Raw genomic sequence first — 143,853 nt, 5'->3', positions numbered from 1 at the left:
GCTGGTCCTGCCACCCCCTTACACCATCACATTCTTGATGTTGGTGAAAATGATCTGGACCACAGCAACCTCCAAAGGTCTCAGATTTCAAATGTCAAGGTTTGCAATCACGATTTCAGGTTAAAGTTCCCATTTAGGAAAGATCTGACCCATATGGAAGATTTGTATCTGTGCCGTTCTGTGCTTTATACTCTTGCAGCTTTGGGCAATGTAGGATGGCTTCTGTGTAGCCTCGTAGTCCTATGCGAAGCACTTGTACTTGCTGGGGGCTCAAGGCTCTGATCTCACAGGCCCTTGCAGTTTGGACAAAGGAGGCTTCCGTAGGGATGGCAGCCCCTGCCAGTTCACCAGATGTCAATATGCCACCTGCTCCTGCTTCTTTGCCGGGTTCTCCAGCAATCCTGCAGCAAGGAAAAGACCACTGGGACGCAAGAGTCAGCAGCTTGCTGTCAGGAGTATGGGCAGGAGTCAGGCTCTGGGGCCTGTAGTGCTTTGCAGGACTGGGGCCTGCCTCAGCTTGTGCTGGAGAAGCAAGGAGTGGCCACTCAGGTGAGGCCACTTGATACCTCACTGCACCTGGTGGCAGGAGCTGGGAGGGATAAAAGCTCAGTATTTCCCTGCAGCTCTTTGCCACAGCAACGCTATTCCTGCCTGGTTGCCTCTGGCCCCTTGCTCCTTGGACCCTTGCCTTGCTGACGCCTTGTTTCTTGGACCCTCGCCTTGCCGACGCCTTGATCCTCAACCCTTGGACCTTTGCCTTGCCAACGCCTTGCTCCTTGACTCTCAGACCTTTGCCTCTGCCTTGCTCCTTGACCCTGCGACTGCCTGCTGCTGGACCCTCAGCCCTGCACCTGCTCCTGCTTCTACACCACCATCTTGCCTCTGGTCCTGACGTCCTCAGCCAGGGCTTCAACCGCCCGCTGACCGGACCGTGACACTTGCAGTGCCTTGCCTGCCAGCAGTGAGCAAAGGTTTGTTGGATGGCAGTGGGGGAGAAGTAGAAGATGACAGGGTCCAAAGTGCTGTTGAAGGAGTTGAGGAGGAAGCCATACACTCTCCATTCAGGGCTCTGGAACTAAATGTAGCCCACGAGGTGAGAGATGTTAAAGGGCCCGCCCAAAGCAAACAGCAAAATTGAGCAGAGTGGCCACTGCCAGGCCCATGCCTGTTTCTTCCTCTGGGGTTTGATGTGGGGCAAGGAGGTCAGGATGCGAATGACAAAAGGGTGATGATGAAAGGGAGGAAGAAGAGGAAAATGCAGAGTTGTACTCGGACAGAGAGGAGGATTTTAAGCTGGCTATCGGAGAATGACTCATAACACATGGAGTTGTGAGACGTGGGTTGGGCCTCCAGGTGGTACTGGACAGTGTAGATGCTGCTACATTGGAAACAAGCCAGAAACCAGAAGAAGAGACTGGCCACTATTACATAGGTCGGTCTATGCTCCGACTTGAACTTCATGGTATCTGAAGAAGTGTGCATGCATACGAAAGCTCATACCAATGACAAACTTAGTTGGTCTCTAAGGTGCTACTGGAAGGGATTTTTAACTTTTGTTTTGATGGGGTAGGCGATGACCCCGTAAGGAAGAGGGTGCTGCTGTAAATGCTGCTGTAGAAACAGAAGTTGGTGAAGGGGCAAAGGAAGGCAGGGAGAGGCCAGGGGACATCTGAAGAGGCCTCTGCCTTCTTGAAGGGCAAAATCAGCAGAAGGATAAGATCAGAGATGGTCAAGTTGAGCAAGAAGACATCCATGGGGGTTGCCTTCTGGCGCACTATCCTCAGGAAGGCGTAGCCAGTGAGCAGGTTGGAAGGGAGGTCAGTCAGGAAGGTGACAATGTAGATGGCAAGGATAAGAGGCTTTGTGGCCATTCTTTTAAGCTGCTGTAAAAGGAAGGATATTAAAATATCAGGAAGCCTGATTCCTATCCCTCAAGGAAGTCACCAGGGGGCAGAATATGCTTGCAGCGTCTCCTGGTGTCATCCAGAGGCTGAGGTAATTTCTTTCAGCATGTTCTGAGTCAGAATAATTTCTATAGCAGCAGTCCTTAGACCGTAGCAGCACAGTGAGAAAGAGCAAAATATAAACTAGAGAACAAAATGTAGATGAACTTGCACGTAAACATCATTATTTACCATTTAAAATTCATCATTAGTAAAATTAGGATTAGTAAAATTAAAACATATGCACCTCAAAACAGCGTTATGTACACCATTTAGAAATGTTAATGATTGAACAGTATATGAATACCTCAAATAAACATAAAGTAAATAACAATAATCATTGTGGAACTTTTCATTTCTCTCCCTCCCTCGTCTCTTCTCTAGTTAGGAGAATTAGAGTGCATTAAATGTATGAGATAGATGCGACCTCTTTCTGCATCCTGTCCTCCCAGAGACATGGAGATGGCAATATATCTCTATCTTGGGTTTGTACCGACTGTAAAATTTGACTTGTATCCAGGGTTCTAGGAAGCCATCTGATCTGTTTTGGAGCACCACGGTATCTTTTAGTCCTGCCTCCTCCCCATTCACTATACAGTTATCCCTCGGCTCCCAAACTCCTTGGGAGTCAAATGTTCCGGCTCCCGAACAATAAAAAACCGGAAGTGAGTGTTCTGGTTTTCGAACGTTCTTTCAGAAGCTGAACATCCAACGGGGCTTCTGTGGCTTCAAATTGGCTGCAGGAAGTTTTTAATCCTTCTCCAAAATAATTGTGTTTAGAGGGTGCAATTCCTAGCCCTGAGATAGTGCCAAAATGGAAACCTGAGAGGATGAATCAGAAGACAAAGACCTTGAGGAGCAGGCAGAGCCCCCTGAATCCAATATCAAGGATCCCCTTGAGGGGCCCTCTAGGCTGACACTTGATGAAGAACTGGAACCTTCAGAGAAGGAGGTGAAGCTACAACCATCAGTTCACTGCAAGAGTATCCAATGTGGTGCTCTACAGAGCCTGCTGGACTGCTATATACCCAGCAACCCCAGCCAACATGGCCAGTGATCTGAACAAGATAAGATGTGGCTGCTGAATCAAGTCAGTGGACCAGCATTATATTCTGACAGTAGCCAAGAGATGATGGAATTTGTAGTCCAATGACATCCATCCATGGTATGTATTTTATGATTAATTTTAAAAGAGCTATACCCAATTCTGGTTGCATTAAAGAAAGGAAGAAAACACTTACCTGTGTTGTCACTCAGGATCCCCTCTGTATGATCGCCAAGGAAAAGATGAGGCACTTTCCAGAGATAATCCAGTGAACAGTCTGAAGCCTGCCTTGCAAAACCAAAGAGACAAGATTTTTACATTCACTGAAGCATCTGTCCAGGGGAGGAAAGAGAGTATGGTCTGTGGTATTTTGGAGGATATGGAGAATCAACCTACTCCTAAAAGTTGATAAAGAAAAAAACCTCCCTAGCAGGCAGTTTCCGGCTAGATGGTGGCCAGAGAGTTTGTTTTGAGCTCTGTGGTTTATTTTAGCTTGATTAATGTTTCTTTTTATGTGGTGCAATTTGCTCATCAGTGCTAACTGCTGTATATGGGTAATGACCATATTCGACTCATATTCTTTTTTCGCAGACTGCAAAGTTTTTACTGTATTAATTGCACAGTCGTGCAGCGTATTTTGAGTCTGTTGGATTTTGCAGTTCTGAAATCAATATAATATGAGGTCCTGAGGAGTACAATATGTCCAAGAGGGTTTTTTCATCATCATAATGACTGCTCTGGATTACCCCAAGGATGAGCAAAGCACATGGAGCCTGATTAAAAGAGGTAAGGGTTCACTCCACCAGCCACGCTTTGGAAGCTGAACATTTCAGAAGTCGAATGGACTTCTGGAACAGATTCTTTTTGACTTCTGAGGTACAACTGTAATGGGAGATCTAAAAACAGCTATAAGAGAAGAAGAAGAGTTTGGATTTGATATCCTGCTTTATCACTACCCGAAGGACTCTCAAAGCAGATAACGATCTCCTTTCCCTTCCTCCCCCACAACAAACACTCTGTGAGGTGAGTGGGGCTGAGAGACTTCAGAGAAGTGTGACTAGCCCAAGGTCACCCAGCAGCTGCATGTGGAGGAGCGGGGAAGTGAACCCGGTTCCCCAGATTACGAGTCAACCGCTCTTAACCACTACACCACACTGGCTATAACAGTTCTTTTCAAAGAAGTGAGTGGAATTTGCAGGCATGGCAGTCCTCCAGAGTGGTTCAAGCCTTTACCATGTTGGAGTGATTAAAATAGGAATCATGAAGGGCCGGATGATGGTGTTTGTGTGGGGAGTGGATCCTCAAGAAAGGTTGGAGTGGGATAAATGCCCCCCCCCCCCCGCCAGCAATGTTCCTATTTCCCCATTGATGGTGGGTGGGAATCAAGCTTCTCCCATAGATTTTTTTTGTGGGTGTGTGGAAATACAATGGAGAGCTCTCCATTGACTTGCACAGGGAAAGGCACAAACCCATGTAGAAATCAAGCACAGTTTTTAATCCTTCTCCAAAATAATTGTGCTTGGAGTGTGCCATTCCTAGCCCTGAGGTGGTGCCAAAAGCAGAAACCTGAGAGGGTGAATCAGAAAACAAGGACCTTGAGGAGCAGGCAGAGCCCACTGAATCCAGTATCAAGGATCCCCCTGAGGGGCCCTCTAGGCTGACACCCGGTGAAGAACTGGAACATTCAGAGAAGGAGGCGAAGGCATCCCTGTCTTCAAGAGCACCAATTCCAAAAGTTTTGGGTCCAGTCTAAAAAGAAATGCCACAATATGCACCAATGGGCTCAGAGTTGTCAGTCTACTTGTGAGTAAGGGGTCTACTAAGGGATAATCTATCCCTGATATTCCTTCACTGCCAGCAGCTGTGATTATTGTGTGGTGGCTGGAAACAACACATTTCTCTGGCTCCTTGTCAACCCACCTCTTTTGGTGAATCCCATGTGACATTCACCTTGGACGGTGTCTTGACTTTACTTCCAGATCATGTTTAGGACCTAGCCTGATTCTGTGTGCTTGGTCTTGGCTAGTTGAGACTACACTGCACTTAGAACCCTGTTTACTGAGATCCTAGTCCCTGAGGGTGACCACTGGAGACCAAACAGTGCCTTGAGAAAGTCTGCTCACCTTTTCTGGTGGGTGTCATTGCAGCCAGGCATCTGGGCTCTGCAGTGTCTCTTTTCGATGATTTATTTTAGCTCTGTAATTCAGCACCACCTCTGTGACAGTTCTACATTATACTGCAGCTGAATTGAAATAAATCACTGCCTTTGAAATGGAGGCGTCCAAATTCAAATGCTCTTTCAGTTCAATTTGCTCCATCCTTCTTAAATGTTTCGGGTTTAGGGACTTTTGCTAGTGAAATTATGCCACACTTATTTTGAATCCAGAGTTGGTTACAGCATATGTATTAAAACAGCAGCATAATATAATCATAAAAATGCAAACAAAGCAATTCATAACAAAATAAGGTTTTTCTAAAAAATCCATAAAATAATGCAATCTTTAAAAACAATAGCACAATAGCTCATAACAAATAACAATAACTAAAGCAGCTGCAATCCATCCATTTGCCTCATTGGGTCTCTCCTCCTACCAAAAAACCCCACCCAAAACGGTAAATCTTAACCAAACATAGCCTAAATTATAAAGAGATAATGCCAGACATAACTCAGTAGGGATACAGGCTTTCTTATTTGCATGCAGGTCTACTACAGTCAAATGTCAATGCTCTGCAAAATGCCCCTGTAGCTCTATCTTGGAACCTGTTGGGGGTGGGGGTGGGGAATCTTCCCTACGACATCTAAGCAAATACGTCACTTCCATGAGGAATATCAATTAATTCCTGTTCAGATCTATTAATGAACCAAACTTAGTATCTCTGTCTCTCTTTCTTTTACTATTTGTCTTTTTTTTTAAAAAAAAAATCAATATAAATTCCGGTAACAGTTTCAAATCTTACTTGTGTTCTTGTTGAGAAAGAACCACAGCCTTCTGCAGCAGTGGCTGGTCTGTGCTCCCACCGTATAAGCAAGTGGATGGACATGCATATAACCCCCATCTGGAAGCCTAAAATCTGCCTGGTACAGATTTATGCGTTGTTTGGGAGCAGGGGTGGTGGAAGCAGATGTATTGGGCAACTGAGTTAACCAGTAGAAAAAGGAACCAGGTTGTCTTTACAATGGAACCAACTTACGTAGGAGTCACTTGGCAGAGTGGGGTGAAATGTATTTTGACCACAGTGGAAAAGTTCTGCATTTTTTAATAGTGGCACCAGGCTCCATCTCCTTCTGAACCCCAAAAGTCTTTCATACGGACTCTCCTGGATATTAAGATTGTCAGATGTTTCAGCTAGTTATGTTGCCCTGAGAAATTTAGGGTGGTGGTGGCAACCAGAGAGAGAATATTATTCGTAGCAGCCCCTAAGCTGTGGAATTCCCACTACAAAGAGATGCATCCAACACCTTCATTGTGTCATTTTCATTGGATGCAGAAGACAGTGGTAGAGCACCTGATTTGCTTGCCCAAGTCCTTTGTTCAAACTCTGGCATCTCCAGGTAGGGTTGGGGAAAGAATCCTATCCAAAATCCAGTCAAGGTAGACAGTACTGAGCTACATGGACCAAAAGTCTAACTCCATCCATCTCTTTGCCCATGCCAGATGCTTGACTTGTCTAGTTCAGGACCTACCCTATTATAATCATTTGTTTTGTCTTGATTTTTCATTTGTTTTAACCAACTCCCATCAGGCTCAGCCAATATGGCCAATAATGAAGGATGATGGGAGTTGTAGTCAAGTGACATGCAGATGGCACTGCATTGGCTATCCCTGCCTTGGTGATGTTGGAATCAAAGAAATTCAGTAATTGGCCCTTCTTGCATGAATAAAAAGGCAGAGCAACCAAGTGCAAAAAGTGATTTTGAGTAACAACACAAACATCCCATTATGCTGAGTGAGATGCTTGGTCCATCTCACTCAGCAATATCTACACTGACTGGCAAAGCACATTCCAGGGTTTCAGACAGGGGTCTTTCCCAGTCACTGGTGAAGAAACCAGGGATTGAATTTTGCACCTTCTGCATTGACAACTTGTGTTGTCCCCCTAAGCTGAGGGACATCTCTGTGTCTGGGGCTTCAGAGGATAAACCAAGAAGCTGAAATGTGTCCTGAATTACTTAACATAGCAGATTAAAAGCAGGGGATATTTTGAGCACACTTGATAATTCACAGTCTCAAATTGCAACAAGTTGTTTTATATTTCTTATTGCCATTTTTGGTAATCATGCAATATCTCTCTCATTCCCCTTTCTTCCACTGATGACTAGTTAAGGGACATGTGATATATGACTTCAGTTCCACAAAGTCAGGTGCCCAATCAATGGAAGAGCTGTAACAGGAGAAGACCTTATGACCTGGACATTGCCACCTGCTCTGCTCCTGTCAATCCCATTTGGAGACCTGTTTGGACAACTTGCATTAACATATATGTTTAATGCAGGATTGATGGAAATGTCTTCTTGCCAATGGCAGCTAGGAATGGACTTTTGTTGCTTTTGTCCTTTTAATCACCACCACCACCATTTATTTTTCCTTTTACCTTTACAGTTGCAATTTTTTTAAAACTGGTGGTTGTGGGGAGACAAGCCAAGCACACCTGTAACTCTTTCTCCATGCCTGCAGTGTTGCTGCCATCAGAGGAGGAAGAGAGCATTTGCTTGTAGGACAAAGGAGAACTTGCAAATAAGGATGTGGCATGGAATGTATTGCCACTGAGATTCATCTGTGTTTGAAGAAAGAAGAGCATGAAAACTCAGTTATCAAAACAACGCCCCCCCCCCCGAACTGAAGAATTCAAAGGTCTTCTAGACCAACCAGTTGCTGATGTCAGAAATCCCGACTACAGCATCCCTGATAGGTGGCCATACATCCTCTGCTTAACAGCCAGAGCCCACTGCTATTAGCCAGGGGTAGCCCATTGACACCCTGAAAGAACCAGCTGTTTCCCACTTTACAAAGCTTCCCTGCCTGGTGGCTCAGAGGTGATCCTTATCCATTACTGCTGGTCAGGCAACGAGCCAGGGATCACATGGCGAACTGTGCAGCCAGTCAGTGATGCACCCGAAGAAAGCCAATTTGGGAAGCACTGCAAGGAAGCAAGAAACTGGAGTTGACTTCCCCTAAATTACTTAAGTTCTACTTTTAGGTTAGACTGAAAGAGGAAATGCCTTAAAATAGCAGACTGGATTTAACTGAGTGGCTCCAATGCATTTTGAGGAAAGTGTTTTTCCTAGTAACTCACTGTGTCCTTGTGAAGCCAGGGTTTCTCAGGCTCTGGAATTTGATATATTCCACTCCCTAGTGATGGGTCAGCAACACCCACAGGTGCCAGTGTGTCCTACAGAACCTCCCCCCCTCAGAAATCCAAATTGTGAGATGAACCAAATCTGGGTGCCCCCACCAAATGAAGTGGGGTGGGTGGTTTCATCAGAGGCAGATTTAAGGCAGTGCAACCGGTTCCTCCGCAAAGGACATAGGAGTCAAGGGAGCAGCTTCCTGCCTCCTTCCCAAAGCCTAGTAGGAGGCATGAGGGCTCTGATCGGGTCATAGAGTCCTCCTCCTCCTCCTGGCTTTTCCAGCTTTGGGAAGGAAGTGGAGGGCTCTAGGACCGTGTCAGAGCCCTCATGCCTCCTTACCAAAGACCAGTGTCTCCCTTACCCAGCTTACCAGGGCTTGGAGAGGGGTATCAAATTTTGGCCTCGCACAGGGCACTCACCATGTTACCAACGTCCACCCCTGGTTTAACAATAGTGGCTGGTGGGGCCATAAGGCAGAGAGACCAACAGTAAATGGACCCAGAGCCAATGACAGGCAGAGTCAACTCATTCTAGTTATCTAGAACCAGCTTTTTTCTTTTTTATTACAATGGGAGAGAAATAAACTATGCACAGACGTGGGTGGGTCCTCCCAACATTTCTGCAGGGAGAAGTGACAGCTACCAACGTGGATGGCCTTTAAAAAGGATGGGACAAATTAATGGAGAACACAGCTATCAACGTCTATTAACTACGAACACTGTGTTCTACCTCCACTGTGAGAGGCGCTATGGGAATCAGAGGTGGGCAGAGCGATGTCACGCTCATGTCCATCTTGCAGGCTTCCCCCATGCATCTGGTCAGCCATGCTGAGAATAGGATGCTGGGCTAGATGGGCTCTTGGGTTGATCCAGTAGGATTGTCTTAATTCCTATGATGTGCCACGGGAATGGGAAGCTTCTGGCACATCCTTGGCACAGCCCTCTCCTTCCTGTTTACTTTATGCAGAAAGGACATGTTATTCAGAGTGCTCAGTGGCATTTTGGGTGAGACTGTACATCCACAATAAAGCTCATGCTTTGTGTGCAGATGATCTGGCATCTGAAGAAATCTCAGGTAGCAGGTCTAGAAAAGACCTTTGATTGGACCTTGGAGAATGGTTGGCAGTTAGAGTAGGCAACATCGGACTAGGTGGCCCAATAGTAGGACTCTGTATACAGCAGAGAAGGGGAACTCATGGCTCTCCAGATGTTGTTGGTGCTAATGATTGAACCTGGGATCTTCTGCATGCAAGGCATATGCTCAGCTGGTGAGCTAGAGCTCCTCTTTCACTTCATTGGAAAAGGGAGCTCTGCACATGCCCAGAGGTGGCAGGGGTTTCCAGTAGGCCTCATTCATCTGTCTTAACCTGATCTCTAACAACATAATATCCAGCTGTGCTGGATCAGGCCAAAGACCTATCTAATCCAGCATCCTACTTCCCCACAAAGACCAACCAGATGTCTATGGGAAGTTCATAACTAGGACAGGAGCACAATAGTCTTCTCCCACTGTCATTCTCCAGCAACTGGAATTCACGGGCATTTGCAGCCCTTTGCTTTACTTTCCCATCTTCTCTGAAAACCATATTTGGTATCTGCACCCGACCCCAATCAATATCACTCAGTTATTTGTTTGGCCTTCCCAGGATTAAGCAGCACTTTGTAACCAGCTTCCATTAGGGGAAATGATGAAAGGATGTTTATGGTGCCTGGATCTCATTGGCGAGCACGTTGTTTGGGGAAATTGCATGGAAAGTAGAACTTTGGAGAGCAAGCACTTAGTGGCCATTAAGCCACTGTCAGGAATCTTCAGTTCCAACCACAGAGTGACTAGAAGTGATGTCATGTCGCACTTCATTCTTTACCCAGCTGTTCTTTACCAAGGAATTGGGAACTTGTGGCCCTCCAACTGTTGCTGGACTGCAGCTCTCAACCATCCCTGGCTATGGAACATATAGGCATGTGCACTTCTTTAGATATTTGGGGCGATGGGTGTCTTCTCAAACAGGAAGCTGGCCACAATGTGCAACAATTACAGAAGGAAAAGTATCAGAAGCTGCATTGGGCATCTTACCTTTTTACAGACCAAGGGGTGAACATTCGATATCAGCAGCTGTGTGACAGGAAAGTCACCCCACAACTTTATGGAATCCAGGGGTGGGACTCTGGAATCCAGGGGTGGGACTCTCTAGGTGATGACCCAAAGCCAGTTTAGGAGGCAACCATTGTTGGTGGTCTCCATTCTAGCCAACCTCTTCTGATCTATGCAGAGCTGGTTGATCTATGCGGAAGAGCATAGGACAAGTAGAGTGCAGAAGCCTTGGGCACCCGAGAGTCATGTTTTTTCAGGACTCACCCTGTTCTTGTGAGTGTGATATTTTAACAGTTTTCAGTTTCAAATTTTAAAAAAATGGCTGTAACTCACCTTGGGACCAGCTGGTGATGGATGGTTAGTACATTTCATGATAATAATAATAGAAATAATTGAATATATTCTCACACAAACAATGACAATTCATACATACAAAACACTCAAATACATAACAAACCCCTGGAGGTATCGGGGGATGAACATGGGAACTTCAGCCCACAAATAGCTTGCTCTTCCACAGAACTAGGAACCTACTCCCACCAAATACATGAGATGTTAAGTAGTTGCCTAAGTATACTGCATTTTGGTTTGTTCGTTTCACCAATGTATGCATTTTTACCCAGGCTTTCCCTAATAAGTTCATTTGTGTACACATTTGAGAACTCATTCACAGGATTTGGAGAAGTGTGAATTTCAATGGATAGTTGTGTTTTGGTTTGCATTTGGTTCAAATTAGGTAGTTTCTCATTAAAATGGAAGCAACGCTGAATCTTTTCCCCATCCCTCACTGCTGTAACAGGGCTTCCCACCCTTCCGACCTCCCCTTCCCCTTTCTGCCTATCCTTGTGTTAGAACACAGAGATGGGGAATGCATGGCCCTCTGCAAGCCGATGGAGCCCAACTCCCACCAGCACTGGCCAGTGTGGCCAATGGTCAAGGGTTTTGAGAGGTATAATCCAACTTCATCAGGTGTGCTGCGATTTCCCCATTCCTGCTGTAACACCTCTGCACCCTTTTGCTAGAGACTTCCACAGTCACTCTGGATTATAGGTGCAACCCCATAGTTGCCTTTGACTGGACTTAACTGTCTGGGGTCCTTTACCTTTACCTTTTTACCTTTTCCAAGTTAGGAGGTCTACTAAGGATGCAGTGACCAAATTTATCTGGTGGATATGCTAAAGATGTGTCTGAACTACAGATCATTTTTTTTTAATTCATAACATTTTAATACAGTTTACTAAAAAAAAATATCCCCAAGTGTTTTACATTAAAATACAATGGCAACATTCAAACAGCTTTCTGTAAAACAAGATTAAGAAATGAGATAAAAGCGAAACTAAAGATCAGAAATAAAAGTCAGTAATGCATTCGTCCCATCTTGATTAGTTCCAATTTAGTTCCAGTTTTAGTGGTTTGGGCTTTTGGGACCTGCTTCATGGTTATGACCGCATATCAGTTGCTGGCATCAATCTGTCTCAGGAGACAATGGAAGAGTGTGCCTTCAAGGGTAAAGTCAAACCATTGGAGAGTTACATCACCTGCTGTGGCTATAGAGACTGATAGGGGAGAGACATGTTTTGTTGCAGGTGGGACAGATGAAGGCTTCCAGTTTTGCTGCTGCAGGCACACCATGGCGTTTTCTCTCTGTGTGGTCCTCCGATAGGTCATTCCTCTCTGGTCACTGCATATCAGTGCTGTATATTTATATCCATTCCCATATAGTTGGAACCTAACAATCTTTCCATTTTAGAGCTCAGACTACCCTGGCTATGATGAACAAGATTTGGACAAATGCCAGTAGCTCTACAGATATTTCCTCCTCAGTCCAACTGAGAAAAATCCACACAGGGTAGGTGTCCTCTTCTGGAGCAGTTTCTTGGAAGCTGTCACCCGAGGACACATAAACATCGGTGACATATCTACTTATACTGTCGCTGTGTTGGCTGTGGCTGCTGACGCAGAAGCCAAGAATATCTCTTGGAGCAGGAGAGGCTTGCAGCTTAGCTGTCGTGGAGGTTCAATGGTGGAAAGTGAGCAACACTGAGCCCAGATGGGATGAAGCTTGAATGTAATGTGCCATTGTTGTGTGCCAATCCTCATGCATGTGAGCTAGAAGCAAGATCAGAGTCAAACTGTTGGAAGGTTGCAGTGCCTGCTGTGGCTCGAGAGGCCTATATGGGAGAGACATGTTTTGTTGCAGCTGGGACAAATGAGAGCGTCCAGTTTTGCTGCTGCAGATGCACCATGGTGTTTATTCTCTCTGTGTTCCTCCCAGTGGTCATTCCTCCTTTGGTCACTACTGTAGGTACACCAGCTGACTGTCTGTCTCCAGGCATTGTGGGGTTGATGTTGATGTTTCCAGCCTTCATGTTGCATTTTCAGACATCTTTGTAACAAAGAGTTGGTCCACTGGTGGGCCTGCTGCCTGAAACCACCTCCCCGTAGAGCACCCATCTTGACATCATGACATCCATCTTGTCATTCAGGTCTGGGGCCTCGTGACATGCTTGGAACCATTGCTGTGCCTGAAACATTCAAGTTTGCTTGTGACTTCTTTGAAAACATAAATAAACCCACAAACCACAATACATCTAACAACGGCAGATTTCTATAAGATAAACTATTTTAGTCTTTTGCATTACCCGTTTCCTTGAGGGTCTGGAAGTGTTTGGATTCATATATCATTTGCAAAAGTGTGGGTTTGATAGATTCAGCTCCAAAGGAGACCTGATTGGCATCGGTCACCCAACCCTACCTTCCACATATGTTTTGCCACCCCCTACACTCCAAGGAGTCCCTTTCCCCAAATGTGCTTAGAATCTGCCCTTAGACCCTTGCACCAAACAATGGAAGGTCAAAAGAGGGTGGGTGTTATGATGGGGGGGGCTTTAAGGACAGCCTGTTGCTCAGGTCCTTGACATCTTACATTTCCCACTCATGTGTTCAGGTCAAACACTTGTAGTGGGCTGTTTCTTCTTATATATGTGGCATGAGTTCATTTTTTAACCAGGGAAGAGAGAAAAAGCATCCATCATTTCTGTGTCTCCACTGAGACCTAGTGTGGTAGAGTGGTCAGTATTGGATTAGGACCTAAAAGACCAAGGTTCAAATCCCCACTCAGCCATCAAGCTCTCACTGGTTGGGCTTTGGCCACTTGCTGCTTCTCAGCCTAACCTACCTCATAGGGTTGTTGTGGGGATTAAATGGAGAGGGTGAAAACCATGTACGCCACTTTGAGCTCTTTGGAAGTGAAGGTGTGATATAAATGCAAGCAACAAGAAGAGCAACTTTGCATAGTTTTCACCTCAATGGTCGGGTTACAGTGCGGAGAAATAAGGCTGGACTCATTTGAATCTAGAGGCATCATTGCTTCTAAAAAGTAGATTAGGAACTCTGTGGGTGGCACCCTCTGCGTGCAGCTGAAATTGGATTCCTCCTCCGCCTCTTTTCTCCATCCAAGAGTTTGTTTCCCGGTTTTGAAACCAAGAAGTAAATCCCCTTGTGTTACTTGAAGAGACAGGTCAGTTTCCTGCTGCTGCTGCGCCTATTGGGCTCCTTCTGTCAAATGATCACGAGTGATTCTCCTGTACCAGGCAGGCTGCTTTCCTCTCTCCTTCAGGGTGTGGGAGCCGAGCAAAGCCTTTCGACTCCTGCAAGGGCAGGAGGTGGCTGGATCCACCGTGGAAGAAACCCTCGTCCATCTGTGGAGAGAGAGGCAGAGCAAAGTCTGAGCTTGTAGAGGAGGTGAGGAATAAAAACACAATTATTTATTGCTGATGGTTTCGATAGGGACTTTTGGAGAGTTCAGGGGGGCGCTTCAATATGAATCACAGTGCTAAGCAGTGAAGAAGTCTTGTGGCGCATTAAAGACAAGCAGGTTTATTGTGGCAAAATCTTTCATGGGCTAGAGTCTCTCTCCCCTACCCACGAGGCATGGAAATGTGATCCATGGCTGGCTTTCTGCCAAAGTAGATGATATGTTAACTTATCTGAATTAAAGTTCTCCGGTATTTGTTATTTAAATATCAGCCATAAAGTAATTTGTGTGTAAGAAAAACAGAACAGGGAGATGTGGAGTCAGTATCAGGACTTTTATGCACATGGAGGGTTGAGTTAAAATTAAAATCTACCCTTCTCCCACAAGCATCATTTTTCCTTAGAAAGCGAGATCAGATGCCCACAGCTGCCAAGTTATCCCTTTCTTAAAGGGATTTTCCCTTATGCTGAATAGGCTTCCTCGTGAGAAAAGGGAAAACTTGGCAGCTATGGATGCCTGAAGTTGGTATTGTATGTGCGTATGGTCTATCTATCATCTATCTATCTATCTATCTATCTATCTATCTATCTATCTATCTATCTATCATCTATCTATCTCTTATTTATAGCACAGAGCTATAAATAAAAAATGGATAGCGTGAAACAATGGTTAGAATACTTGGCTAAGACTTGGGAGACTCAGGCTGAAATCCCCATTTTGTCATGAAGACCACTGTGGTCTAGCCTCCATTCCCTCTCCTAATCTTCCTCTGAGGATTGTTGTGTGTCCAGAATGTCCTTGGAGGAAGGGTAGGGTCAAAACTCCATAAGCAAACACTGGGCTCCAAAAGTCTGTAACAAAATTTCTTGGAATTCATGGCTTCAAGACCCCACAGCTTGCATCCTAATTTATCTATGTTGATACCTGCCCACTGAAGGAAAGCCTCCGTGCATCTAACTAAATGGGTTCTAATCCACAAAGGTTCTGCTGCAAGAATTCTGTCAGCCTTTTAAGATGTGCTAAGACTCTTTGCACCGAGCTGAAATCGACACACCTCTGGAATAACTTTGCCCCTCACATCCTTCCATACAACAATCTTGTAAAGTAGGTCAATGTTCTTATACCCATGTTGCAGAAGGAAGTGCTGATCCTGGATCTATGAAAGGAGGGAACAGCTTCCCTAAGTCCACCGAATAGGGATGGTCAAATCTGTCACTCTCAGCTGAGTTTCTTATTTTTGCATTCCTAAATTCAGCTCTCCACATTTCCGCACCAGTTTGTATTTTTTTTTTAATTCTCATGAAAATTCAGCAGCATTTTAGTGTGAATTTTTCCTAATATGCACATCTTGGTCTGTAATTTTGCCTAAGACACACACTTTTGCAAAGCAATTTCCTTTGATAAGATGCAGTTTTCTATGCTATGTCCACTAATATGTACATGTTTTGTGCATATTCCTTGGCTAGAGACATGCACTGTAAAATTCAAAGAATTTCGAAGGAGGCTGTTTTGGTTTGTATAGGATTTCAAAAGTTGTGGTTTTACCTATAAATGTGAACTACATCAAATTCTCGCCACATTCTTACCATCTAGTGATTTCATGGCAGTGTCAAGATTCGAATGGTGTACTCCCCAGGTCGTTGCAACCCTTTCTTAGGAATAAACCAAATTTGAACTCAACAATACTTACTTCTAAGTAGGCATGTCTAGGATTATATTGCCAGTTACAACTGGTGCTGCACTGAAATCTGTCCCACCCCGACCATGGAACACACTTCCATTCTTCTTACTCACTTTAGAATTTCTCGACAGTGAAAATTTCAGACAGTGCTGAACTTTGAGCTTATTTTATCATTCCAAGGTGGCTACAGGCTGAGAGTGTTTTGTTCTTCCCAATAAACATTTCTCAGGAACTCTGCAGCCACCCTGACTGCTGGGGCTGCCAGATCTGAAGGGAAGGGAAGAGTTAGCTCACATGCCCCAGCCATCTTAAAACCAATCTGACAAAAAATTTGTACCCCATCCATGAGAATTGCACCAATATTTTCTTTTCCTGCTTCGTAACTTTTAAATGCATGGAGAATTGTAAGGGGAAAGAGTGAAAAATTCAGCACAGTGCTAGATATAACACTCCCCAAACCAAGGGCACGAAACAATGAAATTGTATTTATATTCCCTGGGACACAGACAGAGCGTGTGTGAAATCCATATAATTTTTGATGGCAACTTTCTTGAGTGAATAAAGATCTAAGGATTATTGGACTCAGAGGGTCAAACAGATCAGACCTCCCATTTTGTGGCTGTGCTTCCTAACTCTGAAGCAGCCACAGAAAGGGTTGTGAGGGTTTGTTTTGAATGGGGCAGCAATATTGGAGAAGAATGTATTTAGTTTAAGCTTTCCACCCAGTGCCATTTTTAAAATACATTTTAAATTGGTTTTTACAAGAACAAATAATAATGAAAAAGATTATTATTATTTTTAAAAAACATATCCATATATGAGATTCTCTGAATCTTGCGACTTCCCCCCGTCCCCTGCATGGGTCCTTAAAATAATTTTCCTAAAACTATGTATGATTACATTCTCCACAGTTTTCATCTCTCTGAATTTTCCATATTTCTTTACAAGTCATTTTAAAGTCCAGCTAACATTTTTATTTGTTTACAATGGTCTCCTAAGTAAGTTATGAATTTTCCCCATTCTTTTAAAAAGTCATTATCTTCTTGATTCCTGAGTCTCCCAGTAAGTTTTGCCATTTCAGCAAAGTCCACCCAGTGCCATCTTCGAGATCTAAACTGCTTCCCAACTCCTTCCCAAACCTGATGCAAAAATACTGGCATCCCAACAACTGTGTGGGTTATGTTTCTTGTCTGTGGCAAGGTGAATAGAGGTTTGAGTGATTCTATCAGGAAAGTGCAGGGGGACTGGAGGAAGAAACACTTATCTCCCAGCTCCTCTGCCCTGATAAAAATTATAGCCCACTCCCCTTTGTAGGGGAGGGGGAGTTGGGAAATCACCAATCTCCTGTGCAGTTTCTGTTTTGGCCCTCAAGACCAGACTTGGAGAGGCTTTGATGAAAAGATTCTGCTCTGCATCCAATGAATTGCTGAAGCAAAGCACCATGAACAGAGGCTGATCAGCTGGTTGTCAGGACTTGCAAAGGGCTGGGCCAGGGCCAGCCTACCCATGAAACAAGGGGAGGCTACCACCTCGGGTAGCAGATCTCCAAGGAATGCATCTCCTGCTGCTTCTGCCCTGGCAGTGACAGCTGTGCCATGCTCCTTGGAAGCCGAATCTGACCGCCACCACCCATGCCACCTCTACAGAGGCCTCTTGGCAAATTAGAGGCACTGTTCATCTCCTCTCTCCCTTGTTCCCAGTTTAGATCTCCACTCACCCACTCCTTCTTCCCTGGTGGCAGGCATGGAAAAGGGATGCCATTTTGTGGTTCACCTCAGGTGCCAAAATGTCTTGGGCCAGACCTGGGCTGTGCACAGGACTGATCAGCTGATTGGTGTGCCTAATCAGCTTTGTAGGCCAAGTGGGGGGTGCTTGGTGGGTCAACAACTTGGAGCTTTCCTGACCCTGCCCTCGGTACTTTCCATCACTACCCCATACATTATTTTCTGGTGCATGAAGAAGTATCATAGAATTGTAGAGTTGGAACGGGTGATGAGGGTCATCTAGTGCAACCCCCTGCAATTCAAGAATCTTTTGCCCAACGTTGGGCTTGAACCCATGGGATTAAGAGTCTCATGCTCTACCAACTGAGCTATGCAAAGCCAGACCTTTATTATTAATAATAATAACAGTTATTAAATGAGTTATGCAACTCATTAGCAAGCTTAAAATCATGGAGCCACCTGGAATGAACAAAGACATAGGATTCTTATCTCATTATACATGATCAAGCTTTCCTTAGCACCTCAGCCCTTGCTCCCCCCCCCCCGCAAGACCAATTGCAGTTATTAACAGTCGTTAACAGTCATCAGCAGTTACAGGTAGGTAGCCGTGTTGGTCTGAGTCGAAGCAAAAAAAAAAATTCCTTCAGTAGCACCTTAAAGACCAACTAAGTTTTTATTTTGGTATGAGCTTTCATGTGCATGCACACTTCTTCAGATACATGCACATGTGTGCATGCACACGGAAGCTCATACCAAAATAAAAACTTAGTTGGTCTTTAAGGTGTTACTGAAGTCATCAACAGGTTTACCACTCCTATCAGCCCATCACCCATTCCCATCACCCCCACCCCCCACCCTCTGAATATACATAAGGGTCTGACTGCTTCTGTTTCAGTGTATCTGAAGAAGTGTGCATGCACACGAAAGCTCATACCAAAATAAAAACTTAGTTGGTCTTTAAGGTGCTACTGAAGGAATTTTTTTATTTTGTTTCGACTCAGACCAACACGGCTACCTACCTGTAACAGTTATTAAAGTTTGAATTCATTATGTTCTACACATAGTTGTTCAACGACATCTGGAGGGCTACCAGATCTCCCATGGCATCAGGGCAATATCTGCTTGGTATGCCTTCCCCGCTCCCGAGGGGCTACCCTTCTTGTCCACACCCTCTGGACCCAATCATTGCTGTTGCCCAGCAGCAGTAGATAAGAAAAGGAGAAGATCTGCTGCTCCTTCAATTTGCTCTTGCCCCTGGATGGCAGGTGAACAAACAGCCACAGCAGAGAGAATTATAATGAGAAAGAATAAGGCTCTGGAGGTCAGCAGTGGGGGGGGGAGGGTTCCTGTTGCCATGTCACTCTGCATGAAGGGTGACCAGGTGATAAGAGTATAGGACCCCCCACCCTTTTCATAGTCATGTAGAAGAAGGAATTTTAGCAAATGCCTTTTGACAGGAAACTCTCCTCCCTAATTTTCTATTTGCTGGGGTATTGAATGTGCTATACCCTGTATGACACAGGGTGGACACATTTTGGCTGCTGTTGGTGGAGAGCCACTTGTGGCAGCCATAACATTTCCTAAGAGCTTGGCCTCACTCATCTCCTCGACAACAGGCTTTGCAGGAGCTCAGTGACAGAAAGAGAGGGCTTTATTGCTGTAGGATATCATTAGAGTCCAGACCTTGAGGCATGGGGTTAATCTCTCACTTCAGAAAGACTCTTGGGAGCTATGAAAGTAATATTTACTTGTGTATTTCTAAAAATATTTCTACACCGCTATTCAAGAAATAAAAAATAAGTATCAGAGCAGTTTACACCAGTGATGCATAAAACTGCATCATAAAAACCATATAAACATTTAATAACCAGAGATGACTTAAATATTGTGGGTTCTTAGTATTCTAATTTGCCTACATAAGCCTGGTGGAGAAGGCTGAAACAGAAGGTGAAGATGGTCTCAGTGGAGCGGGAATCAGAGAATTGTAGAGTTGGTAGGGACCCAAGGGTCATCTAGTCCAACCCCCTGCAATGCAGGAATCTCAGCTAAGCATCCACAACAGATGGCCATCCAACCTCTGCTTAAAACCCTCCAATAAACAAGAGACCACCACCTTCAGAGGGAGTCTGTTCCACTGTCGATTGGCTCTTGATGCCAGAAAGTTCTTCCTGGTGTTTAGTCGGAATCTCCTTTCTTGTAACTTGAATCCATTTGTTTGATTCCTAGCCTCCGGAACAGGAGAAAACTAGCTTGCTCCATCTTCCATGTGATAGCCCTTTAGATATCTGAAGATGGCTATCATATCTCCTCTCAGTTTCTTCTTCTCCAGGCTAAACAAACCCAGCTCATTCAACTGCTCCTCATAAAGCTTGGCTTCCAGACCCTTGATCATCTTGGTCGCCCTCCTTTGCGGCCATTCCAGCTTGTCAACATCCTTCTTAAATTGTAGTGCTCAGATAGAAGGGTTCAGGTGGTCCTTGAAGTACCCTGGACCAAAGTTGTTTGAGCCTGGCTTGGGAGCAGATGGGCAGTCAGTGCAGATGCTTTAATGATGGTGTCACATGTTCTTGGCCAGATGCCCCCAACAGCAGTATGTACCAGCTGGAGCTTCCAAACCAGCCCTGCATTTTGATGTTTCCAAGTGTCTCCTGAGCTCGGAGTAAAGTGAAACTCGCCTTTCCCTTCTTTGAGTTCAGTGTATGTGTTAGAGAACTTGGGGAAATGAAAAAGGACCAGGTCTGCTGGTCTCTCTTCTCCAGCATAAGCAAGGGACTCCTCATCTCCTCTGTGTGATAAATAGAGTTGAAGGAAGGGAGTCTCCCATTCCATGATGGACATCCAAGGGCAGGCTGTCCCCAGAGAGTTATGGTTGCTTCTGAGGGACCAGAGGAACTGTTAATCACTGCATAGGCCAGGGGTTGGAAATCTTTTCTGCCCAAAGGGCCACCTTCCCTTCTGGGTCACTTTCCAAGGGCAACATGCCAGTAGGGACGGTGCCAAGGCTAATGTGGATGGAGCAACAAATGCCCAATTTACCTTTGTACAGTAGGCTTGCTTCTATACGCTCATCCATCCCTCTTTATCCTCCACCCAGGAAAGGACACATTCCAGCTAGGCAAAAACACTCAAGAAGGGTGCCAAGCAGGGCAGGTGAAGGTCATGGCTAAGCACCCTGGCATAATCAGAGGTCATTGTCAAGTTTCTGTCCCTCAAGGTGGCTGGTTTGATTGCCTGGTTCGAGGGCTAATTTCTACAGGCATGTTCAGCACTTTCTGACTTCCATGGCAACTAGATTTGGAAAGGAACACCTCCTTTTTCGTCATTCCCTTTTGCAAACGCTGGATACCAAATACTTTCTGAGTGGGTGTATACTCAACAAAATACCTGATATTTAACAAGCATTTGCCATCCAATTATTTATCTGTAGCAGTCAGGGTTTGAGGCACGTAGCGATCCCCTTGTGACAGTTACACAACAGCTCACAGTAATTCTTGGGCTCACTTAACTTTTTTATTTACAGTGGAGGCTTATTCAGAAGCAAGGCCCCCTCTGTTTAATGGGGCTCCTCCCACCTACCAAAGTGAGGGTGCATAGCAAGAGTCACCAACCTTTTGGGGTCCATGGGCCCATCTGCAAACTGGAGAAATTGCCATGCCCCCACCACAAGCACCAAGTGATAAAGGCCATATCTGCACCATACATTTAAAGCATCATCATACCACTGTCATGGCGTCCCCCAAAGAATCCTAGGAAGTCTCATTTGCAAAGGGTGCTGAGAGTTGTTTGTTGTTGTTGTTTAGTCGTTTAGTCGTGTCTGACTCTTCGTGACTGATCACTAGTGGGAAAACCATAGCTTTAACTATACGGACCTTTGTCGGCAAGGTGATGTCTCTGGTTTTTAAGATGCTGTCTAGGTTTGTCATTGCTTTTCTCCCAAGAAGCAGGCGTCTTTTAATTTCATGACTGCTGTCACCATCTGCAGTGATCAAGGAGCCCAAGAAAGTAAAATCTCTCACTGCCTCAATTTCTTCCCCTTCTATTTTCCAGGAGGTTAGGAGACCCCTATTCCACTCCCAGAGCTACAATTCCCAGAGTTCCCTGGGAAGAGGGGTTGATTGTTCAAGCCCTCTAGGAATTGTAGCTAGGGGAGAGGTCTCTTAGCAACTCACCCCACCATTTAAAAATGACAGTTCCCATGGTTCTTTAGGAGAACCAAGGATTGTTTAAAGTGTCAGGATACTACTTTGAATGCGTAGTGCAGGTGGGGGCCTGGGGCATCAAGGGACGCAGCCAAATTCTCCATCTCCCTCCCATTTTTGCAGCTGTCACAGTCAGTTCTACTCTGTCCCCATGCATATTGCAGTCAACAGAGAGGTCCTTTCCCGGTAGCATTTACCCCAGGATGCTGCGAGGCTTATTTTGCATGTTCAAAACCACCATTCAACAGGTGTGTGTTGTTTTCTGCATGGAGAGGCATATCTGAAGCGAGAGAAGGTGGAAGAAGAGCTGCCACATATCCAAACTTGTCATCCAGTTCGGACCTATCATTTGCATGCTCCCCAGACAAAATATCTAAATGTACAAACCAAGTGCATGGCATTATCTCATGTGCCATTTGTATCATTTTTGCCGTGCTTCTTTTATTTATTTATTTATTTTGCTTTCCCTCATCCTGCTCTTCTGCCTTTAACAGCAGCCCAACACACATGAAATTCAACAGGTGAAGCATTTGTATTGTGCTCTCTCTCTCTCACACACACACCCCTTCATCCTGGTAAACAAGGGGCTTTATCAGAATTCAACAACGTGTTCCGGTTGTGCAAAATAATTCAAAAAGGGTATAGACCAGGGCTTGTGAGAGGTCCGCCTAAGGATATAGAAACCTCAAGGGTCTCCAGATATAGGGACCTCAAGGATCATATACAGTGGTACCTCTGTTTATGAACACAATTGGTTCCGGAAGTCTGTTCATAAACTGAAGCGTTCATAAACTGAAGCGAACGTTCCCATTGAAGGTAATGGAAAGTGGATTAATCTGTTCCAGATGGTCCGCGGAGTACTTAAACTGAAGCGTTCATAAACTGAAGCGAACTTTCCCATTGAAAGTAATGGAAAGTGGATTAATCCGTTCCAGATGGGTCCGCGGAGTACTCAACCTGAAGCGTACTTAACCCGAAGCATGGGTGTAATTGGTTCCGGAAGTCTGTTCATAAACTGAAGCGTTCATAAACTGAAGCAAACTTTCCCACTGAAAGTAATGGAAAGTGAATTAATCCGTTCCAGATGGGTCCGTGGCGTTCGTAAACTGAAAATTCGTAAACCGAGGTGTTCGTAAACTGAGGTTCCATTGTAAATTCCTCCTCCTTGCTTTAATTAAAAGCTTAGTAAGTGATAGGACGGTGCTGAGGCTCAAATCCCAAACCAAATAGGGCAGGCATCCCCAAACTGCAGCCCTCCAGATGTTTTGGCCTACAACTCCCATGATCCCTAGCTAATAGGACCAGTGGTCAGAGATTATGGGAATTGTAGTCCAGACCATCTGGAGGGCCGAAGTTTGGGGATGCCTGAAATAGGGCAATATTGGAAGGGATTTTGGGGTCAGTCAAGTTGGGCTGGGGCAGCCACAAATTGCTGCATGTCAAACTGGATAGCCCTGAGTGGTCCAGGGCTGCCCGGGGGGACACACAAGGTGGAGAAACCTGCAAAAATGCCAAGGCTTACCTGACCACTGGATGCATCTTCTTGGGAGAAGACAGGCACCTGCTACCAGCGGCCTCTCCTTCCTGCTTGATGCTCCATCCCTGAAGCAGCACCCTTCAACCTCCACACATCAGATGCTGAGCAGCGGTTTCCCTGAGTGAAAGTCGCTTGCAAAACAGCACCCTACAAAACCGACCCCCCCCAAACATGCTCTCTGTTGGGGTGGAGGTGGGGAGATGCAGCCTCTCAACCCCCACTCCCAGCTATACGTTTAATAAGGGATTTAGAAAACCTCTTATTCCACATTAGCCCCACCTCAAACTAATTTGGGACTGGATTTGAAGCAAGTGGTCTCTGGGTTGGCCCAATGGGATGGGAGATTGAGGTGAGGGAGGGAATGCAGAGTCCTACAAAATGATATGAAAAAACCATGCTGGAGACTCCACCAAAAGATGGGGGGGCACCCAGAAAGGCAGTTTCTTTTTCTTTTGAAATAATTTTTATTTATAAAATTATAACAATACACACCCACATTTAAAGATTCCTCCGAATCTCTGGACTTCCCACCTCCCCCTCGGTGGGTCCTATTGTTAACCTTTTCTACTGTATATTTTTCAATAGTCCATATTTTATATAACTCCATCTCCCTAACACTTATATATTACAAGTGCTATTGCAATCCTGCTAATGTTTTCATATGTTTGCAGTGGTCTCCAAGATAAATTATATTATATTTTTAAATTATATTTTTCCCCCATTCTTTGTTAAAGCTTTGGTCTTCTTGGTTCCTGAGTCTTCCAGTCAGTTTTGCCACTTTGGCATCATCCAACAGTTTAATTTGCCTTTCTTCTATGGTGGGGCCTTTATCTTCTTTCCATCTCTGGGCTAATAGCATCTGTGTGACTGTCATCAGGTACATAAAAACTATTTTCTGCTCTCTTGGAATATTATCACCTTCAATTCATAATAAAAAAGCCTCTGGTTGTTGTTGTTTTCAAAAAACAAAAGCTATTTTAAACATTTTTTCCAACTCATTGTATATCATTTCCCAGAATGCTTTTGTTACCTTACAATACTACCACGTATGATAATAGTTGCCTCCCCCTTTTTTTTTACATTTCCAGCAGATATTTGTACTTGTCTTATACATTTTTGCTAACTTAATAGGAGTTAGATGGCATCGGTACATCATTTCCATATAGTTTTCTTTCAGCGTACAGCACGCCAAAAATTTTAAATCAGTTTTCGACAACCTTCCGGAAAGGCAGTTTCTGTCACAAATTGTGGCTCTTTCTTCATCATCTGCATCTTGAGCAGCAGGTGAAAATGAAACAGGCTGATTGGGAAGCGAGAGGCTCTGCCAAGGTTCTCAAAACAAGCGAGGGGACGTTTTTATTCATGAACAATTTTACAAGCCGGGACTCTAGCTGGGTATTGTACAAAGGCGTTCTATTCCCGGTGTGTTTACATTCAGGCTCCTAGCTTTTCACCTTCCCCCAAGGGATTGTATTGACTTCCCGTCCCACGATTTATCTCTCCGAGACACTAATGGATAAATAATTCCCCTCACTTGGGAGGCGATCCCTCCTCCTTCACCCACACACTGTTTAGACTGGAGACAAGCAAGCTGCTGCTGTAGCAGAGAGGTGTGTTGGGAGAAGCTCGAGGGGGAGATGGGAAGCCATGTTGGCTGAGGGGACACAGACGCAGAAGGGCCAAAGGTCTAAGTTTCCACAGTCCCTCACAGGGCCAGCCAGGCCTTTTGGTGTATGTCTGCCAATTTAAAAGCTTGCACTGGCTACCCATATAATTTAAAAGCTTGCACCAGTTGCCAGACCAGTGTTTGTCCCGGCGTTTACTCCAGTTCAGGGTTTGAGCACCCACTACTGTATCAGCTTTTACTTGCCACACCCATGCCAGGCAAGGAATGTAGTTCAGGACTTTTGCAGTGCCTCAAAACAGGCTCATTAAAAGAAAATTCATGTCACCTCTCTCAGGTTTCGTCATAACAGGACACCTTTATGATGGATGCATTCCTGGGTGGTGTTTAGTGGCGACCGCAAGCTTGTTTGCAAAGCTCTTTGGCAATCCAATCTTTGCTCATATGGGGACGGTGTTCCCATTGGTGCTTTCTTCTGGGAGTACGCAGGGGCACGCATACCCCTAAACATTTTGTGAATCTAACGGGAGAAGAAACTATTTTTTTAATATAAAAATGAGTTTCTTCTCTAGCACGGTGAACCGTCAGTTCCATTGCTACCCCCAATGGCGGCCTCATTTCCTGTCATGGTGTTTCCTGAGTCTCAGACGGAAGCGAGCGTTTAATGTGTGAAGTAGCAGTTGGAATCTAGCACGGTTTCGTTGTTACCGCCTCCGATGGCAGCTTCACTTCCGTTCCCAGCGTTTTTCTTGAGTCAAAATGAGAGTACCCCAAACATTTTTTAAAAAAGAAAACAAGCACTGGTTCCCACTAAAATCAGGAATAAGATCTCCTACCTGCTTGATGCTTATAAAAAGATATTGTAAAATTGGAAAAGGTTGAGAAAAGCAGTGTAGAAGGGGGGAGAGGTGTCATGCATTGGTTGGACGCAGAGGAATAATGGGAGGAACCGGTCGTGTGGCAGGGGTGGGACCTGAGAGGGTTTCTTTTTAGGCAGGATCCTAAGTCATTTAAACTTGGCCATTTGAGGTGGCAACCCTGTGATGAACATGACTTTCAATGATTGTTTTCTCTGTTTAAGGTTCAAGCAGAGCAGCAGCAGTAGGAGCCTCACCCCTGAATGGGTTTTGGATGTGGTGTAACTTTGCCTTGCTTTACAACCATCTATTTGTGCAAAGGATTGTTCTCTTAGTCTACCAAGAAGTGTGTCTTTTGAGTTGTCTTCCTGTCCTGGAGCTCCCTGTTATTCAAACTGCGTTCTCAGCCCCTTTCCTTGCTCTCTTCCCGCTCCCTCTTCAGCCTCGCTCTATCTGAGCAGGAAGTGGAGCTAAATAAATACAGTTAAATAAATATACAGGTCAGCTAAATAAACCCTATAACATAGGGAATTCTGCTGGTGGGCAGAAGCTGAGGCAGTCAATCCGTCTCTGGACTGAGCTGGAGGCTCACACAACTGAGTGCTTCTCCGCATGAAAATAAGAATAAATCCTGAATATAGAAAGGTAGCTTGCTGGAGATAAGTAATCCTGACCCAGCAGGTTCTTCTTATATTCTTATGGCCTGCAAGGAAAGATGGGTTGGGGGGGAATTTGATTCATATTGCATTTATACGTGAACCTGTTTGATTTCAGAAGCGATATGGAAACTGAGATTCAGACATCCTTCAAAATCCATATTTCTCTGCATCTTTAAGTCTAGGGAGGAAATGCTTGAAAAACATGCATATTGGTAAAAATATGGACATTAGGCAAAATTGCATACAAATATATTTATGTCAGGTGACATTTGAACTGAAATCCTGTTGAATTTTCAGGAGGACTTTAAAAATAATAATAATTAATGTGGAAATGTGGAGACTTGAATGTGAGGTGAGGCTGGAAAAAATGAAATGGACATATATGCCTGTTGCTGATTAGTCATTTAGTCATGTCCGACTCTTTGTGACCCCATGGACCAGAGCACACCAGGCACTCCTGTCTTCCACTGCCTCCCGCAGTTCGGTCAAACTCATGTTGGTAGCTTCAAGAACACTGTCCAACCATCTCACCCTCTGTCACCCCCTTCTCCTTGTGCCCTCCATCTTTCCCAACATCAGGGTCTTTTCCAGGGAGTCTTCTCTTCTCATGAGGTGGCCTCATAGTATTGGGGCCTCAGCTTCAGGATCTGTCCTTCCAGTGAGCACTCATGGCTGATTTCCTTCAGAATGGATAGGTTTGATCTTCTTGCAGTCCATGGGACTCTCAAGGGTCTCCTCCAGAACTATACAGTGGTACCTCAGGTTAAGTACTTAATTGGTTCTGGAAGTCCGTACTTAACCTGAAGCGTACTTAACCTGAAGTGAACTTTTCCATTGAAAGTAATGGAAAGTTGATTAATCTGTTCCAGACAGGTCCGTGGAGTACTTAACTTGAAAGTACTCAACCTGAAGCATACTTAACTCGTGGTATGACTGTAATTCAAAAGCATCAATTCTTCGGTGATCAGCCTTCTTTATGGTCCAAAATTAAGAAGATGGGGGGGGGGGAGAGAGATTTCCCAGAGTTGTTGAGCTTTTTTGGGGGGAGAATTGCCCACCTGAACAATGCTTCCTATCGCATACAATGCAAAAGAACCAAACACCAGACCGGGTATCCGCTGCAACAGCCAATCAAAAAAAGCCCTGGACACAGCCAACAATCACTTCAATACTGCAATACTGCCTATGATAATCTCCAGCTCCCAGTAGCAACTAATCCCCTATCCCGCCCCCCTGCACTACCCGTGTAAAAGATGAGCCAAATTTTTCAATGTTAACGGAAAAAATCCTCGTCTTATACACTGAAAAGTTCAGTACTCTCATTTGGCTATGTGTAGTTTAGAAGCATAGACACCATCCTGGTACCTAACTGACGGATTTGCTTGTGCCTCTGTACAACTGTTGCTTGCTTAACTTCTTTTCCAGTGGATTTATTGTTTTGCATATAGATACTGTGATATGAAGACCACAAATGGCTAGTCCCACTATTCTGCTGTTTTCTTATTAGAGTTATGCAAACATTTCCCGTCTGGGGGAATAATGGAATACTTTGCTAACCTGTGAGCAATTCCCTATTTCACTTCATACCTGATGCAAATAAATTCTGAAAATATATATATATTAGATATCAGTTATGCCTGCTATATTTCCCCTCTGAGGCAGAAGGAGTTGGAGGCCATCAGTGGAGGAGATGAACTGCCCACCTCGCCCTGGTCCAGAGTGGCCTTCATTCGCTGCTCCCAGTTAAGCTGCTGTTTGCCCATCTCTCGCCAGCAGAGAGAAGCCTGAACCATCTCTGTGTGAGTGACTGACCGAGGGAGTTGGGGCTATATTGCTTCCTGGGCTGACTCAAGCTGAGGTGAACTGCCGGTGGTGAACCCAAAGGGTGAGAAGAAAGGGGCATGCACTATTGGGGAATCACCTCCTTAAACATTCGGAGGCCATTATTATTTTTATTCTTATTTTATTAGTTATTGAATATATATACCACCCTATACCCAGAGGTCTCAGGGCAGTTCAAGGATTAAAATCTGGTATTGGTATTGGTTGTGCTTGTTCGCTTTGTTTCTCCTTTCTTCTCCTACGGTGATGGTTTTAGCTTAATTATAAATTTGCAGTCAGGTTACTTAATATTGTTGAATTTCCAAGAAGGAGGGGAAGATGTGTCTGGGACAGGACCAGCCGGGGGAGTTGCAGTGGTTTATTTCTCCTCCTTTCCAAATCAGTTGGCAGTTTTTGATTTAAAAGTCCTCATTAAAATTCTGGCTATTTTTTTTTTATTACTGTATGCATTTATATGCACATTCTCCAGTAATCTATGCCTATTATACTCATTCCTTGGTTGAGGAAATGCACTGCAAAATTCAGAGATGTGCAAATTTTGGAGGATAGCTTCCTTTCAGTTCACCATTCCATGAGATCTCCATCAAATTCATCCTCCTGATGTGGCCCCCTAGATGTTGCATTTGTTATTTTATTCATTGCATTTATATCCCACCTTTCATTCCAAGGACCTCCATTGGTGAGCATGGTTCTCCCCATTCTTATTTAATCCCCTGGGATTATTTAATCCTCTGGGGGGGCCACAGGTTCTCCAGCCCTGGTTGAGAGTGAGATAAATTGAGGATAGTATCCATGCATACTTAAAGCAAAGCCTTTATTTATTTTGCAGGTACTGAAAGGATGTCGTTATACAACGCCATGGTTCTTGCTGTCTACATCTTTGCCTTCCTGGCTGGCCTCCCTGCCAACCTCCTGGCCTTCTACACATTCCAAGCCAAGGTGCGCGAGAAGGCAACCCCCATAGAAATCCTCTTGTTCAACTTGACTGTGTCTGATGTCATCCTCCTCCTCTTTCTGCCCTTCAAGATGGTGGAGGCCGCTTCGGACATGACGTGGCAACTCCCCATGTTCCTTTGCCCTCTCACCAACTTCTGTTACTACAGCAGCATCTACATCAGCACCCTCTTCCTCATGGCGATCAGCGTGGAGCGCTACCTGGGCGTTGCCTATCCTATCAGGTACAAGTTGAACCGGAGGCCAATGTATGCGGTGTTTGCCAGCATCTTGTTCTGGTTCCTCGCCTGCTCCCACTGCAGTATCGTCTACATTGTGGAAGTTGCGGTGCCAGGCCATAATAACGAGACCAACCCCAACTCTGCCAACGCCTCCAAATGTTATGAGAATTTCTCCCCCAACCAGCTCCACATCCTCCTCCCTGTCCGCCTGGAGCTCTGCATCACCCTCTTCTTCCTCCCTTTCCTCATCACCCTTTTCTGCTATGTCAACTTAGTCCGCATCCTAGCCTCCTTGCCTAACATCCACGCCCGCAGGAAGCAACGGGCTGTGGGGCTCGCTGTGGCCACTTTGCTCAACTTTGCCGTCTGCTTTGCTCCCTACAACATCTCCCACATTGTGGGCTTCATCCAGAATGAGAGCCCTTCCTGGAGGGTTTATGCTTTGCTCCTTAGCACCCTCAACGCTTCCATGGACCCAGCAATCTTCTACTTCTCCTCCACTGCCATCCAACAAAACTTTGCCAAATGTTTTTCCGGCCTGGGACGCAAATTCCATGCCATCATGCCATGGTGTTATCAGTTTTGCAGGTTCTGCTGTGACATTGAGATGGACAACAGTGGGGTTGATAAATCTTCTATTTCTAACCTGGGGGAGTTGCCTTCTGAAAGGATCATGAGTGGCAGGTAGCCTGCTTTGACCATACTTTGTGACTTGCAGTGAAAGAGGATGTCCATGTGGAGAAATGAAGGACTTTCTTTCCTGAGCCTCTCAGCAGACTTTTGCAAATTCCACAGAGTTTCAGCCTCTAATACATCTGGAAGGTCAGAATGGAGTTTCTCCACAGATTACTGAAAGGCTTATTTCAAGCTATGGTTGGCCTATGTATTGTGCTTCAGAGGACTAAATGAAGCATTTTGGCTTCCCTACGGGGTAAAGATGTGTGGTCAACACCACAGAAGGAACCTTCTGTTGGTTCATGAATCCCGCCACCTCCCAGTTTCTAGAGAAGGAGCTGAGAGAGAAACTACCTCTTCAGAACTCACCCTTTCGACAGGCGAACCTTAGTTCTGGTGGCCAATGGTGGCCCACACTGCCTCTGCCTAGCCCTTGGGACTACACAGGCCACACCCATCACTGGTCTTGCTCTACTCCCTCCTATAGCAATTTCATGTGGCTGGAATGTGTGATAATACCTTGTTTCCCTGGCTGGAGGATGGAGAAGGACTGATTTCTTTTAAACCATTGTGAATGTTGTGTTTTAAATGGTCGTGACCCACCCTGGGGGAAAGATACATAATAAATCTAATATTTAATGATAATGTGTGACTGGCCATACCCATCTTTGCCACACCTGCCACTGGCACATAGCCTCCAGAGCGCTGCCCAACAGGAAATGTGGCCCTCAGTCTGAGAAATGTGCCCATCTTTCAACCGTGAGCTTGTCTATTTGCTACAAAAGCAATATTGGCTCCCATTTCACAGCTGACATCTTGTGCTTTGGCCTTCCTCTGCTACTGCTGCTTGTGGTACTGAAGCTAAGACCTTGCACAGGCCTTCTCAAGATCTGAACTCTGGACTATAAGTGAGGTGTGTGTGTTGTGTGCACGTGTGTGCATGCGTAACTTCCCCTTCTCAGGGTAACTGCTCACATTTTGTTTTCCAAGAATGCTCTGAATGAACGAATGAACGAACGAACGAACGAACGAACGAACCTGGCACATCTCTATGGCTGTGCTTGTGAACTGTCCCTGTGCTTCAAAAGCAATTTGGCCTCCGGCATCGAGGGCTGCTTTTCAAGCAAAACACCCACAGTCGCTTTAGCCTCATGAAACTAGTCACACAATCCTTTGTATCCTGATTATAACTTCTGCCTCTAGTCCCTTTGCTCAACTTGCTGGTATCTGCAGATACAGTTGCTCATTCCATTTAGGGGGCGATCCTATGACAAGATTCACTAGAATGAGAAGCTTGGGATGTGGTGGAGCCAATTCCCAGCTTGGCTGAGCTCAGCTAGCATTAAGTCCCGAATCCCAGCTCAGCTAAAGATATACCAGCACCCCTTGCTCATCTTGACTGAGACCAAGCTTAGCTGGCTTGAGCTGAGCCTGGTGTAAGGCCCCTCAAAAGGGGGGTTTCAGTGGTGTGGCAGGGTCCGTACCAGAGGGAAGGGGTATAGGCTGGATCCTAAGCTTGGCCATGTGATGATTTTCAATGCTTGTTTTCCATGGGCCTTCTCAGTAGTGACACCTGCCCTGTGGAACGTCCTCCCATCAGATGTCAAGGAAATAAACAACTACCTGACTTTTAGAAGACATCTGAAGGCAGCCCTGTGTAGGGAAGTTATTAACCTTTTATGTTTTATTGTATTTTTAATATTCTGTTGGGAGCCGCCCAGAGTGACTGGGGAAAACCAGCCTGATGGGTGGGGTATACATAATTTATTATTATTATTATTATTATTATTATTATTATTATTATTATCATTATCATTATCATTATGGCAGAGCAGCAGCAGGAGCCACACCTCTGAATGCAGTTTGGATTTGGATCTGGTGTAACTTTGCAATGGCTTTGTGTTACACCTTCTACTTGTGCCTAGGAATGCTCCCTTAGTCTACCAAGAAGTGTGTCCTTTGATTTGTCTTTCTGTCCTGGAGCTCCCTGTTATTCAAACTGCGTTCTCAGCCCCTTTCCTCGCTCTCTTCCTGCTCCCTCTTCAGCCTCGCTCTATCTGAGCAGGAAGTGGAGCTAAATAAATACAGTTACATAAATATACAGGTCAGCTAAATAAACCCTATAACATAAGGCAGGGGTCAGCAATTTTTTTCAGCAGGGGGCCGGTTTATCCCTCAGACCTTGTGGGGGGCCAGACTATATTTTGAAAAAAAACCTATGAACAAATTCCTATGCCCCACAAATAACCCGGAGATGCATTTTAAATAAAAGGACACATTCTACTCATATAAAAACACCAGACAGGCCCCACAAATAACCCAGAGATGCATTTTAAATAAAAGGACACATTCTGCTCATATAAAAACATGCTGATTCCCGGACGTCCGCGGGCCAGATTTAGAAGGCGATTGGGCCGCATCCGGCCCCCGGGCCTTAGTTTGGGGACCCCTGACATAAGGACTTCTGCTGATGGGCAGAAGCTGAGGCAGTCAATCTGTCTCTGGACTGAGCTGGAGGCTCACACAACTGAGTGCTTCTCCGCAAGAAAATAAGAATAACTCCTGAATATAGAAAGGTAGCTTGCTGGAGATAAGTAATCCTGACCCAGCAGGTTCTTCTTATATTCTTATGGCCTGCAAGGAAATATGGGTTGGGGGGAATTCGACTCATTTTGCATTTACTGTATACATAAACCTGTTTGATTTCAGAAGTAATATGCAAATTATTATTATTATTATTTATTTATACCCTGCCCATCTGGCTGGGTTTCCCCCGCCACTCTGGGCGGCTTTCAACAAATACCAAAATACATTAAAATATCACAGATTAAAAACTTCCCTAAACAGGGCTGCCTTTAGGTGTTTTCTAAATGTCAGGTAATTGTTTATATCCTTGACCTCCGATGGAAGGGCGTTCCACAGGGCGGGCGCCACTACCGAGAAGGCCCTCTGCCTGGTTCCCTGTAGCTTTGCTTCTTGCAGTGAGGGAACCACCAGAAGGCCCTCAGCGCTGCATCTCAGTGTCTGGGCTGAACAATGGGGGTGGAGACGCTCCTTCAGGTATATAGGACCAAGGCCATTTAGGGCTTTAAAGGTCAGCACCAACACTTTGAATTGTGCTCGGAAACGCAAACTGAGACTCAGACATCCTTCAAAATCCATATCTTCTCTGAATCTTTCAATGCTATTCTCCAGCACAAGAATTTCTTTAAAAATGCATATTCTAGGGAGGAAATGCTTGAAACCATGCACGTTGGTGAAAATATCACACAGAAGTGTATTATCAGGGGAGAGCCATTTTGCAAAAGTATGGCTATTAGGCAAAATTGCATACAAATATATGTATGTCAGGTGACATTTGAACTGAAATCCTGCTCAATTTTAATGACTTTTTAAAAATAAAGTCAAAAATTAATGTGGAAATGTGGAGACTTGTATGCAATCCTGGAAAAAATAAAATGGACATATATTCCTATCCCTCCCCGTGAGTCCCAAAAGGCTGGAACTTGAACTTTAGGAACTGGAGAGATTTTTTGGTACTTCTGAGTTTGAAAAGAAATTAAAAACCTGGACTCCTGCAGAAGGTTTAGTTCCCTTTACAATTTTTAAATCAGAGTACTACTGACAATATGCGTAGTGCTCCCTCTGAAAAAGCTTTTAAAAACAACAACACCCAAATGAAATCAAACAATAATGGAGAATAAATACCGTGAAAAAACATAATGACTCTCATTTGGCTATGTGTAGTTTAGAAGCATAGCCACCACCTTTGTGCCTAAGAGAATCCAGTTCTGGAGATGTATTTGAATAGTGTTATAAGAATTTTAAGGTCTTAGATATGTAATAAATGTTCATAAATGTACCAAGCAAACCGTACATAAATATATAAACCACATGTGTGAAGCAGCTCACAGGAAGACAGTCCTGAAACCATTTTGACTCCCAAGCTGACCAAGTGTTTCTCTGCAAGGAGGGAGGAAATGAAAAAAACCTTCCCATTGTCTCAGGAATTAAGTAATTACCATCTCAAAGGAATGGCCAGACTACCAGGAAAGGCAATCAGATAAGGCATTATCCGATAACCTGGCAGACAGGAAAAAACCAACAACAACTATTCAAATTTCTGTTGTAAACAAAATCTGCCCTTGTTCCCTTATGGAGTACACAAGAGCCCTTATAGAGTCCTTTGTAGCTTCTCCATCCATAGGAGAAAATAACAGAGGCCAACCAGAGAATATTGAGAAGCAAAGCAGCTAGTAAGCCTGATCTTTATTTGAGCTGTTGCAACAGGGTGCTCCCCTCACACTCAGGAGAAAGGAGGAGGACCCAGAACAAAGGTGTGCCTGCCCTTATTTAGACATTTTGAAATTCCCTGCCCTGGAGCTCAAGACCACCCCTCCATAAATCATACATACATCACTGAAAAGGCGGTCTACAACAGAAATTTAAATGTTGTTGTTTCTCCTGCCTGCCAGGTTATCTGATAATGCCTTATGTGATTGCCTTTCCTGGTAGTCTTATAACAATTGCAGAACATGTGGCTACATGCAAATCAGGACCAAGATTACGAAAACACAAAGAGCAGCTATGCTGTCGGCAGTACACTGTAAAACATTTCTCACATCTCCCCTGAAGTTCCTGCCTTTTCCTGCTCAGATAAAGGAGGTAGGGAAGATAATGGCTTCCGTTGAACCAAAACTAATCTATCCCATACACTGTAGTATAGATAATATACAAACTTGCAACACGTGATAATACTTTACATTTTGGGGGGCTGCGTTGGGGGACAGGTGGCCCACTTGGCTGTTTCTGGATGCTGAATGCTGTTAGAAGTTGACAGGTAAAACATGCAAAACAGCCAAACAAACCGTATGCAGACATCAGTGAAAATGAGAAACAAAAATGCAATATATTAGGAAAACTCTTTTATGACAGAATCAATTTTTTGTCTCTATCACAAAATTGTGTCTCTTAGAGAAATTACCACATGAGCCTTTATGAAAAATGAATGTGATCTGGAAATCAGAGGTGGATTTAAGGGCGTGCAACAGGTCAGGTCTCACTTGGGGGGTACTGCAAGGGGAGCCACAACAAAGATGTAGAATGGAAGGTGAGAGGCAAGTGGGGGCAAATTTTGTCATTGTACAGGGTGCATTGTACAGGGTGCATTTCCTCTACTATGGAAATGTAGAGGACTGAAGATTGGGGAAAGATGAAACTGAGAGAAACCAAATTGATGGATTTGCTTGTGCCTCTGTACATCTCTTGCTTGGTCAACTTCTTTCCCAGTGGATTTATAGCTTTGCATATAGATGTTGTGATATGGAGAGAACAAATGTCGAGGCCCATTATTCTGCTGTTTCCTTATTAGAGTTATGCAAACATTTCCCCTCTGGGGGAATAATGGAACTCTTTTGCTAACCTGCAAGCAATTCCCTATTTTAGTTGATTCCTGATGCAAATAAACTCTGAATAATATATAATATTAGATATCAGGGAGGCCTGCTATCTTTTCCTTGCAGGCAGAAGGAGCTGGAGGCCATCAGTGGAGGAGATGAGCTGCCCACCTCGCCCTGGTCCAGAGTGGCCTTCATTCGCTACTTCCAGTTAAGCCAGTGTTTCCCCATCTCTGGCCAGCAGAGAGAAACCTGCACCATCCCTGTGTGAGTGACTGGCCAAGGGAGTTGGGGCTTTATTGCTTCCTGGGCTGACTCAAGCTGAGGCGAACTGCCGGTGGTGAGCACAATGGGTGAGAAGAAAAGGGCATGCACAATCGCAAGAGTCACCTTCTCAAATATTTGGAGGCTATTCTTATTTTTATTCTTATTTTATTAGTTATTGAATTTATATACTGCCCTATACCCAGAGGTCAGGGCAGTTCAATGATTAAAATCTGGTATTGGTATTGGTTGTGCTTGTTCGCTTTGTTTCTTCTTTCTTCTCCTACGGTGATGGTTTTAGCTTAATTATAAATTTGCAGTCAGGTTACTTAATATTGTTGAATTTCCAAGAAGGAGGGAAAGATGTGTCTAGGACAGGACAAGCCGAGGGAGTTTGCAGTGGTTTATTTCTCCTCCTTTCCAAATCAGTTTGCAATTTTTAATTTAAAAGTTCCCATTAAAATTCTGGCTATTTTTTACTACTACTGTATATGCATTTATATGCACATTCTCCAGTAATCTATGGCTATTGTACTCATTCCTTGGTTGAGGAAATGCACTGCAAAATTCAGAGATGTGCAAATTTTGGAGGATGGCTTCATTTCAGTTCACCATTCCATGAGATCTCCATCAAATATATCGTCCTGATGTGGCCCTCTAGATGCTGCATTTGCTATTTTATTCATTGCATTTTTATATCCCACCTTTCCTTCCAAGGAACACCATTGGTGAGCATGGTTCTCCCCATTCTTATTTAATCCCCACAACAACTCTGTGAGGTAGGTTACCCTGAGAGGCAGCAGCTGGCCGAACTCCACCCAGTGAGAGATTCATGGTAGACAGGGCCGTCTTAAGCGGGTCGTGCGCCCTGGCGCCGTGGTGCGTGGATCGCTCTGGCGCCTCCGCCCCACCCCGTTTCTTCCCGCTGCTGGTGGGCGGGCGCAGCACACAGCATGGTTTCCATGCGGCTTTGCCGTGCAGCGCCCCCTGCCAACCCGGCGCCCCGCGCCACCCAGCCTACCCCTAGAGCCGGCCCTGATGGTTGAGTGGGGAGCTCCCGTTGCTTGGTCCCAGCTCCTGCCAACCTAGCAGTTCGAAAGCACGTCAAAATGCAAGTAGATAAATAGGAACCGCTACAGCGGGAAGGTAAACGGCGTTTCCGTGTGCTGCTCTGGTTCGCCAGAAGCGGCTTTGTCATGCTGGCCACATGACCTGGAAGCTATACGCCGGCTCCCTCGGCCAATAATGCGAGATGAGCGCGCAACCCCAGAGTCGGTCACGACTGGACCTAATGGTCAGGGGTCCCCTCCTACACTCTACACCACACTGGCTGGACTATAGTTCCCACTAGTCCCAGCCAGCAGGGTTAATGGTCAAGGGTGATGGGAATTGTGTAGTTCAATGTTACATCTGGGGGGCCACAGGTTCTCCAGCCCTGGTTGAGGGTGAGATGAATTGGGGTTTCATGGAGCAGTATCCACGCATAGCTAAAGCAAATCCTTTATTTATTTTTCAGGTACTGAAAGGATGTCGTTATACAACGCCATGGTTCTTGCTGTCTACATCTTTGCCTTCCTGGCTGGCCTCCCTGCCAACCTCCTGGCCTTCTACACATTCCAAGCCAAGGTGCGCCAGAAGGCAACCCCCATAGAAATCCTCTTGTTCAACTTGACTGTGTCTGATGTCATCCTTCTCCTCTTTCTGCCCTTCAAGATGGTGGAGGCCGCTTCGGACATGACGTGGCAACTCCCCATGTTCCTTTGCCCTCTCACCAACTTCTGTTACTACAGCAGCATCTACATCAGCACCCTCTTCCTCATGGCGATCAGTGTGGAGCGCTACCTGGGCGTTGCCTATCCTATCAGGTACAAGTTGAACCGGAGGCCAATGTATGCAGTGTTTGCCAGCATCTTGTTCTGGTTCCTCGCCTGCTCCCACTGCAGCATCATCTACATTGTGGAAGTCGCGTTGCCAGGCCATAATGAGACCAACTCCAACTCTGCCAACGCCTCCAAATGTTATGAGAATTTCTCCCCCAACCAGCTCCACATCCTCCTCCCTGTCCGCCTGGAGATCTGCATCACCCACTTCTTCCTCCCTTTCCTCATCACCCTTTTCTGCTATGTCAACTTAGTCCGCATCCTAGCCTCCTTGCCTAACATCCATGCCCGCAGGAAGCAACGGGCTGTGGGGCTCGCTGTGGCCACTTTGCTCAACTTTGCCGTCTGCTTTGCTCCCTACAACATCTCCCACATTGTGGGCTTCATCCAGAATGAGAGCCCTTCCTGGAGGGTTTATGCTTTGCTCCTTAGCACCCTCAACGCTTCCATGGACCCAGCAATCTTCTGCTTCTCCTCCACTTCCATCCAACAAAACTTTGCCAAATGTTTTTCCGGTCTGGGATGCAAATTCCATGCCACCATGCCATGGTGTTATCAGTTATGTGGGTTCTGCTGTGACATCAAGATGGACAACAGTGGGGTTGATAAATCTTCTATTTCTAACCTGGGGCAGCTGCCTTCTGAAAGGATTGTGAGAGGCAGTTAGCCTGCTTTGACTTTGGGACTTGGAATGAAAGAGGATGTCCGTGTGGAGAAATGAAGGACCTTCTTTCCTGAGCCTCTCAGCAGACTTTTGCAAATTCCACAGAGTTTCAGCCTCTAATACATCTGGAAGATATTGCCAATAACGCAAGATGAACACCGCAACCCCAGAGTCGGTCACGACTGGACCTAATAGTCAGGGGTCCCTTTATCTTTACCTTTATGACTGGCCACACCCATCTTTGCCACACCTGCCACTGGCACAAAGCCTCCAGAGGGCCACACCCAACAGGAAATGTGGCCCTCAGACTGAGAAAAGTGCCCATCTCTCAACTGTGAGCTAGTCTATTTGCTGCAAAAGCAACATTGGCCCCCATTTCACAATTGACATCTTGTGCTTTGGCCTTCATCTGCTTCTGCTGGTTGTGGTACTGAAGTTATGCACAGGCCTTCTCAAGATCTGAGTTCTGGACAATTAGCAAGGATGCTCAGTGCTCTCCCCCCCCTCCGTTTTTTATTTTATTTTTTCAAATAAATTTTATTTGCTTTGTACATGTTACATACATTCAGAAACAAATTAGTTGTACAAATAGTAAAAAGAGTAAACCAGATACATGTTATCTTGACCTGTGACAAATCTAACATATACCGAAGCATGAATAATAAAATACCTAAATTAAAAATAGAAAAATGTAAGTATGTTGGATAAGAAAAAAAAGAATTAAAAAGCGGGGGGGGGGGGGGATAGAGAAAAAGAACTGTTTCTTATACACATCTTTTAAGGAATACAAGCCTTCACTGATTTTCTGGCTAGATTCCCTGATTAGTACATTGACTTCCTTCGACCCCTATACGGTTCCCATAATCTCATATCTTTGGTTGTCTGTAATCAGTTTAAATTTAGTGGAGAGTTAATTTGTTTACCTCTGGAGTTTTTAATCTAGACTCAGCCAGTCATAGTTTTGGGAACCTACTTTCTTCATATAATTTGGAAAGACATCCCATTCTCTCCTAATTTTCTCACTTGGTTGGTTTCTTACTAATTCCATTAATTTCGCCAATTCAAGATATTCACGTAATTTTAATAACCATTCTTCTTTTGTAGGGATTGTGTAGCTTTTCCAGTACTTTGCGATCACAATCCTGGTGGCTGTAGTTGCAAAACAAAAGACTCTTTTGCAAAACAAAAGACTCTTTTGTTTTCCTTAGGGATGTCTGTTGTGAAGATACCTAAATGAATAACTGTTGTTGTTTTAAAAAAAGGTGTTGTTGTTTTTAAAATTAATTCTTCGTATATCATGTCCCAGAATAATTTCATTCTGGGGCATGTCTACCACATGTGGAATAAATTCTTGTCTTTATGGTTACACCTCCAGCACTTGCTGCTATTTTTTTTATTCATTTTTGCCAATTTTGATGGAGTCAGGTACCACCTATACATCATCTTTAAAAACTTTTCTTTAATCAGGTAGCAGGCTGTAAATTTGATATCACTTTCCCAAAGATTTTCCCATTTATCTAATTCTATAGTATATCTGAAGTCTTGGGCCCATTTTACCATCACATCCTTAACCTCTTCATCTTTTAAATGTCAGTTTAGTAATAACTTGTACATTTTGGACAAATTCAATTTATCATTTGAGAGCAATTCCCTATCTAGATCTGATATTTTGTTGTCAAATCCATTTGTTTTTCTGTCTTCCTCAAAAATTCTGTTTAATGGTATTGTAACCAGCCCATTTGTTTAAGTTCGTCATAATTTTTCAATTTTAATTCATTGTTTTCTTCTACTAATAAATCTTTATATGTCTGCCAGTTGGTGTCCATATTCTTCCTTTTCATAGCAACCGCCTCTATTTGTGATAACTAATACTGTGAAGGGTTTTCAGCTCCAACAACCTTTTATTTTTGTCCCAGATCTCGTATAATGCTTTCCTAATAATATGGATAAGAAATCCTTTATGTATTTTGATTTTATTGTACCCCAAATAGCCATGCCTTCCTACTCTATTATCCCACCCCTCCATATTGAGTAACTTAGCATTTTTAGGCTCATCCACTCCTTCAACCAAACGAAGCATGCAGCTTCATAATACAACTTTAGATTGCGGAGTGTGAAACCTCCTCTATCTTTTGAATCTGTTGGTAATTTAAATTTAATTCTGGGTTTGTTGCCTTGCCAAATATACCTTGCTAGGTACCTATGCCATTCTTTCAAACATTTGAGCCCATTGATAACCGGGACAGATTGAAAGAGAAACAGCATTTTTGGGAGGATGGCCATTTTAATTATTGAAATTCTTCCCCATAATGATAATTTAAGTCTACTCCAGAGTTCCAACTCTTTTTTTATTTCGCCCCAGACCCTTACATAGTTATCCTTATAGAGATTAATGTTTTTCATAGTGATCCAGATTCTTAGATACTTGGCTTTATTTGTCACTTGGTCCTGCCCTGTCTCATTTTCTAACTCTGTTTTTTCTTGTATGTCCAAATTAACCATAAGTTTTGTTTTCTCTTTATTAATTTTAAAACCACATAGAGGGCCGAATTCCTTCATTTTCACCACTGTTTCTAAAATGCACTTTAGTGGGTTTTCGGTTGTTATTATCAAATCACCTGCAAATGCCTTCACTTTGTAGGCTCTTTCCCCCAATGTTATTCCTTCTATCTCTGGATCATTTCCTATTACTGTTAAATATGTTTCTAAGACTTTTCATTTTAAAGAGAAGGGGTGACAAAGGGCAACCTTGTTTTGTTCCTTTGGAAATATTAAAAGGTTCTGATAATTCACCATTTATGATCAATTGAGCCTTTTGAGTTTTATATATTGCTTGGATCCCACTACAATTTTTTCACCTAATTTCATTGTCTCAATAGTTTACGCATAAACTTCCAGGATACATTATCAAATGCCTTCTCAGCATCTACCAACACTAGGGCTGTCTTTTTGTCCAGCCTCATTTCAAGATATCATATAATGTCTATTACCATCCTTGTGTTGTTTTGGATCTGTCTTCCTAGGATGCTCAGTGCTTAATGGTAAGGTATGAGTGATGTTTTGCTAGCAACAGAAGTAAGCTGTTCTCCTTCGGGTGCAGACAGGGAAATGTGGGTCTCTGACTTCCTGTGCCAACTAAGAGTTTGGCAGTTGTTTATCAACAACCTGGGTTGTTATTTTCCCAACAGATTGCACAAACGGGTGCCCTCTGGCCTATTAATGCAATCACAGATTCTAAAAGCATGGCAAAACACTGCCCATTGTTATTAGGTGTATCAGGAAGAGAATTTCGCCTGTGATATTAACACAGAAGGCATTTTATTCTTTTATTAGAGAGAATTCAATACATTGACAGAGAAACTTTTGATTAGGCCTGGCTTTATGTCTGGGGGTTGTTCATTCAAAACAAGGAAAGCTTCACATGGGATTTTAACCCCTCTCTCCTCACATTTTAATAAATTGCTTATAAATTACAGGAGAAGACAGCCACCTGGTCTTCATGACTTTTAGGGAGTCTTCATTTCTCAAGAAGCATAAGTGATTGTTTGGGCAGAGAATGCTATCCACAATGCCAGGAAGTCTCCAGTTGTTGTCTTCCTCAACTTTGTATTTCATCTTCTTTACATTAAACTCTTTACATTTATTAAAACAGTGGTTAAAAAGATGTTATTAGCTATACCCATGATGTAGTGACCATAGTCTCTAGGCTTCAATCCCATATACACTGACAGGGGTTCATGCTCCATGAGATACACTGGTGAGATTTGCTGTGAATTAAGCATGGGCATGATCAATCTACACCATATCCCCTACACAATTTGACAGGTTAATTAGTGGCAAGCCTTGGGGGAGATGTGCAGTGTTTCTCTATCCGTGGGTTGCAACATGTTTTATGGGTCTATGAATAAAGCCCCTTATTTATTACTGCAGTTTTTCAACCTGCATTTTGAGTCTATTTCCTGCATCCCTTCCTGCTGCCTCTTCAGCCTTGCTGTATCTGAGCAGGATGTGGAGCTAAATAAATACAGATATATCAATATACAGGTCAGCTAAACACAACAACTTAGGAACTTAATGCTGATGGACAGAAGCCATAGTCCTTGCAAAGAGAAGATGAGGCAGTCAATCTGTCTCTGGACTGAGCTGGAGGCTCACACAATTGAGTGCTGCTCCACATTAAAATGGGAATATGTAAATCTTGAATACAGAAAGGTAGTTTGCCAGAGACAAGTGATCCTTGTTGCTGACAGGCTTATTTTATATGAAGTAACCCGCTCCAGATAGATGTTTATCAACTGTGAGAATTTATCAAGAGCAGAAGGGAACTGTGGAAAGTTGTCCCATGTGGTCAGCCACTGAATTGCAGCTGGCATTTTCCCCGTGAAGGACCCTCAGGCCCTAGACTGACTCCACCCACCTTGGTTGGCCATTTTATCCTCCTGGTCAGGACTTATTGTTGAAGTTGAGAACCTTGCTTGCATCTTCCTGGAGTGGTCCTGGTCTTCTGGGGGTGAATTCAAACAGCTGCATCAGCAGCACTGAAGTGACCTCCCTGGAGCACAAGCCTGGGCAGTGTGTATGGAGGTCCTGGGCCGCCCAAATGACAAGACCCCCCCTCCCTTTTGACCTCACAGATGTAGACCAAAGGAAAGCAGAGCAATATGTTTGGCATCAGCTTGGCTGCAGGAGTTGCCAAAAGGAGACATAGAATGGACCATTCAACCATCTTTGGGACTCCACTCCTAATTTGTGTAGGGTTTACTCCTTGGTCTTTTCTTCTCCTGAAGATGACCAACAAGCCAGCAGAGGTTTAGGATCAGAGTTTTCCTTCTCCTAGACAGACTACCTTCCCAGGTTGACGAGCCCCATCTGCCCCTCACTTCTCTCTGCAGCACGTGCAGAAACTGCTTTCTTGATCATTGGACCCACTATTGCTCTCATCCACTCAATCCACCGGAGCCTGTCTTTGTAAGCAGGGAAAGTCCCTTGCTACCCTGGCACTCCATAGTAGCTATGGAGATTAAAGGGGGAGATCCCCAAGGTCCTGTTTTGGTGCTCTAGCACATTGCTCAGAGCACGAGTCATGTTTAGGAGCGGACAAGGTACCTACTGCAGAGACTGCAGAGCAAACATTATAGTCCCCTAATAATGTGGCCCAGCTGGGATTGCTAGCACAACTCACACCCAAAAGAGGCAGTGATGGCCACCAACTTGGAAGGCTCCAAAGGAGAGGAGGAGGCCATCAGTAGCTACCATGCATGATGACTATACTCTCCCTCCTCAGTTGGAGGCAGGAATGTCTCTGAATACCAGTTGCTGGACACCACAGGAGGGACCTGCAACCATGTTTCCCACAGACATCTGGTTGGCCACTGTGAGAACAAGATGGCAGGCTTGGTGAGCCTTTGGCCGGATCCAGCAGGGCTCTTCATATGTTCCTATGGCTATACACAAGCCAAGCAATGGTCTGCAGAGAGGGACAGTGTCAGGATGCTGTCAGCGGCTCTTGGCTGGTTGCCCAGGGAAGTATAAAGGCAAGGCAAGGTTTCTTACCATCCTTTTTTATTTCAATCTTTACAGAGAGGCTATAGAACCCAGCCTCTTGGATAATGGCGTCCCGAGTGAATCTCCACCCCCTCCGTCTCTCCCACTTCCTCGTTCATCACTTCTGTGGGTGCTGCTACATGCCCTCTGTCTTTGAGCTCTTTGCTCTCCTACTTTTAAGGCTTGCCGGGTTCTGGGAGATGGAGGGTCTGGGATGCTTTTTAGTTACAATGTGTCAGCTGGGCGTTGTTCTTGCTCTCCCATGATTTCCCAGCTTTTCCCCTCATCTGCCTCTGAGCTGCGACCTCCCTCAAACCCCTGTTGTAAATCTAGATTGTCTTCCTTTTTCTCCTTCCTGGAAGGGTCAGGATGGGGAGGCAGTCTCCACCATACCTCCTCTGCCCAGTCCCCGACAGACATGCTTGATTCCCAAAGCAATATGTAACCTGAAGCAGCCACCCTTCAAAATCCACATCTTCTCTGATTTTTTGCTATGCAGTGCCCCCGCGCAGGAATGTCTACAAATAAGAAATTCTACCGGTAGTGGAAAGTGTCCATGAAGATGAGTGCATTGGTGAAAATATCACATAGCTATACATCATATCGGGGGGAATTCCTTTCCAGAAATGTGGGTATTAGGCAAAATGAAATAGAAAGATGTATATGCCTGAAAACATTCGAATTAAAACACTGATGAATTTCAATGTGGACTTTTTAAATATATACAAAAAATCACAAGCTACAATAGAGAAATGAACTTGAGATTGGGTTTTGTTTTAGATTCCCCCCCCCCCCAAACAAAACTAAAACAGAGTCATTGAAAAACAGAATTATTCTCATTTGGCTTTGTGCAGTTCAGAAACACAGCTGCAGCACTGATGCCTAGGAAATGCAGTTCTTGAGAAGTGTTTGTAGAGCAGAATACCTGGCTATATGCAAATCAGGACCAAGAGTACTAAACCACAAACAGCAGCTCTGTTGTAGCAATACCATGTAAAACATTTCTCACATCTTCCATGAAGTCCCTCCTTTTCCTGCTCAGATAAAGAAGGTAGGGAAGATAATGGCTTCCCTTGAACCAAAACTAATCTACCTCATACAATGCAGTATAGATTGACATACAAACTTGCTACCTGTGATAATACTTTACATTTTATTGGGCTGCTGTGGGAAACGGGTGGTCTGCTCAGCTATTTCTAGACGACAAATCTGCTCCACTGCACGGTGGGGAGGAGTTGCGATGGATCACGTGACCTCCCCCTCCTCTCTGGGGGGGGGGATGTTGTTCCGCGCCGCCCAGGGCGATCCCGGCCATGTCATCCATCTTCCAGTCAATCAGCTGGCAGGGGTGTGTGGCCGGGCCCCGTTTAAACTGCCGTGCGAGCCCGGGGCGGGGCTAGAGCCATGCCACGACCCTTCTGGGAACCCAGGGGTGAGCTTGAGTTGGTTTGCATCAACAGGGCTCCCCCTACCAGTGGTTTACCCTACCAGACTACCTGCACAATGGGCAGGAGTCAGATATAGCCTGGTCTACTCAATGCCTAAGCCAATACCACTCACATTCTGTAATTAATAAAGTTGTGGCCTAAATTTTCCCAATAACATTAACCTTATATCCTGTGTCCTAGTGTTTTTATTCCTCCTTGAGGGGGTGGTTGCGGGGCCTTGACATGCAACTCCCGTTATTTACAACACTGGCTGGGGCTGAAAGGTAAAGTGTGCAAACAAAAGTATATGCATACATTAGTGAAAATGACATACAGATTAGCATTGTATTTCTTAAGACTGCTTTGCAAAATTCTCACCAAAAATTGCTAATCATCATTATCATCATCATCAGTGTGATATGGAAATGTAGAGAACTGAAGACTGGAAAAATAAAAAACTGAGAGAAACCAAAATTGACAGATTTGCTCATGCCTCAGTATACCCTCCCCCCCAACTTTATTCAACCTAAATTCTAGTTGACTTATAGGCCACATTTTCTCTAATTATCATTTGCTTAAGAGAGACAAGTATGAAAGAGGGTGCTTTCTGTTTGAATTTTTGCTGGTTCTGAATGCTTCATATCACCTGATGCAGTTCTTCAAATGAAACTTTGAAGCCTTACTTGCTTATTCTCATCCCTGTACTTAGAACATTGTTAAATTAAAGAAGAACGTGCTTATATGTGCATACAAATCTTGTAAAATGCAAAGTCCCATTCTTCTGCTATTTCCTCATCAGGGTTATGCAAACATTTTCCATCTGGGGGACTAATGGAATTCTTTTGCTAACTTATGAGCAAGTTGCTTTTCTATTCATTTCCTGATGCAAATATACTCTTAGTACAGTGGTACCTTGGTACTTGAAGGGCTTGGCTCCTGAACAAATTAGCTCCTGAACGCCACAAACCCGGAAGTAAGTGTTTCAGTTTGCAAACATTTTTAGGATGCTGAACATCCGACGCGGCTTCTGCTTGAGTGCAGGAAGCTCCTGCAGCCAACTAGAAGCTGCACCTTGGTTTTCAAATGGTTTGGGGAGTCAAATGGACTCCCAGAATGGATTAAGTTTGAGAACCAAGGTGCAGTAATACATAATATTAGATATCAGGGAAGCCTGGTATTTCTTCCCTTAGAAGCAGCAGCAGCAGCAGCAGCAGCAGCAGCAGCAGCAGCAGCAGCAGCTGGAGACCATTGGTAGAGGAGCTGAGCTGCTCACCTAGCCCTCTCCACAGTTACCTTCATTCCCTGCTCCCAATGAAGCTGACCTTTCCCCATCTCTGGTCAGCCGAGGCTAGCCTGCCTCATCCCTCCTGATTGACTGGCCAAGAGCCCGCCTGTGCTCAACTCCCAGGGATTCTGGGGCTACATTACTTCCAGGCAGTGGCAACCTGCTGGCGGTGACCCCAATGAATGAGAGGAAAGGATAATGTCCCTTTGGGGGAGCTGCTTTGGGGAGAGCAAAATGGCAATGCCTCCTCCTTTAACACCTGAAGACTAAGGGTATGTGCTTGTTTATTTTGCTTCTCCTTTATGCACCTATGGGCATCATAGCTGCCAAGTTTTCCCTTTTCTCGCGAGGAAGCCTATTCAGCATAAGGGAAAATCCCTTTAAAAAAGGGATAACTTGGCAGCTATGATGGGGATAGTCTTTGCTTAATTATACATCTGCAGCCAGGTTGTTTTATATTGTCAAATTTCCAAAAGGAAGGAAAATAAGTGTCGGGGATGGGACCAGCTGGGGAGAACGGAACTGCAGAGGTTCAGTTCTCATTCCAAATCAGTTTGCTTTTTTTATTAAAGTCTTCATTAAAATTCACCAGGATTTTAGGGCATATTTCTCCAAACAAACACATATGTCTGTAATTTTGCCCAATAACCACTATATGCATTTATATGCATACTGTGCCCTAATCTATACATTGTTGTACCTATTCTTTGCCTGGAGAACTATATTGCAAAATTCAGAGAAATGCAAATTTTCAAGGATGGCTGGTGTTTTGTCTATGTCATGGGTAGGCAAACTAAGGCCCGGGGGCCGAATGCGGCCCAATCGCCTTCTAAATCTGACCCATGTTTTTACATGAGTAGAATGTGTCCTTTTATTTAAAATGCATCTCTGGGTTATTTGTGGGGCATAGGAATTCATTCATATATTTTTTCAAAATATAGTTCGGCCCCCCACAAGGTCTGAGGGACAGTGGACCAGCCCCCTGCTGAAAAAGTTTTCTGACCCCTGGTCTTTTTAGAAAATGTAAATTAGATAGAGTCACCTTTCAATGAGATATAGCTTTCCAGATGTTGTTGGACTATAGCTGCCATCAGGCCCAGCCAGCATAGCTCATTGGCATGGATGATGGAAATTGTGTCATTTAGCGTAACATCTGGAGGGTGACAGCCCCCCCAAATCTTTATCTTTCAACCTTCCACCAGCCCGTTTGTTACAAGTCTAGTATTCACCCTTACTTCACAGTAAATATATTGCACTTTGTTCTTCGTCTGTTATTATTGTCATGCCAATGAAACTAACACCTTATGCAGGCCGTCTCAGAATTTGAACCCTAGTCAACTGGCATCAAGGCTTATTTCTTTGCTGATTTGCTAGCAACAAAAGTAGGCTATTCTCTTTTGGGTGCAGACAGGGAAAAGCAGGTCTCACACTTTCTGTGCCACTAAGAGTCTGGCATTTGTTGTTTATCAAGAGCCAAGGTTGTTATCTTCCAGACAGATGGCAGAAAAAGGTGCCCTCTCGCCCATTAATACAATCATAGATTTTAAAAGCAAAGCAAAACATTGGCCATTGGTATTAAAGCATATCAGGAAGATAATTTTGTCTGTGGTATTAACACAGAAGGCATTTTATTGGAGAGAATTTAATACATTGACAAAGAAACTTTTGATTAATCTCGGCTTTATGACGAGGGGTTGTTCATTCAAAGCAAGGAAAGCTGCATACAGCATTTTAACTCTTCTCTTCCCACGTTTTAATGAATTGCTTATTTCCTGCAGGAGAGAGCAAAGGTTGCAATGTACAAGCAACAACTTTTATGGAGTCTTCATGTCTCAAGGTTCAGTGTTGATCCTACTGCTAGGCAGTACTGCTAGTGTTATGGAGGGAGGAATAAAACACTTTTCTTTATCCACTGTCTCCATGTCATGCATAGTTGTATAAGGTTCGATCATGTCACCTCTTACGTGCCTTTCTCAAAACTAAAAAATCCCAAACGCTTCGATATTTCCTCATAGGAGAGTCATCCCCTTCATCATTTTGGTTGCTCTCTTCTAAAGTTATTCCAACTCTACAATATTCTTTCTGAGGTGAGGAAAATCGCTTTGCAAAAAGAAAGAAAGAAAATAAGACAATTTGGAGAAAGTCACACCTAGATGCTGGCGAAGGCTTTCAAAACAAAAACCACAAATTGACACGGAAATGTGGAAAAATTAGAAACCGAGAGAAACTTTAATGGACAGATTCGCCAATGGCCGCGCATCCCATTGGCTTTCATTCTGAGAAAATGCTGAAAAGCCAACAGCTCCTTCTAATTAACATCAGAGCAAGAAAGGGATAGTAAGACAGTAGTAGATATATATTTAACTGAGAAAACAATATTAACCACAAGTTAATGAATAACAGGTGCTAGACAATATCTGCTACCCGTGTTGTGGGAAGTTCAAGGGGGAAACCAACTCGACTGTCATCTCTAAATATTTGAGCTGGGCTGGGACTCATGGTGGCCGCTGTCCTTTGAGACTTGTGGGGAAGAAGACAGAGAGGCCAGCTGAAGGTGGGGCCAGAGCCAATGACAGGCAGAACCAACTAACTCTAACTTTGCCACCATCTCCTCCCTGCTGAGATCTTCTAGGGAAACATTGAGACTACAGAAGAAGAAGCTGACTGGCAGTGCCACCTCCTGGGCTGGATGTACTGTAACTTAGGCAACATTTACGTTTGAAGAATGATGCCACTATAAACAGTCATGGCTTCCCCCAAAGGATTATGGGAGCTGTGGTTTGTTAGGAGTTTCCTGAAAAGAACCAGGAGAGCCCCTATTCCCTTTCACTTAGCTACAGTTCCAAGAGGTCCTTGAGAAGAAGGATTGGTTGTCAAACCAAGAAAATCCTGACTGTGGACCAGATCGAAAGGCCTGGAGGGTTGAATTCTCTCTCTCTCTCTCTCTCTCTCTCTCTCTCTCTCTCTCTCTCTCTCTCTCTCTCTCACACACACACACACACACACACACAGCCCTTTTCCAGACTGGGGGTTTCCCACTATCTGCTGGGATATTTGTAAATAAAGCTACGGTAATATTTCAAGCAAAAGCAAAAACCCAGCTCTTCCTGTACTTAAATAACACTATTCCTGGGTCGCTGCCTCCTCCTCCTCCTCCATCATCATCATCGAATTTATATACTGCCCTACCCAGAGGTCTCAGGGTGGTTCACAGAACAAAATCAAAGTATAAAACCACAAAATATATAATCAAAATAAAACAATAACCCAATTACCCCCCCCCCCACCAAAACCCCACATTTTAAAATGGCATAGGATGTCAATCAGATCAACCAAAGGACTGGTTAAAAAGAAACTTTTTTGTCTGGCGCCTAAAGGTGTATAATGAAGGCGCCAGGCAAACTTCCCTGGGGAGAGCATTCCACAGATGCATTCCACAGATGGGGAGCCACTGCAGAGAAGGCCCGTTCTCGTGTTGCTACCCTCCAGACCTCTTGAGGAGGAGGCACATGAAGGAGGGCCTCAGAAGATGATTTCAGGGTCTGGGTGGGTTTATATGGAAAGAGGCGGTCCTTGAGGTATTGTGGTTTAAGGCTTTATAGGTCAAAACCAGCATTTTGAATTGGGCCCGGAAACTAATTGGTAGCTGGTGGAGTATCGGTGTAATATGTGCAAACCGTCTTGCTCTGGTGAGCAACCTGGCCGCTGAATTCTGCACCAGCTGAAGTTTCCGAACAGTCTTCAGAGGCAGCCCTACGTATAACACATTGCAGTAATCTAAAACTTATCACATGCAACAGTAACTTTAGGCAGGGTGACAGTGAAGCCTCCAGTGATATCACCTCCACCCTCACACATCCTCTGGTCCTGGCATTGGCTAAGCAGAAATGGGCAAATATAGCCACAGGCCGGTGTGGGGAAAACTGAATGAACTGAGCTTTGGCCCAGGGTGACAACATAGGCTTTGTATGCATTTTTGCTCTGTACCTGACACCTCCGAATGCAGCTTGTCCAAACAGCGACATTCTCTCAGTGCAACCCCAGACACTCTTGCCGTCTGGACAACTGGAGCAACGTACTCTGCAGAGAAAACCTCAGGGTCTGCCTTGTACTGGGAGAGAATCAACAAGCTTGATGACAGCACTCTGTACTCCTTGGTTAGCTCATGCACTAGGAATTCCCAGGGGCAGATATGTTTAAGCTTATTTTTCACTGCATCCAGTTCGTTTTGTAAGGAGTGAGATGGGAAGGCAAATGGTCTTTCTGCTTACCTTTGTTTTAGGTAAAACAAAGCACTAGATGCTAAGTGGATATGCTGGACACTATAGATAACATTGAACCAGACCAGTGTTTCTCAAACGTTGGCCCCCAGCTGTTTTTGGACTACAACTCCCACCATCCTTAATCACTGGTCCTGCTAGCTAGGGATTATGGGAGTTGTAGTCCAACAACAGCTGGGAACCCACGTTTGAGAAACACTGGATGAGGCAAACCAGTGAGTCTGACTTCTACGTTCCCCCGTGCTCCTCTCTGCTGTCCTCACACTCACCCAGCAGATACACAGCTCGAAATGACTGTCTCCTTTGCTGGGCTACATTCTGATCACCGAAGTGTTTCCTTCTATCCCTGGTCCTAAGAAGTCACCTAGTCACCAGCCATAAAAGCTCCTTCAAGCAAGCATCTTCTAGCCACACCCCCCTGCCCCTGAGCTAGATGCATGTGAAAAAAATCTTAAGAGAAGAGCTCACAACCCCATGCTGTACTGTCATAACAATAAAGAGCTGCAGGGTATACCCAAAGGAATTAATCAGAAACTTAACATGCAAAGTCTGGAGCTGGTTTACTGGAGGTTCAGGGTGGGGCAGAAACTAGAGTAGTAGAACCTGACATAAAAAATCTGGGTCACTCCAAATCCCTGCTAGAAGTTGCTTAGCACTTCTTGAATATATTTTGAAAGGTGAGGGGAAATGAGTTTATTTTATATTAAAAAAAACATTTTATTTCCCCCCATATAAAATGTTACATTTGTTAGTTTTGATGGGTGCAATAACAGAATACTGAATGATTTAGTTTATGTAAAATATGTAGGCATTTATGAAATGCAAAATGAACCATGGAAAGAGAAGAAGGGAAGTCATTGATATCTTAAGGAGGTTTAAATGAGTATTTTAAATTGTAAAACAGAAAATTTAATAAAAATTATATATATATATAAAGAAAAAGATGCTCTAAAAAAAGAATGTTATTGTTACTCAACAATTATATTCCAATTCAACAAGACAAGTGACTTCCCACTCACCCAACACTGATGTTTATAATCCATACTACAGACAATTGCGTTTTAAGGTTCCACCTTATCTAATTCAATCCTCTCTAGCATGTTTCTTAATACGACCCTGCTGTGGTCTTCATGTATGGGAAATAACTTTTTATATGGACCAGAAAAGACTTCCAGTCTTCTTTGAAAGATTCTAAATCTGTATCTTTAATCAGTTCGGCCAGTTTTGCCATCTCTGCTAGTGTAGAACAAGGGATAGGTAACCACAGGTAGGGGGCGGGGCTGAATGCGGCCCTCCCGTCCTCTCTATAGTTGTGGTTGATGCACAAAGTGAGCAGAGGTTCATCCCCTGTTAAACATTGTAAGGGTGCCAGATGCAGCGCTGGAAACAGCTTTGAAGAATTGCATAACATGATTATTTGGGAGCAGGGCCATCTTTTGTCCCCCACTATGAAAGTGCCATGGCAGGAGAAGCAACACATACTAAAAATTCTCCTTCCTGTGCTAAAGGTCACGGTTGAACCTTGTTCGTTGAGCATAATCAATAGACCTGGAGAATTTGCTGGACTGTGATGTACATCACAAACACAAGAGGGCACTGGCATGTCACATCTAGAGACTCAATTCTGCCTGGCACCCCAAGCCAACCCAATTGACTAGTCTACTGTGTGGGCAAGAAGCACAGGGATAGGCTAGATGGCTCCAGATTAATCAGGCAAGACATAATGGGCACATGGTGCAGCATGGAATTCTACATACAAGGTCAAAAATTTACCCAACACCAAATATACAAGTCCGATCCCATGAATATTACTGTGCCAAGCTTGGTAATGAAGCATTGCTTCACCAGACCTCTAGGTGGAGCACCTGAGCATGCAATCTTCTCCCAACAGATAATTTCAGAATGGCATATGGAAGAATTTCCAAGAGACAAACTTAAGGGTTGGTAATGGAACACCTAATCCTATTGGCTTCTTTGGCCCTTTAAAACCTGCTAAACCCCAGGTAGTCACCTTCCCATAACTGGTCTTTGAAAGAACAGCCCTTCAAACAGAAGATGCTTTCAATAAAGCTATGTATTCATTTTATTTTTTCTATCCTTCTCTTCAACCAAAAAAAAAAGCCCCCCTGAGCAACTTACTACAGTATAAAATGAAAATATAAACAGTCCCTGGATTCAGGCTTACAATCTAAGAAGACATGAAACACAAAAGGAAAATGGACTGAGAAGGAGGGGGAGGAGAGAAGCAAACTCAGGTTAAAGTTCTTAGTTATGTAAGTTCATCTAATGACTAGCTGGGGTGGACAAATTCAAGGAGAGGAAGTGCCAAGAGTTGCTGAACTTTCAGCTGCGCTGATGGTGCAACTCTGCTGCACCCCTCCTCTCCCCTCCTCTCTTGCAGCCTGATGGAAGACGGTTCAAACAGAGAACTGTCCTCTGCAATGCAGGACACGCTCTGGAGCTAGAGAAGAATTTAGATGCATCATAAGTAGTGCCTGGACTATATGGCATTTTTTAAAAAAAAAGAAAGAAAAAGCTTTGTTGTGTTGTTCTGATGTTGACTGGCTTTTTCTGGAGACACTGAACCAATAAAAAATGAAATGGTTGACAACCCTGTTTCTGCTCAAACCACTTTCTGAATCTGGCACCAGATGCATCGCGGGTAAGAAAGGCAGGACAACATTGGTGCACTCATAAACCTCCCTTCCCCCTTTCCTGTTTGCTTGAGAGGCATTATTAATCCTATAAGGAACAAGCTGCAAAACGGTGAAGAACACAGATAACTAGTGATATTGAGTCACAAAGGTTGCTGGAGGAACGAATACTCTTTTATTGGGGAAGTCATTTAACATAATAGGAAGAGTGTAAAAGCGGGGTGGAAAGGTACACAAATATTGGTACAGGAGCAGGTGCATTGGGTTAAAAGACTCAACACGGCTCGACCGAGTTGCCAAGGGGCTGCTTAAAGCAACCAGAAGCAGCTCTCGTTCCATTCCGAGCTCATTTGGCTATGCAGGGCTGCCCCAACCACTAGGCGGTTCTCGCCCAGAGAAAGCACCAATGCTTTTTAAATGCATGAAGGATGTAGTGGTTGCCAGCCAGCTGGTGTTTTTCTGGTCTGGACAGTAAAACCACGCCTTGCACAGGGCGCTGTACAGCACACCTCTTTCAACCTGGCTGTCTCAGGGGCAGAAATGACACGGGAAGATCCCGCTTTAAACGTATAGTGCAGATGGGGCCGTCATCTTCCGTTATTGCTGGTTCTGGGCAAAAGGAGGAGTCCTATAGCTCAGTGACAAAATGCTTCAAGGTCCCTTGTTCAACCCAGGTAGGATTTGGAAAAACTGCTGTCTAGAACCTTGGAGAGCCACTTCTGTGAATGTAATGATCCATCTACGATCAACTGATGATGATCAGCCCGCGCCAGAGAAAACTGCACCTGGTCAGAGTTCCCCTGCTAGTTGTTATCGTGTTAATCTTGTTCCTCTTTGTTTTAAGATGAACATCGCTTCCTTCCCATTACCTGTTGACCTCTCCCTCCTCCTTCTGTTTGCAACCCAGCGGCCTGCAGCCCGATCTTCTGCGTGTTTACTCGGAAGTAACTCCCGCTGAGTTCCAGGAGGCTTACTCGCAGCAAGGATGTGCGCGGGTAGGATTACCTCCCCAGCCCCATTTTCCAGACGTGGCTCGGGAAGGTTCCAGGATACGCTTATCTGCGAAGATGGCCTCGCACGCTGAACATGCCGGGAGTTACTTACGAGTAAGCACGAAGAGGATCGGGAGGCGCGCTCACTCACTGGCGCTCTTCTTGCAAGCCCCATTCAGCATCTCCCGCGCCACCGCTCTCCTCGAAGTCCCGCCCACTCTCTTGGCAGCCCCGCCCCCGGGCTCTTCGCGAGTCGGACGTCTGCCAAGCGGTCCTCTAGGACACTTTTCGGTTGGATGCAAAGGATCCAAGTGGAGCGGCGGGCGAGATCCAGGACTAGAGCGAAGAGAAGCTAGCAAGGGATCCGCTACTTCCAAACTTACAGAGCAGAGAAGATCTGAGATCTTGCAAAAGAAATCCCGAGGACAAGACTGGGCAGTTGTGATGCAATAGAGGTTTTTCTTCCTCCTTTCCTTAAGGGACCCAGGAGTCCTGTTTCCCCAACCTAGGGAGGTAAGTGCTTAGGTGGGTGTCAAATATATGTTCGGGAGGTGCTGAGTGATTGATTTCTAATATCTAAGATTCTCCTGCATTTCCAATCCCCATTCTCTTAACAAACCAGGAACTGAGTAAACCACACTTGTTGACTCAGGTCCTCCAAAACTTGAAGCTCCTCATTATATATGCATTTCCCACCCCACACCCCACAAAAAAGAGAAATCTTTGTAATCTGCTGCAGAGCCAGCTGGGAAGAGAGCAAAAGAAAAAGGGTCCTGATTATGCCTGTGAAAGCAAGAGATACGCATGGCATTTATTTATCATTTTGTAACTGTCCCTTTCAGCCCAAGAAGCTCAGAGATGGTGTATCAGGAGCGGAGATTATCTGCACAACAACCTTGTGAGGTTTAGTTATATATAGATAAATGAGAATTATTGGAGGTAGTGTGGTGTAGTGGTTAGAGCGTCGTACTAGGACCTGGGAGATTAAGGTTCAAATCCCCACTCAGCCACGAAGCCCACTGAGTGACCTTGGACCAGTCACTGCCTCTCAGCCTAACCTACCTCACAGGGTTGTTGTGCAGATTAAAGGGCAGATGGCAGGGGGAAGAACCATGTAGCCACCTTGAGGCTAGCTCCTGGGAGAAAAAAGGTGGAAGAAGCTTACTCAAGGCAGTAAGCTTTGCTGCTGAGTGAGGATTTGAACCCAGGGCTTCCTGCTATGCAAAAAGCCACACATCTAAAGCTCTGCTGAGTTTGCACAATTTGTTGGATGCTGGTTTGGGATCTTGGCCAGAAACTCTAGAGCTGTTGCCTATTCTACACCTCCAGAAGTGATATCAGGAGTGGGGGAAGGAAGCAACTACTGGAGTTCCATCTCCAAGGATGACATACCTTCTGTGAAATTGACTTTCAAAAATGGGGATTCTAGTTCCCACAGTGCATGAGCTCTCTGCAAGCACATAGGAGCATGCATAGAGCCCCTTCCAACATGCTGTAAACACCCAAGAACTTGGAGAAGGCTGGGTTTAGCCTCTGGTGCCAGGAGGCACACCAAACCCATGTGTCTAAGTGAATCCCAGCATATAGGAATTCATATCCTTGGATCTTGTTCTCAACCATTCCTGAAAGTGGCTAGCTCACAGCAGAGAGCAATTCCCTTTCTGGACATGCTTGCTTTCACTGCTGAACACCTCATTAGTCACTAGCAGCTAGGTGTCTCGTGCCTATGCCAGTTAAGTCTTAGATTCATTTGATTGGATTCTGTTTTCATTCAGGCTCTGCATAGTACTTTGGCATTCCTCCATCCTTCTAACCCTTACACTGCTGGTGTGTGTGGGGGGGCAATAGTTTTCTTATTGTGCGTGTAGCCAGGTTATTTATACAGTGGTACCTCTGAAGAAGAACTTAATTCGTTCCGGAGGTCTGTTCTGAACCTGAAACTGTTCTTAACATGAAACACCACTTTAGCTAATGGGGCCTCCTGCTGCTGCCGTGCCGCCATAGCACAATTTCTGTTCTCATCCTGAAGCAAAGTTCTTAACTCGAGGTACTATTTCTGGGTTAGCGGAGTCTGTAACCTGAAGCGTTTGTAACCTGAAGCGTTTGTAACCCGAGGTACCACTGTACCCTATAAGTTATCACTTTATGCATGCTCTGGCCTATAAAAACATATGCCGCGATAAACTTGTTAGCCTTTAAGATGCAGTAAGACTCTATGTTTCCTGTAACCCACAAACATGGTTTCCCCTCCAGAATGACATCCCGCTGAAACTCTCAACCTCCAATGGAAGCTCCAAGTTTGATGGGATCCTTGGCAAAGTGTCCGGGTGGGCTCACGCAGGAGTCAGTGAGCACCCTGGTGGACTTACCTGGCTGTGGTAGAAATGGCAGTGACGTCAGAGCCAAGTGAAAGGAGGTCATTTAAATTTCCCACAATGCCCTGCAGCAATGCTTCATTGGAGGAAATCAAAATGGGTGACTTAGTGGCTTGCATCCTTGCTGGTCGTAGGGCCTAGGGCATTGGCACTCACATGGTGGTGGCAAGGAAGTGTGCTTGTTCCCTCTGGATCAATTATCCCCAGATTTCCCACCTTAAAAAAAGAGAGAGTAAGTTTCAAGGATTTGTAGAACCTGAGACACCATGTACAGGGACTATCTTCTCATTTTTGCTAGGAGAGATGACCCTGATCCCCTTTTTCAATACAGTGGTACCTCGGTTTAAGTACACAATTGGTTCTGGAAGTCTGTACTCAACCTGAAGCAAACTTTCCCATTGAAAGTAATGGAAACTGGATTAATCTGTTCCAGACGGGTTCGCGGAGTACTTAACCTGAAAGTACTCAAACCGAAGCATACTTAAACCGACGTATGACTGTATTTAACTCCTGCCCCCATCCCTAAAATACATGCAGACTCCCATGGCATCTGCCCCAGGATAACACCTGTTGGAGCCCGGCCTCTATGGAACTTTAAAGAAGCGATGGCAACTAGTTAACATAAGAATATAAGAAGAGCCATTCTGGTTTAGGCCAAAGGTACATCTTTTCCAGCACCTTGATCTCACACTGACCAACCAGATGCCTATGTGAAGCCTACAAGCCGGAACTGAATGCAAGAACAACTCTCCCCACTTTTTATTCCCAGCAAATGGGTTTTGCCATGATCAGATGTGATGAGCTCAAGCTCTTAATGCAGCAGGTGAAACAGCCCTCAGGTGTCTGCAGAGCACATGGTCCATGTCTCTAGCCACCCAAGGGAGCTGCAAATGAACTTCCTGTCTTCTTTTCCCATTTTGTGGGCAAGTGAAATCCCAGTTTCCACCATTCCCCTTACATGGCAACCAGGTTGTATGCCCCCCCCCTGAGGTTGCTGAATTCCAGGCACTCTTAATGTCTCCATTTATAATCCAGAGAAGTCCAAATACAGTACTTAAACTTGAGCTGATTTAGGGAAGGCTGAGGTTTAATTGATGCCAGGATTCTTCCTGGGCATCTGTTTTTCAGTGTTATGCCTCTCTGAAGCCTGGAACAGATGAAGTAAGAACAGATGAAATTGCCAAACCACTAAGGAGTATCCCCATGCTGTAAGACTTAGCTGTGAAAGGAAGATTAGAGACAGGTATTGACATCTGATGCCTCCTTTCTTCTCGAAATCAAAGGCCATATACAAGGAGGGTGGTTGCCTCTGCTTGTGCAACACGAACCACCAAGCTGGCCTCAGCTCATCAGCCACAAACCATAGCCTGCTAGAAAGTCATTCAAATGGATGTTTTGCTTGTTTTCCTGGGAGAGCTGAAAGATGAGGTTGTTGAGTACAAGGCAGACCACAACACATTACAGGAGTGGACTGTGTTCAGCTTGGTGGGTCACCGGTTGTTGAGGCCCAGTTTTGGTACTAATTGCACCAGCTCTGCCATATTCCTCAATCCTAGGGTTGCCATATTGCAAAAAGCAAAATCCAGGACACCCCGAAAGTTGTTGAGCTTTTGGGCCATGCTCCCAGGTGACTCACATAACCTGTGCGAGATTGCGGCCTCCTAAAAAGCACTTTTTCAGGCCCGTGTGCTTGCATGAGAGCATAACGCCTCAAAACACATGTTTAGGAGCACCACACAAGTTCACAGCCCTGGAGGGGAAAAAAAGCTTTTTGAAGTGAGATTGTGGTGCAAAGTCATGCAAGATTGTGATGCCAAAAATTGCTGCTATGCTCTCATGTGAAAAAAATGTGATGTAACTAAAAATTTCCAGTTACAGGTAGGTAGCCGTGTTGGTCTGACACAGTCAAAACAAAATATAAAAAATCCTTCCAGTAGCACCTTAGAGACCAACTAAGTTTGTCATAGGTATTACCTATGACATACCTATGACAAACTTAGTTGGTCTCTAAGGTGCTACTGGAAGGATTTTTTTTATTAATAATTTCCAGTGATTGGTTGGTTGGTTGGTTTAACATGTGCACTTAGCTTTCTCAACAACAGTGTCAAGCTCAATGCAGCCCTCACAATGATAACAATAGCATTAAAAATAAATAAATAAATGACTGCCCTGTGCCAGTTGACTTACTCTGGGAAGGCGATTTCTCTCTCTCTCTCTCTCTCTCTCTCTCTCTCTCTCTCTCTCTCTCTCTCTCTCTCTCTCTCTCACACACACACACACACACACACACACACACACACACACACCAGGAGGGACCAAAGCAGCTTCAAAGCAGTTCCATCCCAGTCACGTGTTCAGAAGGATAGTGTGGCTCATAATGGTACTGTGGCGTCACCAAGAGGTCCACCAGAATCAACAGGAATACACTCCAATTGTCTATTTCCCAGCCAAAAGTCACACACCAAAGTAATCTCACCACCGCAAGTGCACGGGAGCCAGGTTTCCATCCAGGGCAAACCACGCCTGAGCTCAATTTAAGGGTGGTGCCAGGCACCTAGTTTCCGTTCTAGCTGCCACTGAGTATGACAGACCTCTTTGGCAATCAGGGTTGACAGGCAGATTCTCTGTGCATTGGCCTATTTCCCTTCAAAGGACGTCAGAGCTAGTGACACGATGCCACACCATGCTGTGCATATAGGATCAGGCTGCTAATTCTTTTTTTATCTTAGCTGGGGTTATATATATAAGGATTTGGCACTTTATTTCTTGCAAAGAGAAGTGGCGTGACTCAGGCTTGTGGGAAAGCCGTAGCCTTTGAACTGGAAGGTGTTCTCCTCTGTCCTAAATCGCAGGGTCTTGCATCGTGAGTGACGCTTGGAAGTGACTCTGCACATGCTCCTGGGGTGATCTTGAATGGTACGAGTTGTTTGAGAATGGAGCAGGCTGCCTTGCAAGGTGGTGGGCCCTCTTTTTGTTAGAAGTTTTCAAGCAGAGGCTGGATAGCTACCTATCAGAGACAGTAGCAGCTGGGGTGGCACAGAAGAGTTTTTTGGTCACCCTCTGGGCACGGGTGCCATGGCAGCTTACCTGGATGGGACCAGGGCAGCGGCAAGGTTAGGCTGTGTGGATACATGGGTGGACTGTCTGCAGGTGATTCTGTGCAGTCAAACCTTCCTCGCTGATCTACCCAATCCATCCAGGTAAACTGCACTGATACTGGTGATGGGGGGCAGCTGTGCCCCACCTCACCCACTGCCACCGATCAGAGATTCTCCAATAGCAGATGTCCTCTTACATTGGCAGGGACTAGAAGGGTGTGAAGGTCCCTTTCAGCACTGTGCATTGTATCCACCTAAGTTCTACTCAGAATACTCCCATTAATGGGCCTAAGTTAGCCATGCTGAGCAATTTCAGTGGGTCTGCTCTGAGCACAGCAAGTGATGAGTTTAGCCCATTTGTTTCCCCTAAATAAGATGGTGGGCTGCAGAGGCTTCATTTACTACTCAAGGGAGAAAGCCCTCAAAGCTGGCTCGCTCGTTTTCTGCTTATCCACTGCCAAAGTGGCTTAGCTTTTTGAAAACCTTGCATTGAACATCCAGGGGAAGGGTCAACTTGGTCTGCAGTGAGTGGCAGTGGCTCTCAGGCAGTGGCTCTCAGGCACCTTTGGGGTGACTGGGATATTCTGCAGGTGTTATGCTCTCTCAGCCTTTGGGGCCAGCCTCTAGAGCAAGCATGGCCAAACTTGGCCCTCCAGCTGTTTTGGGACTACAACTCCCATTATCCCTAGCTAACAGGACCAGTGGTCAGGGGTGATGGGAATTGTAGTCCCAAAACATCTGGAGTGCCAAGTTTGGTCATGCCTGCTCTAGACTAAGCACCTCCAGATTGCCAGGACTCAGCTGTCTGCTTTCAGGTGTGTGTGATCATACCAGTACAGAGGAGAAAGGTGGTGTGCAATGTTTGAAGCTGAACAACTAAACTGTGCAATAGATTTCCTAGCTTGGAGGGCTGTCTGCCATCTCCCAGTGACAGTGGTTAATGACCATCTTGTTAAGAGAGCTGGCAAGCTCATTGTTTTTGCTGGCGTGTAGCAGAAGAGCCTCTGCAATTCTCAAATCCCATCATGCCTTAGGAAGCATAATTGGGCAACTTGCCATATGCCCCCCCTCCCTGCAACTTTATCCCATTCAGAGCTGTATGCCTTCTGTGCTCTGTAGAATTTTCACAGGTAAAAACGGTTTCCCCAGGTAGGCTTCCCCAGGCAGGGAACTGTCTGTTGAACTGTTGGGCCACATTCACACAATATATTAAAAGCACAATGATACCACTTTAAACAGTCATGGCTTCACCTAAAGGATTCTGGGAGCAGTAGATTGCTGAGAGATGTTAGCAGGCCAGTATCCCTCCCTAAACTACCATTCCCAGAGTACTTTATCTAACAGTTGGCTCTTCCCAGGAAACACTGGGAATTGTAGCTCTGGGAGCTTCACCTAACTACAGCTCTCAGCTCAAACTTCAGCTCCCAGAATCCTTTCAGGGAAGCCATGACTGTAGCACAATGCTCTAAAATTTGAATATACGGTGTGAATGTGGCCTTGGATTAGAATGTGGGGTATTTGGGTTCACGCAGCCATCAATGAAACAGAGGCTGTTTCTCGGCAGTTAGAGTGCATACTTTGCAGGGACAAAGTCCCAGGTTCAGTTCCCACCACCTACATGCAGAGTTGGGAAAGGCAAATGTCTGAAACCCTGCAAAAAAGACCCACTCTAATATGGATTGAGCATGCTCTGTAGCCATGGACTGTTGAATGTCAGTTGAGAACTATGGGGAAACTGACAGGTGAGCGGAAGGGGATGCTGGGAGGTGGAGCAACGGTTGCAGCTCTTTAGGATGTTTTAGTTTAGAGCAGAGGCAAGTAAGTGGCAACATGATACAAGTGTATAAAATGATGCATGGAAAGGGGCTAGAGAAAAGTTTTTTCTCCCTCTCTCCTAACGCCAGAAATTGTGGGCATCCTATGAAGCTGATTGCTGGAAGATCCAGGGCAGGCAAAAGAAAACTCTCCTTCCCACATAGTTAAACTATGGAATGGCCACCAACTTGGATGGCTTTAAAAGAGGATTAGGCAAATTCATGGAGGATAAAGCTATCAGTGGCTACCGGTTATGATGACTGTGATCTACCTCCACTGTCACAGGAAGGATGTGTCTGAATATCAGGTGCTGGGAATCGCAAGGAGGGAGAGTGCTGTTGTGCTCAGGTCCTGCTTGTGAGCTGGTTGTCCACTGTAAAAACAGGATGCTGGGCTAGATAGACCATTGGCCTCATCCAGATGGCTCTTCTTATGCCAGATTTAAGCTTCTTATGGCTGGCAGGAACCCTAAAGAGCATTACATGGCAACATTTTGCTGCAGATCCCACTTATGAAGCTCGAAAGACAAGCATGCCCTGGCAATCACTGGCACTTCTCAGCCAATCAGATTTCAGTGAAGGGGGATATGAGAGAATGTCTATTCAAACTCTGGGGGGCAATAATGTTCTGAGACACATTCACCTCTTTGGAGCCAGCCAGCCAGGGCTTCCTATGATATCATCAAAAACAAGGTGCAACACTCTTGATTTGACAGCCTGGTTCTGTCACATGAATGACCCTGGAAGAGGCGCTGCCAACAGAACGTAAATCTTCCTGGCGTCTTCGTCATTTTCTCAGAGCAAAAGTAGCCAGCACTTCTGGGTCAAAAGCAAGGAGGTTAGAAGATCTGGGGTGGGTGGAACAAAATGGCTTGGCATCTCATGGTGTCATATGAGGCTTCTGTAGTTTAGGCATCTTGCTGAAGAACTATTGTTGTTTACAGATTAGGATTCTGGAAGCTTAGTGGGGGAAAGGGCTCCCCATCGAGGCCCAATCAGTGGCTGGAAAATTTAAAAGTTTCTTCTGCCCTAGATTCTGGGTCGGTCTTAGTTGGGACAGGAAATTAATCACAGACCAGACTGGCTCCCCCAATACGTCTCCCCCTGCCCCCAATATCCTGAGTGTCATATGTTTCCCATGGGTTGCCTCACCCCGGTGGGATATTAATCAGCAAGAGAACTTCTCAGGAAACGTATTGCAGTTGTCAAATGCCAATATGATCTAGGCTTAAAGTCAAATAACATGTTCATTGACAAAGCGCTCCAGCCCTATGAACCAGTGAGGTTTGTTTTTTGTTTTTTAATGTGCTCTCTATTTAAAAAAACATAGCCTTTTTTCTGAACAGGCCCAAGTTAGTCATGTTTGTTAGTTTCAATGGGTCTCCTCTGTGATAGGACTAGCATTGCCTACAACCAGAGTGAGAATGTGGAGAAGACACTTCCGCTTGCTCTGGAGGGATAGGGCAAATGAGATAGGGCAGCAGTGGAAGAGGCAGAAAAGTGTAGGCTCACTCAAGAGAGCAGATGCTCAGCAGGCATCTTGTCAAAGGTGCCCACAAAAACTGGATTGAACATTGCCAACTATTCTTGTGCAGTTGGCAGGTGTTGAGCATTCCATTTTTGATATGAAACTTTGGGTTGGTTAGAGAAAGCAAATTCCACACCTTTTTCTTCCATTCTGCTCCCCTCTCCCTTTGCATGTGTTTATGGGTCACAGGGTCTCCACACTTTGATTATGAGGCTCTGTCCATCAGTAGCCCTATTCTCCCATAGGCCCAGGTGAAGCTTTCAAGAGTTGACTGTCAAAATGATGGTGCATTGTCAAGGCCAGGTGACCGCTTCAGCCACCAGGATCCATAGGGGCAGCAGATCCGGCCTTCAAGGTGGTGGTGTGGTGGCAGTGATGGCTGTGGCATGCTCCTTGGAGGCCGAATCAGCAGCAGCCCCCATGCCACCTCTACAGCAGCCTCTTGGTGAATGGTAGGAACTGCTGATCTCCTCCCATCCCTGGGGAGAAAATGGCAGGGACTGGTCTCCTGGGCTCTGCCCTGCTCAGTGAATCAGAGTGGGCTCCTTTCTCTCCCATAACAGCCTTCGATTCCCACTTTGATTCAGGTAAGGTTGATTCGATTCCTTGCCCCTTGTCCCAGACGTAGATATGTATTCTATGCTTGTCCCTGATGGAGATATCTATTCTCCCCTTGTTCTTCACTCACCCTGTTTTTCCCTGGCTGGGAGTGTGGCATTTTGTGGTTCGCCTCAGGTGCCAAAATGTCTTGGGCCAGCCCTGTGCATTGTCCTGCCCAGTTGGCTCCCAATACTTCTGTTTCTCAGACGTCGCTTAATAGTGTTGGGCCACCACCAGGCCCTGCAGTAAATTGGCCTTTAATTACCTGCCTTTTGTTGGTCCCCAGACATCGGTGAGAATCATTACAGCTAATGGCGAGGGGGGCCATCTGATTTCCTGGCTCACGTATTCTTAAGAAGTTGTGCCTTAATTTACTGGAATCAGGAAGGAGGCCGATTATGACAAACTTGCTGAAAGCAAGGAACGGGGGGGGGGCGGAAGGAAGCAAACTAGAATGAGAATTCAAATGGGTACCCTCTCATTGCACACTCTACTCCCCTCTCCCCAGGAAAACATCCCATCTTCAGTCTTGGGTGCTTTTGCCTAGTTATAATGTCTCCTTGAACTCTTGACACATAACTCCTTGCTTAGCTCAATGGTGGACAGGGAGGAATTGGTGTGCAGACAGAGTGAGCCTACGGCACAAAGATTCACATTCCTTGCTCCACCCACCTGTGTTTGTTCCCGCCCACCATCAGCATGCGGCCCCTGCAAGGCCACCCAGAATGGAATGTGGCCCTCTGGCAGAAAAAGTTTCCCCTCCTCTGTTGCACAATTTCTGCTTTTTATAATTAAAACCAGCCCCGACTGTGAGATCAAATTCTAGCATTACCTCCCGGTGAGCCGCACATTTAACAAATCCTTCCTTCTATTCAAGACAGTGTAGAGTGGTCTTCCCAAGCAAGTTTCTCTTCTAGGTATTGACCTTAGTGAGTTGATGTTGTGTCCTCCCTCAAACCATGTCCTGGGATCCAGAAGAAAGAGTGAGGCCCTTAGGCTTGGAAGTGAATTTCCAACTTTTCCCACAGTTCCTTCATCAAAACCAGCATATGTCACAGGAGTGATTCAACTCAACCATGCAACTGAGCTGTCCGGAAATGTATTATTATTATTATTATTATTATTATTATTATTATTATTATTATTCATCTTAACAGGGACAAGAGCAATAGAGTTAGATCTGCAGCCATTTCCTCCCCAGTGATATGAGAACACAGAACAACCGCCGCAGCCAGCAACCATTTGCCATCTGATCTGGCATAATCTCATCTCCGTCACCTCTTGAGCTAATCTCCTTCCATCAACAGCTTTGCTGTCTCAGATGGATCATTTCAAGGAACAGGGCTGGCTGTTCACGACCTTTTGCACAGGGTGGTTTGGTGATGTATCCAGGAAAGTGGCAATTAGGCTGGGGAACAAAGTGATGTTCCCCTGTAAGTGATGCCATGTGCCAGCTGCCTCCTGCCACCCCCATGGTTGCTCCCAGGGCACTGAAGAACATAGGTCATAGAACACAGGAGGCTGCCTTCTACTGAGTCACACCATTGGCTCATCTGGCTTAGTACTATCTTCTCTGACTGGCAGCTGCTCTCCAGGGTTTCAGATAGAGGACAACCCTACTTGGAGGTTCAACTTGGGATCTTCTGCATGTAAAGCAGATGCTCTGCCACTGAGCTACAGCCATTCCCCAAACCCTGGGAAGAAGGAATTCCTCATACCAGGTGGCAGTACTGGAGATGAACAAATCTCCCAATTTCGGTTTCTCTTAGTTTCTCATTTTTTACAATCTTAAATTTGGTTCTCAAAATGGATTTGCAATTTCCCCTAAATTCCCCATGGAAATTCATCAGTATTTAAGTGCTATTTTCTCCTGATGTACATATTTTTGCCATGCTCATTTCATAGAAGGGACTATAAGGATCATCTAGTCCAACCACATGCAATACAGGAATCTTTTTTTCTTTTTTCTGCCCCATGTGGGGCTTGAACCCACGGCCCTGAGATTAAGAGCCCCATGCTTTACCAGCTGAGCTATCCATCGCTGATTAATGGGAACAGGCACAGGCAGCCAATGTAGACTTTTACCTTGCCCTCCTACCCATCAGATGATGTCACAAGAGACATCAGCTAACAGACGGGTGTAGTTTGATGGGAAATGGCCCTGTGGGGTGGAGGTTTCCCATCCCTGCACTATACCATCCAACTTCTTCAGAAAAACTGGGACATGTGTCTTCTGCGACATGCTCCTGGGCAAGTCACATGACAATGTGTGCCTTTTTTCAACGTGATCTCTGCCTCTCTTTTTTCTGGCGCACTTGGCAGGTATGCTGCACTACAACTTGCTGGCAGAAATGTCTACTGAGAAATTTTGGCTCAGCTCTAATGTGAAATATAGGGGTCTCCCCCACTTTCTTTCTAATGTGTGTGAGGGAGGCTCTCCATCCCCACCCAATGCACTTTGGCCCTTCGGTGCTTCCCCATCATTTCTTCCTTCCTTCCTTCCTGGTACCAACCTTGCTCCACACCCAATGAAGCCACAGCCCCGTGCCTGGGCTTAAACCAAGATCAGCTTGGCACTGTGGCAAGCTGTGTGCGTAAGAATCAGACACACACACCCCAGCAGCTCTTACCTCCAATCAACATCTATGCCAGGGGGCATTTCATTAGCTTATTATCCCGATAGCATGTTATTATTGCCATTGGCTGATGCATCTCTTAGCAGGACAACCATTAACAATGTCTGATAGCTTATGTCAACAGCTGGATTGTTTCAATTTATGGGTAATAAATTGGGTGCCAACTCACAAGTCATTACCCATTACTTGGGCTTTATTTGAATGAACTTTACACAGTATTGCTAAACTGTAGCATTAGGAAATGAGCTGATGTCATTTTGGCCGAATCGCAATATTAAATAAGATGAGAACTAAAACACAAAAGCAGGATAAACAGATGCCCGAAAAACAATACAATTTTTAAACAAATGCAATGAAAACAGGAAAAGTCATTGATGATGTGCTGGGAAATGAGAAGGCATTATAAGGTAGCGGTCTTTAAATGCCTGGAAGGCTAACAGGCAGAGCAGGGGTTCTCAGTCTTTCTATCCTCAGGGTCCTCTTGAGATAGCTGAAGGTTACCAAGGCCCACCAGTCACAAAATGGGGGTGCAGGGGCAGAGACAGTCACAAAATGGTGGCAGGTGGAGGAAGAGCTTGGCATAAACAGAGCTTGGCATCCTTTTCTGCTGACAACTTGACCCACTTTTGAAAACATTGCTACATTCTTTGCCGCAGTGATTTCCTTGCAAAGGAGTTCCAGAGTTCCGTTTTCCTCAAGTTAAGTGCACTCATTTTCTCTGGAGGTCTTTTGACTTGGTCTTTTCATGTCAGGCAAGTCCAGAGACTCTAAGTGAATAAGGCTTTTTTGCTTTTACATTTCCCCCTATCCCATCCCCACGTGTCCTTAAAAGTATTTTTACCCCGCCGTGTAATTTCTTCTCCCATTCTCCTTGCACATTCAAATTGTTACTTCTCCCCCACTCACCCAACTGCCAAGTTATTCCGTTCCTCCTCCCTCGTTCTTTCACATTACTTCTTTCTCCTCTAACAGCTTTCCTAAGAGCATGAGAGGAGCTTGCTGAATTGGGCCAATGGTCTATCTGAATTGGGGCCAATGGTGAAACAGAAATCTGCAAGTGGGTTTGGACTACAGCTTCCATCATTAATGAACGTTGGCCGTGATGGCTGGGCCTGATGGGAGTTGGATGTTCAGCAACCTCTGGAGGGCACCAGGTTGGGGAAGGATGGGCCAGCCCTTGAGCTTTCTGGCTGAGCAGGGATTCAAGGTGTTTTCTTATAGGTCCATCTTTCTCTGGACTATAGCCCAGGCCCTCTCTGCCTCTCAAGCTTGTCATGACAAGGAATTCACTCACCTGTTCACTTGGGCTTGGGGAGGGGACCTCCTGATATTTCCAGAACCATTTTGTATTAATATTTTCATGTGGTAGGATGTTTGCGGAATAGTTTATCTCCCTGCTGCTTTATAAAGAGGCTGTTGTATTGAAGTTTTATTGTATTTGACCACGTGCCTTACTGTCTGATAACATTGTTATTTTATTGCTTTTTGCTTTGAACTGTGATTTTTAATGAAGGTTGGTATAGAAATTAATTGGGCAAATTAGGGCACAGTCACACAAAGTAGAGCACAGAGACAGTGACCCAATCACTGGAAATAAATCTTATTGATTTCACCCCTTCTGTCTTCTAAGATTTCAGCAGGCATTTTGCACATGTTTTTCAGTATATCTTTGTCCACAAGGACTAGAAACCTACCTTTAAAAGCAAGCCAGTATTCTTTGCAGCTGGAATCCTGTGCTTGCACCCCTTTTGATGTGGTTCACCAGAATGGTGGAATATATATATATACAATTGTTTATAAAATGCACATTACTTGGCTCGGGAACTGCATTGCAAACTTCGGAGGAGTGTGACTTTTGAAGGATGGCTGTGTTTTGGTTTGCATGCTGCTTGGAAAGTGCCATTTACATAGATTTCCCCTTAATGCAATCAGAATCAATTTTCTCCCTCATCCCTAGGTGGAGGTCAACCACCATATCCCAGCACTGTGGTTCTGCTCTGAATCCAAACACCCAATGCTCAGATATTAAGAGACGGCTGCAGAGAGGGAAAGAGAGTGAGTGTGTGAGAGAAAGGGCAGATCCACACCATGCCTTTAAAGCACACCCAGTACAGGTTTAAAGCACACAACTCCCCCCCCAAAGAATCCTGGGAAATGTAGTTTGTCAAGGGTGCTGAGAACTGCATCCATGGGAGGAGGAAACTACAGATTCATACTGCGGATCTGTCCACAGTGAGAGTGAGAGGGAAAAGATAGGCCTGCTCCTCTTGTATCTCTTGGCATGAGGTTTGTTTGAGCTACCCTATACATTGCTCCTAGAAGAAGCAAATCAAGAGGTCTGCCATGCATCACCGAGTCTCAGGCAGGCCACTTTCGTAGAAGTGGCAGCTCCTTCGTGTCTCTCAAAGCGGGTTTTCGCAAGCGTCCACTCTGTAAACAAGCGAAAGAACAGGGAGAAATAACCCGTGCGTAAATCTGCAAGATTCAGAGCTCCTATTTCCAAAGCAAACAGCAGTTCTGAGATGGAAAAGTTTCCTCTGGAGTCCAAGCAGGCCCCCTGCCACTGTTTGGGGGCCAGCATTTGTTATGGAAAATGGTTTTGTGTGTCCTCCCCTGCCACCACAATGACCCCCATCCATCCTTGTGCTTGCTCAAAGGGTTTATTGACCTTGTTTACAGACAGATCCAAATATTTCCCCTATCTCATTTTCGTTTTAAAGTTGCTGTTCTGATCCCATTCGCTAGCCTGGGACAAAAAATGCAGTGAGTCTAGCCATCTGCTGCTGTCCAGCACAGTGGAATGGTAGGGGGAACAGCAGGCACAATATGCCAGTCTGTCCAGAGAGTCATACGGACTAAGCACTTCTGCCAAGCGACCAATGAAGGTGCTGAGAAATTCATCTCTCTTTCTAGAGTCAAGCGGGTTAGCGCAGCGACAAGAACACTTCCTGCTCAGCCACAAATCTTGCTGTGTGTCTCTGGACCAGTCACCGGCTCTCAGCCTCACCTACCCCACAGGGTTGTTGTTGTTGTGACAACAAAAGTGTAGGAATCTTGCATTCCACCCTGTGTTGCCCATGCTCACATGGGCATTGTGCCACCGAGCCTCAGCTGAAGAGAGCCAACAGGTGTGAAGGGCAGCTGTGCTCATGTTCCACTTGTGGGGTTTCCTGGAATCTTTGGCCTGTAGGGCCGGCCCTACCATGAGACAACTTCAGCCTCCACATGCCCCCTGCGGCCAAGCGCCGCCTTCACTCCACATGCTGCAGCCACCAGCACATGCCCCCCCAACTGCCTTTGCATGCCCACCATGGACGCCGCCTCTGAAAGCAATGTCTGCCACCTCCACGGAAGGGCAGTCACCATCCTGTTGTCATCACCGCGGCACTGGAGGTCGCTCACTGTGCCATCATGACACCCACAGTGGGCACTGGGAACCCATAGTGTGGGGCCCAAGTCAGCGCCCCTGTCCATGGGGACTAGTATTTGCCAGGCTGAGGCCTACCCAGATGGGCGGGGTATAAATAATAAAATTGTTATTTTGCTGCTCCTCCTCCTGTTCTTCCCTTTACCTCATGGCCATGATCCTTCTTGGGAATGGATCTTTCGCCAGCACAGACGGCCAGGAGGGGCAAAAAGAAGATGGGAAGAAAAAAAGCCAATGATTGCCCAGGGCATCGTGCCAAGTGTGCCAGGATGGTTTATGCCAGCAGGCTGCTGCTGAACCAGTGCCCATATCACTCTGTCCAAACACATGGCTGCAGGCTTTGTAAACCAAAAGTGCCTGTTGACCTGTTCTGGGGATGCTGCCAGGCTGGAAGAGATTGTTATGGATCAAAGCCAACTCTGGAATGAGCTGGTTCTTGCAGTTGGCAGAGAGAGAGAGATGGGGAATTGGGTGTGATGCTAAAGAATTCCTAGCAGTTATGTATCGTCTTCTCCTGTGACACCCCGAATTACCGTTTACGAACACAGGAAGCTGACCAGGGCCAGTTTTCAGTTTGATGAGGCCCTAAGCTACTGAAGGTAATGGAGCCCTTTATATATCCAGCTGTCCTTTGACAACAACACATTGTCACTGTTTTTTGTGTTGAATATATGCTATATGGTAATTTATGGACCTAATAGGTATCTAAAGCCATTTGCACATCACAAAATATGTATTTTATCAAAGTAATTGTTGAACTGAAATACAATTAAGAAGTATATTAATACAATTAATACAATTAAGAAGAAGTATATTAATAGTGAAATAATTATTAAGCTCTAACTTAAAATGATTGGGGGCCCATTACTTACATCATGGGAGCCTACACAATACAAAACACTGTTGCTGTATGTAGGTTTTATTTTGTTTGTTTGTTTTTTATCTTATATTTTGGCAATGTACATCCAGTTTTATTTTACCTTTAAATTTTTGGGGGGCCCCCAAGAGAGAGTGGGGCCCGAAGCTATAGCTTGTTTAGCTTACATGCAAATCTGGCACTGAAGCTGACTGATACGCAGTCAAGAGCAATGGCATCTTGTGGCTCCATGCTAAGATGTAAGAAGCTATCCCTTCTTACACACAGGGCTGCCACACCTGCAGGGCAAGTTGAGGCGAGTGCAGGATCCACAGGGGCACCAGATCTAGCCTTCATGTATTGCCTGCTTTTGCCACGGTGGTCGTGAGGCGCTGCTGGTCTCTTCCCACCCTTGTTTCCAATGTAGAGCTTCACTCGCTCCTTCTGCTTTTTATGGTGCTGGTTTTTATGAGGCCCTAGGAATGAAGAATGTCCTTGTGTGCATCCCTCAAAGGAGCCAGTTCAGGCCCCAGTGCAGAACTGAGAAAACAGGGATGAATATGGCAAGGAGTGAAGCCTGGGAGTTTTATAGATGCTCTGGCATCTCCTCTCAGAGCAAGGTTTCCTCAGACCTCGCTTGGATAACCTTCAGCCACCATGGCTTGTAGAAGTAGACATCCAGTTTTAATACCCCTAAACTGCTGGGCTACCAGACTTGGGGAGGAGAAAAATGTAAAGAAGGAGGCAGAGGCACCAGCCCCAGGGCAGGAAAGAGACTTCATTTCATTTCACTTCTTTCACATAATTTACATGCCACTTGGTTGTTAAAAAACAAACAAACCTCAAAGCAGTTTGCAGCCATTAGGAACAACAAGACTGGACTCAGCTATAGAGCGGCAAATAAAACATTTTAAATGTGTTGTGAAGTGCAGTATACAAGTGTGACACTAGATGGCGAAAGCGAGCTATGGAAAATGCAATGTATTTTTCAAAACGTTTTAATAGGCTTTTTTACAGTGTTTTTTTTAATATGTGTGTAGATTCTACTACTGTAGCCCCATCTGCAATACACACACACACACACACACACACACACACACACACACACAATTATTCCTATAACACTCTTCATCCAAAGATCCCAAGGCACATTACCATAAAAGACACAAAAATGCACACCACAGTAACAAACAAAACCAATACACCCTCAACAGTTTAAAAGGCCATAGATTGTTTAATTAGCCAAAGGTCTAGAAGAAGAGGAGTGCCTTTGGCTGGCACCTAAACAATACAGAATGAAGGCACCAGGTGAGCTTCCCTGGTGAGAGCATTCCACACATAGGGAGCCAGTGCAGAAAAGGCCTGTTATTGTGCTGCCACCCTTCAGACCTCATAAGGACCTCAGATGTGATTGCAGGGTCTGAGTTGCTTCATATGGAGAGAGGCAGTCCTTGAGGTATTTCGGTCCTGAGCCATTTAAGGCTTTATAGGTCAAAACCAGCACTTTAAATTGGGCCTGGGAACTAATTGGTAGCCAATGCAGTCAGGCCAGGATCGGTATAATTTCTCCCTGGCTCACATCTATTGCAAAGACAATAATAAATAAATAAACTTTCTTCACCTCTTCTTGGTTGACTTCCAATTCCTGGCTGGATTACATCTCGTCTGCCCTACATAGGACCAGTGTGTGTGTGTGTGTGTGTGTGTGTGTGTGTGTGTGTAAATTCAGAGGGTGGATTAAAAATGGTTTGCAAAGCAAACAAAAGCAGATGCTCTGGTTGCCATCTTGTCTCAGCAACCTTCAGATACATCGCAGGTCTTTTCCACAATCCCTCTGTGTGTGTGTGTGTGTGTGTGTGTGTGAGAGAGAGAGAGAGAGAGAGAGAGAGAGAGAGAGAGAGAATAAATCCACTTCTCATTTAAAGGCAAACCTACTTAATTTGCACTTTATGAAATAATACTCAAGCAAACACAGCATCCTTAGACATTTGCCAGTCTGTGTATTTTGAGATGCTGTTCTCTACCCAACTCATATGTATAAAGCCGGAACTTGCTGGAACTCAGTTCCGGTACCTCTCAGGTGGGCGCCATTACCATTCTAAGAGACTGAGGGAGGTGTTCACGATGAGTTCTGGCACTTCTTTTACTAGAAAAATAGCACTGCATATACTCATGTGAGGTGTGCATAAGAATGCACCCATTAGTGAAAACAGAAGACAAAAACCCATTATGGAAAGGAAAGCTGCTTTGCAAAAATGTGCCATTGTTATCTATATATGTGCATATTAGGAATTTGCACTAAAATGCTGATGAACTTCCACAACATTTTTAAAAAGGAAATGTCTGAGGGCAACTGCTCGGCTTCAGATTTATTTCCCCTCCTCTTTCCTTCTCCTCACAAATGGCTTCTCTCACACACCTTATCTCCCCACACAGGTGAAAAAGCATCTGGCATGCCTTCTGGTGTTTACCTCTCCATCTACCTGCTCACCATCCTGACGGGTTTCCCCACCAACCTTCTGGCCCTGTATGCCCTCATCAAGAAGCTGAAGACCAAGGCCACGCCCAACTGTGTCCTCCTCCTCAACCTCACTGTTTCCGACCTCTGCTTCCTGGCTTTCCTGCCCTTCAAGGTGGCAGAGGCGGTTGCCGGGCAGTGGCCTCTCCCTGCTCCCCTGTGCCCCCTCAGCGGCCTCTTCTACTTCAGCACCATCTACTCCAGCACCCTCTTCCTCACGGCGGTGAGTGTGGAACGCTACCTGGGCGTGGCCTACCCCATCCACTACAAGCTGAGGCGCCATTCGGCTTACGCGGCTGTGGCCAGCCTAGGCCTCTGGGCCTGCTCCTTTGCCCACTGCAGCATTGTGTTCATCACCGAGTTTCAGCCAGACAACATTACAGAGCCAGATAACGGCTCCCATAAGAACTGCTACAAGAACTTCACAGATGGCCAGCTTGCCATCCTGCTCCCTGTCCGCCTGGAGCTTGGCATCGTCCTTTTCCTGGTCCCGTCCTTGCTCACTTGCTTCTGCTACTTCGGCTTCATGAGGATCGTGATCTCTTCGCCGCACATCTGCAGGGGCAAAAAGCAGCGAGCCGTGGGGCTGGTGTCGGCCACGTTAGCCGTCTTCATCATCTGCTTCTCGCCTTACAACATCTCCCACGTGGTGGGCTTCATCCAGTGGGAAGATCCACGGTGGAGGGATGAGGCCCTGCTCTTCAGCACCTTCAATGCCAGCTTGGATCCGGTCATCTTCTACTTTTCTTCCTCTGCAGTGCAACGTTCATGCTGGGGCTTCCTGACCCGGGTAGAGCGGGCCTGTGCCTTGCCTTCAGTGATCCGCAAGATGTTCTATAGAGGGAGTGAAAAACTGGGGAGAGCAAATCCCCAGGAGCCAGTTTGCTGTTCCAGGTTATGACCATCTACATCTGTGGAAATGCCCAGAGACTGAGACTTTCTTTGTGGGCCAAGCAGAGAGTACAACATTTGATTTAAGTCTGACAGAAATGGCTGCAGGTCCCTGAAACTGAAATCTCAGTACCGTGCACCTCTGCAGTTTCCGCACCTCTGAGGCTAGCTGGACTGTGCCTAGAGAAGCTCCATAAGTCCTTTTCCACACTGGGTTGAGGAATCATAGAACTGTAGAGTTGGACATCTAATCTAACCCCTTGCAATGCAGGAATCTTTTGCCCAACATGGGGCTCAAACCCACAACCCTGAGATTAAGGGTCTCATGTTCTACCAATTAAGCCTCTCCCCTCTTGCTTCTTGAAGCCTAGAAGTAGTGATGGGTGAGAGCCACTTCCCTCCAGTTTTATTTCGAATATGTTTTGAAGAAAATAAGTTTATTTGGTGAGTGCATGTGGGATGCAAGCTCATTCCGACTCTAGGCACCACTGTCATGAGCTCCACAAGGCATGGGGCTCTCCCTTCTCCATCCATTGAGCCCCCATGCTACCCATGAGCTTCCCCATGTCTTTCTTCTTGTCTGTTCCCCCAAATGTTAGCCAGTGGTGAATGTGGCTTACATGCCTCCACTAGGTCCTAGGCCAGGCATAGGCAAACTTGGCCCTCCAGATGTTTTGGGACTACAACTCCCTTCATCCCTGACCACTGGTCCTGTTAGCTAGGGATGATGGGAGTTGTAGTCCCAAAACATCTGGAGGCCCGAGTTCGCCTATGCCTGCCCTAGGCACCGCTCTGATAGTTATGGAGGAGACAAATAAACCAGGAGCCATGGGAAATGTCGTTCCCATGGCTCCTGATATCCTGGATGCTGCTACATGTGTTCCTAGCCGCATTGTGGAGATGGCTCGCAGCAGGGCGAGGCGCTTGGTGGTGCCTGGCGGAGACTCGTACTCTCCAACTGTTTCCAGAAAAGGGATGATGGGACACTGAGCTTCTTCCATTTTCCTTGCTCTGCTGGACAAGAGGCATACATGTGCTTTTCAGCACTCAGACTCATTGCTGGGAAAGGGTTTTCTGAAGAAACAAGGACTCTGTTCGCTGCCACAAATAACGCCAAGTGTTAAAACTTGTTCCATGTTTGTGTGTGGTATCATGTTCCATGTTTGTGTGTGGTACTGTTGGAAGGGTGGGGGGCCAGATCCCATCGAAAGTGACTTCACAAAAGAAGAAGGGTGCACATCTCCCCAAGGGAGGTGGGGGAACCTGAGTGCAAAGTTAACATGCTGTACTTTGCATGTTAACCCAGCAGTGCCAAAAGAGGAAATATGACTCTACAGTTCTTGACTTGGCACTTTCTTTTTTCCTTTCTTTTTTTGTCATGTTTGAAGCTGCTCCCAAGATGTGTGAGAAATCTAAGAGGCTCTCTGGGTAGCCATGATGGTCCCAATGTTAACGCCTCCCAGAGGACATGTGAGGAAGCCCTTCCTTTTTACAGAATGCAAGTAATTTGAAGCGGCAATGTGCAGTGAACCCGTGTAACACAAGCAGGAGTTGCTAAGGAGTGTGGGAATGTTCAGGGTGGCAGGAGAGGATATATTGTTTATTAATATCCTTCCTAACTTATGCTAGCAAGTCCCTCTACTTAGCAGAGTTTACATTCCCCTTCTAACGCGCAGCAGATAGCTGGTTGCAGGCTCGTGTAAGACTCACACTATCATACAATTCAGTATTGAATTGTATGTTCCTGGTAAGTTCCCTTTTATCCCTCTTAAAAGAATAAAGAAACTGCAATCTTATTTAAAGTCAATAAAAGAAGTTTACTCACATTCAGTTCACAGTTGGATCCCTGAAGGCAGACTTAGTTACAAATATGTACATGTGGATCTACCCCATGGTTGTTGTTTTTTTTTGGGGGGGGGTAACTCCAGACACTGTAGACTGGCAGTCACTGCAGTTCACATGACGAAAGGAAGATGGAAAAGTGAGAGTGTGGCAGCATGCCATGTCCTTTTGTTACCTGGACAGGTAAGGTCACACCCACATCTAGTCACATGCAAAGGAAGGATGCTCCAGCCAGGAGGAAATAGGAAGTTTTAGACTGGCTGGACCAAACATCCCCCTGCATGTCTTCTCTAGGAAAACAAAGAATGTTGTATTTGGCTGCTCCAATCCCACAAGGATTTATGGTTGATGTTAACCATCATTAATAAACCATAACTAAAGCAGACATGGATTATCATTAAAAAAAAACCCACGACCAGCAAGCATTGAGAGCTTTTTGAAATTTTTGCTGCTTCTCACTCATGGCTCTGTTGTTTTGGGGGCAGTGATAGCTCCTCAACCATTGTTCAGTGAAAAGCCCAGGTTTACATGTAAAATGAACTTTATGAACCAAATACAACCCTTGGTTAATAGTTACTCAACCATTGCTAAGTGAGAACCAGGGGTAAAACATGGATAAAGAACAGAGCTGCCTCACCATTAGGCAGAATGAGGCAGTTGCCTCAGGTGGCAAATGATGCAGGTCCACCAACCATTGTCCCATAAGGGAACCTGTATTTTCGGTGTTTGTGCTTAAGAGGGTTACTTTTTATTGTAATAATGTGGGTCTCCTTTATAAAATAAATAAATAATGACCCCCAAAACATCCCAGCTCAAAGCCAAATGTGTTTCCCCCCCCCCCAAAGCCTCCTTAAAAGCCAGAACTGATGGGGTTAACTATATCCTTCAGGAAGGAGTTCCACAGACACCACCAAGAAAGCCCTGCTTCAGCTCATCAATCTGAATCTGATCTTGCGGCAGATATATCTCTGCTTCCCCTGAAGTTCAAAGTACCTAATTATAGTGGTACCTTGGTTCTCAAACTTAATCTGTTCCGGAAGTCCGTTCCAAAACCAAAGCGTTCCAAAACCAAGGTGCACTTTCGCATTGAAAATAATGCAAAATGGATTAATCCGTTCCAGACCTTTAAAAACAACCCCTAAAACAGCAATTTAACATGAATTTTACTATCTAATGAGACCATTGATCCATAAAATGAAAGCAATAAACAATGTACTGCAGTCACACAATCAATCAATCAATCAGTAGCTGAACTGGGTTCCACACAGTCACAAAAACAAAACAAGAAGGGCCGCAAAAACAAAAACGCAAAATAAATAGCAAAAACAGACAGACCTCAGCGTAACACTCAAAACGGAAGTGTGGCACTCAAATCGGAAGTATAACACTCAAAATGGAGCATGTCCAGCTTCCAAAAAAAGTTTGCAAACCGGAACACTTACTCCCCGGTTTGCAGTGTTTGGGTTCCAAGTTGTTTGAGTACCAAGGAGTTTGAGGACCAAGGTACCACTGTAGTGATTTGACAGGCACCGCTGAGCCAGGAGAGGGGTGACATACTAAAGAGGTTGACACACAGAGAGACCTTTGGAAAACAGCCTTTGGAAGCCAAATGTTTATTATCCTAGAGATCATAACCCTTTCATGGTGATGCAGAGTGGCTCAGGGAGTGATGCATAAGCACACCAGAGGGTGAATATGGGGGGGGGGGTGGCAGTATTTTCTCTCTTTAAATTTGTTTCTTTAAGGCAGTCTGTATGGATGGAACCGGCTGGGACCAGGGCAAGGGGGTGGGGGGAGCTTGTGGCCTGATCCTCCTGGCTTTCTTCCTTTACACCTGGAAACCGATTGAAGTGACCAAAGGTGAAGGATGGCAAAAGAGAGAACAGGGATGATTTCCAGGTTCATTGATTCCCTTTATCTCTCTTCCCTTCCTGAGCCTCTCTCCCATTGTACACACACAATTCAGCTGTTGCAACCTCCAGGGGAGATTAAGAAAATGTAATTAGCCACTGTTTGCAAAGCACTTGATGCTCTTAGATGAGATTGTAATGTGATAAAGGCTGCACTGTTCTCTAGAAGGAGGCATTAGCACCCCAGGGATGGAGAGGGAGCAAGCTGCCCAAATCTGCAAGACAGATAGACATGAAGAGGGACCACAGCTAGGGATTCTTGGTGCTACAGTTTGCACTTTGAAACAGGTGGAGGCCTGGAGGCTGTGGCCCTCCACACCTCTCTTTCTGGCCCTCAGAACTCTCCCTAGGCCATGCCGCCTCTCTAGGTCAAACCATTCACTAGCTCTGCTTCACACCGTGTTTTTTGTCGGACTACAATATGTCACTGAACTGTGATAATGCTCCTCACTTTCCTGGATGGAATTTGTGTGTGCGCACAGTAACTTGTGGCTTTTTCATGGTTGGAAATGCAGAGTCATATCTAGCCACTTTTGCCTCTGGCCACACCTACGGCTGGGATGCAACCCCCAAGAGGGAATGTGGCCTCCGGGCTGAAAAGGGTCCCCCCCCCATTCCTTTGCTTTATACAAAAGCCACCATCCCCTCTCCTTGAGACTCCAAAAATTGCCTAGTAAAGTTGGTTGCATCATATTAGAGTTGGTTTGTCCACCCTTTTGGAACCATAATGTTTGACTCTGGGATTAGGCAACCACCATAAACTGTCAAGATTCATGTTTCCAAGCCAGGAAACACCTTGAGGAACCTCACACCTGGAGCCTAATTTCATTCATGGTAACACCGAGTCTCAACAAGACCTTCATTGTAGGGTTGCTTGCGTAATGTGCAGAAGAGTCTGGCAAAAACCAGCTCTGGTGAACCTGTGGTCCACCAGATGTTGTAACATCTGGACAGCAATTCTGGTTCCCCAGCCATGGCACCAACCCTTAAGAATAAACATGAAAGAGGAAATCCACTTAGGCCGGCAAGTTTATATGCTCTGCCACATTCCCAACAGCTGCCAGATGTTAAGCAGGACCCTGGGCTGGATAAGAATATTTTTAGCTCTGGTGGTCAGAGAAGCAATTGCTGATTGAAGAAGAACCATGATGAGAGGAGGCAACGCAGCGCGGGTGGGAAAAATATGGGAACGTAAAAACTTCCAGGAATGTCCTTTCCTTCTACTACTAATAAGATGAGGGATGGGCAAATCATCCTGGAAGGAAATGACAAGACGGATGTTTTAAACAGGAATTGAAGACCTGTGGCTCTCTGGATGTAGTTGGACTACAACTCCCGTCATCCCTCTTCCTCTCCCAAGAGCTAGCCAATAGAAGTTGGAGTCAAGCAGCATTACTTTAAATACTGGGGAAAGAATGAAAACACAACATTACTTTTCAAAGGGGTGGCCCTTTTTGGTCTGCAGCAAAATAAGGGAGTCTTAAAATAAGGCACCTTAATGATGAAGACAGCAGCCCTAACCCCAGTGACCTGGGAGTAAGCACCATTGCATTCAACAGGACATTCTGAGTAGGCATGGTTAGGCTTGAGCTGCGACAACTGTATTGTGGCATAAGGTTCAATATCATCAGATGCACGAATAACAATCCTAAATTAGAAGACATAATCATGTTTTGGGGTGGGGATAGAGAAGAGAGAAGCCAGAGGATAATGAAATACATCAAAGACTGGGATAATTATGTAAAAGGAAAAATGTTGCAGTGAACCTTAGCAAGGGAATCACAATAGCAAAAGGTTGCATCCAACTCTGTTTCACTAAGCGTAAACCCACTGAAATGACTGAACCTAGTCATGTCCATAAATTATTCTGCAGATGACTAATGTTTGGATTCCACCCAGAGAGACTTGCAGCACATTATTTATTCACTGACTTATTTATTATGGCACAAACGTTTGTGGAGTCAAGCCCACTTTGTCAAATACTAGGCAGCGTGGATGGTAACACAAACATCCTGGCACTGGCCAGCTGATTATCTAACATAAGAGATAAACTCTCAATCTCAATTCAAGCCACATGTGATTAATTTAATTTCCTGATCGTTTGGAACTTAGCACTTTCACACACTGCCGTTTTCCTCGGAAGATCCACTGTTAAATTCTGCAGCAGACATTGCCAAATCTGACATGTGCCCGTTTATTCTGCTTGTTCAGCGAAGAATGGCAAAGGGCATTGCTGGCAGATGATGGCATGAGGGACGGACAGACCCATTCAAGTCTGCTCTGCTCCTGTTCTACATGGCAAAAGGACTAAGTGCATCTCATTTCTATCAGCCTTTAAAAGCCATGTGCAACACCAGATCCACACAATACATTTGCAGCACTGTGATATCACTTTAAACAGTCATAGCTCCCCCTCCCCAAAGAATCCTAGGAACTTAAAGCTGCTGAGAGTTGTAATGAGACCTCTCTTCCCCTTACAGAGCTACAGTTTTCCAGAGTGGTTTATCAATCTCTCTTCCCAGAGAACCCTGGGAATTGTAGCTAAGTGAGGGGAACAGATGTCTCTCTCTCAGTCTTAAACTACAGTTCACAGGATTTTCGGGCAGAAGCCATGACTCTTTAAAGAGGTATAATAGTGCAAATGGGATGCGGGTGGCGGTGTGGTCTAAACCACAGAGCCTAGGGCTTGCCGATCAGAAGGTAGGTGGTTCCAATCCCCGCGATGGGGTGAGCTCCCTTTACTCTGTCCCAGCTCCTGCCCACCTAGCAGTTCGAAAGCACGTCAAAGTGCAAGTAGATAAATAGGTACCGCTCCGGCGGGAAGGTAAACGGTGTTTCTGTGCGCTACTCTGGTTCGGCAGAAGCGGCTTAGTCATGCTAACTACATGACCTGGAAGCTGTCTGCGGACAAACATTCGCTCCCTCAGCCTATAGAGCGAGATGAGCGCCAACCCCAGAGTCGTCCATGACTGGACCTAACGGTCAGGGGTACCTTTACCTTTAATAGTGCAAATGGGGCTTATGTTATTATTATTTTTAGAGTCTACAAAGTAGTTTCAGGACTGCATCTTTTCCTCTGCTCCATTCTTCCCCTAAAAGAGATTTCTGTTCTTTCAGATTTTTGTTTTTAAAAATGGTCCATTAGTCACTCACAGCCCTGAGCAAATAATGGACAGGGCTGCTTGCTATTGCACACGTTGATGGCAATTTAACTAGTCCCCCTGGGAGCAATGGATGGTGTCCCATCACTCTGGAGAACTATATGGGGGGGGCGGACATGTGTATGACAGTAGAAGAGAAAGCGGTTCCCAGAGAAGGACTGCTGGAAGATGCAGAGCACGGGCACCATGCGCAATTAAACTTGGGTCACAGGTTCTTTGCACCAGCTCTAAAGCATTTGCAATTCCTGAAGGTTTCTTGTTAAGCATACTATTTGTTTCTCTAGCAGCTCCTTAATGAAACCAGAGCTAAACAGCGACTTCTCTGGAAAATGCTTGTTTTGGATTCAATGTCAGGTTGAGCGATTCAGTACTGCATCTCTGAATGTGCTTTCCCACCAAACCAAGTGTCCCTCCAAACCAAGTGTCCAAAATGGATTGTGTAAATATTATCTGGTTCCCAGGAAAGACAAACAACCACGTCAATAGCACTCTTCCTAATAAAGTTTATGTGCTTTGAAGTAGCTGGATCCATATTATTCTGCTCTATATTGTTTTGAATATCCTTTATTAATTTCTCCTGTCTCTTAGGTAGGGAAAGGCTCCTTTAGATAGAGATGGACTGATCTGGCAATTTCAGCTCCCTCAAGTTGTTATTTTCCTAGTCTTAAAGTCAGTTCTACACCTTTCCACATCAGCTTGGGAATTTGTTTTCTTAAAGTCCTCATGAGAACAAAATTGGGTGAAGGCAGCATAAAACTGGATGAAACCAGAAGTCATATTTGAAAGAGAAGCCACAGAGATTTATTCATCTGCATGTGAAGACACATAGCTAATTTGCAGTTTCACAATTTACATTCTGGTGAGTTGAATTCTTCCACCCATGCCTTCCACCCTTGCTGCAATTCTACTTTTTTTTAAAAAAAATCACCACCTATATATTCACCAGTCCCTATATATTTAAATGAAAACATTGTAAACACAGTTGCAAATCTTCTCCAGCAGGTACACAAAGAAGAAGAAGAAGAGTTTGGATTTGATATTCCGCTTTATCACTACCCGAAGGAGTCTCAAAGCAGCTATCATTCTCCTTTCCCTTCCTCTCCCACAACAAACACTCTGTGAGGTGGGTGGGGCTGAGAGACTTCAGAGAAGTGTGACTAGCCCAAGGTCACCCAGCAGCTGCATGTGGAGGAGCGGAGACACGAACTTGGTTCCCCAGATTACGAGTCTACCACTCTTAACCACTACACCACACTGGCTCTTGGCACTGTGCCTTGGCAACATGAACGGCACTAGCCAATAGATGTTGTCCACAGCTGGATTTTGCTACAAATATGCAGAGCTATAAATCTCTCATCCACACCTGACTTCAGCCCTAGAAATGAATAGGTATGCTTATCTGGAATGCCAAGGAGGTCCTTCCAAACTGGCCTGATTCTTCTATAAAAACTATATCTGCCTTTGCCCTTAGAAGTACCCCTTGATGTCAGATCCTAGGACCTGATGTTGGAGTTCTGTAGCCTGACCTACCGGAGATCTTCTTGAATGCTTTTTGCAACAATCTATGCACACTGTGGAAGAGAAACAAAGACAATATATGGTCAAGGGAGCAAGTACCGGTACCCATATGCGCCTTAGAACTGAGCCAAAAGCACCGAGAAAAAAAGCTTTCTGCAAACAATGTGGGCATTGCTGAAATCCACCTCCCTTCCTTGCCAATTTCCTTCCATGCATGTGCTGTAAAAGGTTTGCTAGTTAATTATGACCCCTCACTTCTCAGTTGCCTTCACTTGCCCTAGTGACGTCCTCAAGTCTAGCTATGTATTTGTGACCTCATTGAGAGGGCCTGGCCCCATTCCAACAAATATTAAGGACGCCAAAGGACGTCCGGCCCCCTAGAGTTGATACACCTGCCTCATTCCATTTATTGTGTGTGATCCCTGATGGAGCAGGATTGCCCACATGAACTATTCAAGAAGGTCAAAGGAATCACAGCTGGGAAAATTTTTGTCAAAGCAGTACTCAGGGAAATAAAGAAGAAAACCCAACAAGGAGAGCAGTCAGGCTATCAAAGGAAAACCAAATCACCAGATAGACCTAAGCTGAGTGCATGCTGGGAGATATGAGGCAAGGAAAGAGAGAGGATTGTCACGTACCTGGTGCAAGAAAGGCGATGGTGATGCCAAAGATTATCCCAATCTTCAGCAGGTTCAGAACTTCAATCACCAACGGCGGGGAAGAGAACTGGCTCTGTGGTTCTGGAAGGAAGAGAGTATGATTGGTTAGAGTAGAATTATTTATGGGTTCTGGATGTAGGATTTGCCTCTAAATAATGGAAAGCAATTCGGAGTTGGAACTTTAAATGCCTCTTTCCCCAAGGGAAGGCAAATTAATGATAAAGCAATGCATCACAGGGGGAAGCAGCTACCAAATACAATCATACCTCGGTTTAAGTATGCTTTGGTTTGAGTACTTTCAGTTTTAGTACTCCGTGGACCCATCTGGAACGGATTAATCCACTTTCCATTACTTTCAATGGGAAAGTTCGCTTCAGGTTAAGTATGCTTCAGGTTAAGTACGGACTTCCAGAACCAATTACACCCATGCTTCGGGTTAAGTACGCTTCAGGTTGAGTACTCTGTGGACCCGTCTGGAACGGATTAATCCACTTTACATTGCTTTCAATGGGAAAGTTCGCTTCAGGTTAAGTACGCTTCAGGTTAAGTACAGACTTCCGGAACCAATTGTGTACTTAAACCGAGGTTCCACTGTAATGGTACAATGAAAATCCCTGTACTAGTCCATAACAGAGTTAGGGAACCTCTCAAGGGCCACATTGCCTTATAGGGAACCTTCCCAGGGCCACATGCTAGCGGTGGGCGGAGCCAGGGGCAAACATGGGTGGAGTAAAAGGTGGGACACTTTCTTTTATACCATGTTTACACACATACCACCACATGCCACCCATGCCAGCAAGCAGCATTATGCTAGTTCAAGCCTGGCAAAATCACTTCAGGCGATTCAGAAAGCAGGACTAGTGAAAAGGAGTGTGCCCTGAGTTCCAGATACGGCTGAAGGGCTGAATTTGGCCCTTGGGTTTGAGGTTGCCAACTTATCCTTGACGATAAAGTCAAGGATTCTGATTCTTGGCACTTTTATGCTTGTTTTAACTTCTGGACAAGTCAGTTTGCCAGATGGGCTGGCACATGTGTCATTATTCCTCCTGTTTTCGTCGCCGCATGTATTCTTTCTTTTAAACATTTTATTTATTAATTTGATCTTTAAAAAGTGCTGTGGTGATGGATTTTAAGGCTATTGCACCAAATACAGTTTGCTAATAAAAACAGTTTTCAGAACTGGAACTGTTAAAAAAAAAAAACTTGTTTGTGAGGAACATGAGTTAGAGCTTTTGCAAGCTTATTTGAATGGGGTGTAACCAGGGCTTTTTTTTTTTTCAGTCACAGCTCACAGGAGCTCAGCTGCGGCACTTCTCAGGTGGGCACCTTTGCCATTCTAAGAGAACGAGGGAGAAGTTCATGGTGAGCTGTGGCACCTCTTTTTCTAGAAAAATAGTACTGGGTGTAACTGCTTGAGAAGAACCACCGTCCCAAATACTGTATCTTGTTCTCCAAGGCTATTCTGCGAGTGAGCTCTGGGTCTTCCGTACATCCTCAAACGACCACAAGGGGGCAGAAGTGCTCTGAGCAATTCTGGCTGCTCCTTACCCACTCACCATAAAAGTACTGAACGTTTATTGGCTCGGACACCGATGGGTGCTCCACGCTGCAAGTGTAGCTCGCCCTCTGGTCAGGATCAGGCAAACCTAAGAAGCTAGAAGCCTGGGAGAACCCGTTGGGATCTGTACAATCCTGCTGGGAAGAATTCAGCGGGAGTCCAGAATGATACCACGTGAGCCGCACCGGAGCAGGGTAGAAGCCTCCGGTTCTGCAAACGAGGCTCCATTTGGATTCAGGCTCAGTCTGGAGCTGCAGGAAAACGACCGGGTGGGTGGGGCGAGCTGCGGGAGGCAAAGCGAGAAAGAAAGCAGTTGCCGAGGGCACAAGAACACTCTCACCTCCCGCAGTTTCTAGCAACAAGTATTCACAAGCAGCACGGAGAGTGGATGACTTTTCCTCTCTGTGCCCAGGAACAATGAGCTGCAAAAAGAGGATTTTTTGGAATGGATAGTGAACCCTAGCAAAAGGCATTACGTGGCATCAAGGCTGGAAGAGAGAGAGAACTTTAAGAGGACAATGATTGTTTCATCACAGCCCTTGTTTATAATGTGGTCGCCAGATTGCTGAAGGAGGTGCCTGGCCAAGTAGACAGGACACCACTGTTAAAACAGCTTCACTGGCTGCCCATCTACTATTGAGCCAGGCTGAAGTTATTATTTTGCAGAGCCCTGCACAAATTAGGTCCAGGGTACCTCAGGGATAGAATGCGGGTGGCGCTGTGGTCTAAATCACAGAGCCTAGGGCTTGCTGATCAGAAGGTTAGCAGTTTGAATCCCCACGACGGGGTGAGCTCCCGTTGTTCGGTCCCTGCTCCTTGTTCGAAAGCACATCAAAGTGCAAGTAGATACAGCTCTGGCAGGAAGGTAAACGACATTTCTGTGTGCTGCTCCGGTTCGCCAGAAGTGGCTTAGTCATGCTGGCCACATGACCCGGAAGCTGTCTGCGGACAAATGCCGGCTCCCTCGGCCTATAGAGCAAGATGAGCGCACAACCCCAGAGTTCTCCGCGACTGGACCAAATGGTCAGGGGTCCCTTTACCCTTTACCTTACCTCAGGATCTCCTGAACTTTTATAGCCCAGCTCAGTCCCTGAGATCATCAGCAGGAGCATCACTGGTTGATTTCCATGTTGGTGAGGCTCTCTTGATAATGCCAAGACATAGACCCAGTCCTGTGTACAGTGTGATACTTTGCCGACGGGGTTCAGCAGGCATTTTAAACGTCTGCTAAAAATTTGTCTGTTCTGCCAGGCCTATGCAGGCAATATCCTTCTACAAGGGTTAATTGAGGTGTGGTTTTAACTTTTTGATATGCTTTTACTGTGTGTTTTTATGCATTTTTGTTGTGAACAAAAATAACAGTCTATAAATTCTTTTTATTTAAAAAGATTGTCATATCTGCATATATAATTAAGACAGGAAGTTCTTTCAAGAGCATCTGGAGGGTTCCCCCCCCCAGGGGTGGGGAATAGAAGCAAAGTAAAATAGTAAACAGAGTGGAGAGGGCTGGTTACTCACAAAGAAGTGAGAAGAATTGTGCCTGCACATTTGACCTCATATCTCAGGTTCTGCAAATGCAAAAAACCTCCCCCCTTCTCATGCTCTCTCTCCCCCCCCCAATGAAATATGGGAAATTGGGAACAATGATTCAACAGGAAGGGGGACTGCTTCCATACCCCCATGGAAGCCCATGTCTTCTTGATGAGTGTAATTTAGCTTGGCAAGCACAATCGTTCGCTATGAGACCCACCAGTCTCCACCAGCGAACATGCATAACAGCTAGGGGTTATGAAAGTTGTAGTTCAACAACATCCAGAGGTCGCAGCATTGGCTATTCCTGCCATCTGGACCATAGCTGCCAAGTTATCCCTTTTTTAAAGGGATTTTCCCTTATGCTGAATAGGCTTCCTCGCGAGAAAAGGGAAAACTTGGCAGCTATGATCTGGACACCCTGACCAAAGAACCTTGGTTGAAGTATAGACATGCAGAGGAACACAGAGATTCATGCATTGCAGGGGGTTCGCCCCTTACAATTCTATGATTCCATGAGCATTTTCTGAAGGAGAAAGGCTCAATGCCCAACAGACCTACCTTACTTGTTGCTGGCCTATCTTACCATAAACATGGAGCTTGACCCCATTGCCGCATGTCTCCTCTTCACCCAACACCATCACTTGGCAAGTGTAGCTCCCAGCATCCTCCAAGGAGACATTGGTGATGACCAGAAGTCCCTCTCCTGGGCTGAGGAAGGTGCCTGGATAAGACAGGCTGAAGCGGGGTCCAGGGACCACCACAGATTCTGCCGTCCTTGGGCCTTTCAACCAGGACATGCCCCCCTTGGCTGAAGTTGGCTTCCCAGTCTGGATGGAGAAGGCACATTTCAGGGTAACATTGTCTCCCACGATGGCAGTGACCTCTGTTGGAAACTGGACCACTGAGTAATGGACGCCGAAGGCTGAAAGGAGCCAATGGAAAGGGCAAAAGAGTACTGGGAAATGATCCGTAAGGAATTGAAAAAAATGTTTAAAAGTACTCCCCCCCCCCGAAAAAAACCCCAGAGTCCTTTCTGTTGGGGATAATATAAACTGAAATTCCCAGGTGTCAAAAAAGTTTATTCATGTTTGCTACTACTGCAGTCTGTGTTTTGTTAGACCAAAAATGGAAAACAAGCAAGGTCCCAACTAAAGACGAATGGCAACTTAAGTTGACAGAATACGCACAACTCACAGACTTACATACATTCAGAGAAGATTGGGAAACATTTATTGAATATAGGTGAAATAACTGTGCGCAGCTGAAAACTCTGGCAGCATTAAGATAAATTCAACAGTGTAAATAAGTTTTGATGAATGCAATAATACCGAATGGTATAGTTTTTGTAAAATATGCAGGGGTTTGTGATATGCAAAATGAACCATGGAAAGAGAAGAAGGGAAGTTGTTGATATCTTAAGGATGTAAAATGAGTATTTAAAATTGTAAAACAAAAAAAATTAATAAAAATTATATAGAAGGAAAGAAAAAGAAAGAAAGAAGGCAATGGAAACTACAGTAAGCCTTGGAGTTGACAGCTAGAGGCCCCAAATGACAACATATACACATGTCTGCAGAACTGGAGAACCATATTCATAGGAAACAATTCTTCCTAAAAGGTTGCACGTGGGGAAGCCTGTGGAACTCATCTTGCAAATGCAAAATCTGGATTGAAATTCATTTGCTAGTACGGAATTCCTAAGCTATGGTTGTCAACAAAAGAAGAAAAATGTATTTTTGAGGAATCTTAGTTTTGTTCATTTTGCAATAAATCTGCTAGACCAGGCACCCCCAAACTTCGGCCCTCCAGATGTTTTGGACTACAATTCCCATCTTCCCCGACCAATGGTCCTGTTAGCTAGGGATCATGGGAGTTGCAGGCCAAAACATCTGGAGGGCCACAGTTTGTGCTAGAGCAAGGGACTGAATTCAAAAGACTTGGGCTCCTTCCATGCCAATACTAAGTTTATAGGATCTGTATTTAGGGATACCCCACATAAAAGCAGGCATAGGATTTTCCCATCATCCCTCAGACTCACCTGTGGGAAGGCTTGACGAGCAGAGCAGGAAGGAAATTCCCAGCAGGTGATACACCTGTTTCAGCTTCATTGTTTTGTGACTGCTCAGCTTTGCAGTTCAGAAAAGACAGAGGTTCCCCCTGCAGAGAAGCAAAGAGAGATTGCAGAATCACATGATACAAAGCGCAACAGTTCCTTTTCAGGTCAAAGCTGTTGAGCAAAATAAGCTTCTCATTCTTGGACCGCCTGTGCTGTTCTCTTAAGGTTGAGAACCCCTATGGGATTCTTATAAAAAGGGCTTGCTTAGAATCAGGCTGGCCCACCAGAAGCTCATCCCAAAACTTCCTCTATACAAATCAACTTCAGAAACCATCCTTGGAAGTAGGGATGGAAGGATCTATGAATTTTGATTCTCACAGTTTCTCATTTTCCTCCCAATTAAAATTCAGTTCTCTACAGTTTGCAGCAGTTTTAAAAATATATATATTTAATCATTGTGAAAATTAAATTCCTCCTAAGGTCAGATATATATTTTTCAGTTCTCCAGTTGGCAGCAATTTGCAAATAAAGAAAATATTTGTGAAAATGCATTAGCATTTTAGCATGACTTTCTCCCAACAAACACATTTTATGTGAAATTTTGACCAGTGTACACATTTTCTGCAAGCCATTTCCTCTAATATAAAGCATTTGTGTAGGCTATTTTCACTATTTTTATTTTAAATCAGATTTAAGACACTAAACCAGGCATAGGCAAACTCAGCCCTCCAGATGTTTTTGGCCTGCAACTCCCATGATCCCTAGCTAGCAGGACCAATGGTCAGGGATGATGGGAATTGTAGTCTGAAAACATCTGGAGGGCCGAGTTTGCCTATGCCTGGACTAAACCCTGGTGGGCAGGGGTGAGTCATCTTGCTTTGCCACCTGAGGTGAAACAGGAAAGTGTCGCCATCATCAAAGCTTCGCTTCTCAGGGTTGTACTACAGCTTCCAGGTTCCAGTGAGATCTCATGAGATTTCACAGTGCTCTCATGATATCTCACAAGAACCGAGAAGCTGCCACCACCACCGGTTCTCCTTGTTTCCCCAGTGGCAAAGGAAACATCCATGGTGGCCACTCATGAGATTCTGCTGCCTGAGGCAGGTACCTCCGTCCACCTCATGGATGTGCCGGCCCTGCTCTATGATCACACTCTCTGATTTCTAAAAGCTATGAGATGAAGCCATATTTGTGGCTAGGGCCAGGGTGGGATCCTCTTTTAGTTCCGTTTAGTTCTGCATACCAGGTGTTTTTTTCTACTATACCACAATGGGTGGAGCCTCTTTTCTACAGACTCCTCCATACAGAAACTTGCCTTTCAGTGCATAACGCTTTCCTTTACAGGCCCTCCATAGTTCTCCACATCTTATCCTGGATCCAAAGTCCTCAGAATCCTCAGCACAGAATGTTATCTTGGGTGGCGTTGGAAGGCCAAACAGACCATATCTCTGTGCCCTCTGGAGCCTCCTCCCTTGAAAAATTCTAACTGGGCGGGAATGCTAAATATCTGGCCAAAAATGAGCCATGCCTAAAATAAGACAATAGGCCAATGCTGCTCCTTATCGATTCTTACGTATCTGCTGGTTATCGGGAGCTTGAAAACAAATTTATATTTTCTCCCGTACACATCAATTGCTCCACAGAGCACACCATTTTCAGAGCAGGACTGGCTTCAAGTTTGCAAGAAAATAAGAAGAATGTAGTGGATCAGGCCAATGGCCCATCTAGTCCAGCATCCTGTTCTCACTGTGACCAACCAGAAGCCCCAAAGCAGAATCTCAGCACAAGAGCTCTCTCCCCTTCTGCAGTTTCCAGCAACTGGTATTCAGAAACATTACTGCTTTCAACCATGAAGGTAGAGCATAGCCATTGTGGCTAGTAGCAATTGGTAGCCATCTCCTCTAGGAATTTGCCCATCCCAATTTTAAAGCGACCCAGGTTGGTGGCCTGTCACTGCCTCCTGATGAGGGTGAGTTTTATAGGAGCTGCATGGAGAACGTCTTTGATTTATGTGTCTTGAATCGTCCAACATTTAACTTCATTGGGTATCCATGGGTTCTAGCGTTAGGCAAGAGGGTGAAAGGGCCCATGCCTCAGCGAGGGGCCTGCTGCTGACCATGGGGACCCTGTGGCACTGCCATCAGCTTGTTCCCTCAGACTCAGTTAACAATAGGGGTGGGTGATTAGAAAGAACAGCAACTGCCATTGCTGGCTCCCTACCTGGGGAAGGCTGTTGCTCAGTAGTAGGGCAACTGCTTTGCATACAGAAGGTCCCCAGTTCAATCTCCAGCCTCTCCAGGTAGGCTTCCTGTCTGATGCCCCAGAGAGTCATTGCCAGCACATATAAACAATACAGATCTAGATGAACCAAGGGTCAGAATTCATACAAGGCAGATTCCTATGTCAAAACAGCTCCATTGGCTATCGACCCATCGCTGGGCATCATTCCAAGTGTTGATTATGGTCTGTAACACCCTGGAAGGCTTGGGTTCCAGCTATCTGAAGGACTGTATTTTTCTATGTTACAGGTAGGTAGCCATGTTGGTCTGGATTGAAGTAAAATAAAAAAAATTCCTTCAGTAGCACCTTAAAGACCAACTAAGTTTTTATTTTGGTATGAGCTTTTGTGTGCATGCACACTTCTTCAGATACTATATGAGCCTGCTCAGGCTTTGAGATCTTCTAGGGCAGGCCTTTCTCCCTGCCCCACTACCTTCACAGGCATGATTGGTGAGGACACTAGAGAGGACCTTATTGGAACTGCCTTTCATGGGAGGGTAGGCTGGCCTCCTCTCTGCTTGCCTTTCATCAGCAGGCAAATATATGCAGGGCAGTTCTATCCCAAGGGAACCTACTGAGTATATATTGCAGAGGATAAGGCAAAAATGGGTGGTCCAAAAACTAGTCTATTGGGACCTCCTGCTGATGAATATTTTCTGCTTTTTAATCATTATTTTTACAGATGGCATCTCCTGCTTCTTCCATGGATTTTTTTGCTTTGGTCGTGTTCCAGAGAGAGGGGGACAAAAGTCATGTGGAATTGGACCAAATCATCTTCCAGTCAGTTGTCAGTTGTCATAGAGCAGGCACCCCCAAACTTCGGCCCCCCAGATGTTTTGGACTACAATTCCCATCTTCCCCGACCACTGGTCCTGTTAGCTAGGGATCATGGGAGTTGTAGGCCAAAACATCTGGAGGGCCACAGTTTGGGAATGCCTGCCATAGAGGAAGCACCCTGATGATCCACAGCAACAATAATCTCTCCTGATCACAATTATCTCTCCTGATCACTTGCCATTTCTTTCTTGATTGCAACTATCCTTCCGAATTCAACGAGATTGGAATCACAATTGCCCAACTGAGCAAATGAGCCTATTCTTACCCACTTGCTTCCCTCCAGGGTTGTTTGTCTTGAGCTACAATGATTGTATTTGATGGATTAACCATTTAGCTAAATGAAGTTACGCTTGCGTGGAAGCAGGGACCCATATACCTTCCAGCCTTCGGCATTTCATAGAATTGTTCTTTCAAATTGATTTTTTTAGAAGCAACAGCTGAAATAACCGATTTTCTTTTCCTGGAAGACAATTACACAACTATGGTTTGATCAGTCACCCTCTTGCTGTCAACAGACCACTGGGTTTCCATTCTGCAGGGCCAGCAAAAGACATGTCTCCTGCTTGAGACAACTGTGCCTCCCTCCCTCTCTCCCACCCACCCACCACCAGATCAGCTGCTTGCTGCTGACAAACATGACATGGGTGTTCCATGCCTTGCTCTGATGAAGGATTCTTTCCTCAAACAAGACATTGTGAGTGAGGTTGCCCAGAGGGCACCTACAAGTGTGTTGCTTAACTATTGCTTCAAGTTACCCAAAACTATTAAATGAGAAATACTCCCAGCTTAGTATAGGAAGGATTTCAGCCTGACAGTTCAGGGAAGCTAATCAAGCAAGGATGGAAACATCTTTCCTTTCCTTTGATGGAGTAGCTTTTGCTCTTCGTGCTAGTAACTTAGATAGCAATGCTTCTTTGCAAGGTTGCTCGCACTTCCAATTAAAAGGCACAGGTTGCCTTCTAGCGGACTGAAGATCTTTGGTTAAAGCTCAATGTTGCACCTATGGAGTCAGAAGAAAGCACCACGGAGTTCAATGGAGCTTCCTCCCAGGAAACTATGCAAGGGATTGCAGGAATGCTGATTCTAAACAACTGGGTATTATACTATATGCTGTGTTTTGTGTGTGCGCGCGCACACATGCACACACAATTCTTATATCTCTATTTGCATGTTCAGACCTTTAAACCTCCCTCTTAAATAAATTCACACAAGGCTCAAATTTCGGTTTGGTTTTTGGCAGAATTTAGGCCCCAACTTTATTGATTACAGTGACTAGCATTGCAGGTAGCGCTGACCCAGGGCATCAGCATAGGTCAGCCAAGGGTGAACACCTGGATAGGCAGAAAGCAGGGGAAAGGCTATGCCCACCACCCAGATGTCCCCTTGGACTCTGACAGGGGCACAACCCCCTCACAGTGTTGACCAAACCATTGAGTCCCTGGATTCCTTTAACGGAATACCCTTCACATAGGGATGGTGAGAGAGTTCCCCCATCCCTATCACCTGAACCAGAGCCTATCCACCACACGAGCACCCGTGCTCCCCGCCAACCACTCACGCCTGTAACCAATCCCTTAACCCCACTGACGTGGAAGGTGGGGTGTCCGTCGCACACATGCATTGCGCGTCATGGCACATGCGTTACGACGCATGGCGCATGTGCGCACAGGAGGCATACGACGCACCGACGCGGCAAACCCCGCAAGCAAGCAGCGGAGTGAGGCAGTCTCGCTTGCATCGGGGCTTCTTCTCGATGGCGGTGGCCACGTCGCGCGATGACGGCCATTGGAGGTGGTCAGCCCCATCCAGCCTGCTGCCCTCTGCCCAGCCTGCTGCCTGGGGTGGCGTGCCCCCCGCCCCCCATTACTACGCCACTGCATGGAGGTCAGCCATAAATCATTCCCAGTCACAGACAGATGAACCCCATCAAGCCTGTAAAGGGACGCATCATGGAAGGTAATGCCCGGGTGACGGCTCACTGTCCCTGCCCAAGGTCAGAACCCTTTTGGCCACCGCGCTCTGGGTCATCATCTGGGCCCTCTCGGTAGCAGCTGGGCATTGGCTACCACGTCACACATCAGTGCCATCAGTGGCCTAATTTTGAGTCCAGGAAGAGCCACCTTCAACTCTTCAAAGTCCTCCTGCATGTGGGACCGCAAGCTCAGCCAGGCACTTCCGGCAATTGTGCCCAGCTGCACCACCACCACCGCAGGCATGCTTCCGCAGACACCTTCGTCCGCACTGCTTGGGAGAAGCCCCTCCCAAGGCATTCCTCGTCTGAGGAGTTAGGTGTTCGCTTGGCGCCTGATAAGACAGAAGGCCCAGTCACATGGTTATCTTACCTCATTAAAGGCCTGCAATAATAGCAAGCATTCATCCAAATCGGCTGCAGAACTTTATAAAAGTCATTGAGGTAATGGGTCACGCCCCTAAAACCTGTCTTGATATGCAAGGCCCAGTCCAAAAATGTACTGAAGGCTTCAAAATCTGCACAGGATATAGAGCAGCCCATAGGCATAGCCTTATCCACATAATAATCTCCATCCAACTGGAACCCACGCAACTTAAGTTCATGTGGATGGACAGGAAGTAAGCGGAAGGCAGCTTCCACACCACACTTTGCCAAAAGTGCACCTTTCCCAAAACTCCTGAATAACTTGACCGCTTGGACAAAGGTGGTATACTTAACAGATCACAGCTCAGGAGGGATAGCATCATTTACTGATGAACCCTGAGGGTAAGATTAATTATGAATTAAGGAAATAAGGAAAAAGATCACCAAGACGAATCCATCAATGATTGATCTCTCTCTCTCTCTCTCTCTCGGCTCACAGCGGACACGTTGCTGGTGTTCCGATGCACGCACCAAAAGAGGAAGCTCTGGGTCACGTGCACAATGCAGGGTTTAATCAGGCCAATGGGACGCAGGCTAAACAGATATATATATGTCCCTCGATCCGTTTAGCCTGTGTCCCGTTGGCCTGATTGAACCCTTCATTGAGGGACGTACCAGTTGGGTGTTGCGGCTATCCAATCCCACCCACCCACAACACAGGGTTTGGTTGCCAGGTCTTACCGCAACATGTGCCCTCTTTGAGGGAGGACACAATCTGTTTGCCTATATATAATGGGTCAATACAAGTACCTGCATTTCTGGACTCTGCCTGGGGGTGTGGTTATAGGGGCTGTCAGGATGAACTCCTGCAGTTCAGAATTGTAATGTCTATGGAAAGTTGCAGGTTGCACATCATGTGTGTGGCTGATTGTCGCCGGTATTCAGTCTTCAGAATAATGTCCTATTAACCCATTTTGCTCTGTGACATGCTATCTAGGACACACCGTGTGTGTGTGTTTCCATTGGCTAGGGCTGTGACACAGATGCAACAGCCTCAGCATCTATTGATTGTCATGCAGAGGGTTTGCTGTGGGGCTGCCAGTCCACTGGTGTAACCCAGAACTTTTTCTGGTTAGCGAAGCAAGCCTCTTTATACGACCCAGGCCCCAGCCTAAGCCACAACTACTTTGATGGCCTAGATGTGGTCTGAGATGTAATCACCAGAGAGATCACTGTCTCAAGCTCTCTAGCTCTACGGAAATATGCAGTGTAGGGACAACTAGGGCAGCCAGATGCAAAGGACAGCAGAACTCCAACATCCTGTGTTGGTGGGGTGTGTGGATTTCAACACACATAGCTTCTCACACAGGTTAAATTAAGGATAGGGGAGAAATTCGATTCAATTTGGATTTAAAGGTGAACCTACGAAATCCACACTTTTTCAAATATGAGAACCAAAACACAGCAATCCATTGAACTGCACACTTCTCCAAATTTTTCAGTGCAGTTCTCCAGCAAAGTGATGTGGGCAAAAAAAGTGTATATTATGGTAAAGTGTGTGTAAAAATGCATATATTGGTAGATATAATATGCAAAAAATTGCAGTATTTTAGGGAAATTGCTTTGCAAAGTTGTGCATCATAGGAGAAATGCTCAGTAAGGGCTTATCCATGCTTTCTCTTTTCCCTCTGCCTTCCCCCAAGGAAAACTGCTCTTTAGTGCTCACTCGGAGCAAACAGCAATTCAGGTTTTTTACCCAGGTGGATGTTTCCTCCAATTTAAAGCTAAGGAGTGGATTTCCCCTGGGAAAGGAGTGGGGCAAGAGGAGAACTGCTTGAACTTGTCTCTAGAAAGCGTGGATCAAGTGGACAACTGCTCAGAACCATGCTTTTTAAGGCATGGGGCAAGAGCAACCCTAAGTTGCTAGTGGGTTTTCATGAGGACTTTTTCAAAAATGAACTTGAATTTAAGACTGGGAAAAGGAGGAACTGGATTGCAGGGGGTTGGACTAGATGACCCTTGGCAGTGCCAAATTTACGTATAAGCTAAACAAGCTATAGCTTAGGGCCCCACTCTTTTTTTGCGGGGGGGGGGGATTTAAAGAGAAATTAAACTAGATGTACATTTCCAAATATAAGATAAAAAAAGAAATAAAATAAAACCTACATACAGCAAATGGCTTTAGTCACCTGTTAGGTCCATAAATTACCATATAGCATATATTTAACACAAAAATCTGTGACAATTTGTTATTGGCAAAGGACAGCTGGACATATAAAGGGCCCCATTACCTTCAGTAGCTTAGGACCTCATCGAACCCAAATATAGCCCTGACCCTTGGGGGCCCTTCCAACACTACATTTCTATGATTCTATGAAACTCAAATTGTCATTTTTTTTGCCCATCCCTGATTTCAGCACAAGGTGCTTCAGTTTCAAGAGGAGAGTGAGCAAGTTCTGTTATGTACAACGGAGCTTCAAGAAAAACACGGCTTAAATCACTCCAAGAAGAAGATATTGGAGCACTCCTAGTCATTTGCCCATGTACATTCTACATGTCAATCCAGGTGCGAAAGAGGGCATGTGGCAATCCATGCTGGTCATTGCAACGCAGCAGGTTTTCATTTGTAATCTTGTGGACTATATTGTTTCAAAAGCCCAACAGAATATCCCATGTTATCAGTGAGTCGTGTGTGTGTCCCCCCCCCGCCCCCTACTCAGGCCTCAGTGTTCAAATCAATCTCCTAGCACTTGCCCACAGCGTGCAAACAAGAATCCCATCCACCTTCAGCAAACAAGAATCCCAGCCAAATGAACATACCTTATTCAACCTGCCACTTGCTTGATATTTATGCCTTGGCGTGCATCAGAGACAGCTCAACCCTGTGGCAAGTGCCTCTAACTAACGGTGGAAAATCAGTTTTAGTTTCTATCAGTTCCTCATATTTCCAGTCTTAAGCCCAGTTCTTCGCATGTTTGGGAAATTGACAAATTACCTGTTCTGGCTGGGATTACACCCCCCCCCCCGAAGGAGCAAGTGCAGAGATTGGGGGTACTACTGAATACATCTTTGTCACTAGAGCATCCTCTCTGACCAGGGGTGCCTTTTGCCAGCTTTGTCTGGTTCACCAGCTACAGTCGTTCCTGTACGAAAGTAGTCTGACCACCGTAGTCCATGCATTGGCCATCTCGAGGCTTGATTACTGCAGCAAGTTCTTTGTGGGGCTGCCCTTGGACTTGGTTCTGCTGGTGTAGAATGCAGTGGCCAGATTGCTGATGGGGGTATCTGGCTGGGAACAGGTGACACCATTGATAAAACATCTGCACTGACTTCCAATATACTACCAAGGCAGGTTCAAGATCCTTGTATTAACTTGCAAAGCCCTGAACAAATTAGGTCCAGGGTACCTCAGGGATCACCTTAACCCCTTTTTCCCAGCTCTATCACTGACATCATCTGCAGGAGGGTCGTTTGTCATTCCCAGCCTTGGTAAAGCTCATTTGACAGAGACGAGAAACTGAGTCATTGGCCCCTATTGTGGAACATTCTGAATACTCAGCAGGTGCCTTCTGTTTCAACCTTTAAACGCCTGTTTTCTATTCCATCATGTTTATGCAGGCAATTAATAATTCCTCTTTCCATAACAGTTTGTGGATTTCTCATTTTAACATTTTGTTTGCTTTTTCTTGTGTGGATTTATGTATAACTGTTGTAAATGGCTCAGATTTTGATTTTGATTTTATTTTATTTTTTTAAAAAAAGCTAAATAGTGTAAATATTTTATTCTGAATGAATAAAATAAATATTGCTGAGCCCGAAGTTCCCCACCCTTGGGAGAGGGAGCTGCAGGCATGAGTCACTGGGCTTGGCCCACAAGTGTGGCACTGCCCATGATAGGGTCCAGCATAAATAGAGCCCTGCAACACACTATTATTCCCAAGCCCAGCTGAGAAGGGAGAACAAAGCAAGAGAAACCCAAAATGAAGTTCCAGGTTGCAGCTGCTTCCTTCGTCCTCTGCCTGCTGTCTCTGCGCAGCACCCAGGCTGCACCTGCGGTAAGGACGAATAACGCAAAATCCCAAGAGCCCAGGTGGTGCCCCTGGAGGGGGGGGTGTCAGTGTGTACTTGTTTTTATTGTGTCTAGTTTGCTCCTTTGCTCTGCTGAGGCCTCACATCCCCTATGGAGTTGCCAACTGCCCTCTGCCCCTCTGACAGGGTGTGTGTGCTGTTCATAGCAGTCTGTGGGGGTGTAAATTTGGCAACTAAAGCTTTCCTTGATTTGAGAGTAAAAATAATCAGAGCAAACTTTTACTTGTTGAAATTCCGCATGCCCGGCAGACCACTAACTGCAAATGGTATGGGAGCTCCACCAGGATCACCCTAGCCTTCTGTGAGCCCTTGCTTCTTCTCTGTTTCCCTTGTTTGGTGTTTGCTTCCCCCACACCCCTACAACCACAAACAGTCCACGTGCAAATCTTGACCAAACTTTCATCCCAGACCCCAAAGCAGTCAATACTGCTTTAGGGAGATGCTACAGTCCTCCACCTAACAGAATACTCATTCTGTTCCCTTACAGAATGGAGGCAGCTTTGATGGCAACACTGTAGGATCTGGCAGCTTCAACAACAATGGAGTAAGTACCCCAGAACTCCTCTGTGTTTATCAGTATTCTCCTTTCAACTACAGTCATATCTCGGTTTAAGTACGCTTCGGATTGAGTACTTCCAATTTAAGTACTCCACGGACCCATCTGGAATGGATTAATCCACTTTCCATTACTTTCAATGGGAAAGTTTGCTTCAGGTTAAGTGTGCTTCAGGTTAAGTAGACTTCCGGAACCCATTTGTGTACTTAAACCGAGGTACCACTGTATATGTAGAAAAATCTTTTTAAAAAATGCTAGCAAACATTTCCACTGAAATGTTCCTTCTGTTAGGTACCCTGCAAATGGCTATTTTTTAAAAAAAAATAAAATAAAAGGATGCATTTGCTAAATATAAGGATGCATTCCCACTCAAGCTTAGATCTCCATTCATTCTAGTCCTTCCATTGTGCTATAGCATGTTGTTCCAACTCAAGGAGGGACTTTAATTCACTGTTTGGTGCTTTGCATGCAGAAGGTCCCAAATTCAATCCCTGGCATCTCCATGTAGAACTTGGAAGCTCCCAGCCTCAAGCCCTTGAGAGACGCAACCAGTCAGTGCACAAAATTCATTGCCCGGATGGATGATCAGGAAGGATGTGCGCATGTCAAGAAACTAAGTTTGTGTACCAAAGTAAAAAACAAAACAAAAACCCACATATTTATTTCTAGGCTCACTTTAGTCTCTGGCTCCATCCACCACTTGCACTTGGCCCTTGGAAGGTTGTTCAGAATGGAATGTGGCCCTTGAGCTAAAAGTGTATTCCTGCCCCGGTTTAGACAGTATTGAGCTAGACAGACCAATGTTGTGACTCAGTGTAAGGCAGCTGTCTATCTATGTAGAATGGATAGATGAGATAGCAGCTTTGATGTCTGAGAGAGGGAACTTGTAATCTGGTGAAATGTGCATTCTCCCAGTTTTAAATCTGGCAGATGTTCTTAATTTATGGTTTTTCTTTTATGTTGCAGAATGATTATGAGGGATTTGGAGGAGTAAGTATCAGCAAGGGTATATACATGATCCATCTCGTCTAGCATTGCCCTACAATAGAGCTGGAGAACCTGTGGGTCTCCAGGTATTGTTGGACTACAATTCCCACCAGCCTGGCCATGCTGTTCCTTTGGATTACTGAGGCCCTCTAGAAATCATAAATACTTCAAAATTTGGGCAACTGTTGGTGTGTGCCCACTGTGCTGGGTTGGGATCCATATGGAGAGTTGAGGAGAATGTAGGGATGGGAGAGAAAAATGATTCCATTCTCATTTAAAGGTAAACCTACCTAATCCATTTTTCCTAAACACTATTTGGTCCAAAACACAGCCATCCTTCAAAATTCTTCAAATTTTATTTCTTTCATTTCTCCAAATTTTGCAGTGCAGTACACTCTAGTACAAAAAAAACCATATGCCAAGGTGATCTGTGCATATAAATGCATATTTTAGTGAAGGTAGCATACACAAAGCATTCTGTTACAGAACTTTTTTTTTTTTTGCAGAAATATCTGTAAGGCAAAACTATGTGCAACGATTCAGAGAAAAAACACCAAAATGCTGCTAAATTCTCATGAGAGTTGCTGTTGGTTTTAAAAATGCAAATTAATCTGGAAACAATGGAGAACTGAATTTAAGAAACCAAGAGAAACCAAACTTGGCAGAGCCTGGCTCTAAAGGGGGAATTAAACAAATTAATTGAGGGAAAGACTATCTGGAGCTAATAGTCGTGAAAGGGTTATGCTTCTGAATTCCACTTGCTGCCCAGACTTCCATCCCAGGCCCAGATCCAGTCATTGCTGCTTTAGGAAAGGGGCTGCTCTTTCCAGTCCTCCACCTAACAGGATGTTCTCTTCTTGCAGAATGCAGGCAGCTTTGATGACAACCAAGCAGGATCTGACAGCTTCAACAACAATGGAGTAAGTCCCTAGAATTCATCTGTGTTTTATGATGATCCATATTTCCTCAGCCAAATAATGGGGGGGAAAGAAAAGGGGGGGAAAGTAGCAAACATCACCACTGATTGCGCTTTCTTCGTAACCTGCAGATGACTTTTAAAAATAATAAATAAAAGGATATATTGGCTTAATAAAAAGATACCTTTCCCCACAAGCTTAGATCTCCACTCATGCTAGTCCTTCTATAGTGTTGCAGCATGTTGGCCCAACTCAGGTAGGGACCATGACTTAATGTTTACTGCTTCCGCTTTGCATGCAGAAGTTCCCAGGGACAATCACTTGGATCTCCAGGGAGGGCTTGGAATGTGCTCTGTATGAATCCTTGGAGGGCCACAAACAATCAGGGCCCAGTATGCACTGCCTGGATGGAGGATAAAGGGTTGGTGAATGTGAATAGATTATAATAAGGTAAAGGGCGCATTTATTGCTCTGCCCACTTTTGTTTCTGGCTCTGTCCACAACTGGCCTTTGTCTCCTGGAAAGTTGCCCAGAAAGTAATGTAGCTTGTTGTAAATTGAGTATCTGGGATTTTTCTTCATTTATGATTTTTCTCCCCTGTTTTGTGTTGCAGAACCAGTTTTGGGTGAATGGAGGAGTAAGTATCAGCAAGCATGTGCATGATCCATCTAGTCTAGCATTGCCCTAAAACAGAGATGGAAAACCTGTGGGCATCCAGATATCGTTGGACAGTGGCTCCCATCATTGCAGACCCAGGGATCATGGGAGCTGGAGTCCTTCAGCATCTGGAGGGCCACAGGTCCCCCACCTCTGAGTTAAAGCAACCCTAATCGTATAGATCAGCTGGTGGTTAGAACATGGAAAAACCCTGTATTGACTCAATGGTTTTCAGTGCTGGGTGCACCCAAAGTGATTGAAACTGAAGCCAAAGAAGATACTGTATTTGCTTAAATTAGCATTGCTGTTCAGTGGCTACTACCCATTGCACTTGCTGGGTGGGTTTGGACTCTGATAGAAACAGTTTAACAGAACATGGATAGAAAACCTGAGGTTTTCATGTATCCATGGGTCCTTGTCCTCAGCTTCTTATCTGCTTCCCTTGCTAGCGCTCTCTCTCTCTCTCTCTCTCTCTCTCTCTCTCTCTCTCTCTCTCTCTCTCTCTCTCACACACACACACACACACACACACACACACACACAGAGAGAGAGAGGGGGGGGGGGAGACTTTTCTACTTTTGGGTCCACATCCAAATCCTGTCCAGAGTTCCATCCCCAACTGATCCAATTAATACTTTTTTAGAAGGGGCTGCTCTTTCCAGTCCTCCACCTAACATTATGCTCATTCTGTTCCCTTGCAGAATGCAGGCAGCTTTGATGGCAACAACGCAGGATCCGGCAGCTTCAACGACAATGGAGTAAGTCCCCTCTGTCTTTTGTGATGATCCATATTCCCCTTTCCTCAAATAATGGTTTCTTTTTAAACAATGGTAGCAAACATTCCCACCTATTGTGCTTCCTTCTCTTTGATACCCTGCTGATTATTTTTAAAACATAAATAAATAAAAGGACATATTAGCTTAATAAAATGATGTGTTTCCACCCAAGCTTAGATCTCCATTCATAGCAGTCCTTCTACAGTGTTGCAGCACGTTGTCCCAACTCAGGGAGGGACCATGGATTTATGCTTAGTGCATCTGCCTTGCATGCAGAAGGTGCCAGGGACAATTGCTGGCATCTCCAGGGAGGGCTTGCAATGTGCCCTGCATGAAACCTTGGAGAACCACAACCAATCAGGGCACAATATACACTGCCTGGAGGATGGATATAAAAGGTTGTGTGAATATGAAGAAAATATCTTATAGTACCAGTAAGGTAAAATGCACACTCATTGCTCTGTCCACCTTTTTTCCTGGCTGTGTCCACCACTGGCTTTTGTTTCCTGGAAGGTTGCCCAGAAAGGAACATAGCTGTTGGTTTGAAGAAGGTTCCCTGCCTTGGTGCAGACAATATTGAGCTAAATGCACTAATAGTCTGCCTTGACACAGGGCTGCTTCCATAGAACCGTAGAATTCCTAAGTAAAATGGGTAGATAGCATAATAGCATTGCAGTAAGAGAGCTATAACTTTTAGTCCAGTGAAATGTCTTCTCTGCTTGTTATAAATTGGGTATCTGGGGATGCTCTTAATTTATGACTTTTCTCCCCTGTTTTCTGTTGCAGAACCAGTTTTGGGTGAACGGAAGAGTAAGTATCAGCAAGCATGTACATGACCCATCTAGTCTAGCATTGCCCTAAAACAGAGATGGAAAACCTGTGGGCATCCAGATATCGTTGGACAGTGGCTCCCACCATTCCAGACCCAGGGATCATGGGAGCTGGAGTCCTTCAGCATCTGGAGGGCCACACAGGTTCCCCACCTCTGAGTTAAAGTAACCCTAATCGTATAGCTCAGCTGGTGGTTAGAACATGAAAAGACCCTGTATTGAGTCAATAGTGTTGAGTGCTGGGTGCACCCAAAGTGATTGAAACTGAAGTCAAAGAAGATATTTGCTTAAGTTACCATTGATGTTCAGTGGCTACTACCCATTCCACTTGTTGGGGTGGGTGTGGACTCTGATGAGAAACACGTAGATGGAAAACCTGAGGTTTTCAGGTACCCATGGGTCCTTGCTCTCAGCTTCTTATCTGCTTTCCTTGCTAACTGTTTGACACACACACACACACACACACACACACACACACACACACACACACACACGATGGGTGGAGAGCTTTTCTACCTTTGCGTTCACATCCAAATCATGTCCAGAGTTCCATCCCTAACTATGATCCAGTTAATGCTGTTTTAAGAAGGGGCTCCTTTTTCCAGTCCTCCACCTAACAGGACACTTGTTCTGTTCCCTTGCAGAATGCAGGCAGCTTTGATGGCAACAATGTAAGATCTGACAGCTTCAACAACAATGGAGTAAGTCTCCTAGAATTCCTCTGTCTTTTGTGATGATCCAAATTCCCCTTTCCTCAAATATTGGCCTTTTAAAAAAATGGTACCAAACATTCTCATTAATTGTAACATGCAGATTATTTTTAAAAATACATTGATTAAAAATAAAAATGCATTGGCTTAATAAAAGGATGCATTTCTACCCAAGCTTAGATCTCCATTCATGCTAGTCCTACAGTGTTGCAGCACGTTGTACCAACTCAGGGAGGGACCATGGATTTATGCTTAGTGCATCTGCCTTGCATGCAGAAGGTGCCAGGGACAATTGCTGGCATCTCCAGGGAGGGCTTGGAATCTGTCCTGTATGAAACCTTGGAGAACCACAACCAATCAGGGCACAGTATCCATTGTCTGGGTGGTAGGTAGAGGAGATTGTGTGAATATGAAGAAACTACTTTACAGTAATAAGGTAATTTGCACACTTATTGCTCTGCCCACTTTGTCCCCTGGAAGGTTGCCCAGAAAGGAATGTGTCTCCTCAGTTGAAAAAGGTACCCTGCCCAGTATAGACAATATTGAGCGAGATCGACCAATGGTCTGAGCTGATACAATAATAATAATTTATTAGATTTGCATAACATCCTTCATCCGAAGATCATAGGATGAGTCCCAACATAAAAATACAAAATGGGAACACAAAATGCAATATAAAACAAAATTAGAGATGGAATCTCTAGAGACTACAGCAACTTCCCCTCCTTGACCCTCAAGTCTGCCCTGATGCGGCACCAAGTACCTAGGTGGGCACAGCTGGGTGAGACCAACTCTATCTACTTACCCACCCAGGTCTCAGTGATATAGACCAGGTCATTGTCTTCATCCACAATCAGATTGTGTATGAGGGAGGTATGATTCAAAGCTGACCTGTCATTCAACAGCATCAGCCACAGACACGAAGCCTAGATAGGACAACCACAATTCTCCAGGTTGGAGGGAGGGCTGGCAGATAGCACTGTCACTAAATGCCTGTTCTGTGTGCCTGGCAGCTTCCTGTGTATAATGGATAGATCATATAGCAGATTCTCAGTGCTAGACCTATTGCTTTTAATCTAGTGGAATATGTACCCTGCTAATTATAGATTGGGTATCTGAGGGGTGTTCTCAATTTCTGTCCCCCCCCCTTTTTCTGTTGCAGAACCAGTTTTGGGCATATGAAGCAGTAAGTATCAGCAAGGGTATAAATGATCCATCTAGTCTAACATTGCTCTAAAACAGAGATGGAGAACCTGTGGGCATCTAGATAATTGTTGGACAGTAACTCCACTCATTCCTGACCACTAACTGTGGTGGCCCAGGAATGATGGGAGGTGGAGTTGCCCAGGATCTAAAGGGCCACAGGTTTCCCCACCCCTGGGGAATTGGGGGGGGGCTGTATAGCTTGAGTCAATAGTGTGAAGTACTGGGTGCACCCAAATTGATTGAAACTGAATCCAAAGAAGATTTTTTGCTTAAATTAGTATTGATGGCTGGGGGCTGCTACCTCCTCCACATGTCTGGTGGGGCATGGACTCTGGAGAGAAACAGTTTAGCAAATAGTTTAGCAGGTAGAAAACTTGAGTTGTGCAGCTGCCTAGGAAGCAACAAACATATGCCCTGGCACTCTTCCCCATTTTTGGCCTGTGTTCTGTTCATTCTTGCAGGCAGGTTCCATGTTGAGGTTTTCAGAATCAGAATCATAGAGTTGGACGGGACCACAATGATCATCTAGCCCAACCCCCTGCAATGCAGGACTTTTTTTTGCCCAACGTGGGGCTTGAACCCATGAACCTGAGATTAAGAGTCCCATGCTTTACCTACTGAGCAAGGTGGCCCCCTCCTACAGTGGAAGACAACCTGGCTGCCCTTTTAAAATTCCTCACACAATGTTCCAAAGCAAAGCTATGCCAGCAATTTGCAGCAAATTTAAACAGTGGGCAGTTCCCAAACACAGCCATCCACTGTGGGAAGCCTGGGTCCAGATTGGTGCATCCTTAGGGTGACAGGTACAGGCACCAGTTCTGAATTCCTGCACCTCCTTGCTGAACTTGTATACATGTATCTGTAGGTATTACCAAATGCCATAAGGGTATAATTCTCTCTCAAAGGAAACTGACCCCGTAAAGCTCCCTGCCACGAGGGAACTGCCAATCACTAATATATCCTCTTGCATTCTGTTTATAGAACAGTGGAAGTTTTGATAACAACAATGCTGGTGACAACAGCTTCAACAACAATGGAGTAAGTACCAGAGATAGGCAAACTTCACCATCTTGCTTGTACATTAGCTTGTCACACCAGTTCTCCTCTTGGGCTGGCAACTGCCTACTTAAGACAGCCAAGCTTTGGGGTCATCTTTCACAGGGGTGGGCCGCTCTTGCCTTCCTGATGTTGCTGAACAACAACTCCCATAATCCCTGATCATTATCCATGTTGGCTGGGACTGATGGGAGCTGGAATCCAACAACGTAAGGGCCTCAATCCTGCCCTAGCATTTGAAATCCCCACGGGGAATACTTTATAGAGTCATTTGCCTTCTCTATAATCAAACACACACACCTCAACCTGCAACAAAATATTTCATAGAATCTCTTGGATGAGCTCTGACATTGCCAGCTAGACAGCCCCCCCCCCCCAAAATGTTGACAGCAAGCCTGGGCATTTCCAGGAGAGCAATGAGACTGAATGGTTGTGAAGCCGCAGTTTTGTAGAGGTGGAACAAACAGAAGCTCCCACTGTCTAGTTACATGGATCCATGCACCCATGGATTCTCTCTCTTCCAGAATTCTTCTACCACACATGAATTTCTATAACAATTCAAAACATAGCACTCCCTTGTGGAGCCTGGCAGCACTCTTCTTTTGATATTCCCTTTCAAATGCTCTCAGTTACATCAGATCACCATCTGTTCAAATGTCAAGCCTGTTTGTTCTTTTACCCAAAAAAGCAATTTTGGCAGGCAGCCCCCAAAGTCCCAAAGCCCAGCCATGTAGCATAACCACCAATGCAAGATCTCATGTATGATGTGGGTGCCTAGCTATCTTTTTACCCTGAGTACTTTCTAAGTATTACCTCTCTACCCAAGCATTTCCCAAGTATTCCATTTCTACTCTTTGTACTTTTTTCTCCATGCTGGGCATAAAGGGTAACACTTAATGGCTTCTCTTTCTGCCATAGTCCAAAAAAATATTGCAAGTGAGAGGAACTAGGTGAGGAACCTGTGGGGATGTTAAAATCCAACTCCCATCAGGCCCAGCCAGCATGGCCAATATCCAGGGATGATGGGATTTGAAGTCCACCAACATCTGGAGGACCAGAGGTTTCTCCTCCCAGGTCTAGATCTTTTTTATGGATGGTATCTGGAAAAGAACCTGTCAGAGATGGTTGCGGCTACTCTTGAGTAAAGACGCTCCACTCCGTCTTGTCTTTCAGAGTTTTATTGTGCATACTATTTACAGTGCAAGAACATCAGCAAACATGACTGCTCAGTCCGTGTCCCCCTGGCCCTACGGGTGGGCGTGCGCCTCAATTCGGGCGTCCGAGGGAAGGGCCACCTTCCTGGCTGCCCTGTGTCTGAAAGCCCTCCGTGCTCCTCCCCCCCTATCCCTCTCTCCTAGCGGTGCTGGGGCTCTGGTACATGAGATAGCCCTCTCTAACTTCCTCATTCCTTTCTCCTGACTCGCTGCTTGTGCTGACGCTGGGCAAGGAGCTGGTGAGGATGATTGGTGGGGGCTCTCTGTAGAGAGACCCCCCTGACAGAACCCTCAAAGTGATTTCCTCCCTTGCCTAACTCCAAATGCATACTTGAGCATGCCCCCTAAGGGTCTGCACTACAGCTTGAAAAACCACAAATTTGGATTAGCAGGTGAATGATTTGTCAATGTTTTGCCTTGCAGAATGATAATGATGACCCCATTGTTTGGGTGAGTATTAGTGCAGCTGAATCTCTCCATTAGGAATAGGGGTTGATGGCATGGCTCAGTCATTTTGTTGCCACAGCATCACTGGAAGCATACAGGGTTACCTCTGCATAAACAGGAGAAATGGATGCATCGTGCCATCCCAGCAGAGTGTTGTGGGATGGGGGCAGAACTAATGTATTATAAGAATCGTTACAGGTAGGTAACCGTGTTGGTCTGACGTAGTCGAAACAAACAAACAAACAAAAATCCTTCCAGTAGCACCTTAGAGACCAACTAAGACCAACTTCTCTTTCCAGTCTGAAACTTCTCTTTCCAGATTGAAATGTTCTCCTAGTGGTTTCTCTGTCTTGTGATTCCTGATGTCAGATTTATGTCCATTTATCCTTTGGCGTAGGGTTTGGCCTGTTTGTCCAAACAGGTTGAAGTTGCTGAATTGCAACTCATTACCAAGCTTAAAACCATGGAGAGACCTGGTCTGAATAAAGACATTGGATTCTTATCTCATTATACATGATAAAACTATCTTTAGCCATCCCACCCCTTGCTTTTTCCTGCAAGACCAATTGCAGTCGATAACAGTCATTAACAGTCGTCAACAGGTTTACCACTCCTATCAGCCAATCACCCATTCTCACCACCCTTCTGAGTAATACCCCTCCTTACCCTCTCACTATACATAAGGGTCTGGTGACTTCTGTTTCAGTGTATCTGAAGAAGTGTGCATGCACAAGAAAGCTTATACCAATAGCAAACTTAGTTGGTCTTTAAGGTTCTACTGGAAGGTATTATAAGAATGTAAGAGTTGCCTTGGAGAAATAGGCCAAGAATCCATCTAGCCTAGCAGTTTGTTTCCAGTGGTGACTGGGGAGTTAACAGTGAAATAGGGTTTAAGGGCTTCTTGTCAAGCCAAGCTCCCATCTACTCTGGCATTTTCAGCCTAATTAGGGAATAAACAGTGGATGCTGTCTTATACAAAGCCAGACACATTGATCCACCTACCTCTCTATTGTCTACATTGACTGGCAGTGGCTGTCTGGGATTTCAGAAAAGGTGGTTTCTCCCAGTCATATATGGAGATGCAAGGGTTTGAACATGAGATCTTCATGCAATGCAGATGCTCTGCTCTTGAGCAATGGCTGTTCCTTGGAAGGCTTGTTGTGGGGAAAATTGGAGGGAAGACAGCCACATATACCAGTCTAAGTACTTTGAGCCCACCTTGAGAGTGGGGTAAAATTCTAGTAGCTAGTTAGAAAGACACATAACTTCTCCAAATATTCAGGAAAATGTATGGGCCACAGATTAGTACCCTGATTTCATAATATGGTGTTTTTACTGAAAGAAACACCTTTTTGTATCTGTAACAGACACCTGTCATGTGCCGTAGCACCCAGTGCAACGTGAGATGAGGAGATTTAGAGAGCCATACAAATTGGGGAGAGCTGCCCTATTGGGTCTCTCTTGGCGTTAGAATTCTAATGGGTGTCATTTTTCTTCTTTTGCAGTATTAGACACCCAGGAAACCACTGCAACACAGATACAAGTGCCTTCTGCCCCTTTTTGTTTCATGAATGATTCTCTCTTGTTGGATCTTTCCTTGCTGCTGAACCACCAAAACCTTTTCTTGCAAATAAAGAACCTTGGCGTCACTTGTTGATCAATAAATCTGTTTGAGTATTCAGTTATTCCATAGCAACAAACCCAATGCATTGCATGAAGACTGAGCCTTCCTGGATTAATCGAAAAGTATGTCTCAGGGTGAATTGGAGTCAGGTGAATTTAGCCCTCGAGACAGAAATTCCTGCAATCCAGGCAGTTGGATGTAGATTTCATGAAAGGGCAGTAAATTGTTAGCTGCTTAATTTAATACTAATGTATTCTATTAAAACTCCCATGGAGACATAACAATTTGCTGCCCTTTCATGAAATCTACATCCAACTGCCTGAGATGGTGACCTCACTCTGCCTAATGCAAGGTTCAGCCTTGTATGCCTCTCTATGAGTGAAAAAAATATTTCTGACATTCTCCTTCTATGTAAATATAACTGAATGACTGGAGGAGGAGGAGATGAATGTGGCAACAACTCTGGCCCTAACCTTCCCCCATTTTTCTTATGCACCTTCCCAGTTAATCAGACAATAATACATATTTATCAATGTCCAAACAAATCCAGCCTTACAGGTGAATTTGCTGACACCCTCCCCCCAAGCTTTTTTCACCTCTGCCTTCCACAGACTTTAATCTCCACATCAAATTCCTCACAAAGACTCAGTTTGGTCTTACGCAAACCAGCTTTCCACCCACCTTAAGCAAATAAGAGAGACTTGAACAAATATGGAAATCTGAGAGGTGGAGTGGTTTGAAAGTCACATTAAGTTGGCAACCCTAACCCCATTTACTGGCGTGTAAGGCCCATTGAATTCAGTGGGACTACTGAATAGTGATGGGAGAGAATATAATAATCCCTTATATACCGGTAACAGCTACAATCTTGCGATTTCAATTCATGTTGGTCTAATAGGTAATTTATGAAGTTTCAAGTGAGGAACTTTAGCTGTAATCATTATTCTTTCCTGCATGTGGCAATTTCCCCCATGATGTTTTCCCATCAATATGGTGTCGTATCCTTTATTCCTGCAACTGTTGATGGTTCCCGTCATGTCTCAGGAGAAGTGGTTATCCCACAGTTTCCAAAAGTCCCTGCATCGCTTCCAGTGATTCGGCTTCCAGTAAACAATCTGTCTTCACCATTTTTCCCAACCTAGGAAGAACAGTCTGAATCCAGACTTCAGATTGTTAATACAAAAACCTTCTATTCTCACAGCTGGTAGACTCCTTTCCTCCCTGACACTGATTTATGGCCATTTATCCTTATCTCAAGCACATTCTTTTGTGGATAATAGAGGTTAGGGCGGATTTTTCTCTATATTTTCAAAGCATAGCATTTCTTCCCACCTTCCCTCTCAGTTCCTCTCTCTCACACACGCAGTTCCAGTTTTGTTAAATTCCATATTATATTACGATTTCTTCCATCCTCACTGTGCAGATATTTTGAAATAAAACTTGCATTCTGGGGGGGTGTGGGGTTGCTGTATCATAAATGCAGAGAAAAACCTTAAGTAAGCATACCGTGGGCTCCTCTCCCCCCATTGTCTCTTCCACCAAACGAAATCCGCTCTCAATCCAAACCTTTCACATCCTTGCAGCTGGGTTGTTTTCCCAGTGTCATATCTCATCGTCTCTGGCATGGGCCTTTAGTTTACTCCAATTAAAACCCAATTAACAGGATAACCTGTGCTTCCAGGAACAGGGTGTGTGTGTGGGGGGGTCACGGCAGCCAGAGTGCTCCATGCACATTCCTGTCCTCACATTCCACGGGGAAGCGAGTGCCAAACTGCAAGGCAAATGGCGGGTGAGAGCCTGGTTCCTCTTCCAACCGAAGAGGAATGCAGATACAGTGGTACCTCTGGTTATGAACTTAATTCATTCTGGAGGTCCGTTCTTAACCTGAAACTGTTCTTAACCTTAACTTTAGCTAATGGGGCCTCTTGCTGCTGCTGCCCCGCTGCCCCACGATTTCTGTTCTCATCCTGGGGCAAAGTTCTTAACCCGAGGTACTACTTCTAGATTAGTGGAGTCTGTAACCCAAAGTGTTTGTAATCTGAGGTGTTTGTAACCCAAGATACCACTGTAATGAAATTCCCCCATCATTATCTGATTATCTCTGTCTCTCTCTATCCCACGGTGTTGAGAGAGGTGTCCATCCCCTAGTGCACAGGAAACAGGAAGCCCTCTGATAGCTCAGTTCTGTGCTGAATACTATGTGCTTTCACCCAGTGAAATCAATTAGGTTTCCACTCTGCCTGAATCTGCATACCGGTAGGACAGATCAGTATGCTGGGTATAACATTTTGACTTAGGCACTGCAGCTTTCATATTCAAAGATCCCTGTTTGGGTCGCTTGCAGGATTCACCTGAATGCTTGCCTACTCCTCTTTAGCAAATCAACACATATTTCAAAAAGGCCTGTAGTCTGTCAGTTTGCCAGATTCTCTGTAAACATTTCCCTTCCCATTCAAAGAAGTGGGGAGCCACAGAGCTTTGGTGGCAACTCAGTTAGTGACAACAGCTTCAACAATATAAGTACCACAGATCTAGATCCATTTCATAGAATTGTCAAGTTGGAAGGGATCTTGAGGATCATCTAGTCCAACCCCCCTGCAGTGCAGGAAAATGCAGGCTTCACATTCAGGGATCGAACCTGCAACCTTGATGTTATCAGCACCATGCTCTAACCAACTGAGCTAGCCAAGGGCTCTTTTTTACCGTTGCTCCCCCAGCATTAGTTATTTGAAGATATAGTATCACTGAACATGGAGGTTCTATTAGGTTGTTACATAGGCCAGGAGCTTGATTCTGAATGGGTAAGTGCAGTTTCAGCACCTGAGAATGGGCTTCACAGATCTAGCAAGAGGCAGAATTCCAGTGGAGGAGGTGCTGCTGCTGTTGAGCCCTTTCTCCTTACTGGTGCTTCACCGGAACTTCAGTCCTGGATGGCAGGAAGGAATAATAAGAAGTGCCTCAGAGATAGCTTTCTCTGCCCCAAGGAGGGCCTGATTGCACTTTAGGAAGTGGAGATGCACAGTTCTGTTGCTGCGGGAAGCACTCAAAGAAAGCTTGATGAGAAGACTCATATCTTCTCCAAATACTTCAAGAAACACAGTGAGGAAGGAAGTGACTAAGAGGGTACCACCAAGAGGACACAGGGGCACCACCACAACCACATGTTACAGACGTCTGCCTCCTTGTTATAAAATCAAAGCAAACATTTGGTCTTTAGAAATGCCAAACCCAGGACTGTAAGTGGATGATTTCCTGGTTATCATTGCTCAGTTGCCTCCAGGAGATTTGGTTCAAGAGATTTGGTTCTCCATCCCACCTTCCCTCCCCAGGCTCCATGTATCACAAATGACTAAAGTGGGAACATGAGCATTTCTGTTGCTGAGGACTTCTTTGGCCATATTCATACAGTTGTGCCAAATAAACAGACGCCACACATTGCAAATTGGATGCTTGCTAATTTTTATTGTTTTGAAGCTTTCCTCAACCCAGCAGATCAAGACAGAACAAAAACCATTCATTAGCAACTGATGATCACCATCACCACGGCAACTCTGGTTGTTTCATGCTGCTATTTGTTGTCTTTGATTAGCAGGGAGCAGGATAGCTGGTCCAGTGGCCAATTCTAGCTTTAGATTTCAGTGGGATTTAAGTGAGTGCTGAAAAGAAAGAAGAAGAAGCAAGCTGAGAGTTGTGCAAACAAATCTCTGTTCTCAGAGATCTGCACTTGTTGATGGTTCGCTACTGGACCAAGTTCAAGTTGTTTCTATTAATGTATAAAACATTTAACAACTTGGGACTGGTTTACCTTTGAGATTGCCGTACTCCATATATTCCCATTCAGCCACTTTGATCTGTGGGACTAGCACTGTTTTGAGTGTCACATGATACCCATTTACTGTCCTCTTTTTAGTGTCTGCTACAAACATTTTTGTTTAGACAAGCCTACCCAGACACGTACAACATTGATGTATGTCTTAATTTCCTTTTAGTTTATAGCTGATTTTATTATTAATGTTTTAAATACTTGCTTTCTACTGCTTTTGCCAATAATTTTACTGTTTTTCTCTCTTTGTAAACTGCTTTGAGGTGTGTGTGTGTGTTTGTGTGTGTGTGTGTGTGTGTGTGTGTGTGTGTGTGTTTACACTCAAGCAGTGTATAAATTTCACAAAAAGTGGGCAAAGGGGTTCACATTCATGGCTGATCTGGGATTGACAGCATGAATCATGTTTAGGAGCCATTTGCTAGAATACACACATCATCCTTCTGTCCATTTCCAGTTTTCAGGCTCTGAGCACTGTTGCTTATGTAACCCACATGCTAGAAGAAGGAATCAGCAGCCCTGGGAAACTCTGAGTGCTTTCAAAAGCACATAAAACCATAGGGGAGAAAGACCCTAAAGGGGAATTGGACCAATAACTCTGCTCATGGTCAGGGGTTACATGATGCAGAGTGACTGTTGTGGGCAAAACCGGGGGGGGGGGAGGGGGCAAGGAACAGAGAATACAATGTAGTAATTCAAATCATGGAGAGGAGCATTTTAAGCAGCCTTTCAGGTTTGCCTCATCTACAAAAGAAGCCATTTCTGGTGATAAGAATAATTCTTTTGCTGTTCCCATAGGAACCCCAACTCTGCTGCCATTCCCTCTCCCTCTCCCTCCCTCCCTCCCCCCTCTCCACCCCCCAATGATAGAAGAAAGAAAGACACACAAAACACAAATATGTAGTACACACTGGCTCTATACTCGTTTAACAGTTATAGCTCCCAGTGTCTCACAAATAAATGCTCAAATCCTGGGAACTGTAGTTTAGTGCTAAGAATTCTGTAAGGGATCTCATCTGCCCCACAGATCTGCCACTCCTTTGATGCTCTAGGGAGAAAGCATTATATCTTAATGTCAACACGCATTGGGGGTTGGGGAAGGCAGAGCAAATGAATGAATGAAGTTTGTTAAAATACCATTAAAAAAGTAAAGGGACCCCTGACTTTTAGGTCCAGTCGTGGACGACTCTGGGGTTGTGGCGCTCATCTCACTTTACTGACCGAGGGAGCCGGCGTACAGCTTCCGGGTCATGTGGCCAGCATGACTAAGCCGCTTCTGGCGAACCAGAGCAGCGCACGGAAACGCTGTTTACCTTTCCACCTGAGCAGTACCTATTTATCAACTTGCACTGCGTGCTTTTGAACTGCTAGGTTGGCAGGAGCAGGGAACGAGCAACGGGAGCTCACCCGTCGCGGGGATTTGAACCGCTGATCTTCTGATCGGCAAGCCCTAGGCTACCTGCATCCCTAAAATACAATTAAGCTAGGTTTAACATTGAAGGCTACTGGACTTATTTTTATTTTAAGCAGATCATCTGTATTAGAGAACTTACGGATGGTGGGGTCCTTTCTGCTTATTCCTCGTACTCATTTACTGGTTCCACCTAAAGAGAGAACACAAGTTTTAGTACATCCTCATCCTTATCTCTGGTCAAGCAGACTTGAAAATTAATTTAAAAAATTAAGAGTTCATTGAGGAGCCTACTGGTCTCTAACATACAATTTCTCATTTCAAAATAATTACAAAAGCAGCTAGTTGTCGCCAGCTAAACAATCTCCCCCCCCCCCGCTAGCTGCTCCATAGATGTTTCTATATAGGGCTGCCATACGTCCTCAACAACATTGGTGGGGGGTGGGGGAGCTCAACAACTTTGTCCAGATTTTCACTTTTAGGAATATGGCAACCCTATTATATATTTACTTCTCAGTAAATTTCACTAACTCCCATTCTCCTCTCCAAATGGAGATGTTAAAAGTGGTAGATGAAAACACATTCAAAACAAATACAATTCAGCCTAAACAGTGCTAAACCCATCTACAGTCATACCTCGGTTTAAGTATGCTTCGGTTTGAGTACTTTCAGTTTAAGTACTCTGCGGACCCATCTGGAACAGATTAATCCACTTTCCATTACTTTCAATGGGAAAGTTCGCTTCAGGTTAAATACGCTTCAGGTTAAGTATGGACTTCCAGAACCAATTACACTCATACTTCAGGTTAAGTACGCTTCAGGTTGAGTACTCCGCGGACCCGTCTGGAATGGATTAATCCACTTTCCATTACTTTCAATGGGAAAGTTTGCTTCAGGTTAAGCACACTTCAGGTTAAGCACAGACTTCCGGAACCAATTGTGTACTTAAACCGAGCTACCGCTGTACCAGTTTCAAGCACCTGCTGCTCCATTACCACTGCAAAAGAGGCAGTCATTTTTCCACAACTCCTTCCTGATGGCAGCCCCAGAGTCTGATTGTGGCATAGCTGCAAGTGTATGTTTGTTAAGATAAAAGAAATGCTTTTAACTTTATAGAGTGGGAGCACCACTTTCTGGCATGACCTCCCCCTAGATCAGAGGAGAACCTCAAGCCAGCAGTCAGGTGTCCGTGTGACTTTACAGAAGTTAGCCCTTATGAAATTTATAGTCAAAGCAGTGGCGTGACGTGGGTTGCCAGCTCCCGTGGGGCAGGGAGAGGCGCTCGTGGGTCCAGCGATGGGCCTGCCGAGTCTGCTCGCGCGCTACAGGCAGGCAAAGAAGGCGCAATACAGTAGAAGTTTTAGGAGATTCCTGCTGTATTGCAGGTGGACCTGGGGTGGGAGGGAAATGGATGGAGTGCACATGTGCATTCAACTGCCTAACAACATCCTAGTCACCCAAGAAATTGAAGCTGCAGAGATAAGAAAAGATTAGTCATTCCATTGCCTGGAGAGGTCACTTCCTGCTTTGCATGGAGAAGCTGTTTTCAACAGAGCCCAGCAATGGAAGTGCGCAGCTGTATTGAGGCAGCACTGGGTGGTGAAATTTTGCACCCTTAACAATTTTGCATCTGGGGTGACCGCCCCTGTGGCCCCCCATGCTACGCCACTGATTCAAAGCAGTCCTCTGCTTTCAGGGTTGTCTGGTCCAAGCCCCTTCTAAAGATAAAAAATCAATGAGATGTGCTTGCAGAATGGTGGCTGTGGTTTGAAGACACACATTACGTTTTGGATGCACACATTTCAATGCCCATTTTGTTATTTCTTTTGTTCTATGTGGTGGGACTGCATTTCCTCCCAGGCCAGCAGCATGTGAATGACATATGACTGCACCTGAGTAGCCAGAAGAGAGCCCCAAAAGCCAAGGATTGGAAGGAAAGGTAGGAAAGAACGATCCATAAAAATGTGCCCTCATTTCTCACCTCATTCTTCTTGCCTCTGCCTCTGCCTCTGCCTCTGCCTCTGCCTCCGCCTCTGCCTTTGCCGTGGCCGTGGTGATGGCCATGGTGATGGCCATGGTGATGGCCTTTGCCTCTGCCTCTGCCATGGCCTCTGCCGTGGCCATTCCAACTTTCAGGCAGAGATTCCTCATCTGCAGTCTAGGAAGCAAAGAACAATTACTATTAAGGAAGGAATGGGCAGCTGATTTGGTTCATCGTTCCTGGTTCATCGTTCCTGGATCACAGGTCTGTTCCCATCCTGTCTTGATGTTTCAAAGGAACATATTAGAAGTTTGCATTTAATTGTACACATTTTATATGAAGTTTCTTAAGAACGTAAAAACACCCTGCTTTCAACACATTCAGTGCATTCAATAACTGTCTGAGAGTAACAGTTGTTCAAAAGTGGAACAGACTCCCTCGGAAGGTGGTGGACTCTCCTCCAAGGGTATATAAGCAGAAGTTGGATGGCCACCTGTCTGATATGATCTAGTTGAGATTCCTGCACAGCAGGGGGTTGGACTAGATGACCCATGGGTTCCCTTCCAACTGGATGATTCTATGAGTCTATGATTCAACAGTAAGGTACATATTTTTGCATGCCTCTTTTATGTTATAGCCATAATTTTCTGCACACATTTTCAGCACTGGAACCTGTGGTGCTTCAGATGTTGTTAGACTTCAAATTCCCCTGCCAGAGTGGCAAAGAGTCAGGGGTGGTGGGAGTTGTAGGAGTCCAACAACACTTGGAGCATTGTAGGTTCCCCATCCCTAGCCTCAGGGAATATTAAAATTTGAATTTCCACTGTTTGGGGATCTTTGAATATAAAAGCAGCTGTGCCCAAACAAAAATGTCACATTAGCAACCTGATCCTCCCTTTGTCGATCAAGGCAAAGACTCTGAAAAGAGGACACTCTCCTCCCTAGTCAACCAAACCTCCAAACCCCAGCACCCCTCTACAACCTAACAAACCTCTCCCTGCCTCTCATAGTCCAATGGCCATGTTAGCATTTTATTCCCATTCCAGGTAGTTTCAAACAATTGGGTTATTTGGAACTGTCCAAGGTCCTGCTTTTGCCTACCTTCTGCTTTGACCTGACTTAGCTTGTCTTCCACAGATGCCACATGCTGCCATGGAACATCAGAACATCAAACTACAGTGGAACCACCCAATTCTCATTTCCTAGTGTTGCTGATGCCTAAGGATTTTGTAGGTTGGGTGGCATATATATAGAAACCTTTACGTTCCCTAGAATGCTCCAGATCTCCATTGGAAGCTGTATTTAGACATTCCCACAATGCCCCAGAATAGTGGGCACTATGGGACAGAGTAAGAAAAATAAACAGCCCACAGATATGTACTGTCATTGAGTCAACCACATATTTGATATTTTGAAAGAGAAAATTGTTTCAGTTGACATAATGCACAATAGGGTTATTCAAGAGAAGACTATGATGAGAGGGATAACAGGAAGGACTGCTTTGATCTGCCAGCCCTTGTGGTAGTGACCTTAGCAGTCACTAGGGGTGCTACACTTGAGGAGGAAGATTGGGCTGTTCCTGTGCGGGTATCTGTCATTTGCCAATGTGATGCATTACAACATACTCACAAGATCTCTTTTTACCAGCGAAAGGGGGTTCTGAGGGATGAAACATAAAACAATCCTGCTTTTCCATCTACAATCTTGCAGACAGGGAAGACTCTCTTGGCAGATGTTCTGGGTCACTGGGCATGAAAATCCCATCCTTGAGGTCGGAAGGCCTTTGTTATGTCAAATCCTGCATGCTGGACATTGTGGGGAATTAAAATGGTGGCTTGCAGATCCAGACATCAAGGCAGTGCCGGTGTGCAGTGACACAGCCTGAAAGCAGGGCTGGCTCCCACAGGATGGTGCTGTACTCATGCCTGTGGATTGCCTCCTTTGGAATCATAGAGCGGAAATTAGATCCTTTACTCCACCAATTAAAGGATAAATTGTATAATATTACATTGAGCCAATATGCACTTTGGACTAGTGGTCCTCTTTCCCCATTGCTCAGCTGTGTTCAGGCTTACACTCCTTTTTCAGGATGCCATGCAGATTGGCACATATCCACCCTGGGTTCTTTTGTGTCTTACTAACATAACAGTGTGAATTTACTCTTCCATTATACGGCTGGATGTTCTTCCTCCTCCTTACATCTGTTGGCTTTAAAAAAATTCCATGGAGGTAGAATTCAAGGGAACCACTGCCAGTTATTTTTGTTTTTACACCATTGCAGTCCATTCATGACACAGACGGAGAAAGCTCACAGATACTTACCCCTGGATTGTCCCCGTTCTGAAAGAAAAAAATGGCAAACAATGTATATAGTGCTTAATGCAGTTATATGACAGAGGAAGGTGATGATGAAAATGACAAGAGGAAAAGGGGGTGCTGGCCTCTACCCCCCAGGACCTTGCAAATCATAGGTCTACAGCTGGTGGCCACCAGGCCCGGCTCTAGGCGTAGTCCCGGTGGCGCGGGGCGCCAGGGCTCCGGGCTGGCAGGGGGGCGCTGCGTGGCAAAGCCATGCGAAAGCCGTGCTGCGCGCTGCGAGGGTGGGGGCGCCGGAGCGATCTCCGCGCCTCAGCGCCAGGGCACCCGACCTGCTTGAGACGGCCCTGGTGGCAGTGACAAAGGGGCAGAAGCAGGGCCGGTCTAAGACGTTTTGGTAGCTGGGCAAACTGCAAAATTCTCCCCTCCCCTCCAGGGAAGGAGGGGTAAGTGAAGATCCACATTGGGAGCAAGGGGAGGAATAAAATAAACTACACCCGACAACTGAAGTGGGAATCTGAGGCCATTGCGGGGGTGGGGCTCTCAGTGTCACCAGCAGGCAATGCATTCCTTGGATGCCGGACCTTCTGCCCCTGTGGATCCTGCTGCCCAAGGCTGTCACCTCACCTTGCCTAGTGGTTGGGCTGGCCCTTGGCAGAAACATATATCAATCTCAATGGATCGCCACAGTTGATCACTGTTATTGGGTCTCTGTGGAAACTCACCTGAGACAAGGATTGCTGTAGGGAGCTCTTAATAACCCAGGGCAGTTTCACACCCTAGCACATGACTTCCCCCAAAGAATCCTGGGAACTGAAGTTTCCTCTCATAGAAATACCATTCCAAGCATTGTTAACATACTACAGTTCCTGGGATTCATTGGCAGGGAGTCTTTAAGCATGTATCGAATGTGCTTCTAAGGAATGGTGTGGATCTGCCTGTAGCCTGCCAACGTCTGCCAGCAGAGTACAGGAGATGGAGGAGAGAGGAGAGTGAGGTGGTGATGACAGGCCTGGAAAAGGTACGCAGCCCAAACCTGCACAACCATTGAAGGGACAAGGAGAACCTTCAGGGGGAGGGAGTAAACAAGAGAAACAGGGCCCCCTGTGATGGGTTGGGCCCCTGATTTCAGCGGGGGTCAGGGATCTACCAGGTATAGTAAGGGTCATTCTGGGGTTGTGATTTTTCCTTCAAAGGAAGTGGTACATGGAAAAACAAATTTCATCATTATCCTTATTATTACCATTATCAATACTACTTTCCATACAATGAAGTAACAAAAGCGTTCTTCTGCAGATTAAGGGTTTCACATTGTTCATATATGGCATGACAGAGAAAGACAACAGGTAAATAAATACCTCCGGCTCATTTAAAACAGGTTCAACACTTTCAGGCAGAGATTCCTCATCTGCAGCCTAGGAAGCAAAGAACAATTACTATTAAGGAAGGAATGGGCAGCTGATTTGGTCCATCGTTCCTGGTCCATCGTTCACAGATCTGTTCCCATCGTATCTTGATGTTTCAAAGGAACGTATTAGAAGTCTGCATTTAATTGTACACATTTTATATGAAGTTTCTTAAGAACGTAAAAACACCCTGCTTTCAACACATTCAGTGCATTCAATAACTTTCTGAGAGTAAGAGCTGTTTGACAGTGACTCCCTCGGAAGGTGGTGGACTCTCCTCCAAGGGTATATAAGCAGAGGTTGGATGGCCATCTGTCCAGTATGATGTAGATTAGATTTCTGCACAGCAGGAGGTTGGACTAGACGACCCCTGGGTTCCCTTCCAACTGGATGATTCTATGAGTCTATGATTCAACAGTAAGGTACATATTTTTACATGCCTCTTTTATGTTATAGCAATAATTTTCTGCACACATTTTCTGCACTGGAACCTGTGGTGCTTCAGACGTTGTTGGACTTCAAATTCCCTCAGCCCCCACCAGAGTGGCAAATAGTTAGGGGTGGTGGGAGTTGTAGGAGTCCAACAACACTTGGAGCATTGTAGGTTCTCCATCCCTAGCCTAGGGGAATACAGTGGTACCTCGGTTTTTGAACACAATTGGTTCCGGATGTCTGTTCATAAACTGAAGCGTTCATAAACTGAAGCGAACTTTCCCATTGAAAGTAATGGAAAGTGAATTAATCCGTTCCAGATGGGTCCGCGGCGTTCGTAAACCAAAAATTTGTAAACTGAGGTGTTCATAAACCGAGGTTCCACTGTATTAAAATTTGAATTTCCACTGTTTTGGGGATCTTTGAATATGAAAGCAGCTGTGCCCAAACAAAAATGTCACACTAGCAAACTGATCCTCCCTTTGTCGATCAAGGGAAAGACTTTGAAAAGAGGACACTCTCCTCCCCAGTCAACCAAACCTCCAAACCCCAGCACCCCTCCACAACCTAACAAACCTCTCCCTGCCTCTCATGGTCCAATGGCCATTTTAGCATTTTATTCCCATTTTAGGTAGTGTCAACCAATTGGGTTATTTGGAACTGTCCAAGGTCCTGCTTTTGCCTACCTTCTGCTTTGACCTGACTTAGCTTGTCTTCCACAGATGCCACATGCTGCCCTGGAGAACATCAAGCTACAGTGGAACCACCCAATTCTCATTTCCTAGTGATGCTGATGCCTAAGGATTTTCTAGGTTGGGTGGCATATATATAGAAACCTTTATGTTCCCTAGAATGCTCCAGATCTCCATTGGAAGCTGTCTTTAGACATTCCCACAATGCCCCAGAATAGTGGGCACTATGGGACAGAGTAAGAAAAATAAACAGCACACAGATATGTACTGTCATTGAGTGTCGTTCTCGGTAGTGGCACCCACCCTGTGGAATGCCGTCCCACCAGAGGTCAAAGAGAATAACAATTACCAGACCTTTAGAAGGCATCTTAAGGCAGCCCTGTTTAGGGAAGCTTTTAATGTTTGATGGATTCTGTATTTTAATGTTTTGTTGGAAGCCGCCCAGAGTGGCTGGGGGAACCCGGCCAGATGGGCAGGGTATAAATAATAAATTATTATTATTATTATTATTATTATTATTATTATTATTTGACATTTTGAAAGAGAAAATTGTTTCAGTTGACATAATGCACAATAGGGTTATTCAAGAGAAGACTATGATGAGAGGGATAACAGGAAGGACTGCTTAGATCTGCCGGCCCTTGTGGTAGTGACCTTAGCAGTCACTAGGGGTGCTACACTTGAGAAGGAAGATTGGGCTGTTCCTGTGCGGGTATGTGTCATTTGCCAATGTCATGCATTACAACATACTCACAAGATCTCTTTTTACCAGCGAAAGGGGGTTCTGAGGGATGAAACATAAAACAATCCTGCTTTTCCATCTACAATCTTGCAGACAGGGAAGACTCTCTTGGCAGATGTTCTGGGTCACTGGGCATGAAAATCCCATCCTTGAGGTTGGAAGGCCTTTGTTATGTCAAATCCTGCATGCTGGACATTGTGGGGAATTAAAATGGTGGCTTGCAGATCCAGACATCAAGGCAGTGCCGGTGTGCAGTGACACAGCCTGAAAGCAGGGCTGGCTCCCACAGGATGGTGCTGTACTCATGCCTGTGGATTGCCTCTTTTGGAATCATAGAAATTAGATCCTTTACCCCACCAATTATAGGATAAATTGTATAATACTACATTGAGCCAATATGCACTTTGGACTAGTGGTCCTCTTTCCCCATTGCTCAGCTGTGTTCAGGCTTACACTCCTTTTTCAGGATGCCATGCAGATTGGCACATATCCACCCTGGGTTCTTTTGTGTCTTACTAACAGAACAGTGTGAATTTACTCTTCCATTATACGGCTGGATGTTCTTCCTCCTCCTTACATCTGTTGGCTTTAAAAAAAATCCATGGAGGTAGAATTCAAGGGAACCACTGCCAGTTATTTTTGTTTTTACACCATTGCAGTCCATTCATGATACAGACGGAGAAAGCTCACAGATACTTACCCCTGGATTGTCCCCGTTCTGAAAGAAAAAAATGGCAAACAATGTATATAGTGCTTAATGCAGTTATATGACAGAGGAAGGTGATGATGAAAATGACAGGAGGAAAAGGGGGTGCTGGCCTCTGCCCCCCTGGACCTTGCAAATCACAGGTCTACAGCTGGTGGCAGTGACAAAGGGGCAGAAGCAGGGCCGGTCTAAGACGTTTTGGTATCTGGGCAAACTGCAAAATTCTCCCCTCCCACCAGGGAAGGAGGGGTAAGTGAAGATCCACATTGGGAGCAAGGGGAGGAATAAAATAAACTACACCCGGCAACTGAAGTGGGAATCTGAGGCCATTGTGGGAGTGGGGCTCTCAGTGTCACCAGCAGACACTGCACTGCATGGACAGGCGGAGTCCCCCAAACCCCTAGGCAACCCGCTGAGCGGAATAAAGACACATAACAATGTGCTATGGGATTCAAATTGGCCACAATTTTATTAAGATTCTGATGTAGGGAGACCTTGGCTCAGGCATTGGGCGTTATCCTTCCCAGTCCCCAGCCAGGGTTATGGGAGGCGTCGGGGTTATCCACATGTATGGGGGTTGGAGCTGGCTCTGGAGAACATATGTTCAAGCAGAGAGAGACCGCCCCCTGTTTGCCGCCGCTGGAAGGGGGAAGTGATGATGCCTATTGGCATGGTCAAGGCTTCCCCCCAAACTCCGCTCTTGTTGCCGCAAAGGGGGTGAGGTCTCCGCCTCACGCCCCTCCCTCTAGGAATATCACCAAAGAATTCCTCCCAAGGCCTGACACCACCAACGTTGTGACATATTGCTACGGGAAAGGCGAAACCTGCTAATGCAGGGAAATTCCTTTCCGACCCTTCAACAGCGGCCTTGATGTAGCAGCGCCAGTGAACCTGTAGAGAAAAGGTTAACCTGCAAAAGAACATGAATGAAGGGTGTGGAGGGTGGGAGAAGCTCTGGAACCAACTGGTGCTTGGAGGTAAGATTCAAATTCTCCTGTGTGAGCCGGACAGTCCCTCCCCTTACCTGGCCATCCCCTGGCAACACCTCCCCAGGCAAGATTGGACGCTGGGCTTGGGTAGGCGGAGACCCCTGGCATCCTACCTGGGAAGGCGATGCCAGCCCCGAACTACCAGGGAGTCGCCTCTGGGATCAGGGGACTGCGCACGTCCACACAAAAGTTGCCCCCCATTGATGTGTGGAGCGGTCATTCCTTGGATGCCAGACATTCTGCCCTCCTTACATGTCACAGAGAATGCACATACTTACATCCACATAGTAATCCAAAGGCTCCTGGAAGAGAAAAATGCCAGCAATCTTGAGAGTCATTTATTTTTTTCTGCAGTATTATTATTATTATTATTATTACTATTATTATTACTATTATTACGGCATAATGTACAATAGGGTTATGTAAGAGAAGGACTGCTAAGATCTGCCAGTCCTTGTCATAGTGACTATAGTAGTCATTAGATGGGCTGCACTTGAGGAGGGGGAGTGGGCTGTTCCAGTAGTGGTGTGTGTGTGTGTGTGTGTGTGTGTGTGTGTGTGTGTGTGTGTGTGTGAATTGCCAATATTATGCATTACAATATACTCACAAGTTCTCTTTTTCCCAGCACATGTTTCTGAGGAATGAAAAATAAAACAAGGGTGACTCAATCCTCCTTTCCCATCTACAACCTTGGGTACACGAAAGATTCTCCTGGCGGATGCCCTCTAGGAAAGCAGCAGAGTCCTGCCCATAGCTGCAGTTATCGTAAGAGTTTTAGGCAGGCATTGGAGTTTCCCCATGATGCCTTGCAGTGACACTCCATCATTTGGGGAAATCGAAGTGGTGGCTTGCAGATCTAGACACCAAGGCAGTGCCAGTGTGCACTGACAAAACCTCAGATCAGGGCTGGCTCCCCTTTGAGTTTTCCCATCTTTTTGAATTTTAAGCCTGAAGGCAGTGATTCTGTTTTGTTTTTTCTTCTTAAAATTAGTTCTCTGGGAGTCACTTTTAGAGATAAAATAGAGTACTTTTTTAAAAAAATGTAAATAATAAACTGGGCAAAGGTAGGGCCCAATTATTCTGTGTCAGGCCTGGTAGGTAGGTTTATCCTTTGTTTTCCCACATAGCAATGAATGGCAGCTTTTCAACCCATGTGGGAAAGATTAGGAGGAATGGGAAACACTTGACCCTCCAGATTATGTTGGACTACAACTCCCATCAGCCTACACTGTTATCCATGTTGGCTGGGGTTGATGCATGATGCAGTTCAACAAGATTTGAAGGGCTTTTATCTCACTAAGAAAACACTGTGAATTCACTCTTTCACTATACATAGATCTCCCTCCTCCTTAATCTTGGTGATTTTAAAAAAACAAATCCACATAAGCACAATTAAAAGAAAGTGAAGTAACGAAAGCATTCTTCTACAAATTAAGGGCTTGGCGAAGTCCATATTTGACAGGCACAGAGAAGGACCATGGCTACTTACATTCGCCTTACTTTTGCCTTTCTGAAAGAGAAAATTGCCATCAGTCTGCATAGTGTACAACAGAGTTATATAAAAGAAGCTGATGAGAGAGTCAAAGTGATTAGATTGTTGGACTAGGACCTGGGAGACCATCGTTCAAGTCCTCATTCTGTCATGAAACTCATTGGGTGACCTTGGGCCAGTCTCTGCCTCTCCACCTAACTTAATTCATTGAGTTGTTGTGGAGATAAAATGAGGAGGGGAGAACTATGCACACCAACTTGAGCTCCTTGGAGAAAAAAAGAGAATATAAATGCGATAAACAAACAAGGATGAATATATCTCAGGCTGCAGTAGCAGAGAGAGCAGAAGAGAGACAGGACCACTCCATCACTGCAGCTGGGAGGCCACCTCTGATTATGTCTCTCCTTGACCTTTTTCATGATATGATACAATAATTCTTATTGTCATTGTCCAACACAGAACAATGAAATTGAGAATCTACATCAAACTTACAACAACCCTCAGCCTACTATCCAAAAAATGCTTTTCGACGCTCTACCCATCCCGCCTATACATAATTAACCCCCTAAAAACTCTAATACCCCTCCTGATTTGCCCCTAAGATTCTGATGCCCCACAACTGAATACAGACACTCCCTCACACACTGCCTCACAGACCTTTCCCTGTCTAGCGAGTCATTGGAAGAACTTGCAGCTCAGGTTACAGATTTCCTCCTCTGGGCCAATCCATTTTGTTTTCGATTGTAAGTCAGAGCAAAAGGATCCCCCCCCCCACTTCTTTTAGTGACCTGGGGTCCAATTTTAGCTGAAGAGTGGAATAAATTAAAAAAAGCGAAGTAACAAAAGCATTCTTCTGCAGATTAAGGGTTTGGCATAATCCATATTTGGCAGCCACAGAGAAGGACCACAGCTATTTACATTCAGGGGGGCAGCCCTGTTTAGGGAAGCTTTTAATGTTTGATGGATTTCTGTATTTTAATGTTTGATGGATTTCTGTATTTTAGAATTTCTGTTTTGTTGGAAGCCGCCCAGAGTGGCTGGGGGAACCCGGCCAGATGGGCGGGGTATAAATAATAAATTATTATTATTATTATTATTATTATTATTATTATTATTATTATTATTATTATTCAGCCCATTACATTCAGCTACTTACATTCAGCCCTTTACCGACTTTCTGAAAGAGAAAATTGCCATCAGTCTGCATAGTGCTCAACAGAGTTACGGTATATACAATAAGATGATGAGAGAGTCAGAGTGGTTAGATCAGGCACCCCCAAAGTGCGGCCCTCCAGATGTTTTGGCCTACAACTCCCATGATCCCTAGCTAAGAGGACCAGTGGTCAGGGATGATGGGGATTGTAGTCCAAAACATCTGGAGGGCCGAAGTTTGGGGATGCCTGGGTTAGATTGTTGGACTAGGACCTGGGAGACCACGGTTCAAATCCTCAGTCATGAAACTCATTGGGTGACCTTGGGCCAGTCCCTGCCTCTCCACCTAACTTAATTCATCGAGTTGTTGTGGGGATTAAATGAGGAGGGGAGAACTATGCACACCAACTTGAGCTCCTTGGAGAAAAAAAAGAGAATATAATTGCAAGAAATAAACAAACAAAGATGAATATGTCTCAGGCTGCAGTAGCAGAGAGAGCAGAAGGGAGGCAGGATCACTCCATCACTGTAGCTGGGAGGCCACCTCTGATTATGTCTTTCCTTGACTTTTCCTTGTCTAGCGAGTCATTGGAAGAACTTTCAGCTCAGTTTACAGATTTCTTCCTCTGGGCCAATCCATTTTGGTTTGTTTTCAATTGTAAGCCAGAGGGAAAGGATTCCCCCACCCCCGCTTTTTTTGGGTGACCTGGGGACCAATTTTAGCTGAAGAGTGGAATAAATAAATAAAAGTGAAGTAACAAAAGCATTCGTCTGCAGATTAAGGGTTTGGCATAGTCCATATTTGGCAGCCACAGAGCAGAACCACAGCTACTTACATTCAGCCCTTTTTTGCCTTTCTGAAAGAGAAAATTGCCATCAGTCTGCATAGTGCTCAACAGAGTTATATACGGTAAGATGACGAGAGAGTCAGAGTGGTTAGATTGTTAGACTAGGACCTGGTAGACCACAGTACAAATCCTCATTCAGTCATGAAACTAACTGGGTGACCTTCGGCTAGTCCCTGCCTCTCTACCTACGTAATTTAATTCATTGAGTTGTTTTGGGGATTAAATGAGAAGGGGATAATTATGCATACCAACTTTAGCTGCTTGGAGAAAAAGAGAGAGAATACAAATGCAATAAACAAACAAACAAGGATGAATATGTCTTAGGCTGAAGTAGCAGGGAAAGCAGAAGAGAGGCAGGAATACTCCATCGCTGCAGCTGGGAGGCCACCTCTGATTCTGTCTCTCCTTGACCTTTCCCTCTCTAGCGAGTCATTGGAAGAACTTGCAGCTCAGTTTACAGATTTCCTCCTCTGTGCCAATCCACTTTGTTTTGTTTTTGATTGCAAGCCAGAGGGAAAGGATTCCCGCCCCCCTCTTTGGGTGACCTGCGTCCAATTTTAGCTGAAGAGTGGAATAAAAATCATTTAAACAAACAAACAAATAACCCAGGCAATGGTAGGGCCAGGGTTGGTGGGTAGGAGTTGTCCACTCAGCAAGATGCCATTCAGAGATGCCGTCTTGGGCCAAAGATTGGGGGCCCCAGCAGTGCAGCATGTCCCACACATGTGTGTCATGTATACACCATAGGAAGGAGGCAAGTCATCGAGAGCAGGCTCTGCACAGCTTCAGTGACTGCTGCTCCACCTCTCTCACACTCAGGAGGAGCCTTCCTTCGATGCTCGGTGGTTAGACCTCCACTCCCTCAATATTGGGGGCGTGCGCTAAGTCCCCTGCTAAGGAATACTGAGGGGGCTGAAGACACCTCCACCCCTTAGAGTTGATGTGTGTGATGCCATCCCCTAGTGTAATGTTTTATAGCAGTGAGCGGTGCCTTATCAGCAGATGTGCGAGTGGACTAGTGTCTTCCAGTTGTGCTTATGGAGCAACCCTGCCTCACTTGGGGACAAGAACTGACTCTTGCCCAGGGACTTTCCTGTGTTCCAACGCACAGCTCTTCTGACTGGCACAGGTCCACTCTGGATTCTTGTTTCCTGATAACACATTAGTGTGAATTAAGCCTTCCTTTCTCAGCTAGATCTTCTTCCTTCTGCCTATGCTCAGGGACTTTTAAATAGTCTGTGGGAGCCCTATTAAGGGATGGGAACGAACAACAGTGTTGTTTTGCTCCTTTGGTTTTGGGTGTTCTCTAGTCCATATAGACAGTGCTTTTTTTCTTAAAAAATGTTTAGGGGTACTCTCATTTTGACGCAAGAAAACCACCATTTCTTTGAGACCCTGAAAAAGAAAATGACCATCAGCTGTCACTGGACACTGGACAAAACTCCATTCTCTCCTTTTCTCAATGGATTTGTGCTCCGTAAAGCTTTGTGAACTCACCTTAACGGAAACAGTCTCTTGCCTAGTCGAAACAAAATAAAACAATTCCTTCCAGTAGCACCTTAGAGACCAACTACGTTTGTCATTGGTATGAGCTTTCATGTGCATGCACACTTCTTCAGAGAAGAATGCACATGAAAGCTCACACCAATGACAAACTTAGTTGGTCTCTAAGGTGCTACTGGAAGGAATTGTTTTATTTTGTTTCGACTATGGCAGACCAACATGGCTACCTACCTGTAACTAGTCTCTTGCCTAGACACCCTAGCCTGTGCTACCCAAGAAGGCTTCAGAGAAACCATGGGTCAGTTTGGGAGGGAAATAACTGACATCTTATCTTGTGGTGGCACGTTCCCACACGTTGGGAAATGGAGGGTGTAAGAGAGAGGTACACTGCTGTGGACAGGTGTCCCTTCCCCAGGCAGCACAAGACCCAAGGAGGTGAGACATGGTCATTGCAGGGTCAGTATCAGAGCCCTTGTGCACCTAAGAGTGATGGGCATGTTTCACAGTCTACTCTGGGTTCCAGCTTTATATGGGCACAGATCCACCCTGGGTCATTCCCCTCCCCTTCCTCTCAGTAAGAGTTCAGTGTGAATTAATTCCTTTATCATGTGGCTCATCCCCCTGGTAATGCTGAGAGGCTTTTTACATAGTAAGAATATAAGAAAAGCCACTCCCATCTAGCCCAGTATTTTGTTCTCACACTGTTCTCACACTAGATGCCTGTGGGAAATCCACAAGCAGGGTTTGAGTGCGAAAGCACTCTCCTATACTCTCCAGCATTTTTCAGTTGAAAATAGGGACATCCTATTCCATACCCTCCAACTGTTCTCTGATGAAAATAGGGACGTTCAGCACTATTTTTCTAGAAATGGAGGTGCAGGAACTCACCATGGACACATCCCTTGTTCTCTTAGAATAGCAATGGTGCCCATCTGAGAGGTGCCAGAACTGAGTTCCAGTGAGTTCTGGCTGAATAAAAAAAAAGCCCTAGGGATGCCAAATTTCATACCCTCCAGCATTTCTCTGATGAAAATAGGGACGTCCTAAGGAAAAGTGGGACATTCCGGGATCAAATCAGGAACCAGGACAGCTTCTTTAAACCCGGGACTGTCCCTGGAAAATAGGGACACTTGGAGGGTCAGCGCTCCTCTACTGGTATTCAGAAGCATTGTTGCCTTCAACTGTGGAATTTTAAATAATTAATTGGAAGCTTAATTAGAGCAGACAACCAACGAAAGAGTCTTTCTGCAAGTTCAGTTTCCTGACACTGTTGCAGTTCATACATATCATAAACAGAGAAAACAGATACTTACGCCGCCCACAGAACTCTGAAAAAGAAAAACACCATCAATGTTCAGAATACTTTATTTTTCTCTGTTTTTTTAAAAATCTATTTTTCACTTTTTTTCTAAACAGAAACAAAACATACACATAAATATCAATGTAGCATGAGGGGCTTTTGATGATATATATTTTTTAAGATAATTTTTATTAATTTTAATATAAGCAAAACAAGACAAAACATAGCATACATAATCCATCCCCTTCCCGCCCTCCCCCCACAAGTCCACTTCTGCCACCAGTAGATCCTTTTGATAAAGTCAAAAGAAGGATTAAAAAAATCAGGAGTAAATGAACTCGATACAATTATAAACTGTGGGAGGCAGTGCAAGACAAGAGTGCCTGGCGTGCTATGGTCCGTGGCGTCACGAAGAGTCGGACACGACTAAACGACTAAACAACAACAACAACAATTATAAAATTTAAAAATTGTAAATGGGGCATAGAAAAACTTGCATTATACACTGAAGGGCCTGTATTGTTGTTTATTTATTATTTAATTCATAGCCCCTCAAGAGAGTATTTAACAGTGTATATATCAGAGAGGAAGATTGTGACAAAGATGACGGGGGGGGGGGGAGAAGGGCAAGTCTCTTCCCCCAAATCATAGATCTGGAAAGTGAAATATAATGGGGAAGGGGGGTGGAAAGGGGGTTAGAGCCAAAAGTACAAATCAACAAAGAAAGAAGGTGGCAGGATGAGGGTGACATGGATCAATACGTTTCATTGGAAATGCACGCTGAGAACGTGGACGTTGCCTTGTGTTGTTTTGGGCTCAATGCTGAATGCCAAACTGAAGCCAATAAGCCAATAAATAATAAACCCCCCCAAAAGCTTAAAACTAAATTTCAACAGCCAATATAAGAGCTGAACACGGCCAGAAAAGGGGATGCAGAAAGCTGACATCTATCCGTACACTGGTTTAATCTGTACCAAGTCAGATGTCAAAAAGGAAAACAGCTACCAGATTTTTAGAAGACATCTGAAGGCAGCCCTGTTTAGGGAGGCTTTTAATGTTTAAGAAATTAGTATATTTTAATGTTTCTGTTGGAAGCCGCCCAGAGTGGCTGGGGAAGCCCAGCCAGATGGGCGGGATATAAATAATAAATTATTATTATTACTATTATTATTTAGCTGAAGGCTTCTATGTTGTTTTCAGCATGAAACCCCGCACACTGAAATACGCCCCTCTTACCAAGTCCTGTGCAGCCACTGCCACAAAAAAGAACACAACCAATAGGTACAGCAGCTTCATCTTGCCTGTCTCCTTCTCTTCACTCTTTGAGATACTTCTCAAAGTGCAAACCATCCTTTCCAAACCCCAGCATTTATACTTCACTTTGAGAAGGCTCAGTGGGACCAAATCTCAATGTTTCCATTGTCAAAAGGCGTGTGGATAATAGGTTTATCCATAAGGAAAGGTCATAGATTGCATCAGCCTAACCACAGTATGGAACAACATGGCTGCATCCAAGGAAAAGAAAGATGCAAAGGGCTACTGGACATGGCATCCCATGGCTGTTGGCACTTCTGCAGCTGGCACAGAAATATTATCTGCCACGTCCTTGATGTGCTGGAAAATGCCTGGATGCTGGACACAGCCATGTCTGTTTCAGATTTTTGCCTTGGAAGGCAAAATACATAACTGCTGAGGTCATTCAACTAACTTTCTAATAACCTTCCTTGATTAGGGATGGGCCAAGCTGTGAATTCTGAACTTATTGGTTTCTCATTTAGCGATGTATTTTAAGTCCTTGTGAAAATTCATTAGTATTTTTGTGCAAATTTCTCCTAAAATTAAATATTTATGTAAAAAGCCAAATGAACTCATTCTTGCAAAGCAGGTTTCCCTAACATATGCTATTTTCCCTTGTTAGATGCATATTTATGCACAATCCGCATTGTATAGGCATTTGAAAAAATGTATTCCAGTGGAACCTCGTGTTACATGCCGTTCCCCTTGCAAATGCTGCGGGTTATGAGCTCCCGGTTATGACCTTTGCGAACGGAAGTCGCACGGCAGCAGCGGGAGGTGCCATTAGCGAAAGCGCACCTCCTGTTACGAGCAGTTTCGGGTTGAGAATGGACCTCCAGAACGAATTAAGTTCATAACCAGTGGTACCACTGCGCTTGGCTGGAGAACTGCATTTAAAAATTCAGAGAACAGCGAATCTTGAAGGACTACTGTCTTCCACTCTTGTATTGCTTTGGGAGGTGGGACTCAGGCTCATCTTAAATATTAATGGGAACATTTGCTCTCTCTAACCCTGATAGATAAAATTGTGAATAAATCGCCTGTAGTTTTTAGCAGAAGAAGCAGCTCAGACATACTTCCCAGGCCTGTACAGATAACTATGAGAAAATTGATTGCCTTGTTGTTAACTACAATCCACATTCTCATATTTTTCTTATTCAGTGCTCCAACAATGGATTAACTTCATGCACTCCCAGAGCCAGTGAGATTTGCTAAGTGACAATGTAAGGGGAAAATGAGAAACTGATAGGATGAAAATTGGATTATCTTCCCATCCCTGCTGTTAATATACACACCTGGGGAATTAAGACGGTGGGAAATGAAGATGCAGCTTGCCAACTACCCTATTAGCAATGTTAAAAAAAATAAAAATAAAGGGGGGGGAGGCAGGAGTTCTGGGGTCTCCTGGTAACCCCCTGGACCACCCCTAACAAAGCCCCTGGTGATTAAATCACATATGTATTATGGTTTATTAAAGCAATATCCTTGTCTTATCATGATCTGAAGTTCATGTTCCTTGGCTTATCACAATCCTTTGTCATCATCAGATGCCCCTTTGAATGAGCTTGCTGCAATATCTCCACTGAACCAGCTAATGAAACCACAGTGCTGTTCTGAATCAACAGGGACTCTGGTACTCTTGGACCAACCTCAGAATGGTTTCTTTGTTGTTTGCAAAAGGGAGCTGAGCACCGATAAGCGAGACGAAGGTAAATGAATCTTATCAGCAAAAAGGACATCAGATTCAAAAAGTGTTGTGCATAGATAAAGAGTCTTGGCACACCTTCTCTGGGCCAGATGGATCAGCCAAAATAATTAGGTTCTTGGCAAGGGCAAAGTGGAAGCAGAAGCATGAGAATGGGAGCCCCCCAATCCCAGATTGATCACCATTATAATTATTATAATTATTATTATATATTAATTTATTTATACCCCATCTTTTCCCCTGATAGAACTCAAGGCGGCGGCACCAAAGGAAGTTCAAAATAGGTCTCATCCACACAAGCAACAGAATGAGATGGGAATGAGTTGGTAGAGTCCTATAATGATATATCAGTTTATGCCACTTCTAAGCCTGACCGCAGGTACAGGACTTACATTACCAAATCCTACCCTGCCCCCCCTTTTAAAAGAATCAGTGCTAGTATATCTGAAGAGCTCTGTTGGATCATGGAAACTGTTCATCAGCTGATGAATGGAGAGTTTAGTCCTTCTGGTCACAAGGTGTTGCCTCACAGAAACTTTACCTGCAGAATTCATTCAGGGCCTGATCTGGGTCACGGCCAATTCAATGTTCCAGATCAGGCCTCAGATCGGGTTGTGAAGGCATGCACAGCCCTAGTGCATAAAAAATAATATACAGTACACTAAAATGCTGGTGAACGTTCATGGGGATGTTTTTCTTCTTCTTAATTTGCAAATTGCTGCTGAATTTGAGACCACATTCACACCTTACATTTAAAGACTATGACATGGGTAGGTAAACTAAGGCCCGTGGGTCGGATCAGGCCCAATTGCTTTCTGGATCTGGCTCACGGACGGTCCGGGAATCGGTGCGTGGATTGCCAACGCACACATTATTTCCCTCTCCTTCCCTCTCCCTTACACAGCGGCGGCGGTGCCTCTTCCCTCCCTCCTCCTGGCTTCTCCCTGCCCAGCCTAGAGGAGGAAGAGGACTGGGCTTTGTTGGTGGCAGCAGCAGCAGCAGCAGCAGCAGCGCTCGAGTGGCCGCCATTTTAAGCAGCCTCTCTCCAGAGCCCTTTCGTGCGCCGCTCATCACCCCTCCGCCACCACTGCCAGCCCCTGCTGCTCGCAAGACACAGGTAAGCAGCCACCGAGGCTTGTGGTGCCATTGCATCATTTTTTCTTCTTCAAAATATAGTCCACCCCCCTACAAGGTCTGAGGGACAGTGGACTGGCCCCCTGCTGAAAAAGTTTGCTGACCCCTGCACTATGATATGACTGACCCCTGCACTATGATATGATATTCCATCAAGGAATTCTGGGAGCTGTAGTTTGTTAAGGGTGCTGAGAGTTGTTAGGAGTCCCCCCCCCCCCATGTTTCCCTCAAAGAGCTACAAGAGCTACAATTCCCAGAGTTCCCTGTGAAGAGGGATTGATGGCTAAACCATTCTGAGAAGTGTAGCTCTGAGGTGGGAACAGAGGCTTCCTAACAATTATCACCACCTGTATCCAAATACAGCTCCCGGGATTCTTTCAGGAGGGAAGTCCTGACTGTTCAAAGAGGTATGATACTGTGTTAAAGGTGTGGTGGTGTGGAAGTGGCCAAGACTGAAAATGATTACCCATAAAAATGTTTTCTGGATGCTTATAAAGAAATGGCTCTGCTTCGATCTTCGTTATGGCGGTGTGACTAGTTTGTTTTTCAAAGGTTTGGCCTCCCCATACGAAGCGGGCAGCAACACAACACTGTTCCTTCTCCTCAAGTGTGGCAAATGAAATCATTTTACGTGGCACAACGCAACCTCCCTCCCTCCCCCCCCCCGCTGCATTTCCTTGAGAGGAAGGGAGCAGAAATTCTATAACAATAGAGGCATTGGGATTGGGCACTCAGGCCTGCTGGCAGATGTATTAAATGTAGCTGCAGAACTGAATACTGTTACTGCAGGAATATCAAGGTGTGGAAGAATCTTAGAGAGGCGAAGATGATGATGCAGTTCCTTGTATGGACTACCTTGCTTTTTGCAGTCTCAACACAGGCTTGGGTAAGAGAGAGAATGCATCCAATGGGTTGTACCACAATTGTACCACAGATTTCAAGTGCTATTATACCATGGTGAACAGCCATGGGTTCCCCCAAAGTATTCTGGGAAGCTGAGGTGGGTTTAGGCAGGGCAAGCAGTTCCACCGTACTGGACACCAAGCCTAGAGTGCGCCTCAGGTCATCACAACTATGATGTTGTGAATTGAGCAGGACGTGAGAGGCAGGGGGCACTAAACTTTGGCATCACATGGGGCATTGCTGAAATTTGAAAGACGAGTGTCTGCCCCTCCAGGGAAATGTAGTTTGTTATGGGTGCTATGAGACGGCTATTCCCCTCACACAGCTACAATACCCTGAATTCCTTGGGAAGAGATTTTGATTGTTAAACTACCCTGAGAGTTGTAGCACTGTGAGGCAATTGCTTCATCCTACTTCGTGATTGGGCCAGGCCTGTCAGCAGCCTTAACAGACAACACTTTGGAGGAAGCCATGGCTGTTTGAAGTTCTATATTATTATATCAAATATCCAATGATACTTTCTGCTGTTTGTATACAATACTATGTTATCACATTGCTATACTTCTTGTTCTCTGTAACTAAAGTTGTAAATGTTTATTTAAATCCTGCCAACGAGACCATTTCTCTTTGTTGTTTCTGCAAGTAGATTGTAAAACTTTCCCATTCTTTTTCAAAGTCACTATTGTCCCTTTCACTCAACTTGTCCGTTAACTTTGCTAACTCTGCATAGTTTGTCAACTTTTTTGCCATTGTGCTTTTGATGGGACTTCTCCAGTCTTCCAATTTTGAGCTATTAAAATTCTTGCAGCTGTTGTAGCGTACATGAATAATGTCCCTTTTTCTTTCGGCAGATCTTATCCTAAAATACCTAACAAGAAAGCTTCTGGTTTTTAAACAAATGTTATTTTAAACATTTTTTAGCTCATTATATATCATTTCCCAAAAGTTTTTTAAATATAATTTTACAGTCCTACCACATATGGTAAAATGTACCTTCCCCTTCTTTACACTTCCAGCAACTCTTTTGTTCTGTTTTGTACATTTTTCCGGTTTTACTGGAGTAATATACCACCTGTTTGAAGTGCTATATTAGGGCTTTAGATGTGTGGTCCAGATGTTGCATTCGAGTGCTTAAAGTCCTGGATTTATTGTACAGTGCTGAAGCTCTGAATGGGCTTTACGTTTTTGAGTCAGTTGATGGATAAAGGTTCAAACCAGATCAGGGTGGGCCCAACAACATGCAAACTCAACTTGAGAGAATGGTTGGGAACTAGACCAGTTCCAAATTTCAAGGTGCCCTCAGTGATGTGGTGTTTGTGGGCCACAGCAGTGCCCTGAGAAGTGTCAGGCAGCTGGGTCTAGCCACCCTTTGGGGAGGAGTGTTTGCTAAACTCCTCACATTTACAAACTTGGACTCGGCACTAGCACAAGACAGTTGATTCTGCCACCTAGATGGCCTTGTTCAGTTTTAATCAGCATAGGTTTAAAGCTTTGGCCTCAAAGCTTGAGTTGTAAGGAAAAGGGTACGTTTTTCAAGTTGTCAGAAATACATATATATGTCGCCTCCAGGTGATGTGACCTCTGTTTTGATTTGTACTTCATATGTTTGTAATTAATATGAAAAATGTGCATGCCTTTTCTATCCATGAGTGAGCCTTAACAGGGAAGTACCGGTACATGTTGCTAAGTGGGATGCAGAGATTTGGGGAACATTGTTGCAGCAAGTATCCCAGATGGCAATGGACTGCATTATGAATCAGATACATGGAATCAGGACCGGTATCAAAGATTGATATGGTCAGGCATCTGCCAAGGGCTCAGTGAGAAACAGGGATGGAGAAATTTGATTCTTTGCATTTAAAGGCAAGGCTTCCCAATCCACACTTTCTAAAACAATGTTTGAACTGAAACACAGCCATCCTTGAAAATTCGCTCCTCTCTGAATTTTGCAATGCAGTTCTCCAGCCAGGTAACATGAACAAAAATGCATCTGCTGCAGGGGAAAGTGTATATAATAATGCATATACTGGTGATAAATAACATACAAACAGCATTGTGTGAGGAAGAAATTGTGTGTGTGTGTGTGTGTGTGTGTGTGTGTGTGTACACACACACACACACACACACACATACCGCATATGCTAGGCAACAATGCATACAAATGTGTATCTAAACAGAAATTTGTACTATCAGGAGGCCCTTTTACTACTACTACTACTACTACTACAACAACAACAACAACAACAACAAAAATTTATACCCCACCCATCTGATTGGGTTTCCCCAGCCACTCTGGGTGGCTCCCAACAGAATATATTAAAAACATGGTAAAACATCAAACATTAAAAACTTCCCAAACAGGGCTGCCTTCAGATGTCTTCTAAAAGTCAGAAAGTTGTTTCACTTTTAAAATAATAATAATTGTAATCATGAAGTGATGTGGACATGTACGGAAATCCGTTTTAAAAGTAGAGAAATAAGAAACCTGAGAAGAAGGAAAATTGACAGATTACACCCATCCCTCTCCTTCTCATGGCTGTGATTTGCTTGATCACTTGCCTCTCACTCCGGTCCAGACAGCGGTAGTTGTGCCACTGCCTGCCTTCTCATTGGCTGCCTGCCTGTTAAGCCAGTAGGTGGTAGTAATGGTAAAGTCGGAGGAGAAGCTGGTGGTAATGACAGTGACAAGATGGGCTCCCTGAGGGTTGTGAAGGCGAAATCACAGAGGTTATCTTGTCAAGGGGTCCTCCAAACTCTGGAGGTCAACCTGTTTCCCAGAATGCTTAGCACAGTGACACTGACATTCTGCGACTGAGTGAATCTCTGTAACTGGAAAAACATCTTAGAAATGAAAATAATGCCTTTTGTTTTGTTTTGTTTTGCAGGGTGATGGAGATGGGGATGGAGATGGAGGGGGGATGCAGGTAAGTTGAGCAAAGCTGGATTTCAGTTACAGTGTCTCCCCTTTAAAATTATTAAGGTTAACTCCACACAGAAATATTTCTCACAAACCTATCCCATCCTTCAACTAAGGCTCTTGGTCATCCAATATAGGATTTTTCTGCCCCCCCATTCTATTCTCACAACAACCCTACAAGAAAGATGGTCGGTGGGCAGAGAGAGTTTGGATGCCCCAGCATCATCCAGGAAGTTTCATGCCTGATAAGATATTTGAGATCTGATCTCTGATACTCTATCCTAGGGGTTCTCAGAGCCATGGTCTGTGAGCTACATTCAGATGGCTGGCAGCATATCCATAAAATTACAAGAATCCATGTACCAATGAGGCCAGCACATTACAGTCACTACAACAGGCAGCAATTTTCATGTGGGGGATTTTTTTTTTTTTGCAACCTAGGAAGCTGTCACCATCTTGCCCTATGGTGTCCAATCTGACCAGAAGCACTATTCTAACTCCACTATTCTATGAAATAAATATTACTGGTTAATCTCTCCTCCCCTCCCCTTTCCCTCTCCTGTCCATCTAATATAGTCCTTCAGTTTAACAGGCAGTGTGGTGATGTGGCTTGAGTGATGAACTAGGGCCTGGGAGTTTAAAGTTCAAATCCCCATTCTCTCATGAATCACGCTGGATGACAATGTGCCAGTAACAGTCTCTCAGCCTAACCTATCTCACATTCTCCTCTAAATCACTGCCTTCCCACATTTCCCCCTCCTTCAGTCCAGATTTTCCCAGATTATGGCATGTCTAAATTGGAGTATTAGAATAGTGGAGCATGGGAGGTTGGGGTGGAAGTCATGTGTGCATCAGTCAATGCTTTCCCCCTCCTTTGTAGGATATAATGTCCATGCTTGGAGGTGGTGGCGCTGGCGGCTTAATGGTAAGAATTTCTCCATCACCTTCTCACATTTTCTTCTGTGCTTTCCATTGATTGGTGGGAGGCAGATGGGATAATTTTTTTTAAAAAAAATGCATCAACCAAAGTCACATGAGGCTGCTCCCTTCTTGAAGCTAAACTGGTCTGCCCAGAGATATTTTGTGAAGGCAATTAGGAAGGAAGGAAGGAAGAGTTCGGAAGTTGTTGTTTTTTTAAAAAATAAGAAAATAAAAAGGAACAAAAAAAGCAATTGGATGAAATGGTTATTTGCAAAACAAACAAATTTGCTGGACTACCAAGCAAGCCAATAACTCTCTCTCTCTCTATGTCTCTCATATCCCCGAGTGCTTGAAGTTGTCTGAATAATAAAACTGCATAATAAGAAACAGCTATAAATTCCTCAAATTGTTTAAAAGCATATACACATAAAATAATCAATAAAATGCATGTAGAATCAGTAAACTCCTTGAGAAATGAATGTAGGTGACTAGGTTATATGTCTGGGAAGATTTGATGAATTAAAAGAATTTTAAGCAGGCATCTACAACAACATAGCAAGGATGCCTGACTAATGTCAACAGGCTGGGAGTTCCTAACTGAAAATGTTGCCATTCTAAACTGTTGACTGCTTACAAATGTGGAACCATCAACTAGGGGCCTTAAGCAAACTTGTTCCACAACATTAAGGACTTCATTTACCAATTGTAGAAATTAAGCAATTCTATGATTGTGTGACTCTACAAAGAAATACAAGAAAAGCAGCAACTAAAGGAAGCCCAGATTGGCTGGACTGCTCCATATGACGGCAAGAGACATCAATTTCCTACCCCAGGGAAGACAGGAACTGTTGCACAGTATGTCTAAAATTGAGTAGTGGGGATGCCAAATGTGTATCAGCCAAGAGAAGATCAAAAACCTTTCTTTTCCTTTCCTTTCCTTTGCAGAAGATGCTTGGAAATGGTGGTGCTAGTAAACTAATGGTAAGAGTATTCTCTCATTTTCTTCTGTACTATTATTTTGGGAAGTCCGAATTTCATTCTACAACATGGTAGATGTCCTTATTGGGAGGCAAGTAGCATCACCCCAAGGGAATATCTCCAACACAAGCAAAATTCTTACAAGCACTAAAAGTTGTTTGCTACCTGCAAAGTATTTAAGCACCTGAGTTCCATGCATCTCCCTCCTCCAGGACACTGTTGAGCATCCAAGGTCTTTTGGTATGAAATGTTGGTGGCAAGGAAGGTTTCTTCACCTGATAACAAATAGAGTCATGTAAGGAGTGTAAGTCTTGAACGTGCACATTATAGAGGATGATGTTTTTTTCTCTCCTTTGTAGGAACTTGCACCTATGTTGGCTGGAGCTAGTGGTGGTGATGAAGACGATGGTGCTAATCCTATGGTAAGGGATACAATCCTGCTTTTTTCCCCAGGGCAATTCCTGTCATGGGCAGTGGTCCATCCCAGAACATTCAAGTAAGGGTCTCTTATGCAGACACGTCCTGCTATCAGCTTGGTATTCCAATTCAAGTACCGTAAAGGGTAGGGCCGGCCCTGGAAGGAAGGAAGGAAGGAAGGAAGGAAGGAAGGAAGGAAGGAAGGAGGGGTAGGGCAGTTGTTTTTTAAAAAAATAAGAAAATAAAAAGGGCAGTTGTTTTAAAGAAATAAGAAAAGGAAGAGGAACAAAGAAAGGCAATGGGATGAAACTGTTCTTTGTGAAACAAACAAAACTGCTGGCTACCAGAGGTGATGGAGATACAGCTCCATATCCCGGCAAGAGATATCTATTTCCTACTCCGGGGAAGAAACCAACTGTTGCACAGTATGTCTAAAATTGAGTAGTGGGGATCACACTCGATGGCAATGTGCCAGTAACTGTCTCAGCCTAACGTATCTCACATTCTCCTCTAAATCACTGCCTTCCCACATTTTCCCCTCCCTCAGTCCAGATTTTCCCATTTTCTCTCCTTTTTGGAGTACCCTTGGTCTGGAAAAAAAACCCAACTATATTGAGGAAGGGGTAAGTGTGGGAAGGCAGTGATTTGGAAAAGAATGTTCATATGGACAATGGAGAATTCATGGAGGTACAGGAAGCTTACTACGCACATTAACTGATAGTATGGCTGAATTTCTAGAGAATGGAGCAATGTGTATACGGCATGTCTAAGTTGGAGTAGTAGAATAGTGGATTATGGGAGGTTGGGGTGGATGTCATGTGTGCATCAGTCAATGCTTTCCCCCTCCTTTGTAGGATATGATGTCCATGCTGGCAGGTGGTGGTGGTGGCGCTGGCGGCATAATGGTAAGAATTTCTCCATCACTTTCTCCCATTTTCTTCTGTGCTTTCCTTTGGTTGGTGGGAGGCAGCTGGGATAAATTTATTTAAAATTGCCTCAACTCAAAGGGCATGAGGCTGCTCCCTTGTTGAAGCTAAGCTGGTCTTCCCTGAAAAAAATATGAAAGCAATGGGATGAAACTGTTCTTTGTGGAACAAACAAAACGGCAGGCTACCAAGCAGGCCAATAGCACTCTGTCTGTCTGTCTGTCTGTCTCTCTCTCTCTCCCCCATCCCCGAGTGCTCTTAGTTGTCTGCATAATAAAACTGTAGATAAAAAGCAGCTAAAAATTCCCCAAATTGTTTAAAATTGTGTGTGTGTGTGTCAAGGGGTTTACTGATTTTACATGCATTTTATTGAGAATATATATATATATGTATTCTCAATAAAATGCATGTAAAATCAGTAAACCCCTTGAGAAATGAATGTAGGCAACTAGGTTATATGTCTGGGCAGACTTGATGAATTAAAAGAATTTTCAGCAGGCATCTACAGCAACATAGCAAGGATGCCTGACTAATGCCAACAGGCTGGGATTTCCTAACTGAAAATGCTGCCACTATAAACTGTTGACTCCTTACAGATGTGGAACAAGTATTATGTGGAATTTGTAAAAGTGCTCGTTTTACAGTTCTGAACCCATCAGTTCTGAACATTAAGGACTTCATTTACCAATTGTAGAAATTAAACAATTCTATGATTCTGTGACTCTACAAATAAATACCAGAAAAGCAGAAACTAAAGGAATCCCAGATTGGCTGGACTGGTCTACATTAGAGCAAGAGATATCGATTTCCTACCCTGGGGAAGACAGCAACTGTTGCACAGTATGTCTAAAATTGAGTAGTTGGGATGCCAAGTGTTTATCACCCAAGAGAAGATCAAAAACCTTTCCTTTCCTTTGCAGAAGATGCTTGGAAATGGTGGAGCTAGTAAACTAATGGTAAGAGCATTTCTATTACCTTCTCTCATTTTCTTCTGTACTATTATTTTGGGAAGTCAGAATTTCATCCTACAACATGGTGGATGTCTTTATTGAGAGGCAACAGGGCCGGCTCTAGGTAGACCCCCGGTGGTGTGATGAGAAAGGGCGCGGGCCGGTAGGCTGGGCACCACGCGGCAAAGCCGCGTGGAAACCATGCTGTGCCCGGCGAGGGCGGGGGCGCCGGAGCGATCTCCGTCCCTCAGCGCCAGGGCTCACGACCTGCTCGAGACTGCCCTGGGAGGCAAATAGCATAGCCCCAAGAGAGTCTCTCTGACACAAGCTAAATTCTTACAGGCACTAAAAGTGGTTTGCTACATGCAAAGTATTTAAATACCTGACTTAAATCTCCCTCCTCCAGGACACTTTTGAGCATCCAAGGTCTTTTGGTAACAAATGTTGGTGGCAAGGAAGGTTTCTTCACCTGATAACAAATAGAGTCATGTAAGGAGTGTAAGCCTTGAATGTGCACATTATGGAGGATGATGTTTTTCTCTCCTTTGTAGGCACTTGCACCTATGCTTAGTGGAGCTGGTGGTGGTGATGAAGACGATGGTGCTAATCCTATGGTAAGGGATACAATCCTGTTTTTTTTCCCCAGGGCAATTCCTGTCATGGGCAGTGGTCCATCCCAGAACATTGTTCTGCAAAAATATTACATATCTGAACATAAAGAATTATGCCCAAACCTCACTTACAAGCCACAATTGGCCCATTTCCTTTGTTGTTTGTTCTCTGCTAATTGATAGCAGCTTTTTGCAGGAAGAAACCATTTAGACAAATCAGTTTCTCCTTTGTCTCTCTTTTGCTGGCTGGCTGCAGCCATTTTAAGAAGGAACCATGGCAAGAGAGGGAGGGGAGATCACTGATTACACAAGTTCCCATAGGAAATATTGGAGATTGCCAGCTCATTATGCAAAACACTCACCCCTAACCAACAATTTATTGGGAACTCATTTTGTTCTTTAAGTGGGACCTCATGACTCATTGAACATATATATGATTCTGGGAAGTATTCTAGGGTAGTGGTGTTCTTTTCTTACGAACATCCGAGAATTTCCAATATTCCAAACGCAATTCAAGTAGGGCAAAGGGTCTGCCCATTGACTTTTATTTTCCAAAAGCAATGGAAAATGGAAATGTTGCCTTGACTAGAAACATGGCATCTGGCAATTAAAACAGCGATGGAATGCATCGCCACACAGGAGGACTGCTTACCTGATCTCCCAACAGCTGAATCTCCACGTCCCTCCTTATTTATTAAATAAATAACTAAATAAATAAATAAAGTAAATAAATAAAGTGAAGGAAGGAAGGAAGGAGGGACAGGGCAGTTGTTTTTTAAAAATAGGAAAATAAAAAGGGAAGTTGTTTTAAAGAAATAAGAAAGGGAAGAGGAACAAAGAAAGGCAATGGGATGAAACTGTTCTTTGTGAAACAAACAAAACTGCTGGCTACCAGAGGTGATGGAGATACAGCTCCATATCCCGGCAAGATATATCTATTTCCTACTCTGGGGAAGAAACCAACTGTTGCACAGTATGTCTAAAATTGAGTAGTGGGGATCACACTCGATGACAATGTGCCAGTAACAGTCTCTCAACCTAACGTATCTCACATTCTCCTCTAAATCACTGCCTTCCCACATTTCCTCCTCCCTCAGTCCAGATTTTCCCATAATCTCTCCTTTTTGGAGTACCCTTGGTCTGAAAAAACAAAAAAAACATTATATTGTGCAAGGGGTAAGTGTGGGAAGGCAGTGATTTGGAAAATAATGTTGAAATGGACAATGGACAATTCATGGAGGTACAAGAAGCTTCTTACG

The 143,853-nt window shown here is 44.9% G+C and overlaps 5 protein-coding genes and 1 pseudogene across 8 annotated transcripts; 4 read left to right on the top strand and 2 right to left on the bottom strand.

The window, feature by feature from the left end:
* Positions 1-354: 354 nt before the first annotated feature.
* Positions 355-1,871, bottom strand: LOC118086726 (free fatty acid receptor 2-like; annotated as a pseudogene).
* Positions 1,872-14,048: 12,177 nt separating this feature from the next.
* Positions 14,049-30,334, top strand: LOC118087048 (free fatty acid receptor 2-like). The gene is made up of 2 exons (XM_035119317.2): positions 14,049-14,173; positions 29,139-30,334. Exon 2 carries the CDS (start codon positions 29,150-29,152, stop codon positions 30,170-30,172), a length of 1,023 nt encoding a protein of 340 aa, XP_034975208.2. The 5' UTR covers positions 14,049-14,173; positions 29,139-29,149; the 3' UTR covers positions 30,173-30,334.
* Positions 30,335-37,346: 7,012 nt separating this feature from the next.
* On the top strand, positions 37,347-38,622 carry LOC118087321 (free fatty acid receptor 2-like). The gene has a single exon (XM_060276521.1). The coding sequence runs from the start codon at positions 37,347-37,349 to the stop codon at positions 38,364-38,366; it is 1,020 nt and encodes a 339-aa protein (XP_060132504.1). The 3' UTR covers positions 38,367-38,622.
* Positions 38,623-53,821: 15,199 nt separating this feature from the next.
* On the top strand, positions 53,822-77,499 carry LOC118087803 (free fatty acid receptor 3-like). Its single transcript, XM_035120808.2, has 2 exons — positions 53,822-55,058; positions 73,316-77,499. The coding sequence occupies exon 2, from the start codon at positions 73,333-73,335 to the stop codon at positions 74,296-74,298; it is 966 nt and encodes a 321-aa protein (XP_034976699.1). The 5' UTR covers positions 53,822-55,058; positions 73,316-73,332; the 3' UTR covers positions 74,299-77,499.
* Positions 77,500-82,650: 5,151 nt separating this feature from the next.
* Positions 82,651-88,591, bottom strand: LOC118086725 (immunoglobulin lambda-1 light chain-like). The gene is made up of 5 exons (XM_035118717.2): positions 88,508-88,591; positions 87,053-87,391; positions 84,935-85,219; positions 83,358-83,459; positions 82,651-82,772 (listed from the first exon to the last, which is right to left on the bottom strand). Exons 1-5 carry the CDS (start codon positions 88,575-88,577, stop codon positions 82,669-82,671), a joined length of 900 nt encoding a protein of 299 aa, XP_034974608.2. The 5' UTR covers positions 88,578-88,591; the 3' UTR covers positions 82,651-82,668.
* A 9,325-nt stretch (positions 88,592-97,916) lies between these two features.
* LOC118087993 (uncharacterized) lies at positions 97,917-109,087 on the top strand. 4 transcript variants are annotated; one of them, XM_035121130.1, is made up of 12 exons: positions 97,917-98,032; positions 98,554-98,610; positions 99,589-99,612; positions 100,473-100,529; positions 101,140-101,163; positions 101,885-101,941; positions 102,746-102,769; positions 103,434-103,490; positions 104,662-104,685; positions 105,687-105,743; positions 107,399-107,425; positions 108,928-109,087. In XM_035121130.1, the coding sequence occupies exons 1-12, from the start codon at positions 97,958-97,960 to the stop codon at positions 108,931-108,933; spliced, it is 489 nt and encodes a 162-aa protein (XP_034977021.1). In that variant the 5' UTR covers positions 97,917-97,957; the 3' UTR covers positions 108,934-109,087. The 4 variants fall into 4 exon arrangements, with proteins under 4 accessions (XP_034977021.1, XP_034977025.1, XP_034977023.1 ...); XM_035121134.1 differs by lacking the exons at positions 99,589-99,612; positions 100,473-100,529; XM_035121132.1 differs by lacking the exons at positions 101,140-101,163; positions 101,885-101,941.
* Positions 109,088-143,853: the final 34,766 nt, after the last annotated feature.

Source organism: Zootoca vivipara, chromosome 6 (genome assembly GCF_963506605.1).
Source record: "Zootoca vivipara chromosome 6, rZooViv1.1, whole genome shotgun sequence".
NCBI classification, from domain to species: Eukaryota; Metazoa; Chordata; class Lepidosauria; order Squamata; family Lacertidae; genus Zootoca; species Zootoca vivipara.
Note: the sequence above shows the minus strand (reverse complement) of the source record. Positions and strands in the feature narration are given on the sequence as shown.

Bases quoted from the DNA above. Each gene is read 5' to 3' on its own strand.
- LOC118087803 (XM_035120808.2), top strand. From the start codon at position 73,333: ATGCCTTCTGGTGTTTACCTCTCCATCTACCTGCTCACCATCCTGACG.
- LOC118086725 (XM_035118717.2), bottom strand. From the start codon at position 88,577: ATGAAGCTGAAACAGGTGTATCACCTGCTGGGAATTTCCTTCCTGCTC. The intron at 87,392-88,507 runs GTGAGTCTGAGG...GGCTCCTTTCAG, and splicing joins CTCGTCAAGCCTTCCCACAG to CCTTCGGCGTCCATTACTCA. The intron at 83,460-84,934 runs GTGAGTGGGTAA...TCTTCCTTCCAG, and splicing joins AAACGTTCAGTACTTTTATG to AACCACAGAGCCAGTTCTCT.
- LOC118087048 (XM_035119317.2), top strand. From the start codon at position 29,150: ATGTCGTTATACAACGCCATGGTTCTTGCTGTCTACATCTTTGCCTTC.
- LOC118087321 (XM_060276521.1), top strand. From the start codon at position 37,347: ATGTCGTTATACAACGCCATGGTTCTTGCTGTCTACATCTTTGCCTTC.
- LOC118087993 (XM_035121130.1), top strand. From the start codon at position 97,958: ATGAAGTTCCAGGTTGCAGCTGCTTCCTTCGTCCTCTGCCTGCTGTCT. The intron at 101,164-101,884 runs GTAAGTATCAGC...GTTCCCTTGCAG, and splicing joins AGTTTTGGGTGAATGGAGGA to AATGCAGGCAGCTTTGATGG. The intron at 104,686-105,686 runs GTAAGTATCAGC...TTCTGTTTATAG, and splicing joins AGTTTTGGGCATATGAAGCA to AACAGTGGAAGTTTTGATAA.